The sequence below is a fragment of the Scomber scombrus genome, chromosome 6 (genome assembly GCF_963691925.1).
Source record: "Scomber scombrus chromosome 6, fScoSco1.1, whole genome shotgun sequence".
Taxonomy (NCBI): domain Eukaryota; kingdom Metazoa; phylum Chordata; class Actinopteri; order Scombriformes; family Scombridae; genus Scomber; species Scomber scombrus.
This window is the reverse complement of record NC_084975.1, coordinates 7,086,495-7,210,839: the sequence shown is the minus strand read 5'-3', so window position 1 is coordinate 7,210,839 and position 124,345 is coordinate 7,086,495. Positions and strand designations below refer to the sequence as shown.

The 124,345-nt window shown below is 38.5% G+C and overlaps 5 protein-coding genes and 1 long non-coding RNA gene across 9 annotated transcripts; 1 reads left to right on the top strand and 5 right to left on the bottom strand.

Moving 5' to 3' along the window:
* Positions 1-6,040: 6,040 nt before the first annotated feature.
* On the bottom strand, positions 6,041-20,295 carry ckmt1 (creatine kinase, mitochondrial 1). Its single transcript, XM_062420105.1, has 9 exons — positions 20,070-20,295; positions 15,491-15,689; positions 14,310-14,405; positions 13,849-14,070; positions 13,178-13,263; positions 10,213-10,336; positions 8,770-8,904; positions 8,142-8,267; positions 6,041-6,438 (listed from the first exon to the last, which is right to left on the bottom strand). Exons 1-9 carry the CDS (start codon positions 20,213-20,215, stop codon positions 6,325-6,327), a joined length of 1,248 nt encoding a protein of 415 aa, XP_062276089.1. The 5' UTR covers positions 20,216-20,295; the 3' UTR covers positions 6,041-6,324.
* Positions 20,296-25,522: 5,227 nt separating this feature from the next.
* Positions 25,523-41,494, bottom strand: ticrr (TopBP1-interacting, checkpoint, and replication regulator). The gene is made up of 22 exons (XM_062420819.1): positions 41,164-41,494; positions 39,633-40,147; positions 39,035-39,272; positions 38,058-38,293; positions 37,269-37,503; positions 36,374-36,512; positions 36,130-36,254; positions 35,717-35,920; positions 35,179-35,324; positions 34,864-34,964; positions 34,554-34,650; positions 34,137-34,219; positions 32,910-33,140; positions 32,585-32,672; positions 32,326-32,407; positions 31,701-31,835; positions 31,386-31,476; positions 31,220-31,278; positions 30,400-30,677; positions 27,504-29,694; positions 26,727-26,858; positions 25,523-25,641 (listed from the first exon to the last, which is right to left on the bottom strand). The coding sequence occupies exons 1-22, from the start codon at positions 41,336-41,338 to the stop codon at positions 25,523-25,525; spliced, it is 5,700 nt and encodes a 1,899-aa protein (XP_062276803.1). The 5' UTR covers positions 41,339-41,494.
* A 6,523-nt stretch (positions 41,495-48,017) lies between these two features.
* Positions 48,018-85,143, bottom strand: alkbh3 (alkB homolog 3, alpha-ketoglutarate dependent dioxygenase). Of its 3 annotated transcripts, XM_062420570.1 has the most exons (11): positions 85,068-85,143; positions 84,261-84,346; positions 83,532-83,641; positions 83,409-83,443; positions 83,237-83,284; positions 82,026-82,129; positions 79,934-80,022; positions 79,434-79,643; positions 77,716-77,814; positions 73,177-73,315; positions 48,018-48,093 (listed from the first exon to the last, which is right to left on the bottom strand). In XM_062420570.1, exons 2-10 carry the CDS (start codon positions 84,334-84,336, stop codon positions 73,190-73,192), a joined length of 897 nt encoding a protein of 298 aa, XP_062276554.1. In that variant the 5' UTR covers positions 84,337-84,346; positions 85,068-85,143; the 3' UTR covers positions 48,018-48,093; positions 73,177-73,189. The 3 variants fall into 3 exon arrangements, with proteins under 3 accessions (XP_062276554.1, XP_062276552.1, XP_062276553.1); XM_062420568.1 differs by lacking the exon at positions 48,018-48,093 and having other exon boundaries at positions 71,840-73,315; XM_062420569.1 differs by lacking the exon at positions 48,018-48,093 and having other exon boundaries at positions 71,840-73,315; positions 85,028-85,104.
* Positions 53,047-54,582, bottom strand: c6h11orf96 (chromosome 6 C11orf96 homolog). Its single transcript, XM_062421058.1, has one exon. It carries the CDS (start codon positions 54,270-54,272, stop codon positions 53,892-53,894), a length of 381 nt encoding a protein of 126 aa, XP_062277042.1. The 5' UTR covers positions 54,273-54,582; the 3' UTR covers positions 53,047-53,891.
* Positions 69,439-69,724, top strand: LOC133981460 (uncharacterized). 2 transcript variants are annotated; one of them, XR_009925302.1, is made up of 3 exons: positions 69,439-69,481; positions 69,521-69,650; positions 69,685-69,724. It is a non-coding gene; the product is annotated as an uncharacterized LOC133981460 (long non-coding RNA). The 2 variants fall into 2 exon arrangements; XR_009925301.1 differs by having other exon boundaries at positions 69,450-69,497; positions 69,538-69,650.
* A 2,370-nt stretch (positions 85,144-87,513) lies between the features above and the next one.
* On the bottom strand, positions 87,514-107,245 carry hsd17b12a (hydroxysteroid (17-beta) dehydrogenase 12a). Its single transcript, XM_062421125.1, has 11 exons — positions 107,068-107,245; positions 95,185-95,231; positions 94,051-94,126; positions 92,191-92,298; positions 91,112-91,176; positions 90,767-90,811; positions 90,276-90,310; positions 89,349-89,430; positions 89,128-89,193; positions 88,138-88,287; positions 87,514-87,654 (listed from the first exon to the last, which is right to left on the bottom strand). Exons 1-11 carry the CDS (start codon positions 107,243-107,245, stop codon positions 87,514-87,516), a joined length of 993 nt encoding a protein of 330 aa, XP_062277109.1.
* Between the last annotated feature and the right edge of the window lie 17,100 nt (positions 107,246-124,345).

The window sequence follows — 124,345 nt, the reverse complement described above, 5'->3', positions numbered from 1 at the left end:
AACTAAGCTTCCAGGATTTAGTGTGCTGGACCCATCAGTGATATAACAAACACTGAGTTTGTTTTTTATTCATTTTTTTTCTCCGTTCATTTTCCCTGATCCACCAACAAAAGGCCTAATTTCCACCAAATGTTCCAGCTACTTTGGACCTGGATGAACTAATCTAATGGACTAAACTATAAAGTCCCTGTTATGCAGTGTTGTTTGTGTTTCCACAGCATCTGAGGAAGCAGGTAGATCATACGAATTAGATTCATCAGGATTTAAAAAATGAAAGCAGCATTTACAGATGCAGTATTAATGTGTGAGGAAACACAACACAGGTTTGTCCTGTTCTTTGTTTTTATTGCTGCATGTGTGTGAGTGTGTCTCCTCTGGTAAACATCTGTAATTTCTACTTAACTTAACCATTGTGAAATAATCAGAAAAGAACATTTTATTTCTCTTATTATTCTTTGTTCTCTCCGCTCCATTTAGCCGCTCCATCTCCTTGCTTCACCACTGCTGCTCTCTTCCGCTCTCTCTCTATTTTCTTTCGCTCTTTTCTAAAACCAGTCAGGAAGCTAACAACATTGCCTTGCTTTACTTATTAAGTTATAAACAATGAAAAATGTCCTAAATCAATACAAAACTACTTCCTTGTTTTATGAATGATGCAGCACACAAGTTTAAGCAGTGGCCATGTGTATGTTTAACCAATCAGCAACTTTCATCCCTACAAACCCTGCCCCCAAAGTTCTGGTATTTTTGGAAAGTACAATCAGCCGAGCAGGGATTTTTTTTAGGGGGTAAAACAATCTCCTTGGAACTTAATTTAGACCCTGATCCCTGAGGTGGAAACACAGGTAAAGGAATTGAGTCGAGGGAGACTTCCTGCGGTAAAAATGCAGCTAATATGTGTCTTCTCTGTTGATGTTTTGCGACTGAATCAGAAGATGACTGTGAGGGTCTTTCTAAACAACAAGTAGAAAAACTTTCATTGCAGCCACAAGAGATGATTGTGTGTTGAGAGGATTGTAAGAAAGTACAATCCTTGTCCTATATGAGCAAGGCTGGATTTCCACCTGGGCAAGTGTCCATTGGTTTTGTTAGGGAACATACACAACTCACTCACTTAAGGCTCTCTGTTGTAAAGGGTTAACACTCACTGAGCGCTATTAAAAACACCATAATAATACTGGGTAGGGCCTCACTTTGCTCTTAAAACAGCTTTATTTCTTCATGGCATGGATTCCAAAAGATGTTGTACACTTTCCTTTGAGATTCTGGTTCATGTTGACACATTTTCTGCTGATTTGTCAGCTGTGCATTCATACTGCAAATCCCCTGATCTACCACATCTCAAAGGTTTTCTATTGGATTCAGATCTGGTGACTGGGGAGGCCAAGTACACTGAACTCATTGTCATGTCCATGAAACCAGTTTTCTTTGTGACATGGTTTATTATCACGCTGGAAGTGACTGTTAAGGAAGCAGATGGTAATCAACAATACTCAGATATGCTTTGACGTCCAAATGATGATTGATTGAAGGGACCAAACTTAGTCAAGAGAACATTTCCTCTCACCATTACACCAACACCACCAGCCTGGACTGTCGATATGAGGCAGTTTGGGTCTGTGGATTTGTGCTTTTGACACCAAATTATGAGCCTACCATCTATATGCCTCAGCATAAATCAAGGTTTCATCAGGCCAGGCCACGTTTTTTTCAGTCTTCTGTTTTTTGTGCTCACCACAGCTCTAAAAAGTGACAGTCAGTTCTCCTCTGACTTCTCTTATCAACAAAGTGTTTCCATATGCAGAACTGCTGCTGTAGTTAAACAGAAAATACAATATTAGCCTCTGAAATGTAGTGGAGTGGAAATGTACAGTAGCATAAAATAAATACAAAATTGAGGTGAAGGTTAATCATTAGTCTTGATTATGTGATATCTATGTAGGCTATGGTTGCTTGTTTTCTTAAATAATTGAACTATTTTCCTATTTTTAATGTCCTGGTATGAAATTCAGGTAAAAGGTACATCAGGGGAACATTTTTTTTAGATGGATAACATTATTTAAAACATATATAGACACAGGATGGAGGTTTCTGGCACAACTTTACCTACTTCCAAGGTGCATGGAGAAGGGGAAAAAAGTCTGAAGAAAGCCCAAGCTCCAGCAACACGTGTAGTATAGGGGAACTTTATTAATAGACCAACGTGTTTCAGCTTGTGTCCTTGGATAACTCTGATGAAGGCCACAAGCCGAAACGTGTTGGTCTATTAATAAAGTTCCTCTTTAATTTAAAACATGTGACAGTCCCCAAAGCACCTCAAGCAGGGTTTATTTCTTGTCGTTCATTTTTTCATATTATTTATCACATTCAGACAGAACAGATGATAAAGAAACTCCCTACAGGCTCAGTGACAGTAACAGTCAGCATGAGCTGCAGGTGTATCAAAGTGCCACCAGAGGGCGCTATCTGACAGACACTCCAAGATCTCTGTACTCTCCATAATCAAATGTTAGTTTTAAAAAGTATTTAATTCATTCAAATTAGTCATTTTATTAAGTAACAGATCACATTTATTAGTGCAGATGGATTTGTGTTTCAATTTAAAGGAATTCCAACATAACTCCTCATTTATTTTAGTGTCATCGTTCTTCTGTCATATAGTATTTTCTGTATTTATAAATCACATACTATGCCTTTACAGTCTACTGTAAGGCCCTGTTAGCCAACAGTTTGATACTTGCCATTGGAAATATATACTTGCATATAAAGAACATATGGTGTGATATTTAAACACTTTATAATAACGTATATTGGTCATTCAGTGCACATTATCTGTCTGCACTGTTCAGTAGATACAGTACAGAGCAGGAAAATCACATTCTAGTTTTTCTTAAGTTAAAGGTTTAAAATGATGAACTTTCTTGACTCTTTAATTCCACGGAAGCCCCACTATTTAATGTAAAAACATGTCTTCCTCACATTTATTTATTTGACAGGGGCTTTTGTTCAAAGAGGTGTACTTGTACAGACCTTGATAGAGACAGACCTGCCTCTTTCAGTAACACTTCAGGAGCTGCCCTCATGTCTGTGGCTCAGACCTGAATATCCACGGCTGACTGGTGAGTTGCACTAATCCCTTAAAGCTCAGCTGCCTTTCTTCCAGACCAGCCACCGTTTACTGTAAACTTACCGCTGAGTTAGAAATGCGAGAATTAGACAGAAATCATTCAAGGATCAAATGAGGTTAAAGTATCTGCTCGGGTAGAAGACGGACTGTCGGTGAGTGTTAGTGGAGCTTTGTGTGTCCAGAAACAGACGAATAACTGCACCACACAGCAATTTGTAAAACATCTGCACTGTTTCAAGGTCAGTGGATGGAATCTCAGCGACATCTTAGCATACCTCATATACACATTACACTAAATATGGTAGACTTAAGGATGTAGTCAGTTTTAATCTACAAAACATTGTGGTTGACAGTATTTTCATCACCATTTAGCCACTATTTCATCCAAGGAGCCTGCTTTTTTTGGTATTCTGCTGTCAGCTCTGCAGCACTGTAGAGATTTGTTTTCTGTTACCCACAAAGCTACAACCCTCCCCCATCAGAGCCCCAATTGCCACTGTGAAGTAGTTGCCACAGCAACCCTGCTCCTCAACCATATCTGGAACAAGGAGGAGGAGAGGAAAGGAAAGGAGACGAGAGGTCTGCAGCATTATGCCAGCGACATGATCTGAGGGAGGAGGCAGAGGATGTGTGTGTCTGTATTCAGGACGTCAGAAACCTTCCTCCAAATCCTCGATGGAGAGAGAAGCAGCGATGGATTCCTGACGCCTTGCCACACCAACCCTTCACATCTCAGCTGCGTCTTCACTGAACACTGAGCGCCTTGTTGTCCTGTCAACATCAAGACCAAAACACTGGAAAAATTGTTGTCCATTTCTTCACCGGAGACAATAAATGCCCATTCATTCCCAGTGGGACAAAGCATTTGTTTCCCGAACTGCAGAGAAAACACTGACATCTGAGTGCTTGCTTTCAAACAGAAAACAGTCATTTTAAAGTTTTTATTCACCCTTATTCAAATGCATCAATTTAATTTAGCATATTTTTTGTTGTTCTTGTGATCAGACTAACTTATACCTTTATGGATTTCCTTATAAAGGGATCTTAAAAAAATCTGTAGTTAAAGAAATTGGGTCGTTTACCAGATTTTAAGGCTCAGTGTGAAAACGAGATCACTGCCCTGCAGCCATTTCAAGCGTCATACATTTTTTTGTTATTCCTCCGACTAAACATTGTCACATGACGCTCTGCAACCACGCTGATCGCAATCATGCTCCTCAGGCTTGGTCACCATGGTTACTTACCTCAAGCTTGCTCCATGCTTGAGCAAAATCCACTTAATTACCGAAGAATTAAACACAATTTTTCAAGACTGCCTTAAAACAGGAGAAAGAGGTTTTCCTCACTGTAATCATTCCTCCTGTTCATAACAATATACAGAAATGCAAGATTATCTTCTGCATTCAGAGTTAGCCAAGTGGATATCTGCCACATTTAGTCTTTTTTTTTCAGCATCAGTGTTTCCCTGTTGAGCTGCAGTGGAAGTATAGTAACAAAAAGATCACACATCAATCTCTGCACGTCCACATACACTCACTTCCATTCTACTCCTTCAAAATAATGAGAAATAAACTGAAGATAGCACAGTAGAAGGAAGTGAGTGTATGTGGATGTGCAGAGATTAATGTGTGATCAGAAAAGTGAGGAGTAATGAATGTGTGGCCTCCATGTTTGTATTTTATAACGTATGTAAGTATGGATGTCTATAACACTCGGTGACACAAGTTTCTCCTTATTGCTAAACCCAACTGAAAAGTACAATTTGATCAGTTCAACCATGGCTGGCATAATGCACGACAAGCAAAGTAAGTGTATGTGACTCCTTGGCAGCATAAAACATCTTTTTTCAAGTTTATTTTTCTCGTAAATCTGTGAATTCATAATGACGGAAAATATGCAACTCACATTTTTTCTTGAAATATTACAATTTGCTGTTGTTTTATTGTATTGTATTTTTTGAATTTTTCTCTGTAAACCAGTTTGAGTTACGTCCCTTGTTTGAAAGATGCTCTACAAAAATGTTGTCATTACTGTCCCTCTCACCCCCCGTACCCGCTCTCTCTCTCCCTTTCAACCCAAACCAGCCCAGGCAGATGGCCGCCCACCTAGAGTCCGGTTCTGCTTGAGGTTTCTTCCCATTAAAGTGGAGTTTTTTCTTGCCGCTGTTGCCAAGTGCTGCTCATGTGGGAATGTTGGGTCTCTATAAATTAAATTAGAGAACAGTCTAGACCTGCTCTGTGTGTGAAAAGTGCATTGAGATGACATTTGCAGTGATTTGGTGCTATATAAATAAAGATCGATTGATTGAAATAAAGTCTATTATTACTATTATTATTATACATGGTAACTTAAAAAAACTCCATCGACAAATGAGAGGCAGACAGAGGAGGAAGAGTTACTGTTAAATAGATGATTCTCTTTAATAAAAGACATAACAGTGTGACATTCAGTGATGAGCTGGAATGATATTGCTTCAGGAGCTTTTACAGTACAGAACCCAGCCCGGCCAGTGTGTGTTATAACGTTTTGACACCTGTGCGTCATCGAAAACGTACAAATCCTCTGGAGTCTCTTCAGTCTTCTGCAATTTAAGTCACATTCGAATCCACTCGAAATGATGAAAATAAACTATGTACACACAATCCACGATGGTGAGTAAAAGCACAAATGGATGAACTATACAAGCACCAGATAATATGACCAATCAACACGCGGGAAAGAAAAGGGGAGGGGGGGGGGGGGCTGAGTATAGGACATGCAGCAGGAGGATTTGGGTTGAATAGTGCCATGGGAGCAGAGCCATATATACTGTTTGGACATGCAGCGAAGGGTGGGCAAACTGGCGGCCATCTTTGCTCCACTATGACAGCCGTTTGCCATAGTTTTTTGGAGTTTGAATTTCAATCTTTAGATAAAAACCTTCAAATGCATCTGTAGCCCAAAGCAGTATTCTGGGGACTCTGACTGGGTTTAGCCAGATAGCTGCGTATAATATAGGTTGATTATATTATAGAGAGTCATATTCTGGGGCAGGGAGGGATGATTAGATAAGTGGTAGTAATGAAACGAGGCGATGACATAGATATTTTGTCATAATGATGGGCACAGAGTGGGGAAGAGGAGGAGGAGGGGAACAGGGGGGTTGTGCATGTGTTTGTGTGCCCAGAGGGTTGTGAAAGGAGGTCAGGGATCAGTGTCTACTTGAACTGCTTTAGGGGTTGGGGCATCTTGATATCCTGGCCTTTCTCTAGCCTCTTCTCGCACTCGATTAGGTAGTTGACGCCATCGACCACTGTCTGCACCAGCTGGACCTGGAGGGCGAGACCGTGTCAGATTTTAGCTCTCCAGTCATCAGCAGAACATAAAAAGCACAAAATACTTGAATATTTAATGAACTTTAAAGTTCTTGATGCAATCTTTTAGCCGTCTTGAAGTGTACAGCAGACACTGAGCCATCTGCCTTCCCTGACATTTAGAAACCCTGACCTTTCAAACTATGGATGCTAAAGAGACGGAAAAATATAAACACTGTCAGTCTGCCAAGCTGCGAGGCAGAGGCGTGTAGAGGATGATAATCTCAGTGTGGAATGGCTTCTTTAAACATTATGTTAGGAAAAAAACCTATCTCTAAAACATCTGGTTAGTTAGCTGTGAGGTTTGTGAACTAGAGTTGCACCGTTTCTACATATAAGTCACAAGAAGCAGGATTTTTTTTGCACATTTTAACAGAAAAAGAAGCACATAATCTTATATCTTTCATTAATAATGCTGTCACACCCTGATATATGAAGAAAATGATATCCGTAAAAGCTGTTCGGATTATAAAACAGGGATTCAGTTTCGGGTTAAGGTGTGTGATAGAAAAGTAAATCAAACACTCAGATGCACACACACATTAATAAGCAGTTCAGATCAGAGTATGATGTAATATCTTAGAAACAAACAGCCTGAGACAGGACGTGTGTTGCTTTTGATATCAAAATTTATTTAATTTAAGATGAATATTGAGTTAAAGCATCATGAAAGATTTATAAGATTTATAAGCTCCTTCCATTAGTTGTTCCAGACATTTTGTGTTTTGCATACACATGATATTTAGTGTACTGTATCTGCTCATTTTTACTGTCTCCTGAACTTTGTTCCAGCAGCCCCTCCTTTCCTTTCCGCATCCCTCCATCTCTTAACCACTCGACTCCACCCTCAGACTGCGCCTCTCCTGAGTGCTCATCTGTCTGAGTGATGGAGGACCGAACACAACTGTGCAGCCCACACACTATACAAAAAAAGAAGCTCAAAACAAGAAGAGGGAGTGTAGGAGTCAGACTGCAGCAATGCTCCACGTGATCCGACACCTAAACTCAGTCTCAATGTCAAAGTCCAGGATTTGTTTCTGCTGCACAGAAACAACGAGCTTTCTGTTCTGTCGATTACAAAATGTGCGAGTTACGTAACTGTAAGAAAACCAGATGAGTTAATCTCAATCTGCTAATTTGTACTCGGTACTCCACACAGAAACAGTGAAGACTTGTTTCTGCTCTTTATGTAATCTGAATAACATACATGATCACACACACTCACTACAATAGAGAACGGCTCCATTGTGCTGTATGAGTCTGTTCAACGCAGGCGTGACAGAGGACATAACAAAGACAGATTACTCTCCGTCTCTGCTCCTCGTGCAGCTGTGAAAAAAAACAGCTTTGCCTCCGTTCGGTCAGAAAAAAACAACCATCCTCGATATATGTGAGCTGCTCAAAGGAAAAGGACTTACAGGTTGGCATAGTTAATTGTTTATTAAACTTTTATTTACTCAGGGAGGACTCGCTGGGCAGGCTTGAAGTATTCTCACACCCCCCTGCTTTTCACTGATAATTCCACACACTACATTTGAACTATTGGCTAATTAACAACTCCAGGGGAGCACGTCGGCAGGCGATCAATCATAGAGAGTCACTTACACTATTTATGTTCACTCAATCTAAATTTCTGTGCTTCTACACTCAGGTGTTCTTACCTCAGAGTGTCCCAGGCGGTCCAGGTTGGAGATGTCGAAGGTGCCGCCCACAGCGGCGGTGTCCACGCCGCCTGTGCCTCGCTTCTGCAGGCGCAGGTTGTCCAGGATCTTACTGAAACGGGAATCCTGGAAGAGTGTGGGAGATGCACTTCAATCACTATGTTATTCAATGTGCGCTTTTGAAATTCACAGCCAATCTTTAACACCAATATTACTCTTGTACATATTGTTACTATATTTTTCACTATGATTGTTTTTATTGCTTGTGTACTAACTTATTATTTATTGTTCTTTATGATTCTTTGGGATATAGTGATAGCCATACAAGTGCAATAGTTTGAGTGCATGTGAGTGTATAAATGAATGAAAACCAAAGCTGAAATTGCTGCTGGTGCATCATCATTTGAAGAAAATATAAATTTTGTTGCTTTTTTCATTGCATGTTTAAAAAAAAAAAATGTTTATGCTCTCCTGGGATTAAATAACAGACTGAGCAGAATACTTTGATGCTTTTTCAGGGCATTCAGTAACTCAGCAGCAACACTAATAAATCCACCACTGCTTATAAATATTTATGATTAAGTATGAATTTGGAATTATCCTCATTTTATTACAGCTCTTCTGTTACCTTGCTCAGCAGGGGCAGTTTGACGTGGACCCCGGCCCTGAGCCCTGTGCCCAGGTTGGAGGGGCAGGTGAGGACGTAACCGAGCCTCTCGTTCCACATGAACTCCCAGCCTCTCTCCTGGATCAGATGCTCCACCTTAAGAGAGAGAGGGAATCACAATGAGTGTGTGTTTTATGTGTACACATGGCAGGTTTGATGGATGTGTACATACGGCTCGTACACAGAAAGTTGTTGCCAGTTGTTGATTTTGTATTTTTCAGAGCTGACAAGTAAAGAATAGAAAGCTGTTGACTTGTAAAAAATATTGGATGAACTCTGTTGGGATTGGACTGATAGAGACAATGGCTCAGTGTTTGATACTGTACTATAAGGTGCGTTTTCAGGGTTGCCACGTCCTCTGTGTGCAACAGTGCAGCATCAGATGTTGCTCTGTTTGTCCTCTGCACTTTCTCTAATGGGGAACTTGGACCGCTTGGATAAATAATTTATGTTTGCATCGATATGTTTGGACAGTGTGTGTTTGTGTGTCTGTCTACAGGTGTACTACTGCTCTATACTGGCAGGGCAAAGACCAATGCAAGCAGTTTTTTTTTGCTTTTGTAAGCATGCATTATATGCTTTTAGACTCTGTTTGAGCCGTCACATTAGCAAGATTAAACCTATAAAGCCATCTGAAGGCAGCAGGACGGACCTGTCTGTTACAACTGCAGCCTCCAACTTAAAAACCACTGTGCCAAAGATTGCAACGGTTCATTATGATCCACTATTTACCTTTACTAAGTCATGCACAACCAACACAAGGCTGCACATTGAACAGGTCGGTCTATGTGTGACCTGAGCCAAATGAAAGCTCACTCTTCTCCCACTTCGCTCATGCACATGGGTCAATGACGTCATGCAACTCAAACTGTCAACTGGTGTAACCAGTCTGATTATATACAGGAAAATAAATGTGAACTACAATGTGGAATAAATATAATCCACTTTTGCAATACAACACTATGGTTTTTAATACATTTTACATCATTTGTCAAAACATATTAAGAAAAAATTATTGTTTTTAGGATTTGTCCTAATCAATATTGACAAAATGCTTTAAAATTTAAATGCAGCAATACTCCAATTTTTTTCTTTTCATTTGATGTTTTTAAATGAAGTAATTATTTGTATTAGTACACTTAAATAAACTGTAGGTAAATAAAATATTTAATATTTTTTCATTTTTTGTGGTTCCACCATTTGACACTTTAAGAGCATTCAGTCTTACTTTTGGTGCAAAGCCATCTCAAATGACATAAAACCAACAAAAATACAAAATGTACATTTTAACAAACCTGATGCTGCTTTAAAAACTATTGTTTAGGATATTTTTGAATTGCTCATCTTCCCAACCCTTATTTGTCACTGACCCACATACACACAAATCTACAAACCCAGCTGTACCTCTTTGAGGCCTCTGCAGAACCTCTCAAAGACTCTCTTCATGTTGCCTCCCTTCTCCATGGAGATGACCCTGGTGTGATCCTCCTCATTGATCCAGATCAGGAAGGTCTTCTCATTGTTATGCCTGAATAGGGGAAAGAAAGGTAAGTTGAGTTATACTGTATTGATCCCCATGGGTTAGGTAGAGATATTTCCTTTCCAGAGCTCAAGGACAAGTTGTTTAAGCTTTCAAAAATGTGTTCATATTACTGATTCCAAATATGATCATATAGTAGTCATAATGTATACAAATCAATATTTTTTTCAGTCTGAATCAATACTTAAGTGGCATTTTGGGAAGCATACATGGGTGAAGTGTCTATGCTAAGTTAATAAGTAGAGATTGGTAATGGGTTTTCTCTATTAAGGGATCCATGTGATATTGGTGAGGAGAGAAATGACCATTAGCCATCCGTCACTGAGCGTAATGCTTGTTTCTACTGCGGGTCATTGACTTATTGTGTTTGTGTGCAGTAGCAGTTAAGTGTCTGAGGCTGCACTGTGCTGCTTACATGGCCTTGTAGTGTAATATTGATTTATGACGTACTTTAAGGAAGCTGGGCGACCTCGTAAAAACACGGAGTCACGAAGAAGATAAGTTTGTCAACGATAGAGAAAACAAGCTCACAGGTCTTATACTTTTTTTAAATGTGCATGAAAGAAGCACCTTTCTTAAAATACTGACAGGCTGATGAGAAATGAGTGACAGGCTCTAGAGACAGTGATGGCGGTCGGTCCTTTCATCTGTCTGTCAGTCCTCCTTGATTGACATTCATCCCCTATCATAATTTCCACTTTTCCAACACTTTACGACAAGACACAGCAAAGGAAATTAGCTGTGGATATTCATGAAAAGCTAAATATAAATCCTTCTGACCTTCCTTCAAGCACTAAACTTAAAATCCTGAGTTGTAAATAAGTCGTATAATAATAAATCCAAAGCAAAATAAAGTGACATTTGCTGAATCCACTTATGTTCCCCAGAGGATTCATCCATTGGGTTTTAATGAACCTGCCGCCACTGGTGCCAAACTCCAGGGCATAAAGTTTAAATTTATATGCTCAGTCAGTCACTACAGAAGCTTTTTGTCCTTACTGACCTCCTTGATATTGTTAGATTTAATAAGGTAATGGATAGGCTTTGAGAAAAGATATTGGACTGAGCTGACAGAGAAGAAAAAGTGGGGAGAGAGGTAGAGAGAGAGAGAGATAGTGAGGGAGAGAGAGAGGGGTAATAAGTAAAATACATGATAGTGAAAGAAGAGTGAAACAAGAGAGGAGTATAAGAAGGCTCGAGGGAGTGATTACCAAGATGGAGACAAAGTAGAGCAAAACATAAGGGAGATGAAAAAAAATTAGAAGAAAGAGGAAGGGGAGGCAGAACACGAGAGAGAGAGAGAGAGAGAGAGAGAGAGAGAGAGAGAGAGAGAGAGAGAGAGAGAGAGAGAGAGAGAGAGAGAGAGAGAGAGAGAGAGAGAGAGAGAGAGAGAGAGAGAGAGAGAGAGAGAGAAAGAGAGAGAGAGAGTGAGGAAGACAAAGCTGCAAGTGGAGCTGAAAGAAGAGATGGAGGGATGAAATGAAGGTGAATTATTAAAGGAAAGGAGAGGTTGGCTGACACTGCTGGCAGAAGAGAGGAGGAGGAGAGAGGAGGGAAGGAGGGAGGGAGGGAGGGCTGGTGATTGATTTTGGCTGGCTGGCACGTTGCATCGGGCTATTCCTGGGCACAGGCTGAAACTCAATGCTGAGGGGGGGCATTGTCTGCATCGCTAATACACCTCCACCTCCAGCAGCAGCTCAGCAAAGAGGACGTGACAGGACTGGTGTAACAATGCCATGGTAGAAATGAATGGAGAAGCTCATAAAAGACCCATAAAATCACAAATGAGAGGGCAGAGAAATCAATTATACAACATTTCATTTAATTTCAGCATGCTATTTGCTGAATTATTAAATATATAATCATGTAAGGTCAAATCAGACTATTAAACATTGTTGCATGGTCTGATTTGATAGAAGGAGGATTACACATACATACTGCCTTTGTATGATGTGCTGTCAGTTTGCCGCAGTGAGGAAGAAATGGTTTTGTGCATCGACTGAATGTTAATTTATCAAAATGCCAGAATAACCTCCAAAAGACAAGATATAACCACCCCAAAATCCAGACCTAAATGGTCTGTGTCTCACATTATTAACCACGTCACACTGTCTAAACCCAACCACTATGTTCATCACCAAAAGCCACTTAGGGAAATAGTGAAACTCGACTTAAAAAGTTCATAAAAACTGTAATTTTAACAAAGAAATCAAGTCTTTGAGACAGTCTGTTTTATCACTTGATGAACATTAATCCAAATTTTGACCAAATCAATTATGTTTGTCATTATAGTTCAAACTACTTTATATTTTCTTACAAGAATATATCTGAGTGGTCCTCTCCACTCCTTTATCAGTGTACTGCCAGGACTTCACTACAAGTCTAAATTCTCACCTATTAAATCAACAGTTTTTAAGCATATATGTGTGAAATTTAACATATTGTTCTACTATTTTAAAATCAATAAATGTGTTGACTCAGAATACAGAATAAACATTAAAAATGTAATAGTTTGGTTGCTCACTGACTTCAATATAATCAGAGCTCTCAGGATGTGACTTCGTTTTCTATCAGTACCTGATAAGATCCAAACCCAAACAGGGGGCTTTCACGTCCTGGTGTTTCTGATCTCTGGAGAAAACTGCCCCATTTTCTTCTTGTATTATTTATTTTGTATTAATTACAATGCAGGTGACTTGTTGCTTTATGCCTACAGCTTGTAATGAAACACACTAATGTCTTCATACAATGTTTCAGTTCTTTGTCTTCCCCTGAATTCAGTTTGACCAACCAATCAGAAACATTGCACCAACTGGTTTTTCTACTTACCAAATACCACGGGCGTCTGGCCAGTCCCGAGCCATACCTGCACACGTCAGGAGGGGGGACACCGGCTTGTCAAACAGGAAGTGGTCCTGATGTAAACACAGGGAACAACAGCTTCTTGCTTAAAGTGTCAACAATAGCTTCAACTGAAACAGTCAGAACGTAGATTGTGCAGTTTGGTCACAGGAAGATTAAAAACGGGGGTGTGAGACTTTGGAATTCAATAATCTGGTCAATCTTTCATTGTGGGTCGGAGAAAAATGCCACTGCGGGCATGGCCCACACCCACATCTGATTTCATGGGATGTAGTCTGCTCTGGTTTTTTTCCCTCCTCTTCTAGGATTTGTTGGGAAATGTAACCACGTCCACAGAAGACAAATGATCATTTCCCTGAAGAGTTGTACATGTGTGCTCTATATAAGTGAAACCATTAGTAATCAAATCCACACACTGGACTTTGCTTTCACTTTGCAGATTGTTGCTATTTTTTATTTGAAATAAAACCTCCTACTTTCCTTTATTATAATTATAAAAATTGCAAATATTAAATGAACAATTGAACCCTTCCTGTTCTCCTCCCTGAACAACTTCTCTTATGAAAAGAAACAAATATTACTACTTTAACATCTTCATACGTCTACAGCAGCATCATTATCACTCCTGCATGACTCACATCAATGAGTTGTTGCTGCTCCTTGTCTGTCATCTGGGTAAGACTGTAGTACGTCCCGCTCAGATCACCCTTCAGGCCGGCGAGGGCATCCACCACCACCCTCTCTACCTCTCTGCGCTCCGCCCGGGTGCAGGCGGGGGGCAGGCTCAGCCCCCGGATACTGCGGCCCGTCCTCACCCTGGACGACAGCACGTAACGGTCGTCGAATTTGCCCGACTGGAGCTGAAATAAAGACAGCCGGGGAAATATTTCTACATGCAGTAAATCTGAGTTATAGTGAGATAAATATAAGCAGAATGTTTTTAAGGGATAAATACAATGAAAGGAGAAGACACTGATCGCTTTTGGCTTTGCTGTCCTTCCAAAGTAGGACTGGTCAGACTGGTATACGTAGCGTACCAGTATGGGGATCAATGTCACATGACAGGAAGAAGCTCTGTGTGGTCGAATGTGAGCAGTACCTTGCTGGACTCCAGGTCGGTGGGATGCTTCATGGTGCGGGGGTCGTAGCCGTTGTGCCTCTCTTTGATGATGGGGTCAAGCAGGTCTGAGAATACCTGAAAAGAGACACAAAATGTATTTCTTTTTAAATAATTAACATGATTAAGAATTGGTTGGACATTATCGACTCTATCTCCGACAGAGTCATTCTCTTTTTATCTGACATCAGGGGTCATGGTCAGCTAAAAACAGGTACTGGCACTACAACTTAATTAAAGTCTCAAGATGAATCTATTAATAGCTGTTAATGTACACCTTGGAAAGAGCAAGTGGTGTTATGTAGATTATGTATACATGCCTGAATGACAGCTGACAAATAACAGTGACGTAATACTGAAGAAAAAAACAGAGAAATGGTTGTGACTTTTGAGTCTAAAACACCTAAAACCTACAAATAATGGAAAAATTCACTGCATAATGTTCTCTAGGATGGTGAGGGAGTGTGTTATTATGGAGTCTAAACTATAAATCCACAGATTTGCCGGCTGGATTATCACTTTCTTTTTTGTTTTGTTTTTACAGTCAGCAGTTTACAGCAGAAGCACCACACCCATAAGACGTGAATCAACAGAAACACCCACAAAACGAGAACAGCAGGGAGTACTGATGACTTGTCTATTACATTACATTGTTAGAGACACTGTGAGAAAGAGGTTCTGGTCATCTAGAGCTTTTACATATTTTTTTTATTTTTTTTTACCTTACATAGCTTTTATATACCTACTACTTTAAATAGATATATTTGTGGCCTCAGAAATGAAGCAGGCAATTAAACTGGTAATATAGATAGACACTGAGATATCCCAAAAGAGCTGTCCTAGCTACAAACTATCCCTCCTCGGTGCTGTAACACTCCTTCTTCTGAAACAGGACGTGGGAGGAGTGTCTGGAGTCTCTAAAGTTGAAGTAAGGCAAAAAAAATTGTGCAATTTCCCAATCATTTCTGATGATTAAGTCTTAGAAGAATCTCGGTAGAGGAAGTTGGGTCATGACTTGAGAACTCGACTTGGCAATTTCTCACAGCAAAGCTGACTCATGTGGACAGAAATGACTTCTATAAGATACACATAGAGTTGTGCTGCTTTGATCATTTTTAACTAAAAGTGGGGAGCGTGCACGAGCGCTCAAAATGACATCTGACCTCGTAGGTCTCCTCGTCTCCTGCCACCATGCCCACAGTCTTGATGAAGGGGTGCCCTGGGTTGTCCACGCCCGTCTGGATGGCCTGGTCCAGCGTGTATCCGTTGGGAGTGGACTTATCGCAGAGCTTGGCGTAGATGGCGGGCGTCAGGTTGCTGGCCATGCAGTTGTTGTGTTTGCGCAGATCAGGGTACTCCGCACTGCACAAATACAGAAGCGAGATAACATATTACTGCATTGATGTTTGATGAACTTATCCTCATGTGACCCTGAATATACAAAAATTGATAATAGTTTTTGTGGCGTTGATACACAGACTTGGACTATGATGAATTGTTTGTCTCATATTTATTTTAAGAATTCAAAAACCACCATTCAAAAATACTGTTTATCCATCATCATCATTATCAGTCATTGAAAGTGTTCTCCAGTGATTGTGTGATTGTTAATTATTGTTCTCCATCAAAAACAAACATAAAAACTAAAGATTACACTCTCTCTGCTCTCTGAAAGCCTCATTAAGAATGAATCACCAATTTATTAACGACTGATGAGCTACACATGAATGATTTGTGGGTTGAGAATTATGTATAGAGACTAATTATGAGGGGGGATGCTGTGAAATGGCCAAATATGAACAGTATGTAAAGGTTAAACATGGAGCCGTGCCCTTGGAACAGGCACGGCGTGACCGACTAATTCAATGACACGTCCAACAGGCACGTAACGGAGGTAACAGGGGATTAAACCTGCGACCTTCCTACTGCAAAATCATGGCTGCTAAATTAGACATAGACGGAAGTGAAGGACACACAGGTGCCATCCATCATATTGGCACTACGAAGAATAGGATCATCAGTCATGTAGGATGAAGACGACTGCATGCTTTAGCTTGAAACTGAATCGTCCCGCAGTGATTTAACAGACAGAACAGCTGCTGCTTGTCGTTCGCTGCCAACAGGCTGAAAATAATCAATGTTTAAAACTTTATAAGATGTTCAAAACTCCATTAATTCAATACAGTTGGAGAAGACAGCCTTTAAAATTGATGTAGTAAAATAATTCTGCTGAATTAACAGAAAAAGAAAGAAAAGAGGAGATTGATGACTGATACGCTGCATCCAAAATGAATCATTTAGACTTTTAGGCAGGCTGGGAAGGAAACAGAAAGGGACGGCTGTCAAATATTGGCTTTAATCCAAACAAAATACTGTTCAGGCCGAGGATGAAATGAAATTAAGTTTGACTTGACTAAGACTCGATTCTCCAGCAGCAGTTTGGACTGAGTAGCTTAAGTGGTCCCTGCATACATCTGCATTTAGAGTTACACAGTAGCTGGCGTTGTGTTTTATAAAGATATGAAGATGTTTATCATAGACGGACTCTGCCAAAAACACCATTTATATTGTTGTGTAGGCTTGAGCCACTCGTTACATTCATCCAGACACAGTGGCTGCCAACTCAGCTCCCTGGCCTCATGTTACCTCACAGTAACGTTATTTTAATCCGGTCCACACAGCAATAGGCCTGTCACCATAACTACTTCTGTTGGACGATATATTGTCTCAGAAATAATCGCGATAAATGATATTATTGTCATTTAAAGATCATTTTATACCACTGATGTAATGATAATACAGTACCTATAAAAAGTATTCAACCCCCCTTGGGTGTTTTCTCCTTTTATTACTTTTTTATAAATGGAATCATGGTCGATATAATTTGGCTTTTTTTGACAAAAATGTACAAAATATTTCGACAATCACTCATTTTACATTATATATTTTTAATTAATTGACATTACTTTGTATAAATCTGTTTTCACTTTGACATTAAAGAGGGTTTTTTTCTAAATTATTGTCAACAAAGCCAACTTATATTGACTATGATTCAATTTATAAAAGCAATAATCACGATAAATGATATTATTGTCATTTGACGTCATTTTATACCACTGATATAATGATAATATAATAGTATAGTATAGTAATGCAAAGGAGGGCTGTGGGGTGTGGGGATTGGAGAGTGGGCGCTACACTAGCCTCAATAAAAATAGCCTCTTAGCTGCTAATGTGAAGTATGGTCAAGGTCATGTCCATGTATCATATGATAAGTCGATATATAGTCATGATGATGACAATAATTACACAGTGGGGTATACTGATGGTAAATTTGGGGAAAAGAGCGATGAAGTCTGATTAGTTGAGTTAATGTATCAGAGCTGCTCTCAGGAGAGGAAATGTTGGATTTATAATCATCTGACAGACATAGTTGATTTCTTCCTCTTGTTAAGCATAACTGATCAATCAATATTTGGATATGACCATTTCTCTTCTGTTTTCTTTCTATCAGTCGTTCTAGGACATGCTGGGTGACATTATCAGTGCCTGTGACATCGTCCACTAACACAGTGAAATACAGAGCCAGGAAAACAGGCGGTCGGACACCCACACTGAGTCCAGCTCAGCACGATTCAGTCTGATTCAGCAGAGATCATCATCACACTGGATGCACTCCAAGAATCTGCAGCGCTGCATCTAAAGATTCTTTCTATTAAATCGGTAATCTCTCGATGAATAGATCTGTCGTTTTGTTTAAAAATATCATGAAATGGTAAAAAATGCCTGTTTATATTTCCCAGAGTCAAAGGTGACGTCTTTAAATGTGTTTTTTCTGGATCAACAGACCAAATGATTAAGTAAGCTATCGTGTTTGATGAAGAAAAGCTGAAACCAGCACTTTTTTTTTTGCATTTTATTGTGATTTCATTATCAAAATTGTTGCAGATTAATTTTCAATCGATTAATTTTTTTTTAATCAACTATCAACAATCAATGCAGCTCTTAAATGTGTGCCAACTGAGCCAGAGCTGACACACCCTCTGCAACTAACGATTATTTTAATTATTGATTAATCAGTTGATTATTTTTTTGATTAATCAATTCGTTCGGTAAATAAAATTTCAGAAAATTGTAAAAAAAATTGTGATCACCGTTAACCCAAAACCCGAGATGCAATCTGAAATGTTTTATTTTTAGTTTATCATCAAAGAGGACTAAAGAAACCAAAATATATTCAAATTTCTGAAATTTTACAGGTAAAAATATAAATCTAGAAAATAATAATGTTATAATTACAGCCCTAATTTGATATTTATGCTTTTATTATTTGATTGCATGAACCCATCTGTTGGCTTTCCTCCACAGACTGACAGAGGCATAAAGTTGATAATCTAATTTCTTCTTACCTTATCTTCTCATTTACACTAACCTAGCTGTAATATCTGATAAAGTTTGGGGCGTGTCCGACTGGTTTGGAATTCAGGTCATGATGTTTTTTCTCTTTTTCAGATGCTAGCCAGTGAATTGTGTCAATAAGGCCTGATAAGAAGCCATCAACTGTGTTTGGTTTCCATGGGGCGCTGAATCACAACCAGGTGACCTTAACACAACTTCTGAAATAAAGAAAGGCTATAAACAGACTGTAGGGCAAACAGAGAAAAGGGCAATGTCACTTACTTCCTTAAAAATCTGTAACGAATAATGATTTATTACTTCTGTGGAAAGACTGTAAGAGATTATTTAGTATCCTAGATGATGTAACACCAGCAGGGTTTTTATATGAGCCGGCAGATAAGGGTTTTTTTAAACTAATCTGGGTGTATACTCTTCTTTGTAATGCATGCATGCAGCGTGCGCTGGGACACGTACACCTCCATCCTCAGCCTCCTGATCACAGCCGGTTCCCATTTATCCATTCACAGCATACAGTACATGCCATCACACCCCCCCCCACACACACACACACACACATATCTGTATCTGTATGTGGCGCAGGAGCATTTCTATCTGCACACAGACACAGGAGCAGGGGACAAAAATCCTGCTTTATCTTAGAGGAAAATTACACAGCTCTATGTCATATGAGCCTGGGTTAAACCTAACCACACCATTTCCATACAGCCTGCATTAAAATTAATCTGCATGTTCAGTGCAGTATTGAAGCTACATCATTATAGGATTTTTACTACTTAACACATATTTTGCACAGTTCCTCCCATCTAAATTACATTATTACTATATTATTGGACCATTGGCATTGAGTTATAATACCTCTATGATGGTGTTATAACAGGTACCATTTATTAATATGAATTGGTTAATCTTATAGCGTTTTTCTGTCAGAAGACAACCCTATATTGGACAAAATCCTGCAAAATGTGGCAATTATAGGTTAATACTTACATTGCTGATGTGTAAATTGATGTGATAATGATGTTTTGCCTCTAAAATGATTAAAGTTAAACATATGTGTTAATTCAAGGTTATAGGAAGGCTGCTGGGGGTGTTTTTTTCCCCAACATCTCTTATAACATTAAATTAAATTAGCACCCCGCCTTTTTCATGAATATTAAATTGCACGTATCAGCTTACACTACACTGATTTTGACAAAGTTTGTGCCAATTAAACGACAATATATCACACATGAATCATTTTAAAAGGGTTAAAAAATGATCATGCATGATGTGTCTGTTGTAGTGGTGGAGCTAGAGGTGGAGCAGGGCTGTGGGTGAAGTTACCTGGCCGGGTACATCCTGCGGACTGGGGTTCCGGCGCTGACATGGTCCCGGTGGAGCAGAATCCCAGCAGTAACGGAGCCACCGACCACCGACAGGATCCCGATGTTCCGTTTGGAGGAAAGGATTCTTGAGAAACTGCTCGCCATTTTTTATCTTATTTTATATTTATTAATTTGTGACTCTTCAGAGGCAGTGAGAGGACGGTGAAGGCAGTCAGGGAGGGAGGGAGCGGACAGGTGGATGGGAGCGCTGCTGATGAGGCGGCTCTGATGGAGTGATAACGGGTGGGGAGGGGTATTTATACCGAGTGTCGTCAAGACAACCAGAGCAACACAGCACGAGACCGGAGGTTCGAGTCGAGCTGCAAAAATAAAAGCATGTGCATTGAAAGCAATAAAGTAAAATCTGCTATTATCTAAATCAGTGGTGCAAGAAGTATTTAGATCTTTTATTTGAGTTTAAGTAAAAATATACCGATTAATAATAATAATAATAATAATAATAATAATAATAATAATAATAATAATAATAATAATAATAATAATAATAAAGATTCCATTACATGTTAAAAGTCCTGCTTGAAAAATCCTACCTAATTAAAGTACATAAGTATTATGTACTTTAATAAAAAATTGCAGGAAAAGTACATATATACTATCATGATGTAGTTGAAGTATTACAGTAAAAGTGCTGCAGTATTATAAGTGATGTAGTTAAAGTATTACAGTAAAAGTAGTGGTTTGGTCCCTCTGACTGATATATTATTATATATGACATCATTAGATTATTAATAGTGAAGCATCAGTGTTAGAGCAGCATGTTACTGTTGTAGCTGCTGGAGGTGGAGCTAGTTTACACTACTTAATATACAGTTAGCTAGTTTAGTCCAGTGGTTCCCAACTCAGGGGTCGGGGCCCCTCGAAAGGGTCAGCAGATAAATGTGAAGGGTCATGAGATGATTAATGGGAGAGGAAAGTAGAAAAAACTAAGTTCTGATAGAAAAATCTGTTTTCAGTTTTTGCACTTTTTCCCTCTAATCTTTATTTATTTATTTTTCAGACATTTAGAGGGAAAATCACTATTTGGTGGAGCTGTTAACAACTCATAGATATCTGAAATGTGACCCTGACTACACACTGGTTTTTGTAAGACGTCACCACTTTTAGGATCTATTGCAGCCTATACACAACTCATAACAAGTAGGTAGAACAACTGTGTCTAGAAACACTGTGCACAAGTGTACCGCAGATAACTAGTGAATTGATTTAAGGCAAAGGGTGGTCAGAAAACACTGATTTGATTTTATCTTTATGAAATGCAATTAGTATGAAGTTAATTGGTTAACAAAAACTATTCATTGCATTATGATTGAAAGTAGCGTCACTTTACTTTTAGTGGCTAAAACATTTCCACAGTATCTAAATGTTATTCCTGTAAAATAATTTTCACTGACACACTCTAAAAAACATCAGAGCGGGTTTTACTGTGAAAGTTACTCAGTACAGGAAGTCATGTTGCTTATTTAGGCAGCTTGACAGTGTTGGAGAGACGTGTGGACTGAATACTGAAGGACACCAGTATAAAGGGGCTGCAGCACTGGGAGGCTTCTCATCACACTGACCAACGACACTGGATTACCCCACAGCCAGAAAACACACCATGAACTCACTCATCTTCTCCTTTTTTTATAACACAGACAAATAAACTTCCTCTGCATAAAGACTCCTCACAAGGTTAATCCAGTCATTCAAACTGCTGCAACTTCCTCATTGCTGTGCGTCACGGCTGCCTTGGCTTTACTTATGGAAAATGAGGGGCTGCTATAGGTCCCTTTATCCAGTGACTCCATTGGATGTCACAGGTAGTAACTGTAGGTGAACTATGACTTCCAAGCAATTTTCAGCATTCACAAGATCAATATTATCAGAAAATAAAAATAAATAGAGAATCTTTCTAAATCTGATCTTTATCACTGTAGTACAGATTTTTATCATTATTATTATAGTCCTACTCTGAGTTTAGACTGAGCACATCTGTCTAGAAAGCTGGATCAATGCCCTGCACATCTGACTGATATATTATTATATATGACATCATTAGATTATTAATAGTGAAGCATCAGTGTTAGAGCAGCATGTTACTGTTGTAGCTGCTGGAGGTGGAGCTAGTTTACACTACTTTATATACAGTTAGCTAGTTTAGTCCAGTGGTTCCCAATCTAGGGGTGGGGCCCCTCCAAAGGGTCATGAGATAAATCTGAGGGGTCGTGAGATGATTAATGGGAGAGGAAAGAAGAAAAAACAAAGTTCTGATACACAAATGTGTTTTCAGTTTTTGGACTTTTTCTCTAATCTTTGATTTTTGGTGAAATATTGGATCATTTGAACATTTATTGAAATGAAACCATGTGAGATGTTTAAAGGGAAAAATCACTATTTGGTGGAGCTGTTAACAACTCATAGACATCAGAAATGTGAAAGAAAGAAATGTTTCATCTTTAACAATGTGTTGAACTTGTTATATTATATTATCCATTGTGGCAACTAAAGCGGTCAAATAAATGTAGTGGAGTAGAAAGTACAATATATAAAGTAGCATCAATTGGAAATACTGAAGTACAAGTACCTTAAAATTGTACTTGAGTACTTTCCATCACTGCTCACAGAGAAAATAAGAGTTTGAGGACAAAAATACAAAAATGTTCTTGTGTGAGATTTTTGTCACTGCCTTTCAGTAACGTCACCCTTTTAATTTGTATTAATTTGGCAGTGGTCAGTAATCAGACGTGTTCATTTACAGAGTCGCCTTCAGTCATCAGTGATCAGACAGAGGCCGTACTGTGTAACATTCAGGGCCTGAGCTCCTTATGGAGGATAATTCAGTAATCTGTGGATTAAAGAGGACATAGTTGGCGTACAGTACTCTGATCAAAGTTCACATTGTATTTCTGCAGGAAATGGACTTAGTCTACAACACATGGGGTGTATTTGAAACAAAGAAGTACAAACCTGTTGGTTAGAGGGAAAAAATACTGAACTACTCTGTTGAACTTCATTTGTGGCTTGATTTGTGTTTTTGGTAACATGCGCAAGCAAGATCAGGACAAGCTGCAGCGCATGATTAAGATGGGTTGGGTGCAATCAGATGTCGGCTGCTCAGTTGTGTAAAGATCTGATTTTGAGCAAGGCTGAGTGCATCCTCAGCAGCCCTACTCATCAGGGTAGGGGAAGGATGCTCCAAAGGAAAATAAAAACCACTAGGTAGAGTCGTTTGTCCCTTCAGCAATTAGACCTTTAAATGGAAAACACAGTTCAAAACAAAGACTTGATGGTCTATTTTTGTGCAATATTTTGTGTAATATTTTCTTTATTTCTAGTATACTTTACTGGCTGATTTTAAGGTTAATTTATTGTCTGTGGTGTGTGTGTGTTGGGCATGCGTATCGAGGATGTGTGTGTAGGGGGGTGAAAGTTAGTAAGTTGCTAGCTTGGGGAGGGAAGGAGGACATGTGTATCTATTTATTTGTTTTTAATATCTGTATATCTGTATCTGCACTTTGACAACTGGAATTTCCCTCTTTGGAATCATAAAGTCGACTTTGACTTCAACCGGCTGCAAGGGCAAAAAAAGATGTGGCTGTTACAGGGAAAACACGTACACTGCTGTAAATTTATTGTGCCTATATAAAATGTATTCACTTCATTTGGACTTTGTTTTACAACGCTGAAAACACAGCTCATATTGTTGTTTTTACTTTCATGATGAAAGTTAAACAAATTTTACATCTATTTATGCAAATTAAGTCCATAAATGAAGCAGTAGTACAAGTTTGTATCCTCTTCACTGTGTAATGTATACCCTAATCATCAGCAGACTGTTGAATGAAGTCACGTTATAACTTCAACGGCTATAAACTGTGTAATCAGGGTGTGACAGGTGATTATAGGTATCGTCCCTGCATGACCCCAAAACAGAAACTTTCACCGTCTTCAGGTGCAGCAAAAAAACGGCCCCTGTAAGACGTGTATCACCTTATCTCAGCTATAGCAAACAACTGGTGCCTGATTGCAGAGCCGGTCTCATTACTAACAGCGAATAATGATATCCACAGAATCTATACGGTCAAAACGCCTAAAAGCTCAGATGAAAACAATCAAATTCATAATAATAAACTGGATTATAAAGTGTTTGTGTTATTAGCAGCTGTGAAAAAATGTGATTTTATTTGCAAACATTCATTAAATGTGCCACCTGCAGAGAGTTCATGAAGAGCTGTGTGCTTTTAGAGTGTCGACCTTTGAACAGGTGTTTGAATACAAGGAGAAAGTATCAGGTTTCATTTTATTTGCTGGCAGCTGATAAACTGAAATTATAAAAGTCACCCCTAAAAAACAAGAAGTATCTGTTTACTTTGAAAATGTTCACTTGAGCATTCATTGCAAAACAATATTTGTGGACAAAAGTAATGATTTTTGTTGGTCACTTTTTACCTCGAATGTGAAAATTCAAAATACAAGCAAGAGTAGATATTTTGTTATTTAAAAAAAAGTTTAATAGACTGTTGATAAAGACATAATTTCGGCTCACTGCATGTAATTGAAGTGATGCTTTTTGCTTATTTTTGGTGTTTCTTTATTTTCTGGGATGTGGGGAGATGATGAAATGTAAAGACTGTATTGCTCAGAGTATCGACAGTATGATGAAATGGAAGATAATATTTTTTTTTTAAATCCCAAAATGCTGCAAAAGAATATGTTCACTGGTGAATTGTGGCAAATCAGGGTAACAAATAAACCCCCCAAAACATTCCAGTAAAGTAGTTATGAAAACTGATATTTAAAAAGACTTTGGTAACTTTTAACATATTTACATTATCAATAAATCTTCCCCTCCTTCAATATTTCCCTTTTACTTAAAAGCAATTTTATGACAAGAAAAAACAAAACAAACTAATAAATAAACACAAACAGTTCACATACATTAAGGCCCCGACTTGATTGTAAAAAAGGCCGATTACATAAAATACATTATTTTCCAAGTTTTTAGCTTCGGAAAAACCTAAAAACAGGAAATATGGCACAAAATAAATCATCAATAGGAACACTAAAGGACATTTTGAATAAACTGAAACTCTTCAAGAGCTTAAAACCTCAGTGTGAAACTTACCTATAAAACTGTAAGTCTTAAAAATGTCCACATATCAAACTGGTGCTGCTGGTGAGACGAGAAAATGTCAGGGTGGAAAGTGTTGGCGGAGGAGTCTGAAAGGGACATTCATCTAACAAACCTTTGAAGCGGTTCTTAAAAAGACATCTTTCAGATCTGCCATCAAAAGCACTCCTGACAAAATGTGTCAAAGAAAAGTCTCAAAAGTTCCCATTTAAACACAGAATGAGCCGATTTGTTTTTTGCTCTGCCTGCCGAAGGACGGATGGACGGATGGATGATGTGATTCAGGGGAGCAGCCTCTTCCTGCTGTACGATTTCCCCGACGTGTTTGAGCGTCTCATCGGCTGACTGAAGGGAGAGACCTCCACGTCAACGTCCATCCTCCTCTCTGATGCAGCTTCATCTACAACATTTAGGAGATAAAGAGGTAGGTTAGTAAATTCACAGTTAGGGTGATGTCAGTTCTTAACCCTTTACATACTGTTCAGGGTCAAATTTGAGCCATTTTTACATTTGAGAGCTGTAAAAAAAAACAAACATCATAAACACATTTCTTCAAGGTGGACTTTTCCTAATGTGACCCATAATATACAAACATGGAAATAAAATTGTTTTAAAATGTTGTGCAGCTGTTAAACATTTTTATATATGTAAATGTACAAGTTTGACCTGTTTATTAAAATATTTTTTGTATTGATCAAATTCTATAAAATCTTCTGGACAATAAAATAGTGATTGTAAATGTATTTTTTTTTGCATTTAATTGATCAAACAAAACGATTAATCAATCATTTATTAATGACTGATGGGGAGTTTATGAATGTGAATTGGTGTAGAGACTAATTATAAGTCAGAATATGAACAGTATGAGAGGGTTAAAAGTGTTTGTTGGATGGAGGTGAGGTCAGGGCTCTAGCAGTGGGAAAAGCATTTCTTTATTATAATACAACCAGGAAATGTGTAAGGAGTGTTAAAAAACAGAAAAGAACAGCTTCTATTGGCTAAAATAGTAGGTGATTATTGTGACTCCTCCCCCCTTACACTACAGCAGGAACCTGGCTCTCTTAAACCTAAATTAAACAGAACACTAATGATAATAATAACATTTAATAATTCATGTTAAATTGTGTGTACATATTTCCTGTATTGTCTGTTTGCATCTTAATAAAGAGACCGCACACACACACACACACACACACACACACACACACACACACACACACACACACACACACACACACACACACACACACACACACACACACACACACACACACACACACACACACACACACACACACACACACACAATGAATATGAATAAACCTGAATAACATTCTAGTTGAGTTTATAGTGATATCCATCCCTCCATTTTAATATTACAGATTAGAAGATGACTTTATTTACATTTGGAAAACAGATTGTGCCCTTAATTAAACTGTTCAATATTTAAACACCACTGTGCAACACAAACATTGAACATCTCACCTTTACCACGTGGAGTTCTCTTGCTAGCAGAACCGGTTCTGCCCTTGAACAACAGCGGAGAGTGAGTGAGGGCCAAAATCCCGCTCGCAGTCACCGGCTTCCTCGTTTTGCTGGAGCTGGGAGGAGTCGCAACTGTTCAAAATAAAGAAGACGACAGACATGATTAAATTACTGCGACTCAAACTGGCAGAATACTTTTAAAAAGCTGCATTATCAACTTACTGCGTCAATGTAAGAACAAAATAACTGTCTTTATTATTAAACCCCTTAAAAACTGTGTAATAGTTACATTTTTTAATATAAGGACAAATTACAAATTAGTCAATTGTTTTTTATGAGCCAATTGTAAGTTAATTGATTAGTTTTGACATTGGCAAAATTACTCAACATTTACACTGAATATTTGTGAGCTTTGTTTTGTTTCATATTACTTTAGACTAAGTTCCTATCCTTACATGTCTGTCCTTCTTTTCTGCTTGTATGTTTTTATAATTTTTATCCTTTTATTTATTTATTTTCAAATGTATTTATTCATTTATTGTTAGTTACGTCGAGATGCCTGTATGTGTCGTCTGTCCCTGTTTGGTTCTGACCTGTCTTGGGTGGGTTTGGGTATAGAGGATTTTTGGCATGCTGGTGTACAACTATGTCTGTTACCGCACTGTCTGTTATCACTTAATGTCAATTTGCTGGAAAATCCAAATAAAAAGAGTCTCATTTTAAAGCTTATAAAGATTCATGTTGTGTTACAGACGGTGTCGGTCATTCATCGCTTACTTGACTTGACGTCTCCATTTCCAGCTGTCCACATCGTTTCTTCTTCAGCGGTCTGAGGATGAATGCACTCGGCCTGATGAGCCAGCTTCTCTATCCAGTACAAGTCTTCCCGAGGAGAAAGAGGAGACGCATCCGCTCCGACTGGAGGCGACTGTCTTGACGTCAGAGTTAACGCTGCAGCTTTGTTGCTCGAGGGCTCGTCGGTGTCCTCCGTGTCTTGTAACCTGCTCACTCCGAGCTCTGCCTCCTCCAGCAGCTCCTCCAGCAGCGGCTCCCCCTTCAGGCAGCGATCCTTCGCTCCTCCAAACACACCGATCTGGGCTCTCTTCCTCCGAGGCCAGCTGTTGAGGTTGTCAGGGGTCGCCTTCCCGACAGGTGAGGGGGACAGGGGGATGATATCTGCAGTCACAGGAGAGAGTGCTGGTCCTGCAGGATGGCGTGTAGGGGTGTAGGAGTGGCAAATGTAAGTTTGGACACTTCCACCTTTCCCAGGCGTGCTCTTGGCAGGGGTGACGTGAGTACAGAGAGATGGCGAGACGCACCCATGATCTCTGTGTCTAGAGAACAAAGCTAAAGGGCTTTCCATCTGAGAAGGTTTCACACCAACTAAAGGGCTCTGACCTCCCGATCGAGGACCATCAGTGACCAAATCACCTGCGTTCATTGAGTCTGTGCGTTTGATTTTGAGTTTGGGCAGTCCCGATGTTTGCATTTCCATTTCTACTTGGTACGTCAGAGGGTTCGGTGTACCCGTACCCGTTTGTCGACCCTGCCTGGAGAGGCCTCTAGGGGTTGAAAATCGAGGAGAGTCGTTAGCGTACCCCAAACGAGCAGCAGCCTCCCTCTGTTGGCGGTCCGGGGTTTGCCGGAAGCCGTAGCTTCGCCCAGATGCGCCTTGTGGTGGCTCAAAGTCTTCATTAGACTTTGAAGGCTTCCGTGAAAAGCTGATGTTCATCTTGAGTCCCCCGCTAAACTGCGTCTTAACAACTGCCGCATTGACAATTTCGATACTCTCCTCGTCTGTGGTGGGGGAGTTGAAATGTGAGGATTTAAGCTGCTGTGAGTCTGTGTGGGAACTCGAGTCCGTTTCGGAGGTTTGTGAGAGGTCAGCTTGTATCTCGTCTTTTGTATCGAACCGTGTGTGCTTTTCCACAAGGTCGCAGCTCTCAGCAGCTTCTGTGTTTAGTTTGGAGGGAACATTTTCATTAGACTGGGATCTTAAGTTATGTCTGGTTTTAGCACCTTGACTGGACCTCATTCTTGTCGTCAGGGACTTTGCTGGCGACCTAAGTAAACTATCTGATCCCTCTGAAACTGTACCGTCTCCTACTGGCTTACATGGGGATGCAATATTTGAACTTTTGCCCGGGGTTCGTCCAGAACGAGTCATCATTTGGTAATTAGGACTGAGAGTCTTGGTTTGAGCTGCACTGTTGAGTTTAGGTGAGAGACGGTCGTCTGGAGGGGGGGTGGATTGTGAAAGAGGGTTTTCTAGTAGATTGTCACTTTTAGTGTCTTTTACAGGAGTTCTCATCCCGTTGTCAAGTCTTTCAGATGACCTGTAATCTTTTTCTGGTGTCAAAAACACAGTATTTACATCCCCCGAAATCTTTAACAAGCTTACGTGACAAGAAAAGTTGTGTGCTGTTGGAGATGTCTTTTCTGGAGTTTTGTAAATGTCAGACCTGCTGTTGCTGCTTTTCACAGGACTGCTAAACATGTTCAGTGTCCTCCGCAGTCTTGGAGAAATGCGAGATGCAAGGTGCGGCGACACCGGCACCTTGAAAGTAACGTTCTCCGCTATTCTACTTTTTTGTGGAGATGGAGACCATGTGACGCTCTTTTTGGGAGTCCTGGACACTGGGCTGTTGAGTACATGTGATCCAGATGAAGAGCTGCATTCACCCCCAGCTTTAACCGGAGTCCTGAGAATACCCTTCAGCTGGTTTCCCATCGGGCTTTGTTTTGTCGGCGTCTCTACCACCAGAGTCCTTCTGGCTGGAGATCTGAAAGGACTGCCTCTCAAAGCCATACCGAGCTCATGAGAGCTGCCTGCGACGGGGCTCTCTGCAACTAAGAGACCATGTGTCCTGGTTGGAGTTTTGGGGGTTCCTGGGGTTCTGGGGGATGTGTTTCCATGAATGGCTCGCCCACGTTTGCTCGGTGACTTTGTCGGTGTTTTATTTGGACTCTAAAACAAACAAAACAAAGCACTTAAATTCCACTCAGGATCAACACTGATACACGATTATAAAATATGCCCTTTTTTAATATTATCCTAAAGAATCACATAACTTAGTCAAATTAATAGTTTAGCATATTATAATGAGAAGATGGAAGAATGAAATTATGTACAGTACTGTGCAAAAGTCGTTTTAGCAGTGCTGTAATGACCATATATAATTATTTCTTAGTCTCTTTATCAGAATACAACCAAAAAATACAGGAAACGTGTATGCAGTATTAAAAAACAAGAAAAAAACCTGAAAAAGCAGCTTCTCTAGGCTAAAAGGGCAGGTATTTAGTGACCTCCCCCTTACACTTCAGCAATAGCAGGAACCCGGCTCTCTTAAACCTTGATTAATGATAATATTTAATAATTAATGTTAAATTTTGTGTAAATATTTCCTGTATTTTCTGTTTGTATGATGGCAGTGGCCTAAGACTTTTGCAAAGTACTGTATATTGTAATTAAATGGAGAGCTGAACAGATTTACTCTAAAAATTATGCTGTAACATATTTTTAAGGCCCATGAAGTAAAATTACATTATGAAAGTAAAAGAATCCACTCTGCACTTGTTTTTACTCAATAAAGGAACAACAACATCATATTAAGCACATCTACTAATGCCTGTAATGTGTTTTAATTAATCATATTATGAAGTGGAGACAAACCTCAAAGACACTAGAGTCTGTGGACAGTCTTCTCCTAGAGGCCCTCGTCGACTCTCCAGAGGTAGAAGGACGAGTGGGAGAAGCAGCCGCCCCGAAAAGAAGTCGCATCGGAGACCGAACAGTTTTTACATTAATGTTGCTGATTTTGCTGTCGCTGAGACTCAGCTGGGATGCAGACAGAGCCCTCTCCAGGTTTCGGGAGCGAGGTTGAGAACTTGAATAGAAGATAGTTGAATGTCTTCGAGCAAACTTCTTTATCCTTGGGCTTCTTCTTAGGTCTGCAACAAAAACAAAGCATGAGTAATGTTATAATTCACCTTCATACAATTCAACAAAAAAGATCATTAATTAAGTTACAGGCTTTAGCTGAATTGTATAAAACTGCAACCTCAGAAATCAAATCCAAGGGAATAAAAAAAAAAAATAAGTAAAATGTATTATAATTGTAACATACTGTCAAAAATAAAAATTGAAAAGAAATAGACATTTTATATTTTAAAATTGTAAAGAAATGTATTTGTAATTTGTTTCTAGCAGGATTCAGTTTTAAAAAAAAAGAAAGTGTCATATTATTTAAATTAAAATATTTTCTGTGCAACTGTATTTAACCTTAATTATACTGTATATAAATCAATATTGTAACATTCAGTCCTCAGACTCCTGCTCTGCTTGTATCTCTGATTACTTCATTGCAAAAGACAACACCTATTTTTATTTGTGTACTCATAAACAAGACAAATGTAGATTATAATCCATATATTCATGCACATATTTTGTGTGAAGAAAAAAACAAAAAAAGTTCTGGTTTCAGTAAAAATACCTTCTGCTGGTTTTACTGGGGATTCTTCCACAATGCATTCCTCATTTGGGTCAGATCTCCTGAAAAATAACACAACAGTATATATGCCTCATGTATATCAGTTGGCAATGAGAGACAATGCAATAAATGTCAATCAATAAATCAAGCTATTCATGAATAAACATACCTTCCCATTTTCTGCCGATAAAGGAGCCGACTGGACACTTGTTTGTGGAGCGGTGTTTCACATACTTTCTTTGTTATAAGTTTGTGTCTCTCTGTAAAAGGAAGAATTTCCATTGAGATCATTTTAATGAAAAGACGTGGACAAATGGACGTGTGGTGAAATATAAACTCACTCAATTTTTTTTTTTTTTTTTAACTTTTTCATTTACTTTTAATCTAGTAGGGATTATTAGTATATCAAGGTTGTTTTGTTAGCTTTCATTCCTTCTTTTACTAAAGTTTTATATTTATATTAATTTGCTATGATAATAACAGCTTGTACCTTCAGACTGAGATCGTTTGCGTTTCACTCCTTCCACAGCGGACACAGACTGACTCCTTGGCAGCTTTGCTTTCTTTGAGGGGGAAACAATCTCTTGGTTGAACAGGTTTCTCCTCACCTTGGTCACCTCTGTGGACAATCAAAACAAGGTCTCCATTTAGGACTCGGGTGTCAACACAGTGATGCTTACTGCCCACCTCCTTATGTAGGCTTTTGCTTCAAAACTAATTTTAAGGTGTCAAATTGGTATCATGTATGACTCCACCCAAAATCTATCTTTAGAGAAGGACTCTTCCCCCCCTACAAGAGTCTGTAGTTTGCTTTTTGTTGCAGAGAGGCTGAAGTCAATTTGAATGTAGTCAGTTACAAAGTCTTTCCCTCTTCAAAGGCCCATCAGAAGTCGTATATTTAACCACATTTTCACAGAACTATGAGTAATTGAAACATACTGAGCAAACCCAGAGACAGCAGGGGAGTGAGTGAGTTAAGTCATTCCTGAATTAAAAGAAAAAACTACAAACTTTTAACAGTTTTATGACCAAAAGTAGATTTTCGGGTTGAGCAGCCAAAAGTTTCATACAGGGGTTTTTGATCAAGTTGGATGTAAAACAGAACATACCTTGTGTGTCTTGTTTCTGAGGTTTTGGCTCTTCAACACGCTTCTCCAAAGCAACACACACCTTTGACACCTTTGATTTTGACTGAAAACACACACACACAAAAAGAAAAAAATCACATGTCAAACTTTGAAACAGATGACATGCCTTTGAATAATCTGCAGCAGGTCAAAATGCAAACATTAGAGACTTTATGAAAATACTAGTTGATCAAGATTTCATTGTAAACCAAGGCTGACTAATCCTCTTTGATCATCTTACAGTTCTTGTATTCTTTTTAGGTATCTCTATTTGTCGTAGGCTCTGCGATGATTCAGTCATGCTGCGATGACGAGTCAGCATCCCACTCCTAAAAAAAAGAAGAAGAAAAGACAATCCTTTAATCCTGCACATGTTCCTTACAAAACACATCCATCATACAATTGCGATAAATTCCAGTGAAAAGGCAAACATTCAATGAGCAAAATTTGTCATTATCTTCACTGAAATGTCATTTTCTTGTTGTAGTGTTTCGTAATTTTCAGTTCCGGCCCAAAAAAAAAGAAAAAAAAGAGTCTTTTCAGCTAACATAAAGCCTCCCCCTCACCTCCTCTTTTTGGCTGAGCGATTTCTCAGGTCCTGCAGACGATCTTTTCCATCTGAAACCAGGCTGTGTGTGGAAAGGGGAGGCGAGGAGGCCGAAGGAGAAAGGCTGTCCTTGGCAACCGACTCGTCACTGAAGAAGTCAGCAGGCAGAACAGCCACCAAGGCCTCGGGGAGCTGAGTGCCAAGACTGTGGTAGATATCCGCGAGCACCCTGGGGACAGCTGTTAGGAACCTGGCAGGACACAGAAAGGGCTTTTGTTAAAATCTGTGCTTGCCCCATTACAACTCAATATGGAGGCTGTGATACAAACAGCTGGCATTTCAAACTTGGCATTTTTTATCAGTTTTGTTTTTAACAAGATTATCAGCCTACAGCCATGCTAGCAGCTCAGTGAGGCCGTATTAGACACAGCAGAAATATGTGTCTAATACGAAAAGTGCAGGATTGGTGAGAGCTAGTTTAGTCATAAACCAGTTTGGCCTGATGATGGTGCTAGATGAAAACTTGAGGCACCACCAAACTTCACTACAGTTCATACAGAGGGAAACATGAATGTCAACAAGTTCATAGCAATCCAATAACTGCTAAGACATTTCACTTAAAGCTTAATGTCAGCCACATGGTGGAGATACAGTTATGTGCAAAAGTTTGGACACATGTTCACAAATAACATATCTTAGTGGAGTTTGTTTTTTTAATTTAAAAAGATGTAAACACAACCTCTCTGGGATAAGGAAAAGAACACCCACTACTTTTAACAAACATTAACGCATAGTTAGTTTTGTCATAAATTACTCAAAAATAAAAACACCTAATAACTCAAGTGAAAGTCAGGGAATCACTTATTTTATTATGATTCACTGTCTGGGAACTATGAATGTCTTACTTCATGTCAATAGTCGTTGAGATATTTGACTCTGGACCAAAGTGGTGAACTTACCAACAGACAGACAGACAGACAGACAAACTGCCAGATTGCCGTCCCTACAGCCACATGGTGCGAGCATCAGTATAAGATTTAAGGCGATCGTGCAGGAAGGTGTGTTGGCAAATTATTATCACTGCAGAAAACTCGAAATCATGAGTTTGTAACTAAAAGTAACACGGCAATACTGCTGGTGGCCTTACAATCAGCTCCTACAACTATTATCAATCAATCTAACCAATCTTCTGGGGGAAACACACACACACACAAAAAAATCACATTCGTCAGCCCAAAGTACTTACGCTGGGAGGACCTCGTCTTGAAGGAACCTTGCAAGGAAAACTGCGTCTTTTGTTAGTGAGATAATCCTGAGCATTTCAGCCACCTGAGGAGCACAAGTTTTAATTTATTTGTTTGTTTCTCTATTGTGGAGTTGATGGAGATTAATACAGACATAAACCAGTAAAGTAATCTTTTAATAAAATCTAAAATGTATTAGTTTGTTGTGATTTACTTGGGGAATTAATTTAACAAGGTCAGTTCTCAATCACATGAATGCCATACTTCATTTTGTCAGTCAAAGAAAATGCACAAAAACAACCAGCCAAATATATTTTAAGAACATCTTTGTATGAAAAGAGCAACAGTGCTAACTTTAAGAATAAACTATCTTTGTTATCACATAAGAGGCGAGCAGTAGTAAATAATGAGCATCCTACCTCCTCTGCCATCTGATCAGCATCCAGTGAGTCGGCCTGCTCCGGAGAGGAGAACAGTCTGCACAGCTCCAGTCTCAACAACGCTTGAATCTGGCACCTACAGGAGACAACTTGTGTTACTGACTTCTAAAGATAACTGACCTGACTGTGGAGTAAAATTACTTTATTAACCTTCAATTATCAACCAGAGTACACATACATGCATATCTGGTAGGGAGTCAGGGGGTTAATTGGCTGATCCATACACTCATTCTGAAATGTATGGCTGAATTTAAAACAAGATAACTCAGAGAGAATAGAAAGCACTCACTCTCTAACTTTGCTCTCAACATCAGCAGCTGTGCCATAGAACTGCCTGATTGATTTGCTGGTCTTGACGAGGTGCTGCTGGACAAACAGTGAAGTCTTCACCTGTAAAACAGACATCAAATGTTACACATGTTGTTGTAAATGTAATAAATTCTCCTGTGCTTATAAGCGTTAAAGCTGCAATCTGGCAATCTACAAAAATGTACTAACTGACATCACGATATGTGGCATCTACAATTGTGTAGCATAATCATCTATCAATTAACGCACGATTAGATAAGAATAACTAGTCATGAAAAGCTCTTTTGAGTTTCACCTCCAGGTCGGATTCTGCAATTAGGAAGGTTTTCACAGCAGACAGGAGCTGCTGGGAACCAGTGATGAGGGACAAGTCTCTCTCTGCTACGGTCTTCTCATAACTGGATTTCAGATGGGAGAGCAGCTCTGCCTCACTGGTGAAACCTGAGCAAAGGGAGAAGATACATCATGTAAGTTGTTACCATGTTAAAATTACTGAATAACTCACTTTATCAATAAGCATTTAGAGTTTTTTTTCTCTCTGGGCTTTAAAACATAATGTAAATTCTTATTTTATGTTGAGTTCTGCTACGGCTCAAAACTAGCTAGAATGCGTCTCCTTGGAGTGCAGCATAAAATAATGATTTGTATTAAAATTATTAAAAGAACATAAACAGTGCAAATGAAAGATACAAATTTAAAGTGCTTTAAAAGAGCTCAATCATCAGCACATGAAAAGAGAAACATCTTTAGCCTGGATTTAAAAATGTTCAATCTTAAAAGGTCTGAAATGTTGTAGAATAACAGTGTTATAACATTTTGACGGGGACACTCACTGATGGTGTTGGCTCCTGCAGATTTGTTTCTGTCACTTGACCGTTTCTTCCCCTGTCTGTCTGACCCCTTGACCTCCGCCCCCAACTGCTCGGCTTCAGCCTGGTCCTTCTGGGCTTTCACGTTGAGCCGCGCCACATTCAGCATCTGCAAAGAGCGGCTCATCGTCTTCATCTTCTGTTTCACTGGGGTGCGCTGGGCGCCACCTGCAGGTCAAGAAGGAAAATTACACCAAGACAAATGTATTCATGATGCTCTCTATGTTATTTTGACAACGAAATACAGGAATGTTTTTGCTCCTATTTACTCACAATTAAAAAAAGTTTACTTCATTGCTGCATTAAAGGAAATCCATACTTTTCTGAATGTCATGACCATCATAGAAACACTTAAAATATGCATTAAACTTTCTTACGTTTCTTGCCCTTCTTGTTGTCTGCGCCCAGGGATGTCTGATACAGTTCGGACAGATCACTGATCAGCTCCTGCTGTAAGACAGACTCCTCCTCTTCTCTCTGATCTGGCGCTGCGTGCAGCAACCTGCTCAACAATACACGAAATACAACATCAGGACCACAGCAGTAACCGTCCTTTTATTAGTCTTGTCAATCTTTATATATCTCTATGTAACTAACTAACTGAAATTAAAATGCCCATACCTCAATGACTCCATTAAATGGGGACTGACTCCTGACTGATCCGACTGAGGGAACCAACTCTCCAACACGCCTGTTGTCAGCGGACAATGACCGAGTTCCTGCTGGGCCCACTCTGGAACAGGATGGCTGATTGGCTGGTCTGAGGAATAAAGGGAAAAAAAAAAACACACAATAAATAGTTGGCTATAAAATCCTACATGCATTTAAAACATAAAGCAGCGTGACACAATCAAACATGTAGTAGTTTTGGTGTCTTATCTGCTATTTTAATAAGGCATGCACATAGATCAGGACCATAACTATGTGAGTGAATATGTAAGATGAAAAACAGTTGTCATGGTCACAGTCATACAATTGGCTGCCAAATATCACGAAAGCCGGTCTTATCTAATATAAGCATGTCCAAAGGCAGATGCCAAAGAGAAAAAGGAAGAGACAAGAAAAGAAAAGGGAAGGAGAAGACACAATAAACACAGAACATCAGAAGAGATTTGGTGTACTGCTGATAATGAGGAACTATTTTGTTAAGACTGATATGGATAATGAATTATAAACCTCATTCCTGAGGAACGTTAGTTTAGTTTCTGTCTGTGTTTTTGTGAACCCAAATTAACTGAATTCAACACCAAGCTCAGTGCATAGTTTGGTGAAAGACCAGAAAATCAGCCAGAGTTTCTAACACTATGAAAATGTTCCAGGAGATGCTGTCGGAAAATGTTTGCTGTTATCTCCCTATTTAAAGAACATTGTGTCTTCTCCCTCTCTGTCACAGCAGGCTTCAAGTGTGGCCATTCTGGACAACTATTAACATTTTAATATCCTACCTTAAGACCTTTTGACAGTCTTTGGCAGAATCATGTGGGTGCTCTTTCTCCTATTACTACTCTATCCTTACCATCGATACCGTCACCGTCCTCCTCCATGATGTCGTACACTACTCCCAGAACGCTGCTCACGACATCTGGCAAGTCAGAGGAGGTTTCAGCTGCGGCCGGGGCAACGATGTCAGCGGTGAGGAGCTGGTCGTTCTGAGTGATCCGAGGCTGGAGGACGGTGAGCAGAGCTGTAAAGTGTGACAAGGGGGAAAGGACCGCCGAGGAGACCAGGCCGCTGTCACCCACCTCAGCAAACTAGAGGAACAGGCAAAAGATGGAGAAAAAGTAAAAGAAGTAAATCAGTAAATCATTACAACAAAAATACTTTAAAAGAGGGAGAATTAAAAACAGTATTTATGTAATGAAGCAGCAATCATGGACCCCAGGAAGAGTAGCTGTTGTCTTGGTAACAACTAATGGGGATCCAAATAAACTAAACTAAACTAATTCACTCAATTGATGCATTTAAAATATTTGATTTATTGGACAATCTACCTTTAGTCACACTTTTAGATATTTGGTGTAGTGTCTCTCCTTCAACCTGCCTTGTCTATTTTCCATATTTGGAAGAGAGTGCTGCCCATTTTTCAAAGTGAGAAAAGATGTGTGCCTTTTTCTGAAATTCATTTCTCTGTGTTGAATGTCAGCTCAAATCTGACAGCTTAAAAAAACACAAAAATCTAACATTTACAATTAATATTTATGACATCTGAAAAAAATGTTTCAGAAAATGCAGAGTAATATAAACTAATATGTTGTTGGTGGGTGGATCCTGTATAAAATAGCACCGCTGTGTTGGGACGTCTCACCATGTGCAGAGCATGAGCAGAGAGCTCCATGAGGAGATGCTGGAAGGCAGCAGCAGCTCCTTGGTCACTGTTGCTGGAGCACTGGAGCACCCATGACTCTGTGGAGGTCTGTGTCAGTGATGAGGGGTCCCAGCCCTGAAGCACTCCTTTCAGGCAGACTTCCACGGACTCTGAGAGAAGCCTCTGTCTGCGAGACACTGGCTCCACCATTACAGCACAGCTCTGTGTCACATCGCCTGGGTGGGTGAAGAGCAACACAAGTGAATAATGGCTCTTCGTTCTGTCAACACTAGGCTTAATGCTCTTTACCTCTCTTGTTTATCATGGTCCTGTTGTGTTTTGCTCATGTCAAATTATTATTCTTTTTTTTTATATATTTATTTATTACTACTGACATGAGACATTTTTATAAAGCCCAATATTGTTGTTTTCAGTCACTAACAGTATTTAAACTATAGATCACGTGGACCATTATATTAGCTGGACTTTTTCAAGTTTGTTGAGTCTAGCAGCAGTTTGTGCCTGTCGTGATGCCATGCTTTTGGGTCACATCAGTTCCTTAAAAAGACAATTAGACAGCAATGTTTGGAAATCCTGCAAGACCGTTTAAAAACACTGTTGTGACGCATTTTCAGAATCCTAAAATGCTCTTCACCATTTTTGTTTTGATTCAGGAGCAGAGGTCCAATTTGGAAGACAGACTAAAAATCTTTTACCATTCAGAGGACAGAATATTTTTTTATATGCAGATGGTTAAAAAAAGTCTTTCAAGGAAGCTGAAAATACCTTTAGAACAATGATGAGTGTTTTTAAATGACTTTATGAGTTATTCAAACATCATCAGTTAACTATTCTTTAGTGGAACAACTGGTTACCTCTGTGACTCGAATATATGCTCAAGCTGGGGCTAGTTTGAGTCATGTGTGTCTAATGGATCATACCAGACGTTACTAAAGGTTCTCTTAAATGTTACCAACCTTGCTCCAACTGCACAACCCCCCTTGTGATAGGGAAAGCCAGGCGGTGCAGCCTTTCAGACGACAGAAGGTATCCGATGCCAGATCTGAACGTAAAGCTCTCTCTCCTGAAGTTGGAGTCTGACTTCTGAGTGCAGCAGAGGTTCAGCAGTGCGACCACCGGCATTACTTTGCCACCCATCTGCGCCAGGACCTCGGACAGCTTGTTGGAGCCGAGGTGATCCTCACATTTCATGACCTGCGATAAATGGTCAGAAATGTTTGTGTAAAAGAGACTGAGAGGTTACGGACAAAACAAGACATTTAAGGTTGCATCGTGGGCTTTGAGTAACAATTACTGACATTTTATGGACCAAATGACTCAATAATTAATCCAGAAAATAATAAACATGATTGATGACAATAAATAATAATCGCTAGTTTCAGCCCTCATGGTATATCAATGGCCTCTATATGTTGTGATACATTTCAAAAGTGTTTTTATGGTCTTTAAAAGCGTGTTACAGTTAAATTATGCAGTTATGTAATGTTCTCTGACAACATTATGTAAAGTAAATAGCTCCCCCTTGAAAGCTGCAGTACTACATGCTGTACTCACCTGTATATGAGACCTGCTGTCAATCCAGTGCAGCACAACTTGTCTCTGAACGAGCATGTCGTGAAGACCCCTGGATATAATGTGCTCTGATATATCTGTAGTAGGCAAGCCATGCTTTCTCAAAGAGAGGTAGTTCATGAGTTGTGACCCTGTTTGTGGACACTCTGACACAATAAACACCACATTCCTCCCGTTGCTTGTTAAAAAATCATCCTCCTGTGAAACAACACTGGGCTTTCCAGGCCGGCTGGACTTTCTGGGCCTCAGGGAGAGTTTAGTAGGAGAGGTGATGTCCGGTCTGTCCCACTGGAAGTCCAGCAGGGTTTCTTTGAGTGCGTTTTGAACTGAAGCAGATTGATTGCATTGCTGCTTCTGCTTCTGCTGAGAGCTGCACAGTTTATCCTTTATGTCAAACTTGGAGTCAAACTCTATCTCAAAGTCCTCAAATGTTTTGTGCAGAAGCTCCTTGAAGTCTGATCCTCTTGATATGAAGCTGGCATTGCGAGAAGTCTTACCTTGGAAGACACATAAAAAACCCATCAAAAACACAAAAGACTTTAAAAGAAGGAGAATTAAAAACAGTATTTATGTAATAATGCAGCAATCCACTGAGCTAATGTATGTAAAATCTTTGATTTTGGAAACAATATTACACTGCTTTTACTTTTGTTACCATCAGTTCAGGTTTTGAGTTTTTAACCCTTACGTACTGTTTAGGGTCAAATTTGACCCATTTTTACATTTAAGTAGCTGTTAAAACACCGTAGACACATTTCTTTAAGCCAGACTTTTCCAAATTTGACCCCAAATATACAAAATGGAAATAAAATACATCCTTTCTTAAATGTTTGTGTTTTGATACACATTTTTTATATAGCTATGCAAATGTACAAATTTGACCTGTGTTTATTAAAAATAAATAAATCTAAGTTCATGCAGACATGCAGGCTGTCTTATATCCGTTATCTTTGATATCAGATTGGCTCATCCCTATTTTTGAGAGTTACACATTGAAAAATCTTTTTCTCTCATTTTCATTTTTTTGGTGGGTAGCATAATTTAATGTGGGTTTTTATGTAGGATAGTCATATATAAGCTGCCTATACCTTTTCAGTCATGAACATCATACATTAATTACTTTATACTGTTATTTAGAATCTATATACTTATTGTATACTGTACTTAAAAAGTACTTTTCTGTTTGTTGTGTTGTGATGACTGAATAAACACTACTACTAATGCTAAACTTTTCCAAAACATTCACCTAATCCCAAACTATTCCCAGGCCTGGAAAATAATTTCATAACTTTTCCAGGAATTTCATGACCGTGTGAACCCTGTATCTCAGTTAATGAACCAACAATACAAAATGACACTAAGTTCAGACTGATAACACTGAGGTCCCTCTAGCTACCATTAGTCATACTTTTAGACATTTGGTGCAATTGAGTTATATGAAGAATTTGGTGTACTATTATTTCTCCTTCAACCCCTGCTCTTGATATGAAGCTGGCATTGCGAGTAGTCTTACCTTGGAAGAATTTATAACCCCAGCGCAGTTTCTCAAATCCATATTTGTAGCCGAAATGAAGCAATATTTGTAGTAATCCTCGTTTCAATAGATGTTTTCTGACTTCCAGCTGATCGACTGACTCGTGATCTCCATAATCCACGTCGATAACAAACACCAAGTTGTGTAAAGCCATGCCGTCCCTCAGCGATGAGCCATGAAAACAGGTCAAGCCTCGATCAAATGTTATTCACTGCTAGACGAGTAGACGTGTGCTGACCTGATGACGGGGTCGTTCATTGTGTGTGTATACAGAGACGCCATTTACACTCACTGGCATTAGCTGTCTTCATGTTTCTCGGCTAACTCTCATTAGCATCACTTAAGTGTGACATAAATTGAACTCTTGTCGTCGTTTTAAAATAACTTTACACATCCGCTATATATAAAGAGACACACTAGAGCTTAGTGGATGTTATCAAAAGCTTCTTAAAGTTTTAAAACAGTGTTATTCTCATACCCTAAACTCTTCTTTAATCGCCATTTTCTCGCAGCCGTACGTCCCTTAACCGTTCGCGCTACTTGAACGAGAACCCGCCCACCGCTGTGATTGGTCGTATCCCGTGGCAACAACAACGTCATTGGTTCAAATATAAGGCGTGAACAAGGCCTATGATTGGCTACAGGTCCGCATGCTAACTTTTGATTGGTCGAATGTGCCGTCAATCAAATCTGAAGCAAATTCGTAGTAGGAGACGAAACATGACAAGTAAACAAGGCAACGCGCTGATTGGTAGGCACCGCTTGCATTTAACTTTTAAACAGCTAATTTATTTTTGATATCAAACGACTATTGCAAACTTAACAAAAATCAACGTAAACTTTTTAAATAATCAGTTGCTCAAAAGTGCCCTAATAATAGTAGATTTGCAATTAAATTGCATAATATTGCAAAGAATGGGATTCCTCTTTTTCCATAACAGAAATAACCATGGAGCCTATACATTTGTTGTACATTACCAAAATTACCAAAAAATAAATAGTGGACACTGGTAGGTAATATATATATTTACATATAAGATAAGCTCCCCTCCAGACATTTATTAATACATACACAAATACTCTGCTTGGAACAAAATCAGGGGCAATTTTAGACTCTTTTTTATGAGTGCTCTAGACTAGCACCCCTAAATTTGATCTCAGCAGCCCTAAAAATAAATAAATGTAAAAGTAATGTTTTTTTTGCACTTGCAGGGCATTGTATGTCAAATCCTGATTAGGAGCTGAGCCCCCATGAAGGTCTGATCCTACAGTACAATCGTCCTGAACACAATGTTTGTCTGATATGGTTTTTTCCAACAAAAAGCATAATTATTATTTTAAAATCCTTTAAATGGCACCTACTCCTTCACTCCCATTAAAAAAACAACAACCCAGAATCAATGCAAATGCAATTTTTTAATTTCGAAAGTTTAACTGTCGCCTTCTTCACTGAAAAGTGCAGCAAAGGCCTCAAATTTCCACATCACACTTGTGTAAATTGAATTTTGGACCACGACTGGTGTCCAAATTAGTTGTGATTTCACAAATCCTATTCATATGCCCACCCCCTAAAAATCAGATTGTCAAAAAGCACAGAGAAACTTTCCACTTTCAACAGTTCAATGTGAAAGCCGCGTTCCTCTATCAAATTCTGCACATTCTGCACAATGAAGCTCAAACATCAAACTCTTGAAAAACACGTTGGAATGAAGAAGGACTTTAAAGGTAAAGAAAAAAAATAATCTGATTTGAATATAATATGTGTATGTGCACTGGAGGCTTCAAATGTCCATATCACACTTGTGTAAGTTGAATATTGGACCACGATTGGCTCCAAACTATAGTTATGATGTCATAAATCATGCTCGTAACTAAACTACTGAGGTTTAAGGCGAATTAAACGTTCCACCTTGAGCAGATAAATGTGAAAACAGTGGTCTAGTGTTGAAATTTGGACACACATAATCCTGAACAGTGACCATTAAACATCCAACCAAGCAAGAAATAAAACACATCCTTGACTGGAAAGCGTCTTTAAACACACAAAGGTTGAAATACACGCAATACAATTTTACTCATCACATAACAAGTGTACTGAACAATACAGCATGGTAAAATTACAGAATATCTTACTATTAACATTTGAATGAAAAGACACAGTGGGGCAGACAATAATGCAGGTTGCCAGACTATTAGATTATCAAATAAATTAGGAATGGGAAAATAAGATAAGTTTACCATTGCAGAAATGTTGGAATTAATTTGATTTGTCAGCTGAGTATGTGATTGTACAGTATATTGTAAACAAAATCAAAAATAGGCAAAGGACTGAGACACTGAGTTTTTTTTCTTCTTTTTTTATCATGTTGGTCCAGCAATGATTACTTGCTCCTGTGTGCCAAGTTAAGCACTACGAAGGAGAGCTTGGCATTCTCAACCATTCTGTCTTTCACTGCCTAAAATGGAAAAACTCTCATTCAGAACAAGATTTGGCTTTGATCTGGAGGTCTGGGTTGTCTCATTGGTTTTCAATGTGCCCTCAAGTTTAAAGCAGAGTAGAGTGTGCCGAGTGTGTCTGCACAACAGAAAAATGCCCATATAATGCAATCCTCAGTGTTGGTTGGTATCAGTTCAAATATGCATATATTGACACAGGTGGTATTTTGACATCTTGAGATTTGTCCACTTTGGTAGACAATGCATAATTATAAGCCGTGTATGATTTAATTAAAGATCACCATTCAGTGACATATTTAAGAATCTTTTCAAAATGTGCTAATAAATGATATGAAAAGTATAATCTTTTATATATACATACTGCTCATATCTGCATAATAACAGGTGCACCTGCAGCTGTCCTCATTAAAATCTTGCAAAAAGCAAAAAGCCAAATCATTAAATCATGCATTACAATCCTTAAATGCATGAACCTGGTTTATCATTTTTTCAGACAGACGGGGTGAGTGAGCATGTTTCTCCTTCATCCTGGGTCTGGAGGACAAACCACAAAAAGGACAATTTTAAGGAAATAGAACACTGGTAGAGGAGGTATGTGGGTCACCTTCTGTTTTGCATCCGTAATCACCTCTTTTCTGCAGCACCAGGGGGAGATGAAGAGCTCAGGAAAGCTTTGAAATAGAGAGAGAGATGAAAGGAGCATGCTGAATGTTGGAGGCACTGCTTTCTGAGTTCCACCAGACACCTCCTTAAATCATGAGACTAGGATGTAGGTCAGGGATGCTTTCAGGAGCATTCTGCCATTAAGACAACAAGCAGGTTTGCATACACATGTGGACACTTACATACTATGAGCACAGATGTGCACATGCACACACACAAACAAACACAGACACACACAGACACACAGACACACACACACACACACACACACACACACACACACACACGCGCGCGCACACACACAGTGCACACATATAATGATGAATCTTTTTCACAAGTTCATATGTAACATAACTGGAGTCACAGATGGTCATGGTCAATATTCTCTGAGAAACAAACAAACATTTTGACCTAAAGACTGAACATTTTCTGCCTTTTTTAAGGGTTTAAGAGTTTTTCTTACAGTCACATTTAAGTGTTTTGCCATGTAAGCTCTGTGGTCATTTTTTATCCCATCTGTTCCTCTGTGGTCTGTCAATCAAGTGGTTCAGCACTAAAATAAATACAATAAAATATCTGAACAACTATTTGATGGCTGATATGAATACTCATGGTCCCCAGAAGTATCCTGATTTTCAAATAGTAAGTTTTAAGTTTAGTTTAGGATACCTCTTCATGACAGGATACTGGTCATATTAGCAAGAGCATCAGATACACAAAAGAAGAATAGAAGAAGAATAGACTTTATTGTCATTGTACAGGGTACAACGAAATTATGGGCCGCGCTGATGCTGCATTTATATAATGCAGGAGTTATCATATTTACCAGCTTCTGTTTATCTCAACATGTAAGTGGTAATTTGATTTTAAGAATTAAAATCTTGCATTTTTCTAAAAAAGTGTCATATATTTGACCTGGCACAAAATAATATGAAAACGTATGAAACACAAACAAACATCTAAGCCCCTAACATCATCTTAAATCCATCAGTCAAAGTAATTACACCCTATTTAATGCTTATTTAGTAAGCACATGCAATTTCTAATCCCTGAATGACCAGCATGCCCATCATTTTGTCCCGGGATGATAGACAAGCAGAGTTGTCTCATATTTTCATCCTGCCATCCATTTTGGTGACTTTTACTTTTGAGTCTTGTTGTGTTTTTAAAATGCATATTATATATAAAATATTCAGCTGGACATTATGAAGTTCATTGCATACTTCAATGGGCACCAGCCAGGCAAGTAGTCATCACATGGCCATTGCTATAAATGTCAATAGATTTATCAAAATGCAATTAGGTTAAGTGTGCTGATGTGAGTTCTGAGACAGAAATGTGACAAACACATAGCAACAGGCTGTTTACCACAATGATCTCCAGGCTGTGGGTGGAATCACTGAGTAGATGCTCTCAACTTGGCAGAGGACTCTTGTTCCATGTACCAGATATTATTAATGCTGACCTTTGTATGAGAGCACATCAGTAATGTAGCCTTGACAGTGGCCAAGATGTAAATGAAAGATTTTTTACACCAGTAAAGTGGAACAGCTGTCATTCAGTGCCACCATGAAAACGTCTTTTTGATGCTACTGACCCCAAAAATTCCAAACCTCTCTGCCCCCGTGTACCGGTCACCCAGCTGGTGTTTGTAACCCAAACAAGGCAGAAAACTGGCTTGTTTTGGAGACATTTTCTTCTTGTTTTGGGGACTAGAACAAGGATTATGTAAGACTGTGCCACTCAATTCTTAGGTATGCAAGATAAACTCAAAATATGTTTATGCACATTCACATCAACAATAGAAATAAACTAGACTATTTTATTTATAATTTATTATTATATACTTATATATAAAATCTATATTATTTGTTGTGTCTCTTTTTCCCTTTTTTAATGTTTTTTGTGTCTTTTTATTGTTTTGTTTTTTCTGTATGCTCCCTCTCAGCTCTGTACAATCTGTCTGTGCACTTAAAATGCTCAATAAAACAAACAATAAATGAATTATTATTCACTAACTGGAACACTTAAGTTGCTTCTGTAAGAGCAGATTAGAATCTTTATATAAAAGGGAGCAGAGTTAGTTGTTTTAGGCTGCAGGGATATTTCTTAGATGTATCAGCTATCTCTGCTTTTGAAGCCCAGTTCATGAGAGTGCTGCATGATTTATTATAGAAGACAATTTTTCACAAACACTCTTTTAACCTTAAACAAAGCACTGGATGATTATCCATAACTGTCATTTGTTGAGTCATAAAGCTTTGTTAGATAAGTTCCCTATTGCACCTGTTAGACCTCAGTAGTGTTATTGAATGTCTCTCTGTGCCCAACACATTCTCACATGTGGTGAAAGAGGAGCACACCTAATCTTAGTGAAGTCAGCTTAGAAATATTATGTGTTGAGTCAATGGAATTAATCTTTTTTTGAAACATTTCAAGACCTTACTGTGGTTGAAAAAAGACTTTATATGGTCACAGCTCTTTTTTCTTGCATGTCCGTGTATTATTGTATTATATCTTCTTTATCAATGTTTAAACAATGTGTGTTGTATTTTTAATTCATGCACAGCACCTGATTAATTGACATCTCCTATAGACAGTAAATAATGTAGATAAAAACAAATAAAAAAGAAAGTGATGGAAAGCAGCAATCAGAAAACAATAAGTAAATTTCACTTTTACGCTCCTGTTGTCTTCCCATTGACTATACATGACTAACACTGAATGATCCACAAATTAAAATTTAAAAGGACTTAACTGGCATGACAATAGTTTTTGTTAAAAAAATAATTTACAGTTTAGGCAAACAAGAAACAGTATCTTAATTTCATGTTTTCTGCATGAAGGAAATCTTTTATTCAGATCTATGTGGTAAAATCTGTTTACTACAGTGCAGCTAGAGTCTGGTGTAGATGCCCTGCTGGTTTGTTGAGGTTTGTTGCTGCAGTAAAATATGTCAGTTTACTTGTTCCAAGTCTCCTGCTGACTTCTGCATATGCTATAAATGATGCTGCAGGAGCTGCTCTGTGGTCAGGCCTGGAACTTCAGACACGAACTCGAGCTAACGTGGGACTGACGGATGCATCACTCCGTTTCTGGGCACCCTCTCGTCATCAACCAGCCGTCTGGCTCGTGTCTGGTAAGTAAACTGTCATACTTTGGAACTGCAGCAGCATATAAACTTAATACCCCAGACTATTTGTTTCAGACTTAACTAAAGAAATAAAAGAGATAAAAACACAACAATCTGTATATGATGACATTTTTAATTTGTAGTAGTTTTAATTATAAATTCATGTTAGTCAGTGGTTTAGTACAGTAATTAGCTTTAACATACAGCAAAATACCATCCCTGTTTTTCATTGCTGGCCTCTGGACATGATGGTTATAATCCAGGCCTCAGTGTACATCAAGATGTGGTCGTGAACATTTTTTTGTCTAATAGATCATAGGAAGTACTTTGTTATCTCTTAACCTGAAATTTCCGAAGTGAAAGTTTTACTTTATCATTATTATTATTATAAAGTGCATAACTACTTACCCGAAAGGCAAAAAACCTTTTCACGTACCTCAGCCAAAGATCAGGGATTGTGTGCAGTCATGCTGAGTCCACATGTTGCTTTGGCTCTTGAGCACTGACTTAAATCACAAGGATAATTTGGGCAAAAATAAGAGAGACAGTTCAAAAAGTCACTATCAATAAATAATACAAATATCTGCAAACCAACCTTGTTCCCAGTTGTTGCAGTCAAACATCTTCTGCCAATTCTTCAATTCCTGACAGGATGTCTTAATCTCTGTGGCAAGTACACACACAGTGTAGTTAAGAGCATATGCTGAAACTCGTATGTTATCTCATCTACAGTACAGATAGAAGAACAGTTGAGCAGTTAGGGCCGGTCAAAAAGAGGTCATTTCTTGTTTCTGTTTGCCAGTGATTTTATTTTTTTATTATTCTAAATAAGAAAAGAAAAATCGAACCGTCTGCTAATCCCCTTTTGACCGAAGAAAGCAGCTCGTATTTCAATTTAATCTTTTGTATCAAGTTCAATGTAACTTTTTACCACAGGTTTTTCACATATTTTTGTAAATTATGGTTAATAGGCCTCACTTAAATGAAATTATACCTAATTTTTCACTCAACATCTGTTTCCGCCAGGGTCAAAATGTACCAGAGGACAACAGGAGGGTTAACAAAAAAAAAGAAAAAGTATAGACATGAGGGTTTTTTTTTTTTAAGTACCATCATTTCATTAAAATATAAAGTTTTAGATGTATTTTATTTAATACAAATTTAGCATACAATATAAAAATAGGGATGAAACAATAAAAAGAGAAACTAATCATCATACAAAGTAATTCTGAGAAGATTTCTACTTAAACTTCATGGCTGACAACTGAGTATATTTATGTGATATACCTTTAACCAAAGTTTAAAAGTCTGTTGAGTTGAAGTATAAGATGAGAGGAAATGTTTTTAGTTACATTCGGATGAGTTAGAGGGCCAGAAATCATACACAGTAGAAGACATGGGCATTTTCTAGCTGTTCGCTGTTTGCCCTGTGTCATCCCATCTGGCTCGTCAGACTCCAGTTAACAGACTGTTATTACTGTGGTGCACTTAAGGCAGTGATGTTACCTTTGAAAAATCCTGACATCCCATCAACAGCATGGAAAAAAAACACTGATGCTTCAACAACATAAAGTATTTTCAGCTTGCCCTCGAGTTACTTTGAGGTTATGTTGCTTGTGAATGTTTGTTCATCTTGTGTTAAAGGCTCTATTTTACAAATGATTGTCCCTTTATGCTATTTCGTCTGCTGCCAGGTTGTTCGCATCACCTCTGTTTGAACCTCTCTGCGCTGATTTCCTGTTGACATTTTAGTAATGTGCTTCGAGGGCTCAGCTAGGTGTGGTTTCCTACCTCAGATCTTAAAAGGGTGAAATTTTAACTTATAATGTACTCCACACCTTCATTTGACAAGGCTCCTGCTTCAAAACTTGTGACCTTAAAACAGCATTTCTCTTGAGGCTGATGGATTTTTCTCCTAATATCTGGTCTGGTGTTTGTTTCTTAGTAGCCAAAGCAACCACATATTCATACTCTGGTGGTTGACCTACGAGAAAACTGGCTTGAATTGTCAGACTCTTCACAATCATAAATATTAGTAGTCATGGCCACACTGAAGTTATAGCTGGTGTTTGTACCATGTTGTGTATTTCAAGCTTGAGGACATCAAGCGTCTGTCACGCAGTTAGCATCAGACAGTGAAACTAATTAGGAAGGAGGTGCGGCCGATACTGAGTGTCAGATGTGGTGGAGAAAATGAATGTTAGATTAATTGCACTGATGCTCTCCAACCTCACTCACTTCTCGCACAGACTCTAATCTCCACTGCAACATGAAAACTAGGTTGCTGGAGAAAGAGGGCGGAAAGCGAAAACGTGAACTGGATCAATCTGTCACCCCGGCACAAGATGACAAATATGTTTCTCTTATCGTGCTTTCTTCCAGTCTGTCCGTCTCTCTCTCTCTTTGTCTTTCCAAACTTTCACACACTCTTTTTGCAAAATCTCAGTGACGCAAATGCTTCCAGAGTCACGTTGTTACACGTGAAAGCAGGCAGTAATTCTACATGTTGTTAAGGATGACAGATCTACAAGCACTGTGCAAACAATGACTATGACAGTGACTAAGTGTGCGTTTGTGTGTTTGCGAGAGAGAAATATCGAGATCTTTCACATGCTACCGGCTGGTCCTTGTCAAGGAGTCTAAGTGGAATCGACTTCGACTGCTGTGTGTTTACAAACACCAAGCCACAAATCCTGCATAGTATACCTTTAATGTTACTTGATTGCGAGATCTGTCCTCTTTGCACAATTTAGCTAAAGCAGCTACACTCAAAAAAACAACTTGTAGGATTTACTTAATACAATCTTTGTTACAATTTGCACTAACATTAACTAAGTAACTTTAACTGTCGCAATATTAAGTACATCTCACTCGCCAGTATCAAGTATAATGTATTTAATTCTAAACTTAAAACTTGAAAATATTGAGTAAATGTTACTTAATTATATTTAAGCATAAATAATATTTATTTTAAGACAGGAAAGTCACTTATATGAAATTATTTAGTAAATCTTATCATTTAAAGTTATGAAGTAACTAAGTAGATTGTATTATACTTTTTTCATTTTCAATTACTTGTTGAAAAATGAAATTATATTACTCATTATAATTATGTAAATTTTGTTCATCTTCTATTGATAAATGTTAATAAATGTTTTTATACATCAAAAATCAAACAACTACAATATAATACAATACAATAAAACTATTTATTTTGTCAACAGTAAACATTAATTAATCACTCCATTTAAATGACCTGTCACAGTCAACAAACTGTGAATTTAGTTAAAACTCTTTGTTTTAAACGAAAAATGGTCTGGGGACTGGAAATCTTATTTTAAACAACCAAAAAATGTCAGCAGTTATAAATGTAACAGTGGCTTGACTAGCATTAGTCAACAAAACATGGAGACCCCGACTTATATCGTTTTAGAATGGAGCTAAAATGACCATAGCATGCTCATTCAAGTGTCAAGAAAATTAAATCACCATTTACTAACATAAACTTACCAGAAACTATAAAATAAAAACATCACTGCTAAAAAAAAATCACTGATTTTTATTTTACCCCAAGAGGCATAAAATATAAAATATAATCACATCGTATAATACAATAGCAGATCAGACAGAGCTAGGTAGCACTGTCATAACAAAAGGTCTTAATAGTATACTAGTTTTTGCATTCATGTATTACTTTTGCATCAAACCATCTCAGAACAGAAATAACAGAATTGCTTGAATCATTTGAAGAGACTTTTTTTCTTGCAAATTTGCGAGAAAAAAGTAGAGTGTTCTCAGACAAATTTACAAGAAAAAGTCGAAAGAAGTTATTTTATTCTGCCAAGAAAGCACAAAAACTTCTGAAAACTGGTTAAAGTCTGCAAAGCTGGAGAGACATCGCTTGTCGTGCATTAGACCTGCCGTGAAAGAAGTAATCAAATTGTACTTTTCAGTTGGGTTTAGCAATAAGGAGAAACTTGTGTAACCAAGCGTTATAGACACCCATACTTACATAGGTTATAAAATTGAATTTGTTGTAAATAAATAATGACGTGTGCTTAAATGGTGTCATAGTACGAATAAACCACGTCAGACTTTTGACATTTTTCATAAACTATCTTTATTTTATATTCTAAAATCTACATGAACTAATGAATACATTTTCAAATTAGAGATATATCTTGCTTTATAAGAAATGATCTCCCTTATAAATCATGTCAGTATCCATGAAAAACAGCTGAACTTAGATTTTGGTGCTTAATGGGAACACTTACCCTAACAGCTGAAAACATTTCTTAGAAAATTAGAAAAGTAATCAAATGTAATAAGTTACATTACTTTGATTAAGTAATTGAAATAGTTACATTACTTATTACATTTTAAATAGGGTAACTAGTAATCTGTAACCTTTTCAAAGTAACCTTCCCAACCCTGGTTGTAATGCCAGGCTGTGCACTATTCCCAGTAAGCCGAGGTGAGACATGCTTCCACAGTGTTTAACCTTAACCTTTACTTGGAAGATCCTGGCATTGACCATAAGCTGCAACTCTTGGCTTCAAACCGGCTCCAATGTAAACCAACGGGTGATGCCACACCTTTACGTCCCTCTTTATATACAGTCTATAGTGGGAACAAATGGGCTTGGGACTGAGTGCCACAGAAAATGTAGGAAAATGGGAAAGAACTTGGAGAAAGTGTAACATATTGTTGGTTTTATTCTATTCATGGGACTGCTGACAATAAGAAATGTATAGTGTAACACCAGCCCTTTAACTGAATTGTCATCCCCAATGTTACCCTTATTGATTTCTGGTCTCTGTTGTTCCTCTGGTCTCTGTTCCTCTGTGATCATATCTCCTTGTGGCACGTGCATCTCAGTCTAACACTTAAGCCATCATACCTCATAGGAGAATGGATCTCTCATCTTGCAGATTTACTTAATCAGAGAGTCTATTCTTAGTTTATCCACATGCAACCCAAGCAGGTTCTCAACTAAAACCCCTGCAGCACTGTCTCAGTCCGTAACACGCTGATGAATCGCACTCGAGTGAAAGTCATGCATCACATTTCACTTGTCACAGAGTGGATTGGCAGAAGAGGGTTATTAGCAACAGGAGGGTCGGCTGCAGCGGCTCTCTCTGATGCACTGAGAGGGCATCCCTCTCAGCAGGCTGGTGGTTGTTGTGGTTTAGTTCGCTAATGAAAACCTGACATTACTGAAAGTGCGTCACCAGCATGCAGTAGACGCAGCTCAAGGATTGAGTGTTTACATATGGGTCAGACATGAGTTTATCTTAACAATAACACTACAGATGGACAGCCAGTAAAGGCCACATATTAACTTCCCTTTGTTCTGCAACTTCCTCTTTTATGTGAGGAATGAGTTTGCCAGAGACCTTTTATGACATGATTTTAGGGTCAAATTAATACTTTCCAAGATGCTGAGCCTTTGCACTCCCTGCTTATGTTTACACTGTGGACTCTTATGTAATTTAGGATTGGCGAGTCAGCTGTTTTAATGTAAATGCCACATTTATCTAAACATTTTCCACTAGCAGCATTTTGTTTCTGAAAGTGCACTTTCTAAGTAGAAACTCAATGACTCAAAATATTTGAAAATATTTATTAAAGTACATATGACAAACATTGTAACATATATGTATAAAGTAAAACAAATATAAAGTACAAAGGTTATGATTTTCTTTGAAAGTCAAGGCGACTTTAGAAGTCAGAAACAGCAATAAAATATCACATCTACTTGGTTATGAACAAAATAAAAGAATAAATAAAGACATTTAGAAAGGCATTTTTTTGCTCAGGAATCAAAGCAAGAGCAGAGATTTCTTTCACCGTGAAGCTGGAAAGCAAGAGCTCAAACTCTTGACAAAGCCTTGTAATGGTACTCTACTGCTTCAGTGACGGCCAGGTCACTGTTGTTGCACAGTACATTGCTCAGACGATGTATTTACAGTTTGGTAAGTTGCAATACTAACATTTGTTTAAACAGTCCTTTCTATGTTGACTGATCAAGTAGAAAATCTGAATTGAAACAAAAATACCTATACAGCTTTTAAAATGGAAAAATCTTTCATCTTTTAAGTTTTCCTCAAAGATGTCTACAGTAGAAAAGGAATACATTTAAAGAGTCAGAGTGTGTTCACCTCTGCGTCATCTGCTACCTTTACACTCATCATATCTATACAGCAGTATCACCAGCCTGTGGCACTGGTGAGGATCTTTACAGATATGCATCAAGTGCATCTTCAAGCTATATACTGTATGTTGATATGTTAGTATATATTAAATGCAGACATTTGCATGACAGCAGCAGCTTATACACACAGGCAGGCTGGCAGACAGGCCAGTTTGGTTCAGTTCAATTGGCCTCCATTTGAAGCGGCATCAAGGCGAAGCGAGGGACATGGGGGGCCCGGAGGTGGTCACGTCCCAGCACTCACTGAGTGGAGTCGGAGTCACTGGAGTCCAGGCTGGTCTGTGTGGTCGTGGGGGTGCAGCTGTGATGAGCAGCTGGTGGACAATGAAGGGTCTGTGTGCTCCGCCGAAGGTTCTCCAGGGACTGCAGGAAGGAGCGACGCGCCCTCTCCTCCTCCATTGGCGAGGAGCCTTCTTCCTCCACCTCTGCAATCTCAGCAAAGGTGACAGGCTGTGTTTTGAATCGAGCCTCACGTGGTCGGCGGGAGCGGCTCTTGCCCCTGGCTGGGCCCTTAGGGACAGGCAGCTGCTGGGGGAACTCCTCCATAGCTGAGGCCATAAGGTGAGCTGGGAGGACGTGGAAGCCAGAAGCCTCCATAACCATCTGACGCACAGCAGCCATAAGTGGAACAGGAGCCCAAATTAGTAAGAAATCAAATCTAACTTTGCTGATCGTGCACGTGTCAAACTTTTGTCCTGTTTGAAGAACAGGTCGCTGCTTCAGGAGCAATAAAGCAAGAGTCCATCCAAAGTCAAGACAAACAAACAATCCTTAAACCTCCAAGTCCAGCCACACTGAAGTTTACAAGAAGAATTGCTCCTAAGGTGTGCTGGTGAATCTCACTCCTCGATCTGAGTGCTTCTGTTTCAACTCTGCCGGGACCTGAAGTCTCTTTCCTCTCTGGTTGTTACTTGTTGTGTGTGTGAATCTCTGTCTGTTGAAGCGAATGCTACTGACAGCTCAGGCAGCCTCTTTTATAGCAGCTCACTACCCACTCACCCTCTCTCTCTCTCTCTGAGTTTGCCAGGTCCCTCCCACTCCTCTCCCTCCCTCTCAGTCACGGTTCCGGCCTCTGTAGCAGCCAGACAGTCACAGTCACCCCACTTAAAATAAACATATGAGATCTACGTGTGTGCAGGGTGCGTGTGCTTTGACTGATTTATAGGAAAGGAGACAGATTTTAAAGAAAGATGAAGAGAAAGAGAGAGAGACAGTTGAGAAAGAAATGGAGACAGTAAAACAAAGTGAAAAAGGGAGGATGTTTGATCAGGAGAGGAGGGGAACCAACATGAGATGAAAAGTAGAGCAGAGAGAAAAGTGGACCAAACCGAGCCAGGGTTGAGAGACTCAAACGCTAGCACACTTTTTATTCATAAATGCAGGACGGCTCTCGGAGCAGACAGGAGTTGTTGAACATGTCTGCTCAGTTCGACAAGAAATTACCACCTTTGTGAAGCTTATAATAGTTACTTTATGTAGAAGACTATTACAGAGGTGTATCACATTCACATTACATTAAAAGGTTCTCATTTTATTATGTATTTCCACATGTATTACTCCAGATTCAAAAGCAGTTTATCTGAAGAGTCTGGGTGAGAAATAACGAGCAAGCAAGTGAGATTACATCTATAGCAAGTATTAATAGATGAGCCTAAAAAAGGATAGGAAAAAACTGTGTAGTTACTTCTCTACGGGACACTTAAAGAAAAATCTGATTCCAATAACTTTCACTTTTTTGTGCCATTATTTACAAACTCACACTTACAGACACTAATGTAGCACAAAACTATTTATTATATAAGTATTACATAAGTATTTGAACAGCCAGTTGGTTTGCCAGGATCAAATTATACCTCCAAATGACAGTTGGTAACCTGCCATGCTGACCCCTTTGGAGTAGGAACACTAATGAGCCGCAACATGTTGCACTCTCAGTTCCCTCAAATGAAAAAATGTTGTTAAAGAAGAATCTGGTGCTTTCCTTCAGATCTCACCCTGATGTGTGTATGTGGGAGAAAACATTGCCTGCAGCTCTGCTTACATGCACTTATAATGTGTATGTGTAAACATGAGTGAGTGCAAGAGACAGTGTATGGAAGTTATTGTTACGCTCAGTGGTGTAAGAAGTATTCAGATCATTACATAAAAGTTCAGTGTTAGATAACTGCTAAAAAAATGCTAAAAGTACATAAGTATTACGAGCTTGATGTAGTTAAAGTATTATAGTAAAAGTAGGGGTCGGGCCCCTCCAGAGGGTCAGCAGATAAATCTAAAGAGAGATTAAGATTAAGATTGCATATGAAATATTTTGATATTCTAACTGTTGTTTAAATTGTACGCTCTTTTTAAGACTTTTCTGTTTGCCACTGCTTTTTGTTAAACCAAATGTTTTTTTTAAAATGTTATTATTATCTGTCTTTATTTATTATCTTTTATAAAATGTATTATATATTCTTTTTTCTTTTATCCGTCTAATTCCATTCTAACATTTGTATTTATTTATTTTATTTAACTCTTTGAAACTCTATTGTATTCTATTGTCTTTTTTATAATGTTTCAGGTTTCTTTTACATTTTGCCTTTTGTGCCTTTTATGTTTTATGTAAAGCATTTTGAATTCCTTGATATTGAAATGTGCAATAAAATAGATAAACACAAATTAACATCTCAGGCCTTGTCTTCACTTTCTAATTAGTCGCAGTAAAACATAATTTACCAAGCCCCTCTTGTGGATGGAAGTGAGGGAAGTATTGCTTCAGTAAATGTGCACTAAAAAAGAGGAGCATCTTCAGTGGGTGCAGCATATCTGTCACATACATCTAATCATAAATAGAGAGATGTGAGCTCTGGTTCAAGATCTGTGGCGCAAAAATAATCTTTTCTTTCAAAACAATATGAACATTTTTGTATTGATTTTGAGGTTTATAGCTTTATTTTAAGATATTGTTAATGAAAACATACACTATGCATAATGTGCAATTCGATTATAATAGCAAATAGTAATGTTTAAAAGTGAACTATTGTGAAAATACAGTCAGATTTTGAGATATTATGACTGCATTGAGAGACCTAATGTAGATAGATAAAAAGCTTTATTGTCATTATATTTTACATATGTTGAGAGCAAAAAATAAAATGAGTGATGAAAGGAACAGGCCTGATCGATCCCAATTAAAACACCAATCATCCAAAAAATATAACTTTTTGTTTAAGAGTAAAACCCACTATTGAGGATTATTAAAATAACTACTACTTCAGGTTAAAAAAACAAGACTTTAAAGGCTCATGTGGCAACAGTTGATATAAGTATCAAGTATCATTTTCCCCCTGAAATACATCATGCAAAAAGATTTTAGGAAGCAAACATTTCCCATGTATTCAGATGAGGCAACGTGACGACAGACAGGTCTGAGAGAGTCACACAGGATGCTCGGCCTTATATGTAGTCAAAGTCACAGTAGACACGGTAACAGATACACAAACACCACACACTCATCAGCAGACCCAATATCAGCCAAGTGAACACGTCATCCTAACTGTAACAGTAAAGACTAAATTTATCAGTGTCACCGGTGACGATGTCATGTCAGGGTTGGCGTCGGCTGGGTCGGTTACGTTCACACCGCAGCTGATTTCTTCTCTCACATGGTTTGTAGTCACATTTCCTTAATTCTGATCTGAAACATTGATTTTTGATACTTAATTCCTTTTCCGAGCCGTTCAGCCCACTTGTGACTCCAGTAATCTCTACCGCTGCCATGGAAATATGCAACTCTTGTTTCTTCTCATGTCAATCACTTCAAAAGTAAACATTTTTGTGCCTCGTGGCAGTTTTGTTGAAATGCACACGAGAAGGAAAAAGAAACAAGGTGGACAAACCTTAAGTTTGAACTCTGAAGTCTGAAAACAGATGTGGTTTATTTTGATATTATTACTAAGTTTAATTTAAGCTCAGTCACTCTGAAATATTTGGGAGAGGACACAGTAATCACTGCTGCATACGGTAATATCACTGGTGACATCAATGACTGACGTAAAGAGGCAAAGAGTGACGGGACGGTTTATTGCCACTGCACCACTTCCTCAAACCAGCCGCGGCAAAACAACCATAAAAATAGTTACTTATATGAATCACAGAGAAAATTAAATAGACATATTTGTGTTTCTAACTATCTCTGTTGTCATTGGTGTGATCTCTCTACTGAATTATTGTGCTGTATACTAACAGTAGTGTCGCCGAGATATAAATATTGGAACAGTAAAGTCTGTTTTCTGCAGTCAAGAGACAGTCAAGTTGAGTGTTGAAGCATAAACAAACTTTGCCGAGCTGTGAAAATTTATCTCACAGAAGTATGAACTGCTGTGTAATGTTTTGTCATCTGATAAACTAAACTCATGGATCTATTACTCAAACCAATGTTTTGTTTTATAGCGTAAAAGATTGCTCAGCCTGTTGCTTCAGTGTTTGCGAGTTCATGTCGGTATCAGAGAATCAGATTAACGTGAAGGCAGCCTTTGAAACTTGAATATGAAGACATGAGTCATATATGGATTACAGGCACAAGAACAAAAATTCAAGTCATAACATGTTAAAGTGAAACACTTCTTCTTCCAACGAGCTGTTAATAGACGAATAAAAGATACAAGATGTTCAACATAAGGACAAAACAATAAAATCCTGAAATCTAAAAGCACATCACCACAATTGAAATAAAAGATAATAACACCTACATCAGAATATGAGGACCATTTGGAGGCTAACATAAAACGACACTGAAGATTTCATTATAAATCCATACATAAGCCCTAACCTGAACTCTGAAAGCTTCTGAAAAGTTATAGCTTAAAGTCGATGAAAGCGTTTTCCTTATAAGGCATACAGGATGTGAATTTTTAAAGACACACAGGTGTCAGGAGGGTGATTTATAAGTCGGTGACGTTAACACGCGCTTTAAAATCTGATCATAACCCATAATCACAGTCAATGTCACTGTGGGCAAGGCAACACGTACACAAACATCAGGAAAGTCAGAGTGCCATCCTGCTAAATCACCTTGTAGGATCACCGACACATCGGCACGTAAGTCAGGCAGCGTACGGTCAGTCGCTCTGAGGTGACAAGTTTTTTGCATTTCTGAGGATGACCTAATGGGCTTTCCCTCGCTGTGTCTGCAGAGTTTTCAGGAGTTACGTTATGGCTTAAATCTGCTCATGTTTCGTCACGCATTCCTTGGCTGACACTTCAGGAGGGGTCAGATGAAGACCAGGTCATCTTATATCTTGCCTCTCTCTCTCACACATGCACACAAGCACGCACGCACACACACATTCAGCAGAGCGGAGGTGAACTTGCAAATACCATCTTGCTCTATTTTGAGTCGATTCAAGGTCACCTACGATGGAGAAAGCAGCTGCCAGTGTAGTGACATCACATGACATCACATGACATCACATGGGGAGAGGGGCAGAGGGTCTGTGTAAGAATGAATATGTTTTACAGGCCCGTGTGTCTGCACGGACTCGATTTTCCATTTTGTGTCAGCACCCGTTTGATTCAGTGTGTACAAGTTTTATGACACTCACTCTCAGCGAACGGGAAGTCTGTCGAGCGGAGAACTTAGTAGGACAAGTGCTGCGTGTTTGTCCTTCGGGACAGCTTGTTTTTCTCCCTGCCGAGGCTACATGTGCTGTACACAAGGACATCGTTTTTTTGGCAAAAACAATGATCAGACAACCCCTTTTGCTGTTGTCGTATCTGTTAAACTGAATTCAAAGTAGATATTGTTGTTAAAAGTATCATGCAGTACAGTCTGAATTAGAAAATCACTTTATTTTCCACATTTTATTTCATGTCCTGCTGTGAAGATTGAAAGAGATGGAAAAAAACTGACAATCTTGTTGAAAATTGTTGCAGTCTATGTATTTCCTCGTGTGTGGGTTGGAGACAGTGGCATGCACTGCTGTCTGCTACAGTGTCTTTTATGATGATTACAGAAGGCGTAACACCTGAAAAACTAAATTTTAAGCTAAACCAAATTCCGTTGGTCGTAATTTAACATTTTTGATGGATTTAAATCCAATTTTTGGCACTTCACACAAGTTAAAGTTGATGAAAGCTTCACTACTGCTTGTTTTTCTCCCTACTTCTACATTAGAGAGGGAAGAATGGTTTACAGTTTATTTTATTCTATTTTTTATTTGATTTATTTTGATGTTTTACATTTTTATTCTAATTTATTTTATAATTATTACCATTCTATAATTTTTATCTTCTTTTTGAACCTAGTTTTTAGTCTAACTTTTATTAAACTCTATCTCTTTTATTTCATTTTACTTGTGATTTGTCTTTTCAATCTCTTTTAACCTAGATTTTTATTCAAAATGTTTATAAACTTTTTCTCGTATTGTTATTTTTTTCTCTTATTTATTTAAGATTTTTATTATAAATCCTATTTTTTTTTATAACATTTTTATCATTCCTATTTACTCTCATGTGTCCTTTGTTTTTGTTCCTTCAACATTTTTGTTTATTTTCTTTCTTTTGTCCTTCATCTACACTTGTTCGGTCTTATTATCAGTCATTCAACTGTAAAGCACTTTGAACTACATTAACCTGTATGAAAGGTGCTCTATAAATAAAGTTTGTTTGAATGATTGATTGATGTGAAGAAAGCATCGCTATTTCTACTTAATACTGCACAGAGGGCTTCACACACCAATTAAAACTATGATACCATACCTACTATTGCATGACTTTGGGAAATTAAACCAAACATACTTTCATGCTTCCTGCTTTGCTCTAGCCTAACCTATATCCTGTATCCAACAGCTGATGGCATTTCGGGGAAAACACTTCCAGCAGGGAGCATGACCAGAACCGGCTGAGAAATAATCCCCTCCAATCCTCTCCTTGATCACCTACACCGCCCTTCTTCCATCCCAGCAACCACAAACATACACACACACATACACACACACACACACACACACACACACACACACACACACACACACACACACCACACACACACACACACACACACACACACACACACACACACACACACACATACACACATATTAAAAGATGGGCCTCTTAAACACAACAGATCGTAGAAGAACAGGGTGGAAACTGGACATGTGGACAGGGTAAATTCAATAAACTGTCCTCAGTATTGCAGCCGGATGGTTGAGTCTCATTACAAGTCAGTTTAAGTGTGTTTTATGTTGGTTTGAAACGTTCCACCCAGACGTGTTTCTTCCTGCTATTTGTCTATTATAGTTTCTATGGCATAAACTGAATATATAGCACTCTTGAAATTTCCTTGAATTTCATTGTCTTTGTCTTTAAAGCTCCACAAGTTAATATTTCCATGACACCAGCTAACAAAATTACTACATGTAATATGAGAGTGCTCCCTCGAAGTGACAATGAGCTTATTAAAACGTACCAAATAAGATTTTGGCGAGGATCAGTGATACAATGTACATATAAATATCACGGTCCTGGTTATGAAACACGGTCAGAAACAAGGGCATCGGATGGAAAAGGAATCAAATGGACTCACCGTAATTAACAAATGGGCTCGACTTCCACTGATTCCACTGCATTGGTGTTTGTGTGGGTGTGCAGTGGGGGTGTGGCAGGCAGGTTACAGGGATTAAGGCTATAAAACAGATAGACAGACGAGAAGCCAGTACTACTACCAAGAAGAGTGCTCTGAATAACGCTGGTAGACGAATAAAGAGACGGATTGAACAGAAGAGGAACAGTAAACCAGGGTCAATTCTATTTTTAAGCATGCAGATTTGTGTTTCTTCAACGTGCCAAAGTCTGTGTTTGGACACATGGGTAGGAGTTTTGGTTAAATGAATCTTAAGTGGATCTATTTACAACTGTGCTTAATGTGCTTTTGCTTCACTTGATTACAATTCAGCTGTCCAGGGTGCAACGCCAGGAAGACTGTAAATGTGATCCAGGAGACATACATGGTGACTCCACAGTTCTTTAAATCACAATCTGTTTTAAACATGATGTTTACTGTGCACAGAGAGAGATTAACCAAAAAACACTCAGCACGATTCTCTTAGCCAAAATACCTGCACCAGCAGACACTATGGTAGCCTTTAACAGTACAACTACTATCTGTACTTGTGCAGGCAAAAACGGATTAAATCAGCTCAGCGCCCTTTTTAACACACACCTCTAATTAGGGCGAACAACTGCATTTACCGTCAGACAGGATGACAAAATGTTGTAAACAACATAAACACTCATAAACATACACACCCATTCAGCGAGTGAGCAATTTAACATTAATTTGGTCTTAAATGAAGGTTTGAAAGTGATGGTTTCGTAGAAGCACTTGTTTTAAACTCTGGTTTCTGAGAAATTTACAGCCACATTTTAATATTACAGCTGATATGAAAACTTCCTCCATCAACTGCACTTCACATATTAAGCTACACAAATTCAAATAATCAGAAATGAGTTTCAGATTTGGAATAAAGTGACACTCTTTTCTGCATTTCTACCTAGTCGTGCATTAAAATCTGCACCTTCTGGCATCATATCTGTCACACTCTGACAAAAATTACGAGACTATATCTCCCATTTAATGCAGGCCTTTATTCATTGGGAATTCAGGAAAGAGAGAGAGAGAGAGAGAGAGAGAGAGAGAGAGAGAGAGAGAGAGAGAGAGAGAGAGAGAGAGAGAGAGAGAGAGAGAGAGAGAGAGAGAGAGAGAGAGAGAGAGAGAGAGAGAGAGAGAGGGGAAAACCCATTATCCAGGACCACAGGGTCACGGGGTGAGGAACACGCCACAGGCTACATTCCCGTACTGGCAGATCACCCTGTTACCCACCGAGATGGGCAACCTCGTTACCATGGTAACCTAAATGTCAGGGGACCACATGGAGGAGGGGGAAACCAAAGTTGGGAAGTCACACAACAGCTCAGGTACTGTATGTCTTCCCTGACTCACTGAGCATTAAGAGTGTGCACAATTATAATTATTACAGCAGAAGTCATTACGGTGACATTAACATGCTGCGATTATTTCTTGCTGAACAGCAGCCGGGCAGAGTGACTGTGTACAGCATCTCACAAGGGTGCCTGTACAGATCAAAATTAAAACGTATGTAAACTGACCTTATCTGTCTGTGTTCTCACTGCAGACGCTGCACCAAAGTTTGTTCATAACATGTTTGTCAAGAAATTCAGTAACTCTGGTGTCAGACTCGACACACCAAGAGGTCCAATCAGGCCCACTGGAACGCTTTGCAAAGTATGAAAATTGCAAAAAAGTCATTTTAATTTTTCTGCTGCTTCAGAGGTTTTTTTTCTCCAACCTGACCATCATATTTATAACATTCATATATTGTACGTCAATCAGCAGCTTCTGTGCAAAATAATCTGTAAATAACTGAATATAGTTGAAATTGCCCTCATTTTTCTTAAGACATTAAGAAGAAATTATTACTGTTCATCTACATAGATGGTTTATTATAGTAAAGTTATAACATGCATATTATATAGTATTTGGATGTTATTATACAATGGTTTTACTGGTCCGGCCCACTTGAGATCAAATTGGGTTGTATGTGGCTCTTGAACTAAAATGAGTTTGACCCTCCTGCTCTAAACTGTCTCACCTGTAATCTCCCTAAAACCATAAATCATTTTTATACAATATGTAAATGTAAAGGTTTAGAGGTGCATTACTTCCACATGCCTCTGCTCTTTATGCTCAGTTAGGCTAACTGCATCGTAACTCGAGCTCTGAACTTAACAAACAGTCAAATTCTTCTTCTGTGTGTTTTTTACGCAGCATTATCTACTGTTCATGCTACGGGGCAGCCCAGCCAATTCTGACACATAATGATGTTTTTTAACAGTCAGTTTTTGCTACAGCTGTGTCTGAGAGGTGTTAATTCAACTCAATGATTTTTGAGGAAAATGTACAGTTTTTTACTAATATTGCGTTGACTTAAAAAGTATAATAAAGTAATCTAATCTAATGTTTTTGTTTGTATTAATGCTATATTTCATGTTTCATTATGCTATTATTTGGATTGCTTTAGATCGGAGATGCATCTATCATATTGTGTCCACCTCCTATATGCAAAGTAAATATGCTGCACCTGTAACATCAACAAGTATCTGTTTCATCCTGCTTTAAGAAGTAATCCACGGTCATTTCCACAACTGTAGATAGCATTAAGGGCTAATTACCATTAGCTGGCTAACTTGGCCAGCTAATGCTTGCTGGCTAAAAACCCACAGCACATTTAATTAAATAAAGTAGTCTGCTTTTATACAGCTATGTTGACTGCAAGACATCACATGCTTGATTAACAACACTGGTTTAACTTCTGTTTAAAAATACATGAGATGACAGTGGAAGCAATGCTTGTATAGATTAATGAACAGTCATCATCTGGGGCGGACCTGGGTCCCCTACTCTGTCTCTCTGTCTCTCTCTCTCTCTCTTTCTCTCTCTCCCTCCAGTCAGTTAAGACACCGCAGGGACAACACAGATATTTATAGACTGAGACTTGGAAACTGGGGAGTATTCCCATCCAGGAACACTGTGTCTGTTTACACTACACGACTCTGTGCACCCAGAGATACCCTAATTGATGTTTTAAAGTCTCTCAGATAAAAAAAAAGAAGATTTTTGTTGTTGATTTTATATGCAATTAAATATTCTAGCGGGGGTCACAGATCATATTTACTGCATTCAAACACACGATGTAAAGATATGCAGGTCTTTAATTATGATTTAATTAATTGCAATTCTTTTTAAACTTGAGGTTGCACTATCTGTCTAATTGCTCTTATAATACTTTAATTGACAGAGAGGGTATTAACCTACCGTCCGGCTGTCAGTAGCTTTGAGAACAAGTGTAAGTGTAGCTAATGATGTGTTGACAGGACAAACTGTTGCTAATGGACCCACATCTACCTCTTTGAATACTTACCCTATGTATAGGTATCATAGCATAATTAAAAATGTATTCCCTCCTCAATCTGTTTGCAGTGATAACACGTTGGTGACACATTACAATCAGTTCTCGTGATGCCTCTAATGACGTGTCTGTTGATATGAGATGAGCGCCAGCTGCTAAAACTCACACAGGAAAGACGTGACTTCACAAGCAGGGTGGGGAGGGGCGGACATCAAAAACAGTGGGAGAGACACATTAAGAGCAGCTGAGGTCAAGTTTTCCATTATCCTAAAATTAGAACAAAGTATTAGAAAATTATGGGGTCACACACTTAAGCCCAAATTAAGGTTAGTTTTTGTTATTATTATGAAGTTTATTCAATATTTTCAGAAGTTTCAGTTCATCCTCACATATTGCAGGATGTGTAGCTTCATCTACTAATCCAGGAAAACATGTTAAACTGTCAACTCTATGACCATGTATTTTTATTATTGATGATGTAATTTTTTTGAATCATCATTCTGATTTCTTTTTTTTTTACGTTCTTATTATTCTCTGTGTTTTTCCTCTGTGTGAAGCACTTTGGATCAACCGTGTTATGTTTTAAGTGCTATATAAATAAAGCTGAAGTTGAAGTTGAAATAATATGATACTAAATCACTATCACTGGAATCATCATCATATTGTTTTGCTCAGTTTTTTTTGTGCTAATGAGAAACTTGCTAATGCTCATTTAACAGGCTGCTTTTCATGTTTAAATGTTTTGTTATTATGTCACATTTTCTCTTCTCGTTTCTTGTAATAACATGATTTTATCTTGTTATATCAAAAAACGGAGAAATTTGTTTTCCCATTAATGTATTCTGGCAACTTTCCTATGAAGTTAAAGGAAAAATCAAGGTAGATATGTCTCATATGACAGCTACAACTCATTTTGGGACTTCTAAGGAAAAAATAATAAGGCAGTAGCGGGAAAACACACAATACATGCCAAAAAATACCATTCGTGATCGTCAACTCATCCTCAACTCCTGTTCCAACGTTTCATCATTGTGTTGGCTCACTGTGAAAGAAAAAATAGTCACATGGGTGGGAAAGTACACACTCCATGCTTCCAACGAAGACAGAAAAATACTGTGAAGAAAGCAAGAAGTGTGGAAACCAAAGAGGAAGATGTGCCTGTCCTCATATGACCCACAAAATATAGTCAGAATATTTTGTGTTTCAATGATTCTCTGTGAGTTGTGACAATCAGGGGACGTCAATTCAGCAGCTAATCTCAAGTTAATGTACGTATTTACAGAGAGACACACAAACCTATTTATCTCTCACTAAAGAGAGGCAGCTGCAACATGACCTGAGCAACATAACACCGAGACCAAGCTGGATAAAAGAGAGGAGAAAAGGTGATGGAAGACAAGAGAGGGAGAGAGGTAGAAGATGAAGAGGCTAAAAGGTGAAAGTAGAAGAAGGAAGAGAAGATGAGGAGGAGGCGCAGTAGAGGAGAGTGACCTGCAGTCATGAAGCTCAGGGGAAGGGAGAGGAACGGAGCTCGGAGGGGGTGGGGGGGTGAAGCGAATCGGTCAGCTCGTTCCCAGAGCAGCTTCCCAGTAAATCACAGCATGACCTCAGACAGACTATATTAAAGACACACGCCGTCACACACGCACAGGCAACAACAAAAACAGGGAAAAAAAGCACATTTACTTAAAAATACATGGTTTGTGTGTAAATTTTTTAGATATGCACACAGACAAAACAAAACATTTCACTGCTTCGCTCATTCACGCTCTGTAGAAGATGCAGGTCAGCCTGGTCACTAGTGCTGCTGACACATTACTGACCTGCAAACATCCTGCCTGCAGACAAACAAACTCATCAGCTGTTTTCTTTTAAATGGACCCTTTGCTATTTAACTGTTTAACACGCTGCTTATCTTCCATGCAAACATCAGTTAATTAGCACAGAAACACACAAGTATATAAGCAAGTAATTGGTAGTAAACCGAAGCAGAGGACGAATAAAAACGATGAAAATCTGTACAAAAATGTCATGGTAATCCATCCAGTAGTTGTTAAGATGTTTCAATCAGGACCAAAGTGGTGAACCGAACCTACAGACGTAAGTAAGTAATGGCCAGCAAGGCCTGTAAAAACACATAATTTCTTGTTCAATCTATGGTTTCCCTCCAATTTACGACCTCCGTACTCCTCACCCACTACTCCTCCACCACTGCCCCCTCCCATCGGCTCACCAATAAATGCTCCCAGTTAAAAACCAGGGGTGATGGGACATTTTCCATTGTTGGCCCTAAACTGAGGAATAGCTTACCACTCCGCTCATTATTAGAGCTTCCCTCGATACTGATATTTTAAAATCTAATCTCAAAGGGTGCATATTATGTCTAAATTTATATTCTGTGGCTTAACCAGAATATCTTTACATGATTTACGACTAAAAAAATCACTCTTTATTTATCTCATACTGGACTTTTATAATAAGGTCGGATGAATCAGTGATCTATTTTAAATTCCTTCATAAAACATGCTTTTATCTGAGATCCCTTTTCCTTGAATTGCTTTTATCTCCTTTAAATATGGTTTGTCTATTCTTGCTTTTTTCCTACAATTAAATTATTTTTTACACACCTTTGGTTTTTATTTTCACAACTTTTCCCCCATTCTTTACACAAAATGGAAACATTAAATGCATCCAAACATGATAAATCTGAAATATGAGAGTGGACAATGTGAACAACCTTAGCAACGAAGGCTACGGGACGGACGGCTGTTTGTGGGAATACATCATCAATCTGACGTCATCATGTGGAGGAAGTAGAGTTAACATTGGAAATGAAGCGTTCAGAGCAGGCTGCAGTATAAGTCAAAAGCATAGTTACGCTTTCAACTCGAAGGCAGGATTTTTACATATGGTCTCCACAGGTTTTGGACTTTTGATCATGTTTAACAGACATCCAACATCATAAAGGTGTAAAAAAAACAAAAAACAAACAAAAAGCCACAAAGTGCACATAGATCCCCTTCAACTCTTCTCTTTTCTTTGGCTTTTTAAAAAATCCTCATGAAGATATAACTTGGTCACACTTTGCTGTGGTGCTTTTATGATTTTATCCAAATTAATTTCTTTTACTCCACACTTTTATTATAATTTTTTCTAATAGTGCTCTTAATCAAATTAATCGACTGAACAGGCAAATCTAAAGTGTCTCAAAGTCAAACTGAGTGGTTTGTCACACTAAAACAAAAAAAAACACTTATATTTTACTATGAGTGTTTCTGTAGAGCTTTAAAGTGCTAGTTGAGAAAACTTAATTAGCTTCCACACATTTCACCAGTTCAGCAACATCGACATATTGTGCCGTATTTAAACACAGGCTCAAACAGCTGGTGCATCACCTCAAATTGATTACACAAGACCGCTACTTCATTTCAACATTATGTAACACTGTTGCATCTATACTTAATATACATGGTTATATATTCCCCACTGGATTAATTTCAGTTGCATTGGGATCAGGACATCATCATGCCAGGCAGTCTTTTTTAAAGCTCTGTAATCAAACGTGATCCAGGAGTTTACGGTTCATTGTCCACTAATGTGAGGCTACAGAAGCTGGTGGCTGGAAATCCGGTGGTCACAATAAATGGCCTAGACAGGAACGCTGCTGGACTCAGGCCTAATTGGGTGTGATCCATACAGTGGCTCCATTGGCTACAGAGAGAGTTAGCATTAACCACGGCTCACATGCAGCTCCCAAATGTTTCAAGCTCTGCACAACAGGTGTCAGGATCTGGGACAGGCAAACAGCGTCTAACACGGTCATTCCCGACAGCTTGTTAGTTAGCTATGGTGTCACATTTGAGGTTCCTTTCCAGGCAGGACGGAAAACACCAACAATAACAAAACAGGGTCGGGAAAGTGCTGCTGGTACGGGAAGAAAATGTCTAATTCTGGTTGTGGAGTGAGAATTCAGACAGATACATTACAGTCACTAAAGTCAGACTAAATCCACGTGAGCATTTTACACTGAGGAGTCTGTGTACTGTACTTATAAATCAAACAGTAGGCCCAGTTAAATACATTTCATATAAAATACAATGAAAATAATAAATAGATTTGTTTTTAGTTCTTAAATATCTCCCTGTTCTGACTGTGATTGTGATTATTATAATTATTTTGAAGCAACCAGTGAGCAGGTGCAAAATTAGCAACCCTGGCCAAGTTGTCTTGAAAATGAGCCACTGTCCTTAAATGTTCGGCCAAGATCTGTATCACATGAAATGATGTAATGTTCCCCTCCGGTACAAAATGTCCCAATCTGCAATTATGGAGGATCGACATCAAGGAGCCAGTAAAAGTTGGGCACAGCGTGGTGTGTTTCTCACCTGCACTGCACCTACAAAAGGCCTCGGACCTGTTACACAACCTGCTGTACTCACCGCAGGGTATTCCTCATTAACTCCCTCCTCTCACACACACACCCACCCACACACACACAGAACGAGAGTGGCATTGGCTGAACCAGTTATACAATACGAGTCTCTAAATATCCCTGCATATACTCTAAAAAGCTACTCTTAATCCTACAGTCTACTATATCATCATATGTTATAAAAGGTGTTTGTTCGGTACTAATGGAGGAGTCAATCCCAGTTGGGGTAAGATTATAGCTTTCACAGCCAAAGAAGTTGTCATGGTTACAGGGACTGCTGCACTGATTGAAAGTTGCATGGAAAATTGAGTTACTCAAAGGCTGCAGTGAGTTTACAGTATCTTGTCAGCGTCAAGCGGTGCTTCCTTTTCAACAATACATCTTCTTATAGAGTAACTTCACACTAAATCCACAGTTTTATACCATCAGTTCATCCTGGTCCCAGTCTGTAGTGTTCACTGCAGCAGAATCCTTCATCCAGGAGAAAAAAAATCAAGTAATGCTGCTGTGTAGATCCAAAAAAGGAAATGAGGAAAAAAGGAAAAAAAAGAAAGCCTATCCAAACTTCAAAGCAACATCATGTTCAAACTCTCCTCAGTGTACTGTACAGTGATATACAGCTACTATTCAGCGTGTTTATTATTGTGTTTGGGTTTAAGTTTACATCCCCTCTTCTGTTCTCACTCTCTATTGCATCTGCTACATTTGCTGTTTACTTTTCATGGCCTCTCTCCTTGCTATATGTCCGACCTCTTGGTATCATACAGGTCTGAACATAGTTAAAGATCCTCAGGCAAAAATCTTTTATCTGTCCCAGAGGCTCGGCTCAAAGCATTTTCAGTCAGAGCCTCGAGTTGGTGACTTATTTTATATCTCTCCTTATCAGAGAGCCTTTCCTGATTTTACTTTTACTGCTTTATTCATGTATTTTGTTTCATTTTGTTTCTTTAAAATGGGACATATTATTCTTTTTGTGTATTTCTGTTACTTGTACACTGTTATGATGTTGGATGTCTATGTTAAAAATGGTCGAACATGAATATAAGTAATGCTTTTTCTACCTCCCTGATGAGCTGATGTTGACTTGCTGTGCATGCAAGAAAGCAAAAAATCTGCACACTGCAGCTCCCAACGCAAGTATATTCTTCACACTAAAATCTGAAGAAGCATGTGGATATCCTAATAAATCTACCTGCTCGTCCTGCATGCCCATAACTGGCCGTCAGCTAAGATTGTTCCATGTGCTGTTGGTGTTGTCCCACTCTCATAATACGGATCAGATTTGGGCTTGAACGTGTATTTGAAAAGTTGACATTTCGAATAAAGAATGAGGAAAAAGTAGTGAAATCCTACTAGATTACTACAAGAACTTAATTAGTTTGAAAAGTGAAAAATAAGCCACAATGAATCTGTCCACTGAAGTGCAGTTAGAGACATTTTCTCATCTGAGAGGTTTAATCAGCTGCACTGCTCGGTACAGAGTGACACAGGCAGGCTGATTATATCAACATAGAACGATTCTCAGCCTTAAATCCATTTGATTTTATCTGCCTTTCTCACTTATTCTAAGGCTCTTTGTACCAGTCTTGTCTGTTATAACTTCTCTGTGAACCACAGGACTATTTCTTCCAGCCAGTATTTCTCCTCTAATAGACTGTTAAGTGCAACATGAAGCTTCAGTATCTAAACAATCTTTTTATTTCCCAACTGTTGGGAAAGAGCTGTTAAATCACACCTATCTATGTGTTTACCAGGGAGATCGTTTGGCTATGATGAACACTTCAGATTGGAGCAATACCACACAAACAGCTATTAATAAACTACATAAGGGGGCAACTGATATGATCAGACTTGCACCAGGGAGTTGATATTACATGACCAGTGATCCTCATTTCTAAATATATCACCAGGAATTACCGTTCAGTGTCCAGAGTCTCAATTTAATCTGTGATCCCCCCTGTTTCTGCAACAAGTGAAGTATAATGCCTCAATGAAAAAAAGAAGCTAATCTATATAAAGCCTGTATGTTTCAGTCATGTCTTCTGTAGTTAGAAATACATTTCTTTTTCTGCTTAATCAGCTGAACAGAATCAGCCAATGCTATAAATGACCCAGGATTATTTTTACATCATGCATGCTTCTTTTAAGAGAGAGTGTGTGAGTGTGTGTGTTTGTAGGAAGGTGGGGTTTCAATTTGTGAGAGTGAAGAGGTAATAATTAAATAAAATCTACACATGCTGTTATTTTTTCCGCATATTAAGTAAGTGAAAGTATTTGCTGTAATTATTAAAGCAGATGATTGCAGCATATTCTTTTTGTGTTTGCTCTAAACTCAACACATCGGATCCTGAGATTGAACGATGACTATGAGGTTAAGGCGCTGACTCACAACCTTATTATGAGGGTGGTAACATCATAGCACGTGATCTTAATACGACCACAGTATAAACAGATTAAGAACCTTCTATTATAACAACATTATCGCATCTTTTGGGTATGATTACAACAATGCTTACATAATTTCTCCACTCAGAAATCCTGGAGCAAACTGTTCACTGTTTTCCTAAATTTTGCAAACATTATGCACAGGTTGCAGTTTATTTATATGACAAATTTCATATCACAACTTGGTATTTTGTTTAAACCTGCCTGTCCAAGATACATTTTTAACCCATCAGTAATGGGATGTTAAGAAAATAATGTTTTCATTCCCATTGTATGTATCAAATAAGTTATTCTAAGTTCAATCAACAAAAATCTGTTTTTTTGTGACACAGGACACAATATTCCACCTGAACATCAATTTTTTATTTCAGAATAACAGCAATCAAGAACACCATTGCAACTCTTTAGTGTTGGAACATGAATAAATAATATAAGTAAACAGAATATCTCAACAAGGAAGTGGTCTGTAAAAATGCATTTAACTCAATTCAATTTTACATGTTAAATGGTAACTGTTGACAGGTATGGAAGTGATTTACCTCCGTTAGTTGTTGCTGACACATAACTGCTTCCCTGTCTTTCAAACTTAATTTTCACTGCATTTTTCACTTTTAAATGCAACCACGTTGACTTGTTTTTTTTGGGGTTTTTTTTACAACACAAACTAAAAAACTTACAGTATTTCAAAAACAGTTTTGTAAGTTTATCTTTGGATGCTGGTTCTTGACAAATCAGATGCTTTAGCACAAAAATAACTAAAAAATAACCCTGCCTCTTGAGCGAACAGGTCAGATAAACCCTGTTCAACATGACAATTAAGTAATTTCAGCCCTAATGGAGCTGTAATAGCCTAAGTGGCCACTTAACTCGTTTCTTCATTTTTTTATGCTCTCTCCAAAAAGCAGTCCAACACAAACCAGGCTGGAAATCATTAACTTTTCTGGGCATTTAACAAACAGGCACATCTGTGTTGTGTGCTGTACAGTGAGTACTCAGCACATTTCACTGAGTGTCATGACATATATTGAAATGCAAAAACTGACTTTTCAAACCACAAGACTAACATCCTGTTTAAAACAATCTAAATAGGGGTCATGTCTGATACTGACACAGAGGAGCTTCCAATGTTTTGGTGTTGGCAACTAGAGCAATGAGGGCTGAGGTGTCTGAGCCAGCGTCACCTCTTTGCTGGTTGATCTGGAAATGCTTTTTCCCATCCAGGACTCATTTTATTCACCACCAACATACATGATTCCTGAGATTTTTAGGTACAAAACATCCAGACTGAAGACTTTTTTTTAGATTATGGTCTTAAATGAGCATGAGCAACATTACTGTCTGTGCTGAAAAAATTAAATATAGACAATGTGACATTTTATCGCTTATTATCACCCATTCTTCTGTTTGGCTATTCTGAAAACACTGAAATCTGATAATCACCACTGGTTGCGGGTTTGCTGTTATTATGGTTCAATTATGTAGCAGGTAATTTTAGGCGGAGCTGCAAACTGTTAAAGTTGGATGAAGCTCTACGTCCTGCTGTGCTGTGGCTCACTGAGCAAGACGATACAGCTCACATGCTATGTTCTAACATTTGTCAAAATCTCTAAGTCACTTATTCAGTCAACCATGAGATGTAGCAGTATCTGTAGGACACAGTTTCCTCAGCTCTAAGTACCTCTGAGGGGAGTTTATGGTTGCTCGGCTGTGAAGCGCAGCTTGGTCCCCGGCCTGTGGCCCTCCGGCTCTGCGTAGATATTTCTGAAGGTCAGGTTGATGCGTGGACCTCGGTCATGGTACTCTTTAGCAACTTGATGCTTATGGGACAGAGATAGATAAAATAAATATTTCACGTTTACATGTCAAATATTTACACGTTTGTCTCGAGCAGGTAGCAGCTTATGTGTGACACACATCTGCAGCATCACGTGGCGTCATTTCACATCAGAGCACATACCGAAATGCATCATACAGACAGGAGAAGTACTCAAGGCACAGTAGCCACACCCTGTCTCCAAGAAATTACATTCATATACAACTTAATTGTTTTCCCAATTATTCTGCAATGTAATAGCTGCCTGGATTATGTTCATAGGTAATGTGCTTCAAGTCACAACAGACTTTTTGAAAGTATTTAACCAAGACTGCAATCTTTCTCTAACCAAGTGCTGCCATAAGAAAGTTTAACACTGCTGCAGTTTTAACTAGCGGATGTTATACTGCAAAATCAGATATTTTGATGGAAATAAAACCAAGTAGTTACATTGGCTCTGAAAATTTCACTATGTTCAATATCAACATTTTTGCAACTTGCGAAAGAAGTTAATTAACATTTTCTCATTATGTTGAGAGAAAATGCAATTTGGCCAGCATTACAATTTTAACAAAAACATATTTGGTGTTTAAATGTATGATTATATGAGTGTAATTTCTAGGAAGGAGGGTTGAGCAGCCAGAATGTGATGATCTGGGGAAGGAATTAGATTAAAGTCATCATTTGTCATACATTGCTGAGGGATTAGACGGGGCACATGATGGTTATTGCTGGAGATGCTGACTGTTTTTATGTGAAACCAACCTGTGACTGGCTGAAATTACAAGCTTTTCTTACCCAAAAAACACCCAAAACAAGGGTGAAATGATAGCTTAATGTCAGTAAAACCAACTGTTCTTGGATTTTGGTTGTTTAGTCATTAAAATTAAGACTTATTAAGTGACAGGCTGTCTATCAATCTTGTGAATCTGATATTGTCAAAGCATTGTAAAGACTGTATAACTGCTTAATTCAAGATGAAAGAAAATCGAATATACATATTTGACACACTGATACACAAATGGGACTAAAATTAAAAAAAACACACAAATATGAGATCAGGACAGAAGATTTATATTGTCACGAGTTTCCTAAAAAACAAGGCTATTTTTGTGTTGCGGTTGACCTCTGCACTCCATACACAGGACATCCAGACGATGTCACAACATACGACAAACACCATTTCTTTTACCGTTTGACATGTGGGTTAAATGTCGTGTTTTGTCATCCTTTGCAAAAACAGCGCTAAAATGTTCTCTGGAAGGGCACAGACAGCCCCACCCACCCGCTCCATCGTGTCTACATCAAGTATGTCTTAAGCTCTGCACACGAGACCGTCTTGTTTTCCATTAGTGCATGTTGTGCCCCCAAACACACACACACACACACACACACACGTACCCTCTCCTCCTTCACCTACATCTCTCAAAAGGAGGTGATACAACAGTGTCAAGAGAAAGAGTCTGGAACAGGCTGAAATAACCCTGTATCCTTTTTCAAACAAATGAAATACTTTAGCGGGATTGACAGGTTTAGTTAAATATTTAGCACTCACTTCTAAACCCTTCTGCCCGAGCCAGGAGGTTTTGTTAGGCAGACTTTGACTGCCGTGACAGAGAGAGAATTAATGGCTGGTGTGATCCTCTTTCTCCTGGCAAGATATTTAAAGGACAGATGAAACCTTTGTTGAGGTACTCAGGGAGGCGCCACCATAAAACACCTGTGACCTTCTCCTTTTTTTCCATTTAGGCTCAACCTTCTTTCACAGTGTAGTTCCCCCCTTTCTTTATTCCACCCTTACTCTTTGTTTTGCCCTCACTCTTTACTTTTTACATTATCTAAAGACAATATGTTGCTATAGTAGAAATGACCACAAACAAAAGTCACTTACTGTGTCAACCTGACCAAGAGTGCCATGATTTCTATTACTGCCCATTTTCCAGTTACCAACTGTACTCTGTTCAGAGGGCAAAGATGTCCTCATCATTATGTAACATTATGATCCTAATAATGACCGATATGTAACTATAATAATCATAGAGCAAACAAATATACTGCAGAGTTCCACATGTCTCCTAAGCAACTAAATAAAAAAAAAACTGAATAATAAATCAAACAAATGAATCGCTAAAGTAATAAATGATGGCTCCACAACTTCTCAGGTGCAAGAACATAACAGGTGAAAAGTTGAATGGAAAATACCATATTCTGATTTTTTTTTTAACATTTGAGACTGTGTGTTGGACACTATAGTCTTTAAACATTGTATAACCGTTTTATTTACATTTAATGCTTGGAAATCATAATTTCTACCTCTCCTCACAGACTGTTTAGTAAATTGCTGCATTTCTCTTTCAGATCTTTCCATTATTCCCTATTTTTTATGACACATACAATATATGAAGTTTGGTCTGATTATTTGATGTAATTAGAGGAGGAAACCTAACAGGAAGTAAATATTCCTCCATTTTTTTTAAACTGATAAAAGTAAAAACTAAGGGAGTGCATTGCAAGTTTGAATTTACTTGCATCTAACTTTATTTGCCTAAATTTATTTCATTTTGTTTTGTTCACCTACTTGTTATTCATTAATTTCCTGTAACATATAATCTGATTCATTATATTTTATATAAAGACAAAGTTTTTTAAAAATGTACAAAAAACAATACATAAAATAAGCCTTTTCAACATACATGTACTTGTAATTTGATCTTTAACATTTATATGCTTGCATTGTCCTAAATTTCCCCCAAATGCTTATAAAACATGTGCAAAAGACAATGATCTGTACGCTTATCTTATGCCAATTTTAAATGTCATTACAAGGTGTTTAGCTATGAATATATCAGCCTAAGATTTAACATACTTTAGGAATAACCCCTCTACTACAAGGTGTCTGAGCTGTCCTCCCTTCATCCTCAGCAGCATACCATTCTCAAACTGGAACATACAGACTTGCCCCCATTGATTTTCGGCTTGACTTTTGTTTATTTAATTTTTGTGCTCAATGGTGAGGACTGATTGTGTTTCTGCCCCTTCTTGCACGTCTGTTTCTGATCTGTTTTTCCTGCGCAAACAGGTAAGAAAAAACATATAAACATAATTAACTTGACCTATTTTAGTCAGAAGTGGAGCTTTTTTCCATTGACTCTTCCAGACCCTAAAAACATTTTGTCCTCATGAAATTCAATTAATTGTAATATATTCACTATCGAGTGTTATCCTTTTTCTTTCACCAAAAACCAGCTACACACACACACACACACACACACACACACACACACACACACACACACACACACACACACACACACACACACACACACACACACACACACACACACACACACACACACACACACACACACACACACACACACACACACACACACACACACACACACAAGACTTTCCCATCCTTTCTTTTTCATGCACTCATACGGACCCAGCTGCTGTCCCTGATTGTAAAACAAATGACTCTCATTATGTTGAAGCCCTGCTCTTCTCTCCGGGCCACTTCATCCATCCTCGCTGTCTGCCCGTCCGTCTTGAACACAGCTCTATCCTCTCACGTGCGCCCAGTTGGAAACAATCATACAAACATACACATGCTGTCAGGGACAAAGCAGGTCAGGTGAGGACTCACCTCACCTGGAAAGATTAGGTTTGCAGGACATGAGTATTTACTGTAAATGTCCGAGGTTAAGCGAGGTAAAAGTTTACCGTTTTAATATTCGTTAAGTAATAGGACAGTTTTGAGTAAAGTCTTCGCTGGTAAGTCTCTCAAGCAAAGTGTGTTCTATTAAATGTTAACCTAAAAAAATGTCAGTAACAGAGCAAAAAAAGTTAAATAACTTAGCAAAGAGACTGAAAGGTTGGAAACTAGAAACTGCCTGATGTTTAATATAATTTCCTGAGTTTTGCCAGAAAACACATCATAATGTTTATCCAACTAATGTGTAATTGGAAATGAAGCAAGAGGTAATCCAGACAGGGCTTTAAGTATTAATATATACATTTTATAATATTCTGTGGTCGTGATTCAACAACAATATAAGAAGCTGATGAAAACCTTTAAATTAGTTGTTTTAAACATGTGTTTTTTTCCCAGAAAGGAATCATGTGCTGCACAGGACGGTATGTGATTTATATGCAAGTGTTTGGTACAAACAGAAAAAGCTCCAAGTAGTTAGCACAAGCAGCAACAGGAACATAAAACACAAGGAATTAGACACATTAATTTACTAACACTTATAGATTGATGGGTGATGTATAGTGTAAAAACACCACAGAAATGAAGATGATGCAACCAAAAAGCAGGCATTCATTCTGCCTGATCCTGTAGTTTTTATGAATGACCATTGAGCCTTGCACAGATCCTTGCATTTGATTGGTGGAGCCTACCTGCCAATCATCCTGTGTGGCTCCTTCCATCAGCAGCAGCGTCCCGTGACTCAGAGGAACCCGAATCCGCTCCACGTAGGTGTAGTCACCATTCTCCTCCTGATACATAAAAAGGACACAGAGTTCAGCACATTGGATAATAATGAGTTAACACACATACAACTGGTATAATGTACTCTCACAGTAGTTGAAACACATATTAATGCATACAAATTAGGGAACAGAAAGCCAAAACCAAAAGTTAAAGGCTGTTACTGTACCTACAAAATTACTACCACCTGCCCACACAACTCATCTACATCTTAACTGATGATTCCTGCCACCTAAGAAGTGTTTAATCCAGCACTTGAAATAACAGACAGCTATTAAACACAGGCCTCTGAACACTCTGCCAAGTTCAAACACAATACCAGACTTAAGCCTTCCCCTGTGTGTCCAGTTTGTCACTCATTCACATTGGCTGCTGCTCTGGCCACCTGTTTTTAGTACGATTTTCTGAGCAGTTCTGCAGAAAATAGGCTCTTTAACTGTGAGCCAAGTCTAACTATCAAACTAACTCAAGAAAAACAACAAGAAAAGGTCAGAAAGACTATGTGCAGGGTTAGAGAGGGCCAAGTGAAATACTTTTTGAGACCATTTTAATGAACAGTGGGAGCTGGATGTGAAGCCAAAATGAGAGAGAAACAATGAACATAAAACACTTTCTAAATTAAATCAGCAAGCAAATGTTCTGCAACTATATATAGCAGTGTAAGAAGATGACCAGGACATTAAGTCTTCTGAAGCATAATATACTGCTTATATAAACAACACATTTGGCATGTTGAATCCAGTCCTAATGTGAGAATGGTTATATATTTGGAGAAAAGTAAATCAGATCAGACTCACAATAAGCCTGTCACAATAATTATCAACTTATCGTACAATAATGTAATTATCGTCATCATCATGTCTTTATATGGACTTATCGTGTGATACATGGACATGGCCTTGACCTTTTTTTTTACCTCAATATTGCCACACTTCACATTAGCAGCTAAGAGGCTATTCATGTCACATTGGCTAAGCAAGTAGTGTCCTCCATTCCTCACTGTGCACGTCCTGAGTGGAGACTGCAGAAGTGAGCGGCGCCGCTTATATGGAATTAAAGGTAAATAATAACTCCTATAATGGCAATCTGTGTTTTTACAGAAGAGTAGCGCCCACTCTCCAATTCCACCCCCCACCTCCCTTTTGCATTATTTTGCTATTATATTATTATATCAGTGGTATAAAATAATCTTCTAATGACAATAATATCACTTATCGTGATAATTGCTTCTATAAATTGAATCATAGTCAATATAAGTTGGCTTTGTTGACAAGAATTTAGAAAAAAAACCCTCTTTAATGTCAAAATGAAAACAGATTTCTACAAAGTAATGTCATTTAATTAAAAATATATAAGTGACAGATTAAATATTTTGTGAATTTTGGTCAAAAAAGCCAAATTATATTGACCATGATTCCATTTATAAAAGGAATAAAAGTGGAAAACATCCATGGGGGTGAATTATTTTTATAGGACCTGTATTATCATTATATCAGTGGTATAAAATGATCTTTAAATGACAATAATATCGTTTATCACGATTATTTCTGAGACAATATATTGTCCAATAAAAGTAGTAATTGTGACAGGCCTAGACTCAAATCTTCATGCCATGCCATCGTCTCACCGGCGGAGGCTGTTTGCGGAGGCTGAACACCCTGGTGTCGCCGAGACTGAGGGAGGCGATGGTGGGCTTGTCACCCAAGGTGGCCTCGTCGTCACTGTGCCAGCCGATGCTGTCGTGCCCGTCCCGATACAGGTTGCACAGCAGGGAGTTGAAGCTGCATCTGCTCACCTGTTCCACTGTTTCGCGAAGGGTTAACAGCAATGGATGCCACTGTGGGGGGGAATGAAAAAAGAAAACAAAGACAGTTAAGAAAATAATAAAGCAATGGAAAAACAGGCAATTTAAGGAAAAAAAACACTATATGTGGAAAAAGGAAGGAAAAGGCCAGTGTGAGCTCAGCCTTAAAGTGAAGTAATCTCTCTTAAATCAGTTATCATAGGAGAAAGACACAAAATGTTGTGAAAAAAAAGAAATTGAGACACAAATAAGGAAGAAACAGACAGTGGTCTAATATAAATGAATGAAAGATGGTGTATGAGTGTATAATGTGTTTATCTAACCTGATTGTTAGCAGCCATGGTGGAGCGAGCGTACGTATAGGGCAACTCTCCATACCAGCAGGTCAGCCTGGGCTCCTCGTATGCATCGCCTGGACCAGCACGTACACACACAAAACAAATGACATCATCGTCAGGGCATTTACAGCCTCACTCTGTAACCAGGACTTTTGTAATTGCCTGGGGTTCTTAAAATTAAATCCCATAAATACCGTACTTACAGTTGCCAACAGAGTGTGCTGATTACGGTTGTAAAGATTTTCCATATTGGATCCAACTGTTTCAATACTGATACTAGAACAACACTTTTTAAAAACACCTTAGTTTGGGTAATATAAGCAGACAACAAATTGCTCTGTGGATCCATGTAAATTAAGAACTTTGCTTTGATAAAGGCTGTAGTTCTTTATCACTAAAGTTAGAAAGGTTTTAAAGGAAATATCTGAGGTAAACAAAAATCTGAATATGAGTTTGATGCTAACTTCCAATAATTGACACTTCAATACTTTATATTATGTAAAGTAAGTACAGCTGAGGCTGACGGGAATGTGATTATTTCTGCATTTATTCAAACTTAAGTATTGGACATATTATTTATCAGAGTAATTACACTTCATCCTGAGGGAGAAATGAATATATGTACGGAATTTGATGGAGATATTTCAGTCTGGATCAAAGAGGTTGCCTGTCTGACAGACACTGAGATCCCTATAGCCATGCTGATAGCATTGCTAAAAACAACTGATGTTCAACATCCAGTCGTAGTCCTGATGTCCCAAAATTAATGTGGCAGTGACTTATTGATTGATGAATTAAATGAGACTATTCTTGTGGTTCCCATTAAAGTGATAAAGTGATATTCCACCCAAACACTGTAACGGGCGGGAACAAACATGCTCAGCTCCATCTCCATACTGCCTCGGTAACTGGGTCACGACAATTTCAACTTCAAAAGAGGACGGATCCACTCTGTTTTCACAGCTCATCTCTGTTTTCCTGAATGACAACGATAAGTAGAGCAGAGAGCTGATTCAGTTTAGCTCTCCGTGTGTTATTCTCCAAAGTCAACACACACATGGACAGTGATCACCGGCTTTGTCACTAAAATCTATTCCTAGCCGAGAGAAAAGTAAACATCTGAATCCAGTTTCTCTCTATTTGTCTGCCTTGGTGTCCCTCTCTCTCTTTCTCATGAAACAACCAGATCTCTGCCAAGAGCCTATTCTCCGCTATTAGTGTATTTTGGCCGGCCCACTGGTACAAGAACACGGTGAAACCAAAACAAACCTCTCCAACAACCATCACTTTTTATGGCACTGAATTATTCAGGGCCTCAGGAGCTAATATTTATAAATATGTGTGGTCATTCGTCAACTTTTAAAAGCCTTAGGCTGTCTATAAAAAGTGTTATCAGGGGGGAAAATATTAACAAAACCTTAACCCATTCACAGGATCCAATTTAGAGCCCTGAGCAATGATCGGAAAAACTGAATCAGTGAGTTGGAAAGAGTTTCAAATCAAGATTAGATGAAGGGCCGAGAATGTAGAAAGGGTATTCGGTGAGGGGTTAACACCCGTTTTCCACTGCTTCCTCTTTAATCTAAATGCCAGATGCACTTTGTTGACAAAGTCTGAGGACTGATAGACTGAGGATTACAAAACCTGTCACACTAAAAAACACTAACTCGTCTTCATCGTGCTGAATAAACACATGACATGGACAAGAGCCAGCTGAGAGAAAGGTTGACTTCTGGGGCAAAGCCTGTAGTTTTGCTAATGGTGAGTGATGATCATGGCTCGTGTTGTTAACATTTTGTTGTTTGCAGATGGTGAAATTTTTCATCATCTCCTTGCATGCACGTGACAAATCCAGACGCAGACACGTTTGTGAAATAAATTTATAAAAGGACTGTGCAGCCTTGGCACAGTTTTGCAGACAGAAAGTTCAACACTGCATTGTAATAAAATTAGAACAGACATGAACCCAACAGCAAAGAGCTGCAACGGGGAAACCCTCTTCACCCTCCAGCTTACATCATAGGCTCACATTTCATCCCTTCCATATTGCTCAGTGTTAAGCCCCCCTGGTACCCACCCTGTCTGATGTTGGTCTTCTGGGACCAGGGAAGCTCTGCTAGCAGCTTACTGAACATCCAGTCAGCCTCTTCTAGGGAGAGAAACCCAGGCAGCAGCCGCAGTCTGAACAGACGGAAAGACAAAACACATACAGACTAAGTTCCCAGACAAGAAAGGTGGATATATATACACAGTATGTAGCTCATAAATTAAGTGTGTGTACAGGAGAGTCGAGAATGGCCGCGGCCCTGGTGGACAACAGGGTTTAAGGCGCCGACTTTGAACCGCAAAACCCCAGGGATTGAGTCCAGCTGGGAACCTTTTCCTGTCATCTCTACACTGTTGACTCTCCAGTAAAGGCATGCAATTACCCAAGAGGGGAATAAGGATATACGAGTCATATGCAGAAGACTAACCTTTTCTTTCATCAGACAAAGCTCCGTCAATAATAGAGTCAAAAGTTCAACATCCTCTTTCAGTTGAACAACAGTATAATTGCTTTTTTTTTTTAAGTCCACCAAAATGTTCGATTAAAGAGGCAAAATAATCACACACAAATCTAATTTACCAGAGTTTGGTAATGTCTTTTTAATGCTTACATATTGCACATGATCTAAGTTTAATGAAAATATGCAGCTAATACTCTGATGTGGAGTCATGCAGAAAGTTTCACTACTGCAAAGAGTGATGAAGCCACTTGTTTGTCGCCTCCCCTTTCTCTTTTCATAGCACATATTTAATACTTGATCAAATTTCAGGCAAAGAATCTCACAAAATCAATCACAGAATGTAACTTTTATGGCTCGGACTGTTGGACTTCTTTCTCTTGGCTGTCTGTAGGTATTTTGGTCTTGATTAAAGCATCTAAATGCCTAAAAAGTAAATGGAAACATATTCTGGTTGTCCTTTTCACTTAAAGACCAGTTTTCCATAGAGTATGTGCATATTACTACATTCAGTATATATTAAGAACATGGCTCAGTCCTATGTGTCCTTGTGGTTACCATAAGTGAGGTATGTGGCACCACTAGAGGTTATTTAGGTAATGTTTGTGGGATGACTGCCATCTAGTGGAGTTTAAACTCAATCACAGATTTGTCGTCTGCTCTCACGCTCTGTGTCGGTACCGTTACCCCACTGATCCTTCCCTTCACTTTCTATTTGATCTAATTGTCTTTCATCTACACTTTCCTCTGAGTGAGATTCCCTCTCTTTTAAGACTGTACTCACCTGGACACTCCTGATGGTGCATGGCTGATCTCATAATCACCTGCATGTCTGCGCAAAGCAAAATGCTGTGAGTTAGTCATCCTGTGAGCAATGTTTACGCCACAAAAGACACAAATACATGATAAATGACCTGTAGAAATATACTGAACAAAGATAGAAATGTGTTACTTACTCTATAACCTTCTCTGGTGGAACATCTCTAATTGGCTTTGATGAAGAAAATACAGATAAAAAGAATTATTTAGCACTTCAACAAGTTGTAAAATTCTAATTACACTTGTTTTTTTCAGACTACCTTGGTGGGCTGGTGAAACTCAAAAGTGTTCGGTGTTTTCTGTGAACCACATCCCCAAGAAGCAGGAGCTGGGTTGGTACTTTTGGGTTGTTGGTTGTTTGGGACTGCAGCTGTAAAAAAATAAATAAATAAAAAGCTGTTTTCTACATATAATGCATATTAATAGGACTTAGTAAAATAGTACATTTCTGTACAAGTCTGTTTTAAATCAGTAGTCAGGTGCCCAAATGAAAACTGAAACAGGTTTTTCTTGCTGTAATAATTCCTCTGTTCCTCCTGTTCATACTGACCATTTGAAGATCTTTTCATAATATACTTACAATGTGCAAATAAGAATTTAAAAGTTTGTCTGGCTATTATGTAACTTCAGCCGTCCAAATGAGTCGAATCAAGTCGGTATTTTTCAACATTACAGTCTTTTTAGTGCCAAAGTCCATCTATTTGTTACTATACTTCCACCACAGCTCAACAGGGAAACACAAAGAGGGAATTTGATGCTAAAAGACTGTAAATGTGTCAGATATCCACTTGATATGACTACCTCAGACTGCTGAAGCCTCATATACGCTACAGATAAACGTTTAAATGCATTTCTGCACAAAATAACTGTGGATACACTGTTGATTTTGGCCCTTGTCACTTACATTGAAAGCATGTTTAAAGGGGATCTTTGAATAGCCTGTATGAGCAGGAGCAAAACTGCTGAACTGAACCTGTCCTTTAAATTACCTGAAGGTCTTGGTTGTTTTGGCTGTGGTTTGGCCCAGGAGCCCTGGACTCTGACACGCTGACGCTTATCCGACATCACATCACATCTGTACAGTGAGAAAGGGAAAAAAAAGTTTTCAGCAATGTGAAATTGTTACAGGCTTTAAGTTAACAGTGTGTCCACACAGTCATTTCAAAGTTAATGTGAAGCTTATATGAGGCTTCAGCAGTCATATCAAGTGGATATCTGCCACATTTACAGTCTTTTTAGCATCAAATTCCCTCTTTGTGTTTCCCTGTTGAGCTGTGGTGGAAGTATAGTAACAAAAAGAAGGACTTAGTCACTAAAAAGACTGCAACTTCGAAAGATATCTACTTGATTTGACTCATTTGGACAAAACTGAAGCTTAATAATAGCTTCATATAAACTTTTAAATACATTTCTGCACAGAAGTAGTGGTCTGCCTTGTCCCCTATCACTTACATTGCAAGTGCATTATGAAGGGATGATCTAATGGTCAGTATGAACAGGAGGAATGATTACAGCAAGAAAAACAGGTGTCAATGCTAATTTTTAGGATCTGACTGTTTTATAAGACATGAAAGACTTGAAAAAAAATGGGAACCTGTCCTTTAAAACAATATTTTTTTCTCTCAATGTTTGTTTTTTTTTATAAGCAAATGATTTAATTAGCATGACACCGCCAGATGTACAAACCCTTTAACAAACTCTTCATTATTCAAGGTATTCAACTTTGTAAATGTCAGAAATTAAAAAAAACAAATACCTGGTTGACTAATGTTGAAACAAGTCTTCAAATTACTTACCTGTTTGACTCATAAAACACAATAATACTGCTGTCAGAAATCAAACAGCTTCACAGCAGCTGGGACGCAATGGCTGCTGTGTGTCACACAAAAATAAATCCTACCCGGAACTAAGATGTAGAAATATTGGTTCCGCCAGATTTCACTAACTACATTTCAGGATTAAATATATATATATATATAATATGTCATCCTAATACATATTTTTTTGCAATGGTGGAATTGAATTAAGCACATTTACTCAAATACTGTACTTAGTTACATTTTAAGGTACTTAAGTAATTTCAGAGGCAAATATTACACTTTTTACTGCACTACATTCGTTGGACACCTCAGATTTAATTTCTTAACATAAAATAACATAATGAAAAAGTCAGTGTGTATTTTTGTTGTCATTTGTCCATGAGTTTTTAACACTTCAAAGATACATTTCCCCTCACTTGGTTTCAAATAAATACCTGTTTGAGGTCCTAAGAGGTAAACTCTCCAAAATGTCATACAAATGCAAAGATTAAAGACAATTTCTGAAAAATGAATCAATATTTATGCAGCAGAACTGTTTTTTCTTCTTTACTAACAATTAGGTCATCTCAAGACCCCTGATTTATCTTGTGACCCTCACAAAGCAGTTCAAACTGGCTCCACACTGAGCAATTACAACACTAACATGCTGCTTATGCCTTGACTCATGAGTACTAATAATGTACTTTGTTAAATGTATTTGCTATATCAGTTACAGCTCACTTTTCTGCAAAACTAAGGCTTTTACTTTGGTATTTTTAGTAAATGTAGCTGTAATACTTCTATACTTTTACTTTAGTAGGATATTAAATCCAATACTTTTACTTGTGTTTCTATACTGTGATACCAATACTTTTACTGTAGTAAAAGTATCTGAGTAGTAATTATGTGCTACTTTATACTTCACTACATTTCAGAGGAAAATATGTTTTTTTTAATGCACTACATTAATATGTGAGCTACAGTTACTGGTTACTATGCAGATTAAGATTCGACCAACAACATGAAAAAGTTGCGTACATGTTTACGTATCAATACAAATAGTGTAATAATGTATATGTATTAGTCCAGTGCAGTTGATTACATACATTTATGAAAGTGACTTTTGAAAGGAGGGCTTTTACTCGGGCTACACAGTATTTTTACACCGTTACGATTCAGTCAATACAGTATAAAATCCAGAAGGTTGCAAAAGCTGTTTAGTTAGTATGTATTTAGTAAGTAGAAAAAAAGGATACACAATACTGTTCTGTATATGCCAGAGCTTTTATTAACAAATATTAGAAAATATGGTTGTCATCGGCAGTATAAACGTAAACAGCGCGTTTTACATGTAGAAATTCAAATTTTAATTTCCAAGCGTATAAAAAGACAAAAACATTGACAAAGCAGTCGAGGCACAGGTCAGATTCAAGTCATACGGGGTATCGACTGCGAGCAGGGCTCCAACATTTGGTGGTACTGCAACTGCACCAGTTTATGAGCTGCATTCTTTTAGTGGGTTACTTGCTGCACAATAAACTGGGAATATGCTCCATGTGAAATCGTTTCAAAACACTGAAATAACTATGCACAGGATAGGATAAAAAGTTACAGTAGTTTTCCTTTGTCCATGAAAAGGCTTTAACATTTTGATTAAAAAGGAAGCAGAAAACTGAGCATGGACATAGCACCAATTGAATCCTTACATTAGAGTTTTAACCCCTGAATACCCGTTCATTAAATCTGACCAATCCAGCATTAATGCTCATAGAAAAAGGCACTTATGTTTAACAATGACTATGAAAAACTTTGGTTTAGAACAAGTGTTACATCTGTGAAACTACATCCCACCACAAAGTATCATTGTTTATACTGTCAACACGTCATATCAGGAAAAAATAGGAACAAAGAGCCAACGCATGATGATAACAGTTCAGTGATGCAGGTGAACTGATATGACAGAAAGTTTCCATCTTTAAATGACTCAATGATTTGTAAACAAGTGAAGGTAGAAGGCTAGTCTTTGGCTCGTGTGTTCATACAAATATAAAATAAATAATCACACATATTTATATAAAAAGATTGCCCACCACCATTTTCCACTGCTTACAACAGCAGGGTTAACAAATCACTCTATTTTTTGGTTGTAATAAATTCCACCATCAGTGTCAGTGACAAAATATTAAATGTCCTTTCCTGAGAGTAGCGTGTATGTTCAGCTCCTGCCTTTCTTGGATATTTCGCTTCAGATAAATCACACCAATTTGGAAGTTGCCATTTTTTACAAAAAGTCATACACATACACACATTTACCGAAGGCACAGAGATGAAATCTCAGGCAACCCCCGAGAATCAAATCACACAGACACGATCCCTCTTTCTTCCTTGAATACTGAGCCAGGTGAGAACAGAAAGGCTGCCTGCAGGATCGTCCGCTGTCTTCTTATTCACTTTTCAAACCCGCTCCGTTCTTCTGCTCCCTCAGCTTCCTCCTGCGCAGGTATCCAGTACGCTGGAGACGATTCATTCTGGCTCCAAAGAAGATGACGAGGTTGCTCGGCACCAGCTTCGTGGTCAACCAACCCTGCGAGGGAAAAACACACAGAAAATGCGAACACATATGTTACTATGTTACATTAATTAACAATAAGTTTATAAATCAATCTTGAAGTTAAACAAAAGTAAGTGATTTGGCAAAAAAATGCAACTTTTTCCTCGAACAAGACAGGTTTTAAAGTTCTTTATATTCATTTCGTAGCGCTTAAAACTGTTTAAGCAGAAAAAGTAAAACTCCTACAACATACAATTCTTAAGATTCAATTATTTTTAACATTATTAACCAAGTTTTCACATCTTTAAATCGATTAAGACAAAATATAACCTAAATGTATACTGGATTTCTATATACATATCATTTAATGTCTTCTAAATAATCCTACAGGGGCATTAAAATCAACTAAAGCTTCAGATAGTCTAGATTTAAATCTGACTTTCCAAGACCAAGACCAATATTCACATTCAAAGTTGCTTAATGTATTCCTGATTCTTTAGTATTTCCTGTTCTTACCATGACGGCGTGGGGAAAGTAGCCGTTGGTCTGACCCTGCAGACCCACAGTGCTCAGCTCAGCAGCCACGTAGCGCTCTGGGGTGGGCTTGTCCAGGGTGGGCTTCTTGATACGAGTCATCTTAGTGACCACGAAGAAGGGCAGCACGCTCTACAGGAAGAAAGAAAGTAAAACAGATTAGATTAACTTTTAATAAAATAAATCACATCTAAGAAAAGGTAGAATGTGCACCAGGTCAACGTAAATTCTTCTGTTTCTTGATTTAAATGACTAAATTTCAAGGATGAATTCAAGATTTAGAGCACAAAAAAAAAAAGAAAAAAAGAAGAAAGTATGAGTAGTTCAAATTTGAGTCCATTTAAGTGACAAGTGATGTGTCCCAACTCCTAAGGAAACTATCGAGATGCATTTAAATTTACATAAAATCTGTTCTTTATGTGATCTGATGACCGAAGTTCGTGAGGTGAAAACACAGATAAGGTTTGCTGAGGTGAAACTGCTGTACACAATCCAACCACAAGGTGGCACATGAGTGAAAACTACAGAGGTGCTAAAAACAGAACAAACAAACCCTGATGTGGAACAACATATTCAAGCAAAAGCTTAAAAGTACGTATTAGTGGCATTATTCATGATTATGTATTCATTTCACTGCTTCATTTCAGACAGGATTGGATATTTGTGACTTATTTTATGCCAAATTTTAAAAGGGGAGAGGTGAATTAAGAAGCATCAGAGACAGACCTTATGTATTTTTTGTTTTTGAAGACCACCAAAATGTAATAAAACTACACATTAACTACCATGTTAACAACAGGGTGAAAATGCTGCTGTACACCATTTTGGTACTGGACCTTTAAGAAGATTTTTCAAAGACTTCAAACTTTTCTTTTCATCATCAGATTGATTAGGACAACTTCATAGAATTACAGTTACATACAATTAGGGCCAAAAAAAGATTATTACACTGATCTAGAGACCAAGACTCACCTGGATGATGATGCCCTGACGCCTGTACTCCTCCTGAAGGCCACGAGAGAAGAAATCCACAAAGGCCTGCAGAGAGAACGATAGAAGATGGTCAAATATAACATGTCAGTCTGTTGTCGCTACCGCCAAACAAATGCTGACCGATATTTTAAGTCAATTCAGTTTATTTTAGAGGGAATAGTTTCTCATTTGTAACAGACCAGTGCAGATGTGGGGCGTACCTTTGAAGAAGAGTAGACTGTGAGCAGAGGGACAGGGTACATGCCGCTGGCAGAGGAGATGTTGAGGATAACACCTTTGGACCTGAGAGAGAGAGAGAGAAAAATAAATTAGCGATAATAACTCTGATCTGTGGTCTGTGATTCTGAGAGAACAATCAGGGATGCAGCAGCCACATTTTGAGAGTTTTCAATAAATTCACTTTTGATATTGTTGAATTGATCATAAAGTGAGGAATCATTATTCACTTGGAATTTGGTCAAATTAAGAAAGCCTGGTTAAATCCTTCATTTCAATGCTGCTGCTGTAATGCTACAATCCACATCAGAGGACTTTCCTCAAGATGTGAAGAGCTGATCCCAGGACAGTGCAATAAATTCCTTTTCTTTTATTTTAAATCGACAAACTTTCAATGCTTTTCCAGGTCTGTGGGAACTCTCTGTCTGTACACATCCAGCACACAAAGTAATGTTCCTAACACACATACACTAAAACAGTGTGGTAGTGTGCGTTGCCATGGCAGCCTGTTGCTGCAGTGATGTAGTGGAGCGACGCTCCTGCCTCACACGGCACCAAATGTGCCTGTGCTGCTATTGGCCAGCAAGAGTCACATGGGAACAGAGCAGCCAATCAGGTGGGAAGAACACTTTGTGTGAATTGAAAGCTTGTCAGCATTGCGAACAAAGGAGGAGAGGGAAAGAGATGCAGTGATGGAAAGGGCTTGGTGAGGATTTCTTGCCCCCCTTCCCAGATAAAAGGGTCACCTTTACAAAGTGTAATCTCACAAAAACTGTTCTTTGAAAGCAAAGACTCTCTGGTTTAATTCTGATTTTCTTTGTGCAGGTCTGTGCCACGATCCCGCATTCACGACATATCGATATCTGACTGCAGTCATGTCGCAAAACATGGAAGCCTATCATTTAACTCACCTATCAGCCATTCTGGGCAGCACCAGGCGGGTCATCTACAACAAAAACAACACAAGCTCAGTCAACAACTGTCACACAGAAACTGACAAAACTCATGAAGGGAAAACAAGGGGACTTTGGAAAGAAGGAAGGAAAAAAAAAGACTAAAAGTAGGAGAGAGAGAGACAGAGAGAGAGAGAGAGAGAGTTGCGTGGGTGGTGAGTACAGACAGCGTTGGTGTAGTCCACCGTTGCTTTGGGAACAACTGAGACACTGCAGGTACCGTGGTAGAAACAGCAGAAGAGGAGAAAGAAGAGGAGGAGAAGAAAAAAGGGGGGGGGCAGAGTGATACCCATTGATCAACTTAAAAAAATAAAATAAAATTTGAGTAAATATGTACTTTACAATCAGTGGGCTCAACGGATTTGGAACATTTCATCCCTGAGGAGCAAAAAAAAAAAAAAAAAGAAAAAAAAAAGTGCAGACTTGTTCAAAACCTGAGAGAAACTTACCTGACACACTGAGGTTATGTTGACGTTGATCATATTTGTGATGAACTACAACACAGAAAGCACCAGTCAGCTCATGCATTAGATTATATGTTTATAAAGCAAAGAGCAAACATAATACGCAAGATAAAAATGGAAGCAGACAATAAGTATATAGATCCAATTAAGACACATCATAACTAAACTAAACTATGGAACATGAGATGAAGTATTTTGGAAATTGAAAATTATTTTGCTTTTTACATCAGCCTAGATGTGGAGTTATCTTGATGCTCTACTCTTTCAGTCACTTCTAAGACTAAAAATCTAGCAGCTACAGAGAATTCCCAACAAGAAAACCAAACTCACATTGTTCAGATCAGGAATGTGGAGGTAGTACTCAGGGTAGGGGTAGGACACACCAACATTGTTGACTGTTGAGGACAAAAAAAAAAAGAATGAAAAGGAGTTATTTTACTGTTTTGGAAAAGCACTGTTGAATTATCTGGTGCGGAAGAAATTAAACAAGCTTTAATTTCTACCACAGGGTGGCAGCAAAAGCAAATGAGATAGGAGCAGGCTTTTTTCTTCTTTTTTTTTTTTTTTTAAACTCTACACTAGACACAGCCACACCTCGCAACCAGTAGAGTACAACCGGTATCATTAAGAAGAAAAAAAGAAAAAGAAAAAAAAAGGACAAAGAGTTCTTTAAAAGTACATTGTGAACATAAGTGTGTAAACACCTTGCATTACACTCAACAGCAGGAATTTTTTGCGGTACTTTAAACTCAAGTCGTGACTCAGATGCAGTTACAGAATAATCTTTGCAGAATCAAGACAGATTTTTTGGAAAAGGCTACACGCCAAGATACAAAAATTATGCTCTAGATGCAAGAAAGTATTAATCAACTGAACCCTGGCAGCACACCTCATCCAATCGAGCCTTAATTACTCACAATAAGTGGACATAGCCAACTTTGGTCAATTCAAGTATCTAAATAAGAGAATCAAATTAGGAGATAACATCACCTTACATCTGTACAATAATGGCATGGCTTATATACAATACATACAGAGACATCTAAAAAGAGAAGTCAGCCAACAATGACACAAAGCCCAAACTGTCTGTGAAAGGCTTTGTACACTACAACACACTTCAACTCCAGGAATTATGTTCAATTTAGTGTCACAGTGTATCTCATAGTGTCCTAATACACATTGCGAGTGACTGTGAAATGTTTATTGTCAATTGATTTACAGTTTGTCTTGCACTGTCGTTTTACAACAGGTCATTATAGTAGGTTTACTGCGCTGAACACTAGACCAAAAAAAACAACTACGTTGCTTTCAAATATGTTAACACGCAAAAAAGGTGCAAGTCATCACCGGACATAAAGAAAAAGATGAATGCCCTGCCAGTGGACCAAATTTAGGAAAGAAGCTCTTACCAAGAACGCCAATCTCAAGACCAGCCAGCCCTTCTTCAATCTTGTTGTAGATGTCAGCCTTGCCAAAGTCAACTGCGATGGTCCTGGTCTCAATTCCAAACTGCTCCTCTGTGAAGGGAGAAAGAATTCAGTGTCTATTCGCCAAACTATTGTAGATATTGAAGTAACATTGCACAGCTGGTGTGAAAACAAGATTGTCCATCATAGTGAGGGATCATGTCTCCACACAACACACACACATACACTCATACATACCATACATTCATGTGTCACAAGTCGCAGCACATTGTGCAAAAGCTCATTAAAAAGAGTCCCAACAACAGAGCAATACCCTGTTTCAAAACTGTGGTATCTGTTGTAATGAATGGAGCGTGGAGACCAGTCGGTGTCAGACTCGAACTGAAGAGGGCACTGCGCACCAACAAACCAGCCGAGCAATCTTCTCCCCCTCCCTCCCTCCCTCGTCATGTTTGACGCGCCTGCTGCAATTAGAATTTATTGTCCAAAGACTCGTTTAGCTGATAGGTGGCAGAGGGAGTTATAAGAGGAAAATTCCAGGGATGTGCTTCGGCAAAGACCAGCACTGTGTCAGTGTGTTCAGTCAGAGTTGAGACTAACATAAAAAAGGGGGGAACCTGAGAGGTAAGTGAGGATGGGGATGAGTGAAACAAAACCAAAAAAAAAAGGAGTTGGGGCCTCCTTGAAATCTATATCCAGATTATTTTTAGACATCACAACCACTGTGAGAAAATGTTAAAGAAAAATGATAAAAGCAGCTTAAAGATGTGGTGGCAAAGGAAGCAGAGATATTAAGACTAATGTTACCAAATTGGAATTTTGGGGTTGTCAGGTAGGTGCGATCAAGAGTCAAACAAGGTGGTTGCAAAAGAGAGAAAGAAAAGAAATATTGATGACAAATTAAATTATAGCTTGGACAGGGTAGGCTGCCCGGTTACAAGCTAAGACGGGCAGTTTTGTCAGAGTAATCGTGAGGGAGGAGTGCCAGAATTTGGCACAGCGCACCCTGCTCGTGACTACCCATCAGCCCCCTCTGTGGACTTGAAGCACGACAGGGGAAATTGCGCTGTGGGAGACGTCAGAGACAGATGGAAAGAGAGCGAGTTGGGGAGAGGGCACTATTTGAACAGAGGGGGGGGGGGGGGGGGGCACACTCACCATTCAGTCTCTGTTAAAATCTGGAGAGAGGCCAGCAATGAGGAGAAAAAAGTTTCTCCTTTCATACGGATGCTCAATTACTCATAGGTTTTGTGTGCGTTTGTGAGGGCATGAATAAGGAAGACTGGTCTGTCTACAAGTTGGTGCTCAAGTTTCTTTAACCTGGCCTGATATTCAATCTGTCTTTCTTCATACTGACAGTGAGGAAGTCAAAACACAGCCTGCTTTGTAGTCTACATTTTTTAAAGTCAACAACAGAATAAAGGCATGACTTAAAAGGATGCAAGAGTTTAAAATTGGACTTAAAGGATGAATCAGGGTAGTCAAACTACTCACAAAATGACCAGTTCAATAAAACAAATGTACTGATGTATGCTTCAGAAAAGGGATCCTGGTAGATTTAACTCTTTGTTTTATCACTCTGTACAGACTAAAGGATCTATTATATACTTATGCTAAGATTTATCATCTCAGTCTTTTCTATTTTGATTATATTCCAACTCTTCATGTGGAGGATATGCCCTCTTATCAAGGCCAGGGAAACCCTGTAGCCGTTTGGGTGGGAGGTTGGACGTCACTCCTTGGCCATATACACATCCTCATCAGCCCACTCACTGTGCTCACAACCCCGGACAGGTTTCCATGATGTCGCCGGGACACACACACACACTTTTACACACTTACCAAGTGACTTGGCCACGTCATCCAGCTTGTCCTGGGAGCGACTGATCAGCATCATGGCAAATCCTCGACGAGCGAGCTACGAAAGACACACCGGTTTAGCAACACGTGCATGACTTTCATGCATTATCCTCGACTTTTTAATATATTGAGTGTACGGTTACACATTATCAGAGGACAGATGGCAGTCAGAAGGAGATAACTTTATCTCTAACTTCAGTTTTTAGAAATCACATATTAGAGGAAAAAAAATCTCACTTTTCTGTCAAGAGCCTTAAAGTTAGTTTGCATTTTTTGGTTTCCGATTTGTAAGTTTCACCTCTAGATGATACGTTTGGGAAAGCAAAGATTACATATCATCCTAAATCTATCCAGTGGCTGCAGCTTGATTACTCATCTTTTATCTGCATGTGTAAACATTTGCTTGCTCACTTGATTGGAAACAGTAACCGCAGAAAAAACTATTTAAGACTTTAGTTATAATCGGGGTCCAAAAATCACATTTCCCTCGATTTCATTCCTAATCTGACCAGCTACTTGTCTTTTTTAAGCTCTTCCAGGTTGATGTTTGAGATGCTGGGCTCAGTGAGTAAATGTGCTTGTGTATCTCAAACTCTTCTAAATGATGAGCTTTAGAGCCAAAAGGTGGATTCACCATGTTTCGTGTGAAAGCAGCATTAGACTAATGTGTTTCTGTATAAAAATGAACCAGCTTAAAGCCTCTGCCGAGCATAACATGCTGGGTAAAATGGTGGCCTACCGTTGCATGACAAACGGCTAGCCCCACTGTAGCACTAACAGCAAGAATATGAGTCAAAGGGCCTACATGACTATATTATACAGCCAGCACGCCCACACTAGTATGGGCCGAACACGTGGCAGGATAGCCCCTGTTCAACGTGTGCTTGTTACCTATGTATGAGCTCAGATCAACGAGGCTGTGTTCAAGTGTGTGTATGTGTGTGTGAGGACTCTCTTCCACGTTAATAGGCCTGTAAGAGTTCTCCCCTACCGTGGCCTATAAGTGAACACAATGTGTGTGTGTGTGTGTGTGTGTGTCTGTGCATGCATGTGGATGCATGAGTCACAGCTTTTCCGTAGAAAAAATGACATAAATAAGAATCCAGGAGAACTCACCTCCTCCGCATAGGATTTCCCGATTCCATCCGTGGCTCCCGTCACAACTGGAGAGAGACAGAAAGAAAAAAAAAAAAAAAAAAAGAGAGGTCAGTATGGGTTTTCTAATAACAATCTGTTCTTTAAAGTACCCAAATGTTACAAATAATGGTTCATATTTCTTCAAAAGAGTGATCAGTTGTTAATCAGGGAAGCAGTGTCACTTTATATTTTGAATTGCCAGTTATCAAATCCTCAAAGTCACATAACATGAAGAATATTGGTACATTAGCGGAAAGGTCGTGGTTGGCTGACTCGTTACTTTGGCACATGTACAATGCTCTTTGTAATGTTTCTGTTATCTTTGTATCTAGTGACAGTCAGATAAAAAACATGCTCACAAATCTGATCCTGTTCTGTTCAGAGTTCCTACGACACACCCTCACATCAGGTTAGACCGCTTCCCTCTCGCATACATAATCATAACCGTTCAGAGCCACAACCAATATGGAGTTAAGCCACAGGGCATTTTACAGGTGACAGACGGGGACGTATGAAGGCTGTAACGTTTAGAAATTCCTTTGTCGGACACACCCGGCTACACTATTCACCTGGCTTGTCTCTAAGCTCCACAATGACAACCTTTTCATCAGTCCTATAACATTTCTTTTGGAATTAGATGATTGATTACAGAGGGGCCTAGAAAAAAAGTGTGCACACAAGTTGATTTTGGAACAGAGATACATATTATACAAGCTAAGATGGTATGGATAAAAGTCGAACATTGATAGCATGGGTAGATGAATAGGTTTGTGAAGCTTAAGCTAGAACAAAGACAGAGGGAACAGAGATTGTATAGAGTCAAAAGATAAGATGGTATAGATTAAAAGCAGAACAAATATGGAAGACAGTATAGGATTCACAAAGCCTTCAAACACCCACTGATACCTGACTGGGAACAGCTACTCCCATGTAAAACAATATGATTCTCCAGTTTTAGATCACTTTCAGGGCTTTTTTAATTTTAAATGCACATGAACACAGCCTTGAATAACTTATGAATTTATTACACTGACAAATCTGACCAGAAAGATTCATTCAAGTGCATGTGTAGTTTAGACAAAGAGAGGAGGAAGGAGTGTTGTGGCAAACCGGTGATATTTAATGGAGGAGTAAAGCAGATTTAGTTAACGCAACGCAGAGCAAAAAAGAAAAAAAAAAGATAGATGGTAAAAGAGGCCAAAGCGTGCAGGAGACGAAGACAAAGAAAAGAGCCGATGTTCCTCTTGTGTTCAGAGTTCTCCTCACCTTGTCAAGCAAGCAGGGCTATTTTTAAACATTCACTGCCCATCAACCCCAGCCCTTGCTTGACTGACGGAGGATGGGGTGGGAGAAAGGAGGAACAAGGGAAATGGACACAAGAAACAAAACAGAAAAAAAAAATGTCTGGTGGTGAGGGGGGGGTACTCACAAAAATACGTGCACACACATGGTTGTGCATCATCAATATATTATTAGCGAGGCTTGATGAAAGATTAATAGAGGTAGAGGACATTCTCTGGCAAAGAGCTGGAGAGTAGGAAAAGAGACAAGATGAGAGAGAGTCGGGATGCAGAAAGGAGGGAGTGATGACGAACATAGAGCAGGAGAAAGGAGGGTGAAGTGGGGTAGGGAGGGTGGCGGGGGGAAGAGAGGGAGGAGGGGTGAGGAGGGATCCTAGGGGCGGCTAAAAATAGAACTGGAGCGAAGCAAGAGAACGAATGAGTGAAGGAGAAATGGACAGAATAGAGATGGCGGTAGAGGAGGGGAGGAGGATGATGGGGTGGTGGTGGGGGTACAAGTGAGTGAATGAAAGAAGAGTAGTGCAAGCGAGAGAGAGAGAGAGTAGCACAAAGTCAAAAGTGAAAAGAGAGCAGAATCCCTGGTTATTTTTAAACCTCCCCCGTGTTAAGAATGAAACGCTCCATGGCAGAAAAGCCTCAATGGGTGCGGGCTGTACCAAATTGGGCGCTCGCTGCAGATGCAGGTGGGGGCAAACAGAGGCAGGGAGAGGCTACATTCACTGCAAAGTAAAATGGCTGAGAAAAAGAGAGAGAGAGAAAGGGGGGGGCAACAAGCATCTCGATAAAAAATTATCTTTTTCTAATATAGTCTAGCAAAAAGAATCAGGATTATTTGTTTTGTGCGCTACTTGGTTCATATTTAGATACAAAAAATAACTAAATATTAGAGATCATTGCAGTGAAAAGCCATTTTTAGCCTTTTTTTTATTGACTCTTTCAACACTCATTTATCTGATGAGTGTTGAAAGAATATCATGAATACAAGGGACAGTAGGGAGGAGTAAAACTGTTCAGATCCTAAAAAACCCCCAAAAAACAAAAAAAAAAAAAGGTTAGATGAAAACACCAAGACTTTTGTGGGAAATCTTTTACCAACATCTGAAGAGTCCTGACTGATAAGCAATGCCTTCTATGATTCTTCTTCATACTTTCGAGGTAATGACAGGTCATGTCGTCTAAAACTAAACCCGAAAAACAACAACAATAGGAGCCTCAGTGCACTGACCACATTCCAGTCACACGGGGTAATAGATATACCCCACGGACAGGTAGCTGGGATGCTTGACACTTGTCTGCATAACTGAGCTTCAGGTGCAGAGAGTTTCACCTGCGTGTAAGAATGTGTTTTGCGTCATACAAGTATGTATATAGCATGACCGTTTGAACGTAAAAGAATGTATTATGTGCTTCAAAGCGCACGTAGAGTATCGGCTTTTTCAACTTGAATCTGACAGTAAAGAACATGCAGTACTTAGCTACGTGTCAGACGGTGCATGCGTTCGGGTCATGCGTGCCATGTTTGTTAAAAAATATTTTAAAAATGAAGCATCAGTCCTATTTTGACTTTTACAGCTGTGAGTTTATATTGTTTCTTTTTTTTTTAAAAGGTACATTTTATCAAAAAGGGTGAGAAGCTTGATTGGTTTTCATTACTTAACGAATAAAATCCTTCCCATTCGTCAAGTCTGCAGCAAACCCTCCACTTGGCAGTCTTACATCATTTGAAAGTAGTGGAGATGCTGCTGTCAGCCAATCAGGATCCTGTTTTGGCTATAAAGGAAGTCGTGCAGGCAATATCCTTTTAGAAATTAATAATATAATTAAAGTGCATTATTCTTATCCTGACTGTGCCAAGTATATTTGAAATCTACGTCATTAAAAAGGGTATAATATATTAGCAAGGGGGATTTCCAGCTCTGCGCCCTTAACCTGACATCTGCTTGTTAAATAGCAGCGTTAGCTTAAAACAATACTGAACTTAAGCTGTGCAACAGAAATAAAGCAAAATAACTAAAAATATGGTACGAAAAAAGTGAAATTTGCAGAATAGAGGGATAGGTTAATGGCCAACTATGGTGGTGACACTTTGAAAACATTATAAAGAAAAGTGAGCATCTATATTAACCGAAGTAAAAACACGCAGAAAGCTCAGAAACCATTTCAATCACCATTTAGAGAAAGCAGAAGACTGCACTTTGAATGGTGATTTTCCACTTTGCATTTGGCTACCAACCCCCCTTTCCCCAGGCCTGATAGCCCCCCTCCAATCCTTGTTCTGTACTTATGAATGACTACACTCCTCCCTCCCATTATATAATAGTACCATTTTCTCAATAAACGTTGTCTGGGGAGTGAGTGAGAGTGAAGTTTGTGCGTGTGTAACGTGGGGGTTGTACAGTGGGACGAGGACAGAGAGTTCCTCTCGAGTCTTAAGACATTTCCTTTTTGCTTTTGAGTTGCCATCAGCCATCATTAGTGCAACAACTACGAGAACAAAGTAAATATTCTGGGAAATTCTACACCAAGTCACCTAAAATGAGGGGATTTATGGATGAACAAGCTGATCAGATGCTAAAAAGAAATATTTCATTTGTCACACCTGAAATACAACAGAGTGAAAATTGAAGCCAGGTGATTTGACCATAATTAGTGACTCCTAAATGATACACTGGACTCTTCAGACAGTAAAAGATTGGAGGAAATATAAGTCACCTATTCAGTGATGTACAAGCAGAACACAATGTCCAAAAATCCCTTTGTTCAGTTCAGTCTCTCTCTCTCACACACACACACATATACAAACCAGTGCTCCCAGCAGGACTTAATTCCCCTCACGTATGCAACGCATTACACACACAGATGTAATGTAACAAAAAGGGTCTACGCAAGCAAGCACGTTAGTGACAGCAGCGCTCAGAGAAGACGCACGCACACTCTGACAACAAAGGGTGAATGTGTGTTGATGGGGCAACCACGTATGAGAGTGATGTCTGCAATAGAAAAAAAAGGGGGAGATCGGGATAGGCCAGTGAGGAGAAGTGTGTGAATCCATGAATGTATTCATGTGTGGTGGCAGAGAGGATGTGTGCACCACTGCCTCTCATTCATTCCCAGTAACATCGCTCTGTACCCAGTTTCTCCCATTCTAACGCCTCTGACAAACTTGGTCCACCATGCTGGCTCTGAAGCGCCCTGACGGGGGCGCGTTTGCACCACAGCTCTGCTGTGCTTAGTGCTGCACATCACGTCCAGAGGTATTGACATCCCCCAGCCTTTTCTGTCTCCCTCCCTCCCTCCTCAGCAGTGGAGCAGCCCCTGCTGCTGCCTGCTCACTATTCCGAGGGTCTAAAAAAAGCAGCAGGAGGAGTAAAAATAGCAGCGCGCCTGCACTGCCTCGTCTGGGAGCTGCCTGCCTGCCTGCCTGCCGCAGCACCTGAATACCAACAAGATCCCCCACCACCATCACCACGACGACCAGGCTGCTGCTGCATCCTCAGCCCCGATGCCAACATGAGCACTGCAGGCTGGGAAAAAAAACCCCACATAAGATCCGATGTGATGAGCAGAGAAGAAAAAAAAGAACAGGGCGGCCACAAAACCATATCTGCTGATACTTGTGAAGAATCTAGACAATCTAGATGTAGATGAACATTAGATGTGTGAGAAGACGTGTGTGTGTGTGTGAGGATGAGCAGCTCATTTTTTTTTAAAAAGACAAAAGAAATCCTCAAATCTTGGTGATTATGGCAGACTTTCAGATGTTCATTTCACAATAAGCTGATTTAGTGTTTAGTTGTAGTAAAATCTGGCATGATCTTAACTATCAGTTACCCACAGGGTGAGGCTTTTTTTGGAAGATTCAACTTTCCTATGCAAAGAGAGCAAGACAGAACTAAAATGAGCACAACCCACCCCCCCTGCACTCCCTCCCCACCACCACCAAATCTCCAATTAAGATTCTCAGTGAGGAGAGACTGCGGTCCTTGTATGCCCCGCTCTCGTTACGTACCGTTATGTAATCTGTCGCACCCCAAACTCGCCTATCAACGAAAAGCCCCTCCTACCTCAGAGGGAGAAAAAAAAAATGGAGGGAGGGATGCAGCAGAAGATCCAAAGACAGTCTCCCTCCCCCATCCAAACACTGCCCCCCCTCCCTCCTCCTTCCAATTTTACATTCACCCACCTTCCACATTCAAACAAACACATTGCTTTAAATAGCAGTGGAGAAAAGTCACATGGGTAATATAAAAGTTGACAAAAATAAAGCTTGATCGGGCTGGGGGAGAGGGAGAAAGGAGGAGGGAGGGTGAGAGACAGAGAGAAAGAAGAAGGAGAGAACATGTACTTCAGAGCTGCCCAAGATAGAACCAGCATCTATATTTGGGTACAGAGCAAAAAATAGTCCCGTCCCCCTCCTTCCTGCAGTTACATGCCTTGTTTAAAAAATAAAAAATAAAAAAATCAATAGTTTCCTTCACCACAACTACTTGGAGGTGATTTCTGAGCAAGAAACAAAACTTCACTATTCGACTATGTGCTGAGCAGAGGACAGACTGTACTTTTGAGCGAAGCCTACAGCGGGCGATTTCACTTTATCTGTGCAGTCCTCTCTGTCTGGAGGAGTGGTAATTAGTGAAAATCACCTGCTGGAGTAGGTATGAAAAGCTGCGCACACACACCCACCCAGGTGACACAAGGGGGTAAATGAAATAAAGAGGCTATTCAATCTTGTATTTGATATACAAGATAAACTGGTTAAGATGATGTGGAGTTCCTCTATTAATAAAACAGAAGGTAGGAAAGACAAGCTATTGAACTCAAACCACGTGTAGACTTTATAAAAAGGAAGACTGACTGAACTATAGTTCTTAGAGACAACTACCCATAAAATTATGCTACTGATTCCCGCTCTCCCACAACACACATTTTCACCCTTTGACTGTATCTCCTTGATCAGCTTACAGCCAAATCACATCAAAAACTAAGACCAGATTTTTTTTTAAAAACAACAAATTTCCCTTTTTTTTCTCAATCCAATCAAAACCCAAATGCTTTTGTTTTGTTTTTGGTCCTGTGCTACATAAATCCCTCGCTCACCACTTTTAATCCACACACCTTTTGTTGATAGAAAACACTTATGGCACACACAAAGAGTTTGAAAATCCCTCGGATTAGGACATGACTTCATACATACTTGCGCTTTGGTTCATCTAAGAGACACTGATGCCAAAATTTCGAAATATATTTCAACAGATACTGACAACTGAACAAACATGTTGGAATGCAAGTAAACGAGAAGGTGTCATTTTACAGGAGGCAATAAACCACTGATTTCAAATATGCTGGTGGTCCAGTATTGTGTGTTTAGAGACTGACAGAAAAGCTTCATTAAAAGTTGTGTGCTCAAAGGCTCACTTAACTTGTATTTAGTTAAACTACATTCATCAGAAACAGGCTTACTGCCAGGTTTGCACATACAAGGAATTTGCCTCGATGTTGTGGAGCATAACAAATTAAAAAAGTAATAGCCAAAGCAACTATTACAAAAGACAGTTTATGTATAAAATGTACAATTGTGTTAAAAGAGCTGTTGATATTGTTATTATTGAGCTGTTGATATACATATATTGTACAATTACAATAAGATATTGACCAGGAATGTGCAAACATTCCCAGTATAAACAGTAGATGTAAGATTCTCCCCTTCATGTTAAAATCAGAGTAATGGTGTATGGCTAAAAAAAGACCAAAATTGCAAATATTATGTTTTTTGTAGGGCTCTGGTGCTTAAACAAGGGGTATTTTACTGAAAAAAAAACAATTTATGTATTGGTCTGTTATATTTTACACATAATCACTTGATATTACAAGACATTTCAGAATTCTTGTGTACACGTGAGTGCTTAAAATGACTATTCAACTGAGATGTTGAGAAATAGTGATAATCATCAACAACTAGTCACTAGATTCAGAAAATGTTTAAATCTGGTTATGTGGTTTCGCTGTTAGTCAGAAAAAAACAATGCATGTGAAGCTACTACTGTTGTTGTTTTTTTAACTAAATAAACTTAACAATTAACCATGTTTTGCGCTCATTGAGAAATAATATCAGTACTGGTCACAGTGCATAAGAAAGTTCTGAATTGAGAATTTTCTCTGTGAAAAATAGAAGCTGCAAAAACATAGCATAGCAAAAAGCATTTATTTCTTAGGAAACAAAATGAATGGTACTGTAGCTATAAAGAGTGCTAGATATGGAGAAAGAGAGACACACACACACAGCTGGCTATATGGGGAGTTGGGTGAGATAGAGTGAGGGAGGGAAGAGGGAGGGGGAGGGATTGAGAGGGGCTTGAAATGAGGGAGATGCAGAGGATTTTTTCTCTCTCTTTTTTTACCCAGCATCCCTCGCTCCAGCACGTGTCACAGAGCGTGTTCATCACATGAACGGCAATGTTCTTTCTCTCTCACTCTGTCTCTCCCTCTCCCTCTCTCCGCCCACACACACACACACAAAGCACTAGGGGGAAGCACATTCACAAGGATGAAGAAGTGGAGACCCTGCCTCAATTTAAACACACGCGTGTGCACACACACACACACACACACAGAGAATGAATCTTATTCACATATATATTCTTTACTATGAATGAAGCTTAATGCCTATTCATTGAAAAAAAAGTGAAAATTATTCTCTCATAATTATTAACACCGTTTCGCCTGTAGCTTGTCTTGAATTATTATTTTTTTTTTTTACCAAAAAACCCCCTCCGAATGTTTATTTCTGCTTCCAAATGAAACTAAACAAAATTCTTGCCTATGTGCTGACCCAAGTTTTTTGTCACTCTTGTGCTGTACTGATGAATGGCTGCATCCTTCTTATATAATAGGACCATTTTCTCAATAAACTCTTAATGTCAAAAGGGAAGAGAGGGACAGTTCTAAGGCGCATGTCACATCACTATCTCTCTTTTTCTCTCTCCTTCCCCCCACCCTTGCAGAAAGCACCCTTTGGTCTAATTTACTTCCCTATAATGGAGTTTTACACACACACGCAACAGAACAGACACTGGCTCTCTTATATAACATGGGATGCTGGGAGCTAAGAGTGGAGGAGGGAGCAGAGGAGTAAACGGAGAAGCACATGAGAGTGAAAAGCTGCTCCACTGGAAACAAAAAGAATCAGAAAATAACTGAACACTGAAATCATTTAAATTAAAACCTGCTAAAATATCATGAATCACTAGCAAGAACTCTTTAAGAAACGTTAACTGAAAGACTAAATATCTTGTACAAAGGCCGATTACTGCACACTGCTAAACAAAAATGACAGGAATCTTTCCTCCTTCCACTGCTGGAAATTTGAAGACCAAAAAAAAAAAAAGTATAGACAGAAAACAAATGTGCTCAAGGTTTTAAAAAAAGGAAAAAAACTGAGCTGCAGACAGGCACTAGGGCTGGCAAGAGGATGAGTGTGTGTGGATGCACAGTGCAGCAGAGAGGCCGGGGAAGCCGCCTTGACTCATACTGCAATGCTCCTGTTCTGCCACTAGGAGTCCCATGCACTAAGGGGAAGACCGGTCACTTGTAAAAGGAACTCCAGAGAAATCCCTGCTCTGCTCTGCATGTGAGAGCTGCTCAGCACAGACACCAGGATGTGCAGTGATAATATGAAAAAACTAACAATTTTACTCAACCAAAAGATTAAAAAATGAACATAAACTATAATACAAGCATGACTTTACTTGCAACAAAAAAAAGGAAAAGAATGAACTCATCTGAAATCTGATCCAGCCTTACTTGACCTCATCACCTGCACACATACTCACAAACCTGTCTGACCAGGAAATACCAGCTGTCGCCTGTGTTGCAACAGCAGCCATGTGCTTTGCAATTAGCACATGGTTGAAAGGTGAGCCATGGTCTTTCAAATCTTACTTCTAGAAAGCATGTCAGTCTAAGAATTTTACTATGGGTGAAATGAAAATGACATTTTTACTTCATTTGTTGAGGGAATTTTGTGTCTTATGGTTGTTTAACCAGCTGATTTGATCATCTTACATAACCAACAAGTTAAAATCAATGAAACTAGTGGCAAACTACTTAGTCCAACAACAACTGAAATATATTGATATATTGATTGATTATTAATGTCAAATGAAAGAATGTGGATGTACAGCTACATTCCCATTCAGTTCACCAATCAGGTTATATATCACATGAAGAGGCATTCTTTGAAAAAAAAGGGCAAATTTCAAGATATTTCAAGCTTTAAAAAGTTTGCTTGTATATAAGACAGCTCTTAATAGTAAATATTTACTACCAATGATATATTCAAGAGTCCAAAGCTTGTGCTGAGCTCTAAATTGAGATACTGTTCAAAGAATGTGCGAAAGAACTGATTCAGAAGAGATGTGGGGGAAAAAAAGCTAAATGACTAAAATTCAGTTTCTCTGGAGCAGCTTCACACTAAAATCAACATATTACACTTGTGTTGCTTATTGTGCAATATTAAAAGAACAAAATCAGGTCTAATTAGGGTTTAAAATCATGTTATACTTGTTGCAACAGGTGCGGAAGGTGGAGAAATGGATCCACACCACATCACGTACATGCATGTGCAGAAAATGAATCACACCACTTCACAAAACTTGCAAGACCTGCACATCTGGTTCAACCAGCTGATGAGGACACCTCATGCCCCCTCCCGACATTCACGCCACCTGAGAATTTTCCAGATATAATACAACTGTCAGCCACTGTGATTGGCTCAGAAACTTGCCAGACAAGTGGTTCTGGAGCAGCAGTCAGTTTCAGGGAGTGGCGTTCAAGTTCAAATCTTAGGGAACTATGAATATGAGAAAATGTGACTGCAGTGGAAAAGTTGGAAAATAGTTTCAATAAGTTAATTAAAATGGCCAATAAATTAAAATGATATGCCTTCATTGTCTCTAAAACATTGAGCACTACTTACTTAGATCATGTCCTCTTAACACTGTTTTACAGCATCACAGGAATTACACTGGACCTGTTAGATTTGCTGCAATAGAAAACCTTTAAGAAAGCTTCACTGCACCACAAAGTTACCTCTGCTATTGCATAAACTTGAGGAATCATGTTTGGCCAATAAGAGTGCAAGAATAAAGGAAACCTCCAGTGTGAGGTTAGAGCTATATCTGACAAGATACTGGGGTCGTGGTGGAGGTGGAGTGAAGGGGGAGAGGGAGGGTAATCACAGTTTCTATATGACCAATGGATGACGAAGCGATGAACAAGCGCATGACTCATCGGTGTGCACCGGTATTCCTCCGCATATACTCCAGCAGAATCACTAAAAAAAATGTACATTAGACATTCCTAAAGGCACCCTACCTTTGCGTCATGCGTTTCATTCCCTCTTATGGCGCACAGGGCATCAATTTACCACCCCATTCATAAAAAAAACGACGATTTGGAGGGAAAATGCGTCACGATTCAGAGATAAACATCTGGGTTGTTATTATTAAAAACAAGCAGCATTCAAATCAACCGGATCGCCTGCTTTTTTTGGATGTTACAGAAGGGGATATTGTCAGCCTATCCCGACGCAATAGGGAGCGCTCGACAAATTGCGCAGCAAGAGGCTCCAGACGCAGCAGTCTTCTCCAAATAAGAGACTAGAGAAGTGGGTCAAGCCATGGCAGGGCGATTCCTATGAGACTAGTCCCTACAAAACCAAAATACACATGGATTTGACTCTTAACTCTCTCCTATTCGGCCAAGCACGCTGAAAAAGTACATTATACAGTACAACCCATGTTAATGACGTTCAAATCTTATCTAGCAATATGTAGGGCACACGGAATAGGACAAGGTAATGTGACAAGACGGACTAATTGGAGAGGAAACCGACGACACAACCACAAGCATGACAGAAATATCGCCTGAATGAACAACATTACAAAGTGTGGCTGACAGAAAATTAACACAAGTATCAAAATGTTGGACAAACTACCCCAATGTGACACATTTTTAGAAAGTCAAAAGCTGTGAAAATGATCTAGATGTGGGTCACGTTTTAATTGAGCATATGGGTTTGTCCTACATCATGCGGATGGGCTAATGTGGTTCAGTAGTGCGCTGGCTGAGAGCTCACCCACATAAAACATCTCTCTTAAAAGTGCGCATAGCCTGCGCAATTTGGCTCCTGGCTCACCAATGTGGGGCATCCCCTCAACGCTCCAAATGTGGGTGAAAACGCTGATTGGAGCCCCATGGCAGCAGACGGTGCTGTGTTTGACGCGAGGGGGGAAAAAAGCAATTGAGCTAATAAGGACCATTATCCTGCCAGTCAATCAGCTGCTTACCTGCGCCTGTTACGCAACACCAACTTCCCCTTGAATTAAACCACCAACAAAAAAAACCGCACCAGAATGCAGCTCGTGATTGTGCCAAAGTGAAGTTTGAGCTCAATAACCTCTTTTTTTTGGTGCTTGCACGTCGAGTCCACCTGTCTACTTCTGAGCTGCCCTCTTCGTGACCGTGATGTAGGTGGCGTGAAAATTGATGTGACCCAACTCACCTGCCCATTTGCCCAGCTTCGGGGAGAGAAGCTGTCCATTCCCCAAGACCCAGATCCTAAAGCCTGAGAGCAGCCTGTAGAGCAGCCACAGCGCCAGGGAGGCCACAGTGAACGCGCCGACCCAGAAGAGAGGCGTCTCGGCCCTACGGAGCATCTCCTCCACGTTCATCCAGTTCATGGCAGCGGGCTCTCGGTGACTCGGCGTGTGAGAGAGAGTGTGTGTGGAGACCTCAATTTTTAGGCAATGTGCTCTAATTTCCAAGCCACAACGTGAGAGAGAGTCCCTTTATAAGGAGGTTGTAGCATCACACACACTCCCCCAACTCCCCCAACACTTGTCTAGCCTGATTTAAAGTGCACCGCCCACCTCCTACTCTGCACCTCCCCTCCTCTGCTCCTCACTGGCTGCGGTGGTTGTCTCTCGGCTGATCCACTCCTCCGGTTGGTGCACTTGCATGTCAATCAGATCCAGAGTTTCCCCCATTCATTCGATTTTCTGTATGAAGCTGGGTGGGTCAAAGGGAGACCGGGATGAGGAGCGATTGGGTAAACATTACGGCAGCTCCCATCCGGAGTCTGTCATTGGCTCTCGCTGGAACAGGTTTGTCGGTTTCAGTCAGGATTATGAAACCCTCCAAACCCACGCTTTCGAAAAAAAACTGCCCACACCACTTTATGAATGAAAGGATGCTCTCATTGGTGAAAAATGTGCGCCTGCTCCCGCCCTTCGGAGAGATATTATTGGTTCAAGAGACGTCAGTCTGTGAGGTCAGCATGCTCCCACCTAGACACTCGGCTATTTTAAGTATTCTGTCTGCATCATACTGCTGATAACCACTGAAAACTGCAGAAACGTGTGCAGTGAGGCATCTTTACGCATAGATTCGTCCTTTTCCAGCTGGATAACTCTCCAACGCTCGCCTCTGCAGCAACATGCGCCAGTGCAAGCTCTTCCAAAAAAGAAGACTACATTCCCCAGTTGCGTTTCCTTTTCAGACTCTCGCGAGATTATCCCCCAAATCGTAGTGAGTTCCCCATCCAAAACATTGAGGGAGAGATGTGATGTGTATGTTACATAAACACTGAGAGAACATGTGAAATTTTTTTTTCCTTCTTCTTTTTTTCTACATTGCTTTATTTCACTAGTTATTTAACATTTACATGCACATGATTGAGTCGATCATGCTTACAGACGCTGGAAGTTTCACCTCAACCAGTTGTCAAGCTTTTCTCATCCAGCAGTATGCTCCAAGCTCCACTCTCCGACCCAGAAAGGCTATTTTGCGGCAGCAGTTTTTTAAATCCAATACACACCCCTCTGCCGCCATGCTGTCTGTCTCTCTCTCTCTCTCTCTCTCTCTCTCTCTCTCTCTCTCTCTCTCTCTCTCTCTCTCTCTCTCTCTCTCTCTCTCACAAACACACACATCTCCAAACTAAACATGAAATTCTGAAAAACAGAGCATTTGTGGCACAAAGCACAGCCTGTCATGTACTCAGCAGAGGGATGAGAGTATAAAAATGTGTCAACATGCTGACAGTCATCGTGCAGCTGCTCGCAATCTTTGACACAAGTGGACGGATCGAAGTCAACGTGACACCGGCAGCAAGTTGTGTAACAATTTCAAACGGGATGAAATTTGTTTTATAATAAACCAGCTGCCTTTCAGATATATTTACAATGTGCAGGATGAATTATATTTACAAAATGTCATCTTTCACAAATAATCTTTACAATAATCAATTTTTATAGCAGTAATATTATCTTCTGACATCTATCTTTGCACAATAATGATTACACATTCACCTACAATTTAATAAACATTGATCAGCTTAAAGGCTCTAATATTTAGCACACAAGCAGCTGCCAACACATTTCACATTTCACCTTAAAAACAGACATTAGTTTTGGAAGAGAGACAAAAGAAGCTTCAAAGTGTGTTTCTATTAATGACATAAAATATTAATTTATTAATATAAATTTCACACACACACACACACACACACACACACACACACACACACACACACACACACACACACAACACACACACACACACACACACACTCACACACACACATACATATATACTTTTTGAGAGTCCCCTCTTCAAGTCTCGTTCGTGCCCTCGCAGCCCAACAGCTGAAAAGAGGACAAAAAATGTGGATTTAGTCGTGTATAATTGCCTGTAAAAATGTCTACATGTGTCAATGTAACTTGCAACATTTTAACCAGTCAGAGCACGCAGGGAAAAGTGCACAAACATGTTAAAATTTCAGCCTGTCCACCGTCTCCTAAAAAGCATGTTGTGGCATTGTTGGGGACCTTTAAAATGTGTGTGTAAACAAGAGGCAAAAAAGAAAAAAAGAAAAAAAAAGAAATGCAAGGATATTTTTTCACAATCTTGTGCCACAATTTTACTATAAACTAAATATCCTTTAAAAAAAATACATTTCAAGTTTTTGTTTTGTATATCCAGTATCGATATTCTTAACTTCACCCACTCACACACACACACAAACACACACCACCTCCCTTAAATCAAACAAAGCTTTTCTCGAATTTAAGTTTCTGCCCCCCTCCTCTTCACACACACACACACACACACACACACACACACACACACACACACACACACACACACACACACACACACACACACACCTCAGTAGCCCCATCGTCCCTTATACACACGCTAATCCAACCTTTGACACTTAACTTGACAAATCTGTTGTTTGGCCCTCAGCGTGTTACCGAAATCTTCTCTAAATTGGCGCGACAGTGTCCACACACTCACCTTAATTAAACCCATGTTAATCTCGTATTTCCTCATATAGTTAATCATGAAACAAAAGTTTTTAGGATAACTGTAAAATTGCCAGAATTGAAAAGGAGTGGAAAGAGTCACATCGGTGCAGCGCTCAGGACGAAGGTTTGCCCTTCCTAATGATTTCTCACACTGACAAAATAATTATAAAAAATATCTCGACTGTCATTACTGAACTCATTTGAACCATTTTGTTTCAATAAATGAATTTAATATAATATAACGTTTTGTTGACAATTATGTAACGTGTACACAGACTTTACAAGAGTTTAGAGGACTTTCTTTTTCATCTAGTTCTCTGCCTTTCGTGTGTGTGTCGCTGTCCACCTCCGAGGTGCTGAAACGCACATTTCAGCACCTCATCAGTGGACAGCGACAGAGAGAAAGACCCTCTGTAACACTCTTAAACCAATGTCAAATGTAAATGGTCGACTTCTGCCCTGCACAGGTATCGGACATACCAACGAGCAGACCACACCTGCCCCCAGTTTTTACTCGCAGCTGTCGACCCCACAGTAACAACTCCTGGTTCAGCTTTTGGACCCTACAACTGATCATATTCAGTGACACAACATGTTTGTATGAGCCTAAATAATTTAATCTCGATAAAAGCATCCGAGCAACTTCAACACAACACACAGCTTAATTCTCCTTTTACAAACTCAACAAACTGCCGTGATAGTCGCCAATATTCACAATAAAACTCTGAGTTACAGTACAGTCACACATTTATTCTGTCTAAGATCTAAAAAATAACAGATATTTTCACAAATATATGACCAAAACCTTCAAAGTATCTGACAACCGACACAGGTGAGGAGCCTCCTCTCATCACCTACCAGATTTATATCTTATGTTTTGTGTATTGCTTTACATACCTATATGGTCCCGTTTCATCCATCGACAGCAACCTCTCCAGCTGCATGCGAGGATACAGAGAACAAAATAGAGTCTAATTTAATCTCAGCATGATAGTTATATACACTATAGTCTTGATTTAAACCTCTAATGTTGTCATTTCACTGTCTCTAACTTTTTTTAAAAGATGACTGTCATATAAGACTTAAACATTACATAAAATATAAGCGGTCTGAGTAAGTTTTGACAGCTACAGTTCTTGCAAAATATCTGGGTATTAATTTGAATAATATCTGCCCCTTTTAACATATAAATATTAGGAAGATCTACATTTTTACCTGTATACAGCACTAAAATGTATTTTAATAAACTTGGAGTGCAAAAATGACCTTCAGTAATTTGGTTCAAAATATTAAAAAAAGATCTATTAGATTTAGTCTTTATTGGATTAATTTACGCATCAGATGACTTTTTACATCAAACTATATTTTACAATTATTCTAATGTTAGTTTTAGTGTTAAAAGCAGGCAGAATTTCTGCACCGTGACACTATAGATACACTATAGCGTGCACAATATTCATATAACATTATATCAAACTTATCACTCATGATCACCTTTGTATCTCTCTCTGTATGTGTGTGTGTGTGTGTGTGTGTGTGTGTGTGTGTGTGTGTGTGTGTGTGTGTGTGTGTGTGTGTGTGTGTGTGTGTGTGTTACATCCAGCTGAGTAGACAGTGATGAGCGTATACTGCTGCCTCACATCAGTTGAAGTCACATTGTTCTGTTTATCCTGCAATAAAAATGCACACATATACATATAAGTAGATCACATTATAAACCCTGCAAACCTACTGTGTCACTACACTGTGGACTTTTTCAAACACACACAGACATAGTGAACGCATGCAGAGACAGAAAACACACACTCCGTCTCATGCTGACACACACGCACACACACGCACACGCACACACACACGCACACACACACACACACACAAAACAAGCAAAAAGTGACACAAAACAAGAACAAACATTTGCCTGTACAGTCTGATCAAAGTCTCACCAACACTTAGACATATGTTTAAATCATACACACATGCACACACACCTCGGAATCACACACATATCCGCTCGCAACACTCAAGCCTCCAACTACTCTTAACAACTCAAATCACAGACTGAGAAAACCTCAATTAAAAAAGCATCCAGAATATATAAACTACAATAAAAACATGAAAAAAAATCATGAATCAAAAATGAATTAAACATTTAAGTATTTTAAACACACATTTAAACAAACAGCAATGTAAAATTTGGGGTCATTTTGTCTAAATCTATGTCAGAGTGTTTTCAGCATGAGTCAGTTTCTCTTTGATATTAAATATGACATAATAAGAAGAACATATGTTTCACATTTAGGCATCAAATTTGTCTTAGTTTTGTCTGTTAGAATTAAAATATAAAATATAATATAAAAATGGACTTATTTTAATATATATAAGGTCCTAAGATATAATTACATGTTTAGATATTTGTTTCTCCCTATTTTATCTATTGAGGATGCACGCACTCTCTCTCTCTCACACACACACACACACACACACACATGCACACACTCACACACTCTCTCTCACTCACACACATGCACACACTCACACACTCTCTCTCACTCACACACACACACACACACGCACACACACTTCCAAACATTACTTTGGTGCGTGTGTGAGAGCATGGTAGACGTGTGTGTATTTTCCTATAGTTTTACATTTAAATATAAACCAGTTTAAGACACAATTTGACACTTAACTCAAATGCAGCTCACAGGAAATGTGTGTGAACGCACGTGTGTGTGTGACACTTATGTTGGTAAATTACCATCCAGACCATTGATGAGATAACACTCCACACACACATAAGATCAGCCTTACACCGGATTTTTCATTTGGAATATACTGTATGTACGTACATGCAAAGTTGGACCCGCTCAACACACACACACACACGCTCACACACACACTCTTGCAACAACAGTACAGTCGATAAATGCCAAATCAAAACCACCACAAGCTACTGTAACAGTAAAAAATAAAGTTTTGAGAAGTTTCAAATAGTTTAAACTAAAGAAATCTGATATAAAACTTGTTCATGTGCAGTTTTACATTCGTGTTAAATACTGTATCAAATTCACACTTTATATAACATCGTCCATGTAATCTACATTTTCATATTTAATCAAGGAGCCTATAGCATAATTTTTCTACATCAACTTCTCTCACCAAAGTCATATTTTTTTAAAGTCAGCAATGGGAATCTATTAACACACTGACAAAGACGTAAACTCACAAACACACAGACACACAGACACACATCCAAACATTATGAGAGGGTCTTTGGTGTGTGTGTGAGAGCCTGGCAGACCTTTGTGTATTTTCCTTTAGTTTTACATTAAACTGTTTAAGACACATTTTGACACTTAACTCAAATGCAGCTCACAGGAAACTAAGTGAGCACGTGCGTGTGTGTGTGTGTGTGTGTGTGACACTTATGTTGGTAAATAAACATCCAGACCGTTGATGAGATAACACTCCACACACACATATAAGATCAGCCTTACACACTCTACACCTGATTTTTCATTTAGAATATACTGTATGTACGTACATGCAAAGTTGGACCCACTCAACACACACACCCACGCGCCCCCCCCCACACGCACACACACACTCACACACACTCTGGCAACATACCTTATAGCCAATAAATTACCAATCAAAAGTCTTGAGAAGTCTCAAATAGTTCACAACATTCGTGTTAAATACTTTATCAAATTTACACTTTATATAACATCATCCATTTAATCTACAGCCTATAACATCATTTTTTCTGCATCAACTTCTCTCACTGAAGTCAGTTTTTAAAAAGTCAACTATTAAAACACTGACAAAGATGTAAACTCACAAACACACACACACACACACACACACACACACACACACACACACACTGCAGGACCACTGCACTGCATGGGATGGACCAGGTGTCTGAAGAGTTTCCATAGTATCCAGATTTGTGTCAGGTTCATATATCACCTTTATACATTTGCCTTTGAAATGCCTCGTTAGTATCCCCTGTCACACATATGACAGAGCTTTGGACATGGTTTTACTCAGCAAGATTTAAAGATGTCACTCTGCAAAACCTGCTATCAAACCTAAATGAATTTCATCAGTCTTGCTTTCAAATGAGAGTTTTAGTGATATATAATATAACTGAAGCTGTTCAGTGACTGATGGAAACATCGAGGGGTGACGCACAATATTTGAACTTCTTAGCCATTAAAACAATCACATGTAAATGTAGTAAATATATGAAATCACAGCTTCAGTTCCAGAAATACTTACATTGGTATTAGTCTTCAAAATCTTATATCAGCATTTTTCAGGACATTGTTTATAATTTTAGGAGAAAACAAGTAATAGTAAGGAAAAGGATTTTTTCCATCTGATGTTTTTACTGTTAAGGGGCAGCATTTCTATTTTTGGGGTACGTTTTAGTTTTTCTAAACCTCAAGAGCAGAGTCTCCAAGGTGTCCTAAGCCCTGAGCAGAGATACGAGAACTCTTTATTCAAATTGAGACAAAGAGACCTCAGATTAAACATTTGTGAAAGAAAAAAAAAAACTCTTTCCCATTTCAGAGAGACCCCCCAAATCCTCTTAAGGTCCCCAAATTACTTCCTGCACACTGGTTTCAGAAGCATGAGGCCACTGTACAAACCCGTTATATCATGGACTGACTAAATCCCTGGACTCAACGAAATTCTAGTGGCAACGTTTTCAAATGCTGCTCCAGAGTCATCAGCTGGCATCACATCGTGTGCGCTGTTAACACTCCTCCTCCTCCACCAAGACCCTTACAGTACGACTGAAAGGAGAATTAATCAACCTGTGCTGTTTAGTCACCTAACTATTTGTGACTGCTGTGATTCTTAAAATTCACTTATTTGTATTGCTTCCCAAAAAAAATGGTTGAAACGTCAAATATAATCACACCAGTCTGGGAGGTTGTTTGAAACTGTTACAAGCAAGTTTTATGGTGCAAAAACACGGGCTGGTTGGTTGATGACTGGAGATGAAATGATTCGTTTGCCACTGTACTTGCTGGAACTTCACTATCCTTCTGTTTTCCTTTCTCCTGTCCTTTCTGTCTACCTCTTCCTTTCTTTCCTCTTTTTCCACCTTGCAGATCCACAGTTTTTATATAGACAATCTAAAGATTGACGAAATACAATATAGGAGCCTGAATTTGACATTTTTAACAGAAAAACCACAGTAGGAGCTATTTGAGGATATTTTCAAATTTAAATGTATTCTTTATTTTTTTCCCTTTATCAGTTTCTAGTCATAACAAACACTACATTCTTGAATTAAGAGCTTTAATTCACTGATTTCTGAGTGAAAGTGTGCAATACTTTTAGTTTTCCTTTAAATGAATAGAAGATTATTTGAACTAGACAGGCTACAGGACACATTCATACTTGAGAAATCAAAAGTCACACCCATTTACCTTCCTTAACTGGCAATAGAAGATTCCCCCTGGCACTGAAGACAAGGGGGACGGGCGTGTCCTATTCAAACCGGCTTGACTTTCAGGGTTTCAGGTGGTGCAACTGGATAAAAAAAGGTTTCAGTTGATCCAAGTTGTGCCACTGCTCATCAGGATGCCTCCTCCCTCCCTGCCAGGAGCCAACAGTCATTGTTTTTTTTGCGTTTTCTGCTCTGCCGCCTGTGACAATATCCATTTTCTGTCTTCTCACAATCATCATCTTGCTCCTGAGATTAAAAAAAGAAACATATATACATGATTCATACAAATACTCCTTTGTGGTATGCACACACTAACATATAACTGGGTGTAACAGATGACCTGCTTAACACTAAGATACCATAAAAAACATTAATAAGTGCAAAAAGCTTACAAATGCTCCTTTTAAAAGAAACATGAGCTGTCAAACAGTGATTATATTTCCCCCCCTGAAGTGACTAATTAACACATGCATGAAGTTGGAATTGTAATTAATAAACCTCCATTCTGTATGGGAGCAGGTAACGAGGGTAGGACACCAACGGCGGGTGTCCCGTTTTTATCAACCCCTCCTGCTCACAGGACAGACTGCTCACAGTTCCTCTTATTGGCAACACTGATCCTGCATCTGCCGCCACTTTATGCTGAGATACACACAATCACACAAACACACAATCACACACTCACACACACAAGTCAATTAATGAGAATATAGCATAAAGAAACTATACAGTTTATTTCACAAGAATGAACAAGTGAGGTTGTTCTACTTATACTGTCTTCTCAACAACACACAACACAACACATGAAATGAGACTCACACACATAAAATGAGACTCAAGCCTACACACAACAATTATGAGTTAAATGAAATGGCACTTATATACAAACTGCAGTCAATGACCACAATAACTGACATTTTAAGTCTCAATTTGTGACATTTTTTCATAAAACTCTGATTTCATGTAACTTATATTAGTGACATATCTTTTTTCTTTTTAAGGGATTTAACATAAACCAGGAATTTTGATCATAAAGATTTCTATCAGCCTCCAAATTAGATTGTATGTGTGTGTGAGTGAGTTAGTGAGTGTGTGTGTGTATGTCTGTATTTTGTGTCTGTGGGGTGGATGTGACTTTTTTATGTTTTTTATTTGTATACACTCTTTTCTTGTTGTTTTTTTCTTTTCTGTCTTTGTTCTTTTTTATATTTGATTGAATAGAACATCTGTAATTGATGTAATATATTGTTTTGTACCTGTTACCTGTCGCTGTATGTATTTTAATGTAAAGCACATTTAATGTTCTCTGTAATGAAATGTGATATATGATATATTAAATGACTTTACTTTGCCAAGAAATAAAAAGAAAACATAGATTCAACTTTATAAATAACAGATTGCATAATCTATGTTTAGCCTATAATTCCCTTCTTTTAAAGCTCAAATTGTCTAAAATACTATCATTTTTAAAATCTAAATGTTTAATATAAACCTCTGTGGCACAATTAGCCTGAACAGTGAGATGCAGGAGTGTTTCTCTGCCTCTCTGAGTCTTCAGCTGTACAGTCAGCCATTTTCTGTCAGACATGAGGAAGCTTCACTGAGGCTGCACTGCTTATGAAATGAAGGCCTGTAACCGCTAAGATATGTGATAAGCTGATGTCGTAAATAACAGTAATAATGACGCTAAAGGAGTGTCATATATCTAAAGGATTCAGTTATTCCTCAGCTGAAGTCTTCACATGCTGGACTGTCAACACAATGAGTGCTTACAACAAAATGGCTGACTTGCATCTTTAAGCATCAGCATAGATAGTGTTTTTATTTATTTATTTTAAAAGATCTGGGGGGTAAAATTAAAACATAGTCAACCTATTTTCATTTGTGTTTGTATCTTTTTAGCATTCAGCTGTGTTTGAGATGACTGCACTAACATAAGCTGCAGTTTTAAAGTTGTTTTTTTTAGCATTGTTGTGATGTTTTAGGCACAGTTTTAAATGATTTAAATTAAATCAAGGAGGTCATTAAACACCTGAAACTGCTTATTTTTCTTAATGCTTCTGAAATAAAAGTTTAAAGAGGTTTTTATTTGATGAGTTCAACTTTTCCTCACTTCGGTGTCACACACACACACACACACACACACACACACACACACACTCAAACACATTTTATGAATCTACAGTTAAACTATGATTTTATTGGAGAGATTCAATTTAAAGACATTTGAGCAAACTGATCCTTTTTTAACACTCGCTAAAATCCCTCAATTCATCGAGTTTAAAATGTTTAATGTGCAATGCTTCTGTTCAGCAGGTATGGACTCAGCTTGGGTCATTTCTCTTAGATATAATGAAGCTTTGGGCATTATTTTAACTTAACCTGCTGTCTAATAATGTCATCTGTGTTGTTTTCAATAGTGACTCACGATGGTATAGCAGAAGAAAAGAGTCTCTGAATATTTCAATTTCTTTGGCATCAAAACACATTTAAAAGGTATTGTATCTAAAAGCAGCTTCAATCCACAAATACTAACATTATCTTTGAATAAAATAGGATGTAGGAGTTGAAGGAGGTCCTACTTAAAGGAGTAACCTGTTCTTCATGCTGAGTTGAAATATATTATTTAAATTTGTAAGGTTTTAGAAAATCTAGCTACGGACATTATTTAAAGTAACAAGCTTTAAAAGTGTTGTTCTGCAAAACCTGTTGTCTAATAATGTCATCTGTGTTGGTTTCAATTGAGTGTTGTGACTCACGATGGTATAGCAGAGGAAAAGAGACTCCCAATATTTCCATTTCTTTAGCATCAAAACACATGTAACAGTATTCTATCTAAAAGCAGCTTCAATCGACAAATGATATCATGATCTTTGAATAAAATAGGAGTTGAAAGACGTCCTATTGAAAGGAGTAACTTGTTCCTCTACTCATACATGATCAAACATGTTTCATGAAGGCACTTAATATTTATCTTGAGTTGAGATTTTCAATTTAAAAGCTGTAAAATGTTAGAAAATCTAGCTTTGGACATTATTTTACTCAACAAGCTTTAAAGGTGTTGTTCTATAAAACCTGCCGTCTAATAATGCCATCTGTGTAGATTTAAATTGAGTCTTGTGACTCACGATGGTATAGCAGAGGAGAAGAGAGTCTGAATATTTCAATTTCTTTGGCATCAAACCGATAGCAGTTAAAGGTTTTTAATCTAAGGAATAAGCAGCTTCAATCCACAGATGTTGACATTGGTTTCAATCTTAAAACAAACAGAAAACATGGAGCAGGACACAGGAGCCGAGAGAGGTCATGAAGGAAGAGGTAAACATTTCTTTCTTTCTTTCTTTCTTTTTTTAACACACAATCAAACATGTTTCATGAGAGTTATGTTAAAATATGAGAGACTCAATTTAAAGTTGTAATATTTGAGTAAGAGTTGCTAAAGTCTCTCGAGTCAACAGGTTCCAAATGTTTAATGTGCATTGCTTTTGTGTTGCACAGCAGATACTCAGCTTGTGTCATTTCTCTGAGATATAAGAAGGTTTGGACATTATTTTACTTATCAAGCCTTAAAGTTTCTTTAGTGTTGCTCTGTAACATCTGCCATCTATAAATTGCACCTATGTAGGTTCCAAATGAATGTTTCTGTGACTTATGTTGTTAAAGCTGAGGAGAAGAGACTCTGAATATTTCTTTTTTTGGTGTTTAAACACATATAAAGGTATTTTATTTAATATACAAACAGCTCCAGTCCACAAATATGAACATTATCTAAATAAACTAATACTATCTAAATAAAACAGGAAATAGGAGTTGAAAGAGGAAACCTGTTTCTCTATTCATACATGATCAAACATGTTTCATGAAGGCATTAATATTTATCCTGAGTTGAGATATTTAATATAACAAAAAAGTCTTACAAAAACAGAATAATAGTTGCTGAAATCCTTTTTTATATCATCAAATTTGAAATGTTTAGTGAGCAATGCTTCTGTTCAGCAGGTACCGGCTCAGCTTGTGTCATTTCTCTGAGATATAAAAAGGTTTGGACATTATTTTACTTCACAAGCTTTAAAGGTGTTGCTGTGTAAAATCTGACATACAATTGAATCAATGTAGGTTTCAATTAAATGTTTTTGTGACTTATGTTGGTATAGCAGAGGAGAAGAGACTCCGAATGTTTCAATTTCTTTGGAATCAAAACATGTTAGATATTAAATATTAGATATTTTAAGATAAAATATATTATTTAATGTATAAGCAGCTTCAATCCACAAATATTAACATTATATTTAAATGAAATAGGAAATAGGAGTTGAAAGAGGTCCAAGTGAAGGAGTAACCTGTTCCTCTATTCATACATGATCAAATATGTTTCATGAAGTCATTAATATTGATCTCGATTTAAAGATGTAACATTATTTGCATGTTAACAGCTGCTGAAATCCTTCATCATATCATTAGGTTTGGAATTTTTAGTGTGTAAAGCTTTTTGTTCAGCAGGCATAGACTCAGCTTGTGTTGTTTTTCTTTTTTTCTTGCCTCAGATATAATAAAGGTTCGGACATGAATTTACATTACAAATAAACAAATATTAATGTTTGTACAAACCTATAAAAAAAACAACATGTTATAAGATACACAAGTATATAGTCAGCCTTACTGGAAGAGGTCAGCTGTTCCTTTTGAGTTGAGAGATTAAAATTTAGTAGCAAAATATTGTCATCCCACCTTTGAATCTAAGTGAGACAGGGGAGAGTTTATATTGTTTAAATCTCACTAAATATCACATGAGACTGTTTTGATTGTAAACTTTCAACTTCCCACAAATAAAAGAGTGAATCGACGTACGGAGGAGAGTCCAAAAATAACCCTGCTGATGTGACAGACAGTCAGACTCGAATGTTGTCCACAGGTGGACCGTACATATCTGTAAAAGCAGAAAAAAGCATCCCACCACACCCAGACACACATAAACACACACACATTTAAAGAAGTGTATAAGAGAATAAGTGCATGAGCCCTCCCTCAGTTCTGTATAGATTAGTGTTACATCCCCCCCCTTACACATGTCTGATTCTTTTTGACATGCTTTTATCTGTTATTTGAGGTGCAATTTAAGCAAAATTGGTGCTCTACATCATCAAGATTACTGTCAGCTGCTAGTTTGGGTTGTTGGAGTCCGAGCAGCGCTGCCTTGATCATGATCCTGTTCCTGCAGAAAGATCACAAAGGAGCAACGTGTCGGGAAAGGAAAGTGAAGTTAATACATGATTTTACATTAAAAAGAGGTCCAGGTTAAATTAAGACTTTAAATTTCATAAAATACTGTGAATTACACTGCCTATACTTTGCTGTTTCAGTGAATTTAACACAGTGTTTGTTAAATGTATTGCTGATAAATCCCACACACCCACACACACACATACACACACTGATCTGTAATAGTCAGAAATCTTAAACTTTACATTGTTAGTTTACAGTTTGAGTGGATAAATTACAATCCACAGTCCTGTAATGTTAAAACAAAAAAGTCTCTAAAACCCTGCAGACTTTCTTTTTGGTCATTAGCTGTAAAATACAAACTGACAAACCTCCAATAATCTACTAACAGTAAAAAATATCATTTAATCATCACAATCTGATGAAAACTGGTCCAAAATGTTTGTATATTTAACTCCTTAGTCACTATGGATGATAGAGACATGATGCTTCTCAACATGAATGGACACTTTGCTTCTTTACTCTGACAACTTGTGTGTGTGTGTGTGTAGGTTTTATTTTATATATATATTGTGTTGAGGGATATGTGTCTCATGCTGTTTGTGTTTTTGTATTTACATATTCAATGTAAATACCCTTTCTCTCACTGTTGTAATTTTCATGTTTTAACCTCTGTTGCTCGATTACAGGCCCCTCTTTGGGTTCAGAAACTTTGTCGACCTTTTAGCTTATGTAACAGTTTCAAAACAGGTTATGTAAACCAAAAGAGTGCACGAGTCTCGAACTGAAAACAGGGTTTTTTTTCTTCTTTTCCTGGAAAAAAAACAAGAGTTTCCTCAGAAAGTGACACTGTGTTTGTAGCAAAACAACTTGACACAACATATGCTGCTCTTAATATATTAGATCGATGTTAATGTTTCCTCTTTTCCTTCCTCACTCCAAGTACAGATGATTAAAGGAGAAAAGAAGGAAACATGAATGAGAAGGAGTGAGGAAAAAGACCAAAAGTATTTGTATTTCATCAGTTTTCCTCCCGATGCTTAATTAAACATTATTCAACCTCATGAGTCTTCTTCTTACATTTTACCATAAAAACAAGACACTCATTTTGATAAAATAATCAGTGGAAAACTATTTAGATGCCTCTTGGAGTCTTCTAAATACAATTTGCTGACTATAAAATATGTGCTTCCTTTAAATGAAGTTTTTGTAACTTTTTGTTTATTTCTGATATATTTTAACTTTCCAGAGCTGAAAAACATATGTGACTTACTTTTCTGTTTGACAGGATATTAGATGAGAGGTTTTTATAACCCTGAAGACTTTCTCTCTGTGCTTTAGTCAATTAGCTATACAATTATATGCAGATGCGGCTAAGATGTATATATAAGGCTGATTTGTTGATATTTGTTTTATACATGTGTAACCGGAAGTAGTGACTGAGTAGGTTTCTGCCTTGTTCTTTAAAATAGAATATAATCATATGTCGCTCTCAAAAATTCACATGACAACTTGACACCTCTCTAATTGCCAGGAAAGGTTGAAACACCCGGATATGAACAGTTGAGCAAATTGTATTTTCGTACCTGACTGCTTCTGCAGTGAGTAAAAATGTGCATATGACCTTAAAATGTATCTTAACGAAGTAGAAAAACTTTCATTTTTGTCTCAATTAGCTAAAAAACACAAATAAACAATTTAACCTGCTGTGTCCTTGAACAAACTGCATTTAAAAAAGTGGTGAAATGTGTTTAAGAACAGAGTGTGCAACATCTGTAATGAGTGTAATGAGAGTAAATCCCTTTGAATTCATGCTTAATCTCTCACAGTTGCTGTATTACTCACTTAAACTGAAAAACACAAACCACTGAAACAATTCTAAACACTCAAAATGACTGAATAATTATTGAACTTCATGTTTAAGAAGAAAATAACTTTACACTTTTACTTTAGGGCTTTTTTACTGAAGTATTTCAGGCAGCTAAAGCACATCAATGGGCACTAAAAAAATCACCTTTTTCTTTCTCAAACAAGTGATGCAAGAGAAGAAGAAGAAATCATGACGACAGGTGAAATAGAAACTTCCAGGAGGAAAAAGAGACGTTCTTCTGTCAGACTCCTTTGTTTTCTAATGTGGGGATATTCACTGCTGTGGCTGTTACAAAAAGCAACAGCAGCAGCAGATATTACTGACCTGCGTATTCATGTTTAGTCTTGGCTGGAAGTTCAACATCTGGCAAGTCAGCCTCTCCAGCTGTAAACACCTGTTGTGAGACAATAACATGATTTTAATAGGTTTTAACATTAAATTATAAGTAAACACACACTGAATGGCACACGAAGCTGTTGGCTTTAAAATGTTTTTAATATGTATAGTTTTGTTTCCTGACTGTTAGATGCTTATTTTTTGCTACTTTTTCTAACACTCTTTCTGCTTACATGCATATTTCTATTTTAGTTTGAACTTTTTTGAGACACTTTGTAGTGAAATTGCCATAAATAATCTATTTATTATTAGAATAAGTGCTCCTGTAAGAGTTGAAGTGTTATAATGGTTTGCCCAAGAGCACTGTGACCAAGCTGCACATGATTTTCTGGCTGGGACAAAATATGAAACCTTGATTTTCAACTTTGGGTTTCAATGGAGGCTCAGACTTGAAAAAAAACATGAATTGTTTTAAGCTGACCACTTTAAAGGCCATAGTAGCAATACTGATGTTGTTACTTGGTGTCAAATCCAGAAGAAAAAAGGCTTCATACTCTAAATTTTGTCTCGAATTGGAGAGTTTAGGTGTTACATTTTGCCTGCAGGGATGTAAAGTACCACTCTGACCTGGTGCCTTATCCTAATTGCATATAACCCTTTTCTGAAAAGAGGGTCAGAAATATATCATTCACTTAACTTTATTGTTCATATGTCACAGAACGTTTTCAGCCATCCAGCCTCCATTCAGCATCAGATGACAATTAAATCAAGTGAATGTTTTATTTCTGTGTGTGACCCTTTTTTCACTAAATGATGGCAAATTTTACTTGACTCAAGTTAGAATGTGCTGGTTATATATTAAAGCTTTACAGTTGCACACAACTATTTATACTAATATTAACTGTGCTTTTTAAGTGTGTTCACATTGAAAATGAATAAAGTTAAGATGTTAAACCTACTGATATGTTTTACTGTTGAGCTCTTTAATGTCTAAAACAGTTTTGTATGGGCATTAAAACTTTATGCTTATTTATATTAAAACCAGTCTACAAGTAAATGTTATGTGATGTTTTTATACAGTCAGTACAGTTTAAGTCTTTTCAAGCCGAAATGGCCATTAACAGCCAGTGAGGCCAATAGAGCTCCTCTGTCATAACCTACAAAGCTTGTCCCCTTAAATAAATAAAAAATGTTGATGTGAAACAGCTGATGAATGTAATTATTTTGTAGTTTTAGGGATACAGAGTAAATATTTTGAGGATTTAATAATAAAATAAGAGCCGATACACAGCGTCCTGTTGTCATCATCAGCTTATTTTTGACATTTGTTTTACATTTTGAGTTTCAATTGCTTCATTTGGTTTTAAATTACTGTTTAAAAAGGGATCATAGAAAGAAACTGATATCATGATTTTCAGTTTCTTTATGAAATTTTACCACCACATACACACACACACACACACACACACACACACACACACACACACACACACACACACACACACACACGGATCATTAGACCTGCGTCAGATCTATGTGTTAGACTTTAATCATGTCTCTCTTTTTTTTACATTGTACA

What these genes read in the sequence shown, in the direction of transcription:
- ckmt1 (XM_062420105.1), bottom strand. Translation starts at nt 20,215, where the DNA reads ATGGCGAGCAGTTTCTCAAGAATCCTTTCCTCCAAACGGAACATCGGG. An exon ending in GAGACGAGGAGACCTACGAG is followed by an intron (nt 14,406 to 15,490) that starts GTCAGATGTCAT and finishes GTCTCTTTTCAG; the next exon opens with GTATTCTCAGACCTGCTTGA. An exon ending in ACCGCCTGGGACACTCTGAG is followed by an intron (nt 6,439 to 8,141) that starts GTAAGAACACCT and finishes CTCGCCCTCCAG; the next exon opens with GTCCAGCTGGTGCAGACAGT.
- ticrr (XM_062420819.1), bottom strand. Translation starts at nt 41,338, where the DNA reads ATGGCTTTACACAACTTGGTGTTTGTTATCGACGTGGATTATGGAGAT. An exon ending in ACAGCAGGTCTCATATACAG is followed by an intron (nt 39,273 to 39,632) that starts GTGAGTACAGCA and finishes CATTTATCGCAG; the next exon opens with GTCATGAAATGTGAGGATCA. An exon ending in CAAGACGAGGTCCTCCCAGC is followed by an intron (nt 33,141 to 34,136) that starts GTAAGTACTTTG and finishes GTGTCCTGCCAG; the next exon opens with GTTCCTAACAGCTGTCCCCA.
- c6h11orf96 (XM_062421058.1), bottom strand. Translation starts at nt 54,272, where the DNA reads ATGGCTGCTGTGCGTCAGATGGTTATGGAGGCTTCTGGCTTCCACGTC.
- alkbh3 (XM_062420570.1), bottom strand. Translation starts at nt 84,336, where the DNA reads ATGTCGGATAAGCGTCAGCGTGTCAGAGTCCAGGGCTCCTGGGCCAAA. An exon ending in AAAACAACCAAGACCTTCAG is followed by an intron (nt 83,642 to 84,260) that starts GTAATTTAAAGG and finishes ATTTTTTTACAG; the next exon opens with CTGCAGTCCCAAACAACCAA. An exon ending in CCACCAGAGAAGGTTATAGA is followed by an intron (nt 83,285 to 83,408) that starts GTAAGTAACACA and finishes TGCTTTGCGCAG; the next exon opens with ACATGCAGGTGATTATGAGA.
- hsd17b12a (XM_062421125.1), bottom strand. Translation starts at nt 107,245, where the DNA reads ATGAACTGGATGAACGTGGAGGAGATGCTCCGTAGGGCCGAGACGCCT. An exon ending in GAAGCTGGGCAAATGGGCAG is followed by an intron (nt 95,232 to 107,067) that starts GTGAGTTGGGTC and finishes GTCTCTCTCCAG; the next exon opens with TTGTGACGGGAGCCACGGAT. An exon ending in ACATTCCTGATCTGAACAAT is followed by an intron (nt 90,812 to 91,111) that starts GTGAGTTTGGTT and finishes TCTGTGTTGTAG; the next exon opens with TTCATCACAAATATGATCAA.